The sequence below is a fragment of the Microtus pennsylvanicus genome, chromosome 2 (assembly GCF_037038515.1).
Source record: "Microtus pennsylvanicus isolate mMicPen1 chromosome 2, mMicPen1.hap1, whole genome shotgun sequence".
NCBI classification, from domain to species: Eukaryota; Metazoa; Chordata; class Mammalia; order Rodentia; family Cricetidae; genus Microtus; species Microtus pennsylvanicus.
In genome coordinates, this window is record NC_134580.1 from 31,960,654 (window position 1) to 32,077,827 (window position 117,174).

Below are 117,174 nucleotides of genomic sequence, written 5' to 3' on the forward strand. Positions count from 1 at the left end.
CTGTGCATCTGCCACGCAATTTGATTTTTGTAAAATCATCAGAAGAGGAGATTAGGATTTGGGTTTCTCAACTTGGAAAAAAAATGTCCTGCAAAATGCTGCTCCCTGTTATGGACCTACCCATGGGAAGCTAGTCACCACCCAGGCCTGTGTGGGCTTACAATCAAGGGAGAGAGATGGGTTTGAGACTCTGAGAGCGCTCACTCCAATGTTCCAGCTCTCTTGCTTCCCCGTGGCCCAAGGAAGAGGAGTAGAGGGGCACTCTCTACATATTGTGACTGTGGTGAAGAATCAGCCTTTGCTCGTAGAGATAAACTGGCCTCCCATGCTGCAACAGTGTAGCCATTTCTCAGAGTATCTCAGACCCTTTCTTCCCAGACAAAGTCAAACATACACACAGCCAAACTCTAGGGAAGGGATCCTGTTCAGCCCTATCTCCGTGAACTTTTAGGACCATCAACTCTGCTGCTTTCTGCATGAATGCAGACAGAATGAAGGGTGAAAGGAAGAGTTCTGTTCTTAAGTCTGTGTGACTCTGGGCATACGTGAATGTGTTGCACAGACTGCATGGCTTTGACATCCGAAGTGTGGACCGACTCCGCTGCTCAGAAACCATGTGCTGCCTTGTGATTCTGAAGGCAATGAGAAGGCAGGCCCTTCACTGACATTCAAAAAATGAGTGAGCATTGAGAAAACCAGCCAGCCAGGCTTTCTATCTGGAGTTTATCCCTTACACCAAATTCAGGCCGTCTCTGCTGTCTATGTGACTATGCATACAGAACAGATGCTGTGGAGAAACACAATCAACTCAAAGTCAGAATCTAGGTTTAAACCCCAGTTTTGCCATTATTGGCTGTATGGCCTTGAATTAAACTTTGAGGCTTTGTTGCCTTAACTACAGAGTAGAAACTTGATATGCAATGTTTTGGTAACTATGCTATTATAATGCTGGTATTTTGAGTGAGACAAAGATATTTTCTTTTCCTTTCAACCTCAGTGTGCTAGTCTCTAGGTTAATGGCTTGTGTCACACTTTCACTGTTTGTGAGAAATGGCATTGTATAAGTCACGTTGTTCTGTGCTCAGTTGCTCAGTTTCACTCACCTATAGTGAGGGGAGGAGAAAGAAAAGAGGGAGAAGAAGAAGAGGAGGAAGAGGAAGAAGAAGAAGAAAAAGAAGAAGGAGGAGGAGGAGGAGAAGGAGAAGAAGAGGAGGGGGAGGAAGAGGAAGAAAAGGAAGAAGAGGAAGGAGAAGACGACATGTAAAAGATATGGCTGCTGTTAATAACTGAAACTCAGTGAATTTTATTTACCCTTTGTTCTCCCCTCTCTCAGGGCTGTGTGGTAACTGCTCAATAGGGGTGGGAGCAGAGATAAGGAACAAGGAACTTGTTGAGCTTTCTGATTTGCAGTAAAAGAATGCTGACCAAAGCAATCCAAGAGTCTCTTGAAGTGTTCCAGTCTGGTTTATATAATTACAATCATGCAAATAAACTACAAAGCTAAAAGCTTTAGAGTCTCAATCCAAAGCCAAATGTGTCACACTATCTATGGACATCTCTAAGCAATGCCCTAATTGTCCATTACTCCACCGTGACTCTGCTGAGGGGACCATGGGAGCTTCAGAGGGGTCTTAATCCCTAAATGCAGAAAAATAATAAACATTTAGTGAGCATTAGCCCTGTCCTAGTTTCTTGCCAAGCACTTGGTCAACATAAACATTTTAATTTTGTTCTCACCAATCTCCACTGGGCACCTGTCCCTTCTAGACCCAGTCTGTGGTGTATCAAAATCAAAGAATCAAAATAAATAAATAAATAAATCCTCTTCCTCTATTGAAAAGTGGAGGTTAGAAGTAAAGGACTCGGCTACTACATAAGATTATATTTCTTTGTGTTTCTTTTTAATTTTACCTTTTGAAAAATAATTTCCATGAATTTTAAACATAGCATGTTTTGCATCATGAAAGGGGCAAGATGGGAATTAAGACTAGGACTGGCTGCGGTTTGATGTTCATGTCCATAGGAACCTGTGTTCCAGAGCCTTCCTGTACCACAAGAACATTAGCCTCCTGGTGAAAGTATGGCTCTTTTCTCGCAGGACAGCAGGAATCCTGCTTCCAGCAAAGCCCAAGTCTGCTGGTCAGTGGCGCAGAAGCCTGAGCCCTCGGAGGAAAGCAGAAGGGAGCTGGTTCTCAAGCCTGAGCAGGTGCGAGTGCTGATAGCAGGAAGAAGTCCTCCACTCCACAGCTCCTTAGGAGCGTGCTCCTCACAGCCTCCTGGGCACAATCATTCTCGTGGTGTAGTGATCTTGTCCCTAGACGTATGCAGGGAAGAGCCAAGGTCATATTCGTCTTTACCAGAAACTTCCATCTCCCATCATAGGCACCCCAGGAAATCTGATTTCTCAGGTTTGGTTTGGGACTGCAGGCTGGCCCTGGTGCAGGACTACAGTGGTGACCTTGCCTGAGTCTTGCAGCCTCCCCTGTAGTCCCTGAAGACCCCACTGCAGGAGTGGTCACAGGTCTGTGCCTCTAGCAGAGTCCCTTTCTGTAACTTCGAACATGTTCTCATCTCCCTTTCAGCGTCTGTGCATTAGCTGCAGTGTTTAAAGGGAAAATAAACCACAGCCCTCCTCCTCCAGCTCCTGATCGCTGAAAGTGGCAAAAACCCAGAGTGGAACCAGTAGTGTCCCACAGTGGCCAGCATGCCCGCACTGCCTGCAGCCCCCTTCTGAGCACCAACATGCTGCTCCGGAGAGCGCATAGCAGCGCCAGTGGCTGCAAGGAAAGGTGGGACAGAGCCTGGCAGGCTCCCAGCTGGAGCCACTTGCTCAACTTCTTCCTCCAGGGCCTTGCTTTGTAAACGATTATTCTAAACTGCTTACTCAGTCCAAGTCCCAGGCCCTGACCCAGTTCCCCATCCCAACGCTAGCCTCCCCCCGCCCCCCGTGTCTTACCTAACCTGTTCATTTTTTAGTAGGTTGAGCTCTGTTCACCCCATTTTCTGAAAATTAAACAGATGGCTGCTGTTTTTAAGGGGTCCTGGTCAAACTGGCTGTTTTACTGGGAATGCTACCCGGCACTTCCCATAAGCCTCGCTCTGCAGGACAGTCCCCAGAATGAGGGCATTCCAGGACACATGTGCCAGGCTTCTGGAGAAAGTGCGTGTGCAAGCTTCAGAAACAGAGGGACAATGAGGACAGGGACATGCCCGGTAGCCAGCAAGCATTTCACGTATGTTTGTGGAATGCAGTAATTAGTGAAAAACAAATCAATAAACCAATGAAAGAAGACACCAGCATAGAACCTTGTTTAAACTTGATAATGAATGAATGTCACTTCTTTCCCTTTGCTGTGAACATATATGACATATGTAATTTAATTTTAATTGTGTGTGTATGCGTGTGTGTGTTTTGAAACAGGATCCCATAACCCAGGCTAGCACTAAGCTCAATGTCCTCCTTCTCTAGGCTCCCAAGTGTGAGGATTACAGGCATGTACCGCCATGCCCAGCTTTCCGGCCCAGAATACTGTATTCTGTATTGTGGATTTGTTCTCTACATAGTGGATCTGCAGCTGCATCAACTCCGTTTCCTAAAGGTTCGTGGAGACCTGTCCCCTGTTAGCTAATATGCTGACGTGGTGTGTGGCCCCATGCCCCCATTCTTCCAGAGAGAACTGCAAAGGGCCATCCATGGACAGCTCTGCTATTCCAGCACCAATCCTCCTTCTATCCATACGGTTGCTCTGGACCACATTCTCCCTGCCAGACCCGGGTGCTTGCTCTCATCCATTTCCTATAGAGCCACTCAAACCTGGAAGAACCAGGTAGTCAGATATCCCACCCCACCCTAGTCAGAATCTGAACAGAAGCAACGTCACAGTCACTGGCTTATGCTGCCCTCGTGGGTCAGAGGCTCCCCAGGCTCTTCCATATTCAGGGTTGCCCTCTTCTCACTCAGCCCCTCAAAAGTGGGGAGCTCTCCTACCAATCCCATACCACACTACCACCACAGACGGTCATAATTCACACCTGGCTTCCCCTCCCCCAGCACCAGTGGGAAGAGCTCCTTCTTCTTGTCAAAGTTTCTCTATCTCCTCCGCAAGGATTATTGTAGGGATGCTGGTGGAGCGATGCCCTCTCCCCCAAAAATGAATCAAAATATGCATTAAAACAACTTTTATTTTAAAAACCTAAATACAAGCAATCCCTGCTTCTTGGTGTAGCAATAAACTTTTTATAAACCGTCCAGAACAGCCACAGACTTCATCCTGGGGAAGATTTTTGCCTCAAGGATTTGGGGAAAGGCAAACGTTCAGAACTCTTGTAATAACTTTTTGTTTCTTGACCTCAAAAACAATGGATCTTGATGATTCTTCTTTACAAACCTTTTAACTACAAAACAAAACAAAAAGTAAATGAAATCATTGCTAATTGAGCTATTAAAAATAGAGCTAGTGCAGTCATTAACCCAGGATGTATTAAATTTATGACCCGAATTACGTTTTTATGAGCTTCGGGCACACTTCACAGCCCATCAGGTATTCAGAGAAGTGTGTTCACCTCTGGTTAGCAGGATTTTACAACGGAAGCTCTGTGGTAACCTAGGAAGAGCGTGTTTAGGAGCAAAGGTCAAGTCCTTGTACCAGAGAGCAGAGGTATCACCTGGATATGTCACCTCACTCAGCCCCATTCATCATCTGTGGTCTGAAGGATTTAGTGACCATGGGAGACCACTGGAGAAGGTGTCAGGGGACCTAAGTCCTCTGACTCGTGACCACTAGCCTAGCCATTCTGGACTTTGGGTTTCTCCTCTGTGAAATGTGGGTGCTGGGCTACAGAGCCAAAGGGTTCAGATACCAGCCATGCTTCAAGAACGTTCAGAGATGAGCCCTTTGGAGAGCTGGAGAAGATCTTGGGGAGCGTAGGGACAGATCATGCAGTCCCACCCTGCTTTCAGCCGCTCCCAGGCAGGTTCAAAGGGAAGGTGGACTGCAGGGACTCTGAGGACTGGACAGGAAGGGAAAGCAGCCAAGTGTCACCAGCTGGGGATGAGCTTTTGCCTTTGAGGTGGACAACTGACCCAAACAGACAAGCTTCCTTGTGTTCGATGTCCCAGACTGTAAGCTCCTAGCAGGTGGTCATCTCAGCTCCTTCACGGAGTCTAGAGCAGACCCACACAGAGACAACTCTTCAGAGCTCCTTTTAGCCTTCAAAATGGAGCTGGACCACTCTGGCCCTGCTTTGCAGCTCTAATCTCCCTTCCTCAGCATCTTCTCTAAGGTACTGGCAGGGGGTGACTTCACCTCCTCTTCTGGGGGGCCACAGCCATCATGTAGGAATACTTGAAAAAAACTTCTAAATTATTGGAGTATCTGGCAATGTATAATCATCTCCCAGCCCTCTCCTCCCTCAGACAACTAGACTGTGTGGGCTGCTCACCTCAAAACCCGCCTTGTTTGGGTCTGCATGCGTCCGCGCTGTGTCTCTCACAATGAGGAAGACCCAAAGATGCCGGTATCACCAGTGTCTGAGCAGAATCCTCACTGCAGAAGGTTTGCCTCCACGCCAGTCATTCACTGTCAAGCAGAAATAATGCCTCTCTGGTAAGAAAAATTATAATGTCAGAATTTTTACGATGAAGATATTATAGCAGGCTTGTCCAGGCAAATCCATGAAGCCAGATCATTGCCAACATACATTATCCTTGCCCTGCTAGGTACAGATGCTGGGAAGCAAAAAGAGGGCCTGTTTTCACTGAGCAGATCTCCCCAGACCCTCCCATTCCACAGCAGAGACAGAATCTGGAGTTACTGTTCCCCAGAAGCAGAGCAGGAGGCAACTGGCTGAAGCGGCTGCGCCTCTTCTCTCTGGCATCCTTGGTGGAACCTGTGTGTGCTCTCATCGGATCAGTAGCTCCTGTGTGGGTGCGTGTGTGTGTATGTGTATGATTGTGTGTGCATGTGTGTGTATGTGTGTCTGTGTATATGCGTGTGTGTATGTTTATGTCTGAGTGTGTGTATATGTGAGTGTGTCTGTTTGCATGCATCTCTGTGTGTGTCTGTGTGTGTTTTTTCTGTCTGTGTATGTATGTGTGTGAATGTGTGTATATCTCTGTCCCTGTGTCTGTCTGTGTATATGTGAGTGTGTGTCTGTGTGCGTATGTGTGTATATGTGAGTGTGTGTATCTTTGTGTGTGTGTGTTCTCTTTCCTACTCTCATTCTCAATCCACTAACAGCCCCGTGAGAAGAGAATCATGACAAAGTGGGGCATGTGGACAGGAGACCAGGACATCTGCTTATGATGCTCATGGCAGGGACTTGCAGCATCTCTGTGGACTCCAGATGGCTTGTGGTACAGTGCATTCACCCTCCTGACCTCCTCTACAACCTGCCCTCCTCCTCTCCCCAAGACCATTCCAGTCCAGCTCTGCTGTGCTGCCAACCCCGAGAGATGGCTTTATTCTTTAAGCTGATGCTCCCTGTTCTGCCCCTCACAGTTTTTCCTTCATGCCCCCTTCTTCTCTTACACCAGGACCTAAGTGTCAAACAGCACTTGGGATTCTCAGATCGCAAATGTCTCAGCTTGGTTCATGAGCAGGAGTCCCTGGCTGGGCTCTGGGCAATCTGTATAAACTCGAATGCTGACCAGGAGAAGGAATCTGTTCACAGGTTTTATGACCTAAATATAGGAGCCTCTGTCCTGAACTGCCCTCACTTTCCTGCTGCTCCAGGCCATGGCTCCAAGAACCAACATTAGCACATGGCAGTGCCCAATCAGATCCCAATTGGCTGTCCTTTCCTAGGCTGCTGCTCCCCAAGCACATACCAAGACACGTGTGGAAAGAACTTTGCTGTGTCTGGATTCTCTTGGTTTCTGCTCACACCCCAGAGGGTGGAGATGCTGGGTGGACCAGCACAGAGTGGGAGGGGCTGCAGGGAGATTTAAGGACACCGGATTAGGAGAGAGGCTCTGTAAGTTATCAGGTTGAATGTGAGGAAGAAGTGTCTCAGGAGTCCATAAGCCACAAAGGTGACGGGCAGGCAATCTTGTCATCCCCTCTGTGAGGAGGGAGCACCGCTTACCTCCTAGTGGGTGTGTGGTATCAGCGGGAAAGCACCATGGAACTTTTAAAGGACGTGTTTCAGAGGCCCCTGTCCTGTTGACTTTGGAACACAAAACCATGTTGGCCTGAGTACAGTGCCTGTGTGACGACAAAGACTTTACCAGAAGAGATTACGTCCACCTCGCCCCAAAGCCCTGATTCAGGGGCAGTGAGAGTCCAGGCATAAATCTGGGCTGCCACCGCATCATAGGGAGTACCCAACCTCTGCAAGACAGAGCGTGAAGCCCTGGATTCAGTATTTTTCAGAAGAAGACACCGAGGATGGGTGTCTAGGTGAATGAATGTCCCTGGGAGGGAAGGACAAAGCACCTGGGAAGCAGGGAGCCAGTGCCTGCTGCCAATGGGAGCTGGCACCTGCTGCGACTTCTGGTGCTGAAGGATGAACACATTTGCCCCGCTCCTCCCTCAAATTCGGTCTCTTACCAAACAGCCTCTTGGACTCTCCCTTCCCATCCTTCCCCCCTAGATGAGCTGTGCGACACAGAGCCCAGCTCCTGCCTGGGAGGCCTCGCCCTGCAGTACTGCTGCCTGGCACCATGGCCCTCTGAGTAGTTTGGTCCCATCCTGAGTCATAGAGCCTCACACTAGATCAGGCAGGAACTCACTAAGAGCAGATTTCACCTTTGTCCCAAACTTTGGCACCTTTCTGCTACCCAAGGCTGAGCAGTCATGCGCCCCCTTCCCCCGAGACATCAGGAAGGAGAGTTGCCCAGGAATGGAAGGAGCTTTTTCTCATCATTTGGGGCTTCTCTTTGCCCCCAGGTCCAGCATTTATTTTTCAATGCCTGTGGTGTCCCCGTGGAAATGATTTTAAGGGATTATCTGTTTCGAGGAGAAAGCTCCTGGCAAGGGGCCATATGAGCATACCAGCAGTCCTGTCCTGAGCTCAGACTGTCCGCAGGAGAGTTGATGGGAGGGGTGGGGATGTGCCAACCCTAAGCCCTGCTCCCGTTGTGCAGGACACATACCCACTCTGCACAGCTGGACTGAAGCCCACCTTCATCACATAGTACCCTCCTGACTGCACAAGGGTGAGCCAGCCCTGGTTGGCCTTTGTTTCCTGACTGTGGAGAAGAGAGAGCAGTGCCAGGACTAGCTAAAGGAACATCTCACCTGCAACATCCAGCATGACTCCCAGTGCAAATCATGTGCTTCACCTTACCCATGATTGGCACATGTCACAGAGGCACTTAGAAGTGCTAGTCCCATGATAGCAAACTGAAAACACCCAGATCTCCTGGATGTCATCTCGATGCCTGATGGTGCACCCCTTACCCACAGTGTGCAAACCCATCTCTCAGCCCCCCCCCCCCATTCCCTGCAACATCTGCCCCTTCTTCCTACCAATCTCAGCTATCTCTGGGTTCCCTACCCACTGGGCAGGTGCCAGGCACCCAATCATTATATGGCAGCTGTAGCAAATGGGCTTCCTAATAACAGAAGGACTTAGCTTTTTTTTAATATTTTGTGTGTGCGTGTGTGTGTGCATGTGTGCGTGCGTGTGTGTGTGCATGTGTGCATGCATGTGTGTGTGCATGTGTGCGTGAGTGTGTGTGTGCGTGTGTGTGCATGTGTGTGTGTGTGTGTGTGTGTACACATGCGCTTGCACTCTCATGGCACACTGAGGCCAGAAAGGGCAGTCAGATTTGCCCGGAGCTGGAGTTACAGACAGCTGTGACCAGCATAGATGCTGAGAACTGAACTCTGGTCTTCTGCCATGCCACCTCTCCGGCACTTTTGCTTTTAAAAGAGCTTTTTATTCAAGTTTTAGCTGCACATATTTATGGAGTACAGTACAACAAATCAATATGTGTGACCAGTAAGTGCTGATCAAGCAGAGGCATTAGCATTTCCACTCAAAAGAAGACATTTGAGTGCTTGAAGACACGGGAGAAAGAAGGGCAGGACATATCTCTTATCCATCAAGGAAGTGGAACCCCAGGTGCATCTCATCCCACACTCAGTACCTTGTCAAGGAGGAGAAGCAGGGACAGGACCCCCTTCATGGTGTCTGCAGGTCACCCTTGTATATGTCATTTTCCTTGACAACCTCCTCCTAAAATGATCACAATCAGTACTAAAGCATTTCACCCGCAATAAGTCTCTAAAGAGCAAAGACCGAGGACTACAGACCCCATGTCTGTCAGGGAACCCCACTTCTGTCAGTTCCACCCTCTCTGGCCCAAGTTCCCCCACTGTGGGACAAAACGGAGCTGAAGCTTTCTGTCCCTTGAAGGACTCTCTCCCTTCTGGCCTCAGCACAGACGTCTCAGAAACCTGGCAGAGATCCCCTTAGCTGCTTGTTATCATCACATTTAGGAGGAAGAGACCAAGTTCAGTGAACTGTGGCGGTCGGTGACAAGGCAGGATTCTGGCCCAGCTGCTCCCTCCCCGACCTGTGCCAGTCCAGACAGCACTAATTTCACAGTCAGAACAAAGGCACGGGAGCCTAATGAACTCCGCAGTCAGCACTCAATTACCCACGATGATGGACGGTAGGAAGCATACAGCTGTGTCCTCACAGCTGTCTAAATCTTTCATTGCCGTGCTGATTCCCCTTGGGGCTGTCAGGCCCAGATCAGCCATACCTCCATACTGGCTTTCCTGTAAACGGGCGGGGAGAGGGGCCCAACCCCCTCCTCAGCAGTCATAGGTGACAGCTTAGCCATGAAATGACTGCATTTCTCCTGCTCCTGCTAAACATGCACCTCTCTGTGGTGGCACGTGGCAGACTACAAGTACCAAGGAGGTGGCACAAGGCTTCTGGCATGGCACATTGTCTCCAAGTCTGATGTCTTTACCACGGAACTCCCTGTTACCCATTGTAAAGAGAGGATGGATGAGGAGATGCGGCCAAAACCAGAGCATTTCCCAGGGAGTCCATAGGCTTTCTCTCATCCCAAACACACCTCAGCAGTTAGCACAATGGGAATTAAGACACAACTGTTTTGTCGTACACTGATCGTGGGTGATCTTGCCTGAGAATCATTTCATTCTTTCTTCAGGAACATAGAGATAGGCATCACTTGCCTGGAATGTTCTTTCAGCCTCACCAGGACACAAGGAAATGAGTTATGCTGACACCAGGAGAAACTTACAGCAGTGGCCATATTGCATAAAGAGTAGAAATGTTGAGTGTGAGACAGTATGGGGTGTGGAAACGAGGCACTCAGCCTAGGCCCTGCCTCCCACACCTCTTCTCCTATTCTGTATAATTGAGGGCAAATGGGCACCTAGATCTGGGACAAAGTCAGGTCTCTAGAAAGAACAGGAGCTACAATTCTTGAGGGCCCTACCTACAGAATAAAGGGATTGAAAAATGGGTGTCAGCAGAGACTTTCGGTCATCCAAACTGAAGATGTTTAGATTGGGGAGCTGCTTGCATAGAGCTCAGGGCTGCAGGCTTTCGGGAGTCATCCCTTATGTCAGGTGGGCTTTCTGCTTCTGAATTATTCCTGTGCCATGTAAGTAACCCTTCATCTATACTCCTGTTAGTAAGCCTGAAGAAAAAGCTCCTTGGCTCAAAAAATTAGACATTGGTACAATTGCTGCTTTGGTCTTCGTGAGCTCCCTTTTCTGAGGTGAGTGTGTGTGCATGTGTTTGTGTGTGTTTGTGTATGACCATCGAGACTAGATATTGACTTACAAGCCCTTCTTTTGAGATGAGAAATGCCTGAGGATCCTGTCTACCCACCATCCCACCTCCACCCATGACTTCAATTCACCCTCCAAGACCCAGCCCAGATAAGCTTTCTTCTAGACTGGTGAACCAGAGACCTGTGCCATGGGGTCCTTCCCTCTAAATCCTTTCCATTCAAGTCACTGAAGAGCAAGAATTCTCCACTCATCTCTAGTATATGACACTCTGCTGTATCCCTAGGATGAAAAGGTGAAGAAGATGCAGTCCCCTCCCTCAAGAAATTTACTAACCCATGGATGAGAGACTTAGGAACCAGGATGCACACTGCAGAGGTGGGGTGCTGGTCAGTGTTTAGCATCTGGTCTCCACTGGAGGAAAGCCCTGACGTGAAGTAATTCATATAGCATAAAACTACCCACCATAGCCAACTGGGAGCTAGCACACGATAGGATGGAATATAGCTAAGAACAGGTATTCAGCTGGCTCCCACCAACTGGCACAGTGCCAGACATACCTACCAAGAGCAAGAAAATGAAAATAGAAAAAAGGATCCAAGATTTGGGGAAGAAGAAGCTCGTGTGAGCTAGTTTTCAAGGATGGAGAGTTCTATGCATTGAAAAGGAAGAGGGGAACTCTGAGAAGAAGAAACATTTGTATACAGATGGGTAGGTTTTGTTTGTTTAGCAGACAGTAATACCACTCCTCTCCCTAGCCCTGGCCCAGGCAAGAAACCAGTTGGCAGTAGCATTCCCAACAGATGGATGTGAGAAGTGTTCTACATGCGTTCTCAGCCAGGACCCCATGACCTTGTCACCTTCTTCCACCTGGCTAAGCCCAGCAGGGCCTGCCTCAGAGGCATCCAAGGAGAACCTGCTTGGTGTACCTTCAGGGATAGCCACCAGGATGATAACATTTGCAACAGTGTATCTTCCTAAAGTTAGATGCTCAGTATGGGTAACATCTGCAATAGTGTATCTTCCTAAAGTTAGATGTTCAGTGTGGATAACATCTGCAACAGTGTATCTTCCTAAAGTTGGATATTCAGTGTGGATAACATCAGCAACAGTGTATCTTCCTAAAGCTGGATGTTCAGTGTGGGTAATGCGTCAGCTCCTGTAGTGGGTGAACTTGATGGATCAGTCTTTTAAAATAATGAGTGAGTGTGGTGGTGGCCTACACCTTTAATCCCAGCACTTGAGAGGCAGAGGCAGGTGAATCACTGGTAGTTCGAGGCCAGCCTGATCTACAAGAGCTAGTTCCAGGACAGGCATCAAAACTACAGAGAAAAACCTTGTCTAGAAAAAAAAAAGAGTGAGGAGGATAAGGAGGTAGCTCAGTTAGTAAAGTATTTGTTGTGGCAGTGCGAAGACCTGAATCCAATGCTCAGAACCAAAGTAAGAAGCCAAGAGTAGTGATGCACACTTGTAATCAATTCTGAGCTGTACTGACCAGCTGGGCTATTATACTCAGAGAGACACAGGTTCCAGTGAGAGCTCTATCTCAAAAAAACAAGGCAGACAGCACCTGAGAAACAATACCAAGGTGACTTCTGGGTACACACACTCACACACACATACACAGAGGGGGGAGGGAGGGACAGAGGGACAGAGGAAGGGAGGGAAGAGAAAAAGGAAAAGGTTGGCAACAAGACTACCATCCCAACGGCTGCTCATCCCAGGAACAAAGCTGACAGTACTTACCCATGACTGAGGCCAAACCACAATGGCCTCTTATAACACAAGGGCCTGCTTGTTGGGGGTTTCTGTCCTCCCACCAGGTCCCACAGCTGTTTATCCCCAAAGATAATCACACAGAGGTCTCCTTAAGTTACAGACTGATTGGTTTATAACTTAAGTTATAAACTTAAGTTTATATAAGCCCAGGCTTTTTATTAACTCTTATATTTATTAACTCTTATATTATCCCATTATTCTAGTATATGTTAGCCACATGGCTTGGCACCTTTTTCAGCGGGGTAGGTCACATCTTCCTTCTTCATTGTCTGGACAGGACTGTGGGAAGAGCTTCCTTCTTCCCAGAATACTCCTGTTCTCATTGCCCCACCTCTACTTCCTGTCTGGTTGTCCTGCCTATACATCCTGCCTGGCTACTGGCCAATCAGCATTTATTTAAAACATAATTGACAGACTACAGAATTGTCCCACACCAGCCTCTTGCTTGTCTTTCTAGTAAAAATCAAGATGGAGGGCTTTACATCATCCTGAAAATGGCCTCAGAAGCTAGGCCATCCTGACATCATTGCTACATGGCATGTTCCTCAGAACTGAAACATTCTCTCCAAATTAGGAGATTTCTACATTTCCATTTTATATGCATAAGTGTTTGTCTGCACCTATGTATGTATAGGCAATAGGCCCATGCCTAGCACCCATGGAGGCCAGAAGAGGACACTGGGACACCTGGGACTAGAGTTACAAATGGTTGTGAGCTGCCATGTAGATGCTGGGATTTGAACCCCGGTCCTCTGCAAGAGCAGCCATTACTCTTAACTGCTGGACCATCTCTCCAGCCCCTATTTTTTTTTAAATAAACAAGAAAAAATGTTCTCCAAAAAGCCTACAAAGCAGTCCAAAGCCATGCCTTTGCTTTTTTTTTTTAAATAACTGGTCAAAATATTCTAGAAGTTCAGTCGAGGAACCTGGGAATATTTGGAACAGGAAAGAGAAAAAGAGTCTGGAAGAAGTGGGAAGAGAAAGGAGAGCAGACACAGACATGGGCTTTCACAGCCGGAAGAGATCTACCCTCTAAGACCTGTGGTCTCTCCATAGCTCCCCCTAGCTCGAAGAAGTGGAAAGAGAGAGGGGAATAGACACAGACAGACATGGGTTCTCACAGCTGGAAGTGATCTACCTCTAAGACTTGTGGTCTCTCTATAGCGCCCCCTAGCTGGAGTCTCCTACATTCCAGGTCTCTAAGGGAGCTTAACTCATTCTCACAGGACAACACTTGCCATGCAGACAGTTGGGCCTGGGTGAACATTCCTCAAAGGGACCCCTATAACTCCTAAGAAGCCTGACCTCTTCCATACAAGAGTTGTGTGGTTCACCTTCACCAAAAGTGGCCATCACACCCCACCCTCCATCACCATCTCTAATCCTTCAAGTCCTCTTTGTCCCATTTCTAGCTTTTGAAGACTTGAACTTCTCAGTGGATTTTTTTTAACGTGCATTGGTGTTTTGCCTACTTTCATGTCTGTGTGAAGGTGTTAAATTCCCCTGGAACTGGAGTTACAGGCAGTTGTCAGCTGCCATATAGGTGCTGGGCATTAAACCCGGGTCCTCTGGAAGAGCAGCCACTGAACTTTCTCTCTAGCCCCCTCAATATAACCTAAGTGCTCAGTACCAAGCCAAGTCTCCAGAGATAAGACCTTTGACCTACTGCCTGTGAATCGCCACACCAAGAGGGATCTAACTGTTTCCCCATGTCTTCACGACCAATGAGCAGAACCAAGTAAAATGTTTTTCCTGCTGTCACTGCCAAGAATCTTCCTGAACTGCTCCAAACACAGCATCTTCTCTCCCTGTGCCCAGAAACCTGTCTTGGGCAGCTAGTCCTGGAAGCAGTGTCTGTGTGTAACGACACCTCTGTACCAGCAGAGGACACTCCACACTGCCTAGACAGAACAAGAAGGGCCTATTGACAGATTGGAAGCAGGGTGTGGGCCCCTGGGAGGGGTGGGAACACCTCTGCGTGAACCTGGGGAGGTCACAAGTTGACTAAGACTGCACCATTTTTTCTGATAATGGATTGGCAGGGAGCATCGGATGTCCTCCAGCAGATACGGGAGGAGCGAGAACAGTGACACAGAGTGGTGCAGGGCATCATGGGTATTCATCCTTTCAACAAAGAACTAAAAGTTACTGGCACCACCCAAATGTCTTGTGGGCATCTTTCCTCTCCCTTCTGTCTGGCACAAGGATCCAGCCAATCTTTGCTTTAGAGAACCATTTTATAGACCACATTTGTGCCTTCCAACTGCAGCTGCCTACAGGCCACATCTTCTTCAGAGAAGGGGCCTCTGCTGCTTACCTGATAGCTCCCACCTGCCTATATGTTGACCTTACTCTGGCTCTTCTCAACTTGGGTCCTCAGTCCCCATGGACTTCTCTTCCAAGCTACTACTTCTTGCATTGTGCTCCCCTCTCGATTTCCATGACATCATGCTCTCTAGCTTCTCATTCCTTAGTGACAGCTCCCTTAACACATTTGACTGTTTTAGTTTTGCTTTGTTTTCTTTAATCTGTAGGCAGAGTGGTCCTTGGGCTTTGTTTTTAATCATCTCCTTTCTTTTTTAAAAAGAAATCATCTTTCTAACTTTATTTTATGTGCATTGCTGTGAAGGTGTTAGATTCTCTGAAACTGGAGTTAGACAGTTGTGAGCTGCCATATGGGTGCTGGGAACTGAACCCAGGTCTTCTGGAAGAACAGCCAATCCTCTTAACCACTAAGCCATCTCTTTAGCCCCTATTATCTTTCTTTTAATATGTTGTTTTAATGGTGAATAAAAGAAATAGAGAAGAAAGTTACATATCCAAGAACTCATCTACTATGCTCTCAGGAGGAGAAAGTGCCTTTCCACAGACAAGAGAGGGGAAGAGGGGAAATATGGTTGAAAGTATGTACCTCAGGTTAACCTCAGAATGCTCTATAATGTCCCCACTCCAACCTGCATGTGCCCTCACACGCACACACGCACATGCCCTAAAGGTGATTGCTTTGCTAGGGATCTTTTGGAAACCTCTGGATATGATTTTTGCTTGTCACTCTGACAAGGGGGTATTGCTGACATCTTGTGATCAGGTCAAATTGTGCTTGGCTTGCAGAATAGGTGTCATATGCAAATTAAAAATACTTTCACCACTTTCCAGTACACTGAGCTGCTGCATAAATAGTTGCTCTCTGAGCAAAGAATGCGTTTTCCTTTCATCAGAAAACTTGCTGGAGTTTTCTACCTCTCTGTAAGTTTGTGTCATCGATGATGAAGTTATTCAGAATGTCAACATTAGCAACAGACAGCCACATTTACTGCCGAGTGAACAATAATTCCAGATTTGGACACAGTACTGCTCCTTTCTGTGTTCCAAAGCAACCAGGTCTAAGATTCTACATAAGAAAACCTAGGGAATGATGAAGGGCCCACAAGTCCCCAGTCCTGGCCAAAAGTAGTTCACAGTTGATGGATGCTGGGGAGGAAGGATCAGTTTTCTCCCAAGGGGTGTCCCTGGTAGGTCGGCCATGTCTCCTCAGCAGGTAACCCCTTATAGCTATATGTGCAGGACAAATTAGACTTCTTGATTTTTTTAAAGATGGAGGACATATTTGGGAGGGGTGGGAATGGGGCTAGATCTGTGGGAGATGAATATTATTAAAATGCTTAAATGTAAAAAATTCTCAGTGATTTAAGGAAAACTTATTTAAAATATGTGTATTATAGTACTACCAACTTTTCCTTTTGTGTCTCCTTTTACACAGCTGGGTCAGTGGAATCATAAAATGACTATGTTTTTCTTGTCCCAAGAGTGCAGGGCCTTACTTTAATTTTTGGTCATAAGACAGGAATCAACGAGAATCATACCTTTAGAATCCTGACCCAAGGAAATAACATTTTATCCAGACTTGGTGGCTTTTGTCTGTAATTCCAGTGCTTGGGAGACCAAAGTAGGAGGATTGCCACCTATTGAAGGCAAGCCTGGGATACATAGTAAGTTCTAGGCTAGCCTAGGTTAAAGAGTGGGGCCTTGTCTTAAATAACAATAATTATAATACTAATATTCTTTTTCCAAAGAGACTTTTATTCATAAAGCTAAGATTTTATGCCTTTTTGTTGTTGTTGGTTGGCTGGTTGGGGTTTTTTGTTTGTTTTTGTTTTGCTTTGCTTTATGTTTATTTGCAGTGCTAGGATTTGGAAATCCTAGCTAAGCAAAACTCTACTGCTGAACCCTCACACTGATATAGATGGATGGATGGATAGATGATGATGGAGAGATAGATAGATGATAGATAGATAGATAGGTAGATATAAAGATTGATAGAGATAGAGAGATAGATGATTGATAGATAGATAGATAGATGATAGATAGATAGATAGATAGATAGATAGATAGATAGATAGATAGATAGATAGATAGATGTAAAGATTGATTGATTGATTGATTGATTGATTGATGTAAAGATTGATTGATAGATAGATGTAAAGATTAATAGATGATAGATAGATAGATAGATAGATAGATAGATGTAAAGATTGATAGGAGAGAGAGAAAGAGAGAGAGAGAGAGAGAGAGAGAGAGAGAGAGAGAGAGAGAAGTCCTATCTATGTGTTGCTTTTATTGGTTAATCAATAAAACTGCTTTCAGCCAATGGCTTAGAAGAGTAAAGCTAGGCAAGAAAACTAAACTGAATTCTGGGAGAAAGAAGGCAGAGTCAGGAGAAGCCATGTAGCTGACTGCAGGAGACAGATGCCTCCACTGGAGCCCACCACAACCACAGCCATGTGGTAATACACAGATGAATAGAAATGGATTAATTCAAGATATAAGAGTTAGTCAGAAATACACTGAAGCTATTAGCCAAACAGCATTGCAAATAATATAGTTTCTGTGTGGTTATTTTGAGTCTGAGCAGCCAAAAATGAACAAGAGGTCTTCAGCTGTGGGACTGGGTGGGACAGAAACCTCTGCAACAGATTGGTGTGCCAACGTAGTCTGAAACATTTGGGCTGATGCCCACCACCCACTGTAAGTCTGGATGCTTTTGTGCCTACTCAGGGTCAGGAGAAAGTAGCTGAGACCAGGCCCACAGCTCAGCACTCCCCGCGTGGGCAGGTGATAGGGTCAGGTCTGCTAGGAGTGCACAGGCAGGAGAGCATGGCAGATCCCCACCACCACACACAGAGATATTTCCAGGCTGTGAAGTGTGCTGCTTGGCAGATTTAGCTATTGCTCAAATAAAAATGGTTTCTATACTGCACTGTGCTACCCAGAGTTGAGGTGGTGAGGACGACTCCCACCCAGCAGCCTCAGAAGCAGTGAATGGGCCTCCACCGTAATGGGCTGGAAGGAGCCAAAAGGCAAAACAGCCTTAGTCCTAGCCATGCCGCTTAGCATTTTAAGAGGCGCTTCTGATCAGAAAAGGATTAGAGATACGCAATAAAGACAAGCTCAGATGAAAAAGACCTCTAAATGTGTCACAGCATGTTTTAAAAATGTATGTAGGCTTGGAAGAGAAAAGAAGAAGAGTATAGAGAGTTATAATAAGTTAAAAAAATAAAACAAAGTCTTTAAAGAGATAGAGTAAACTTATAGAAAAAGTAATAGAGTAAGAAGCCACACAAAGGTGGAAAATACACAGAGAGTCTGGATTATGTATATTATTGTGTTTCCTTTAAATTTTTTTACTGTGAAGGAGCCAACTACAGAGAGACATTACATTGTATGGGCTGCTAAGCTAAACCAACATATATATTTTTTAAAGCTATCTTGGCTTTAAAATTTGGGTCTAAGGTCTTTGGAAAAGAGGTTCTTCTTTTGTTTCCACAGAGGATGAGAACCTGTGAATTTCTTCCAGACTAATGTGGTTTGATGGGCTCAGACCCCCTGAAAGGTCACCATAAACACCCACAAAATTTACTTTGCCCAACAAAAATCAGGAAGAAGTTTGGAGAGAACTACTCTCTAATTCTCTAAATGATTGTTTATAAATCTTTGTTTACACTTAAAGGTGATATGCTATAGTGATGGATACTTTGCATTGGTATGGATCTTAGTTTATTGATACAAATTTAAGGTTTATTGATACAAGATTTTGATATATATATCTTCTTTTAATTAAGGTATTGTCTTTGTGCAGCTCATTTAAAATATAATGTATAATTAAGAAATATAGGTAAATAGATAATCATCTACAATAGTTAAACTTGTAGTTATGTTAGTCAGGTTTTCTAGCTATATAAAGATGTTTTTCAATTAGATCTTCTTCAGATCTTTCAAAAACAGAATATGGCATTTAAAATGTTTTAAGAATTTAGGACTTTTCATGACAATGAGACATATCTGCTCCTAGCAGCACCAATCTACTTCAAGAGGATGATGGACACTGAAGAGGCTTCCTCATGGAGGTTTTTTTTGTTGTTGTTGTTGTTTTGTTTTTTGGGTTTTTTTTTGCCATTTGGGAAAGAAACTGCTCTTGCCTAAACTGCTTGACTGGACTTGCAGAACCCACAGAAAAATGATTGCTGAAGTTGCCTAAAGAAGATGAGACTGTCCTTTAGGTTCCTGATTCATGAAAGAGTCTGCCAGACATTCTGCAGAACATAGAAGAAAGTGACTAACAAACTGCCAATATAGGCGTAACTGTCTTTGAAATTCCCTGCTTCATGGAAAAGTCTGCCAGATACTATGGTCCTGTAGGCTGAAGATGGGTGCCCCAGAGTTGGCAGAAGAACTTTGGGTGACTGTTCAGACAGAAAAATGTCTCTGTCAATTCTAGAGTTTTGTAAGTAGCTTACAATGCATTTCTTGTTTTCTTAGGTAATATTATATCCTTCTGGAGTCTTTGATGGAGTTGAATAGATAGTTATAATTATAGTTTTCCTTAGTTATTATAAAAGTTAAAGTAGATTTAAATATTGTAACTGTAATTTTTGCTTGATACCTATTTTGTTTTATGTAATTTTACAATGTCAAAGTTAAAACCTTTCTTTTCGTTTACACAGAAAAGGGTAAATGGTGTGGGAAGTCCTTCTGACTATGAGTTGCTTTTATCTGTTAATCAATAAAGCTGCTTTTGGCCAATGGTTTAACAGAGTAAAGCTAGGCAGGAAGACTAAACTGAATGCTGGGAGAAAGAAGGCAGAGTCAGGAGCAGCCATGTAGTCACTGCAGGAGACAGATGCCTCGGCTGGAGCCCACTACAACCGTGCTGGTAAGCCACAGCCATGTGGCAATACACAGATTAATAGAAATAGGTTAATTTAATATATATGAGTTAGCCAGAAATACACTTAAGCTATTAGCCAAACAGCATTGCAAATAATATAGTTTCTATGTGGTTATTTCAACTCTGAGTGACTGGGAATGAACAAGTGGCTTCCAACTGTGGGACCAGGTGGGACAGAAACCTACGCCAACAGATATAGATAAATGATAGATAGGTAGATAGATGGATAGATAGATAGATAGATAGATAGATAGATAGATAGATAGATAGATGTAGATGTTTGAGCCCACTCTGTCTTTATCCTAATGAAGACTTTCTGGAGGATTTTAGTTCCTAAAACTCCAAGAACACCAAAGCCTCTAGTTCCATATCATCTTTTGGCTTTCTTTCTCCCTAAGTGCTAGAGAAGAGCCCCTGAGTCAGTGAAAACCTGCAGGGAGGAGTTGGATGGTGGATTGAGCTAAGCCACATTGGGATGCTAGAGGTGATAGGTCTGGGAAGAGCTGCCAGAACCACAGTGTCCAGGGTCTCCAGTTGTCTTGGCGATGACATACTGGGAAGAGGAGGTGATTGGTGGTGGTGGGGAGAAGCCCAGTCATCTCTGGAGTTAAAGGGTTCATCTCTGTTAGAGAGATGACTGTATATGAGCCGTATCATCTTGGAGCAGGAAGACGGTAGCCAACAACTGAAACATAGTCACCCTTCAAGGAAAAAGAATGGCCCAGAAATATTCCCTTGACTTCTTCAGTCAACAAACTAAGGAAAACAATTCTGTCTTCCTAGCTGTATGACTCTGACGGAGACATCTGATCTAGGCCAAGGAAGGAGGTGTCTGCAGGCATCTGAAAATTCACACAAAGTGTGGAAACCAGGTTGTGCTGTAACGCCTATGGATAGAAGCCAATGAGGTTCCAAACGGCTTGTCACCTGTGTGGCGTATATTCAAATTCCAGTGGGTGGAGACAGTCAAGAAGAATTAGAAGGAAAGTCCAGAGCATCAGAAAGCCTGAGGAGGGAGAGCGACTGGGTGTACACTTGCTCTCCTGATATACCTAAATACCTTTGGAAGGGTGCTGAAGACACTCAGGACAGTGACTGTCAGAGGAAGGGACAGGAGAATGTTGGCCATGCACCTGCACTCACGGAGTCTGTGACTGCTCAGAGAAGTCACAAGTATCCCGTTGCATTAGGCCACCAAGAGAGGACATGCTGCAGCTTAGACTTTTGGGACCTGAATGTTCTTCAAGAAGGCTGGCTCACTCTTTGAAGCTTGAACAAGGGTTTCTTTTGGAAGTTCTCTGTGGCCCTCAGACGAGTCCTTATTTCTAAGATGTCTGAGGATTCAACTGTTTTCTCAACATGGGTGGCTCTAGTTTACATCTGTAGACCTGGTAGGAAATGAACCAGAGCAGAAGCAGCTGCTGACCTCCTACATCGCTACCCCCTGCCCTGCCTGTGCCCAGAAGTGTCACCCAGGCTGCAGTCATGGAAGGCAGCCTCCTCAGCCTCACCCTCTCACCCTGCCCTGCCTACACCTAGTCTTCCACCAACTCCCTAAGAGCTGACTGCTTATTGTCTATGAAATATACATCACCATTTTGGGTGGCTCTGCCATCTTTAAAGACTCAGACTCAGTGTCTATCCTGATGTCTCTTGATTGTGCCCTTGCAATCCTCCCTCTCCAGGAAGAGCCCATCCAGTCTATTCTGAGTGACCTTTTCTTTTTTATTTAAGAGAAGATGAATGTTTCATAGGCTACAAGCCACCTCTACTGCACATCTATCTAGATTCTAAAATTAAATCCAGATACATGTCTACAATTTCTGTGTCATTGGGTTTCTTTCCTTCGATAACCAGTTTGTAATAAACTTTGATAATCTTTTCTTACTCAAAACACACAAAGCACGGGAATCCGTTGTGCTTGGTGAGTCCTCACAAAGCACACAAACCCGTGTGAATAACAAAAGTTTTGAGGTCTTTTTAAGTTTTCCATGAAAGAGAGAATATAGGAAAAGTCTATACCATCCCAATGAGTGGAGTTCTTTAGCTACAGCCTCCCAAGTGAGGGGTCTTAAAGCTACAGAATGAAGCGGGTATGACATGTTCTGCCCCACCTCACTTGTACCTAGGACTTGCAGGTGAGTCTGCCTACAGAGGATCCACACGGTACAGGAAATGGTCGACTTGGGAAAGCATCTGCAAGCAAAGAATTTCAGGTGCGGTGCTCCAATCTCCTCTCCTCCCAGAGAAAGTGTCATTACGTGAAATCACCAAAGTGAACTGCTTCAGTGCCGAGGCCAGTGCCTGCTGGTATTTGTGTCTTCAGTTCTGCATCTAGGCCTAAGCAGCACTCAAAAAATCACCTGTAGGGTGGATGGGCTTGCAGAGCACTTAGCCCTCCGGGAGGTCACTAGAGAGTCCCACAGTGCTCCTCAGACGGGAGCACAGAGCTACCGCCATTCTTGCTGGGCAAACTGAATATCTCAGTTGAGGCAGCTCTCAGTGATCCTTCTCAAACCTGTCTGACCACGCTACTCCCTAGTCCTCCCCTACCACAGCTGTTTCTATCCATTCACAGCCCCTCAGGCAGATCAGATGTCTCTGAGAACTCAGGCACAAGGCTCTACCCCTCCATTTCCTAATCCAACAGCAGCAATGCAATCCCTCTTTCTCCCACTGACCCTGTATCTCCTATGAGCCATTAGGTCCCCAAACTCCATGTGAGAGCTTCTGCCCACAGCAATAGTCTGAGCTCCCAAGGGCCAACAGGACCATTATTGGTTTGGGTCTGGGAATCTCTTTGACTTCATTTCTGTCACTAATCTTGTGCTTTATGCAATTTCACTCTTCCTTCCCTTGAACATTGTCTCCTCCTGGAATGTTTTTCTCTGCTCTGAATAGTTCAGGCATCTCTGAAAACCCTGCCAACATCACCTTTGGTCACTTTTCTATCTGCCGCTTTCTGTGTCTTGTGTGTTTCTACCATGGCTTGGGTCATGGGCATTGCAATGATATGTTTCTATACTCCCAATCACCCACGTGTCTAAGATTTTGGGGAGCAGAAACCATGTTTCACCCAGCAGAGTGTCCCCAATGCTTGGTTTATCCTCTGAACCATGCTGTTTGTACAGGAAATGTTTATTTGAGCAATCTTGAATCCAGACACCAAATTCCGAACAAGAAACATACTGAACAATGATAAATAATAGCATAGCCTAGTCACTGGAAAGATAGCTCAATGGGTAAAGGTCTCTCTGCATGAAGCTGTAAGCTTGGCTCTCCAGCACCCACATAAAAGCCAGGCACGGCAGTGCACACTGTAAGCTCAGCACTGGGAAGACAGAGACAACAGACCCTTGGAGTTCACTGACTGGCAGCCTAGCCAAAGTGATGTGCTTCCGTTTCTGTAAGAGAGCCTGTCTCGAAAATAGAGAATGATTAGTCAAGGAAGATATCAATGTCAACCTCTGACCTCCACACACACACACACACCCAACATGAGCACATACACACCAAACCACCACACTAGAGTGTAACAGAGTCTAAAACATACAGGCTAAGTGCAAGAGCATGTGGTGTCCTTGAAAGGGTGGTGTTTCAGCCAGTGAGCCCAGAGGTCAGCTCTTTCACGCAGCCCCCAGAATCACCCACCATTCATTATTCTAAATCTACAAGGTACCACACAGGTGGTACCTTTTGTGATGGATTTGGGGATCTTGATGACAAGGTGGGGTGGCTCTGGCAGTTCAGTCAGTGAAAACAGAGGTTACTTCACAAGCTAAAGCACGCACACTCAGTGACACACCCACTCCTTATGTGGTTAGTTCACACAGATCAGTCATCAGGACTCTGCATACACTGGTAAAATGGATCCCACCACTCTACAGTGCTCTGCAGTCCCTGAGCAGAATGCCACCTTCTCCCTCTTTGCCATTCCTCTTTGCAGATTGTATGTCTTGTGTGTGTGAGTTCATGTCGGTGCATGTCTACATGTATATGTGTGTGCATACTTACAGAGGCCAGAGGTCAACACCTTATATTTTGAAACAGTCTCTCACTGAACCTGGAACTCACCCACTTGGCAAATGAGTGAGTGAGTCCCAGAGTTCCTCCTGTCTCCTCACCTTCCCCTCCCCACCCAGTGCTGGTGTTACAGAGACTTGTTGCTGCACCTGGCTTTAATGTAGGTGCTGGGATCCAAACTCACATCCTCCTGTGTGTGCTGCAAGCCCTTTTCTTAATAACTCAGCACCCAGCTCCCTTGCACCCTGTAATAGCCTCTATTTCTATGTAACAGTCACAATTACATGTTTTCCTCTCTTGGTGTCTAGAGCAAATACTCTCTTATCCATTTTACCTAAGAGACAACTGAGATGCGGGATAGCCAAAGAACTCATTCAAGGATCTGCTCCTCCTGGAATAAGTTCTTCTTCTCCTGCCCTTTAGGTATCAGAGTGAGTAGACACAGGTACTCGTTCAAAGTTCCTCATTATTCCCGTTGTTATGAACACTTTTCAAACTCTCACATCAGTCCAGGCAGCAAGACATCTACCGGAGGAGATATTTCTTCCAGCTGAACACAGAATGGGAGTGACCTCAAAAGTGGTGACATGGAAATTTCCACAAGGGAATTCACAAGCCATGCCAAGAAAGAAACACTGAGTGCCAGGGTTGTCAGTCTGCAGCATTTATTAGGGAGCGGTGTAAAGCGGTGATTGAAGCATCCTGAGGTACAGGTGATAGCAAGATGAGGGCCGTCCCGCTCCAATAAGTCAACCAGGAGCAGATCAATCTAGCCAGTTTTGTACGGGAGCTTGAGGAATCTGTTTCAGGGCAGGGGCAGTTGTTACGTGTTTAGCAAAGGGATTAACTCTTCTCAGTGCTTTTGAGCACCAACATAAACAGTTCAGGGGAACAGTGGAGGCTCAGTTCTGCAGGGAAAGCAAGCAGCTGCCTAGTGGCTTGATGACAGAGCAGTCAACACACTCTGTGTCCCAGAGTGAGGACACAAAGAACCCTGGAAGAACTAGACTACAGAAGGAATGACTGCGTAGGAAGGGGAGAGCACTCTCCCCTGGCCCATCTGAAGCCTCCTTGGTCCTTAGCCCGGGCTGAACCTGGAGAGAGGAAGACATTTATAACTAGAAGCTAGGAAAATTGTGTTTAGAAAAGTTAACTGACTATTCATGGTTTTTGGAACCATCAAGAAGGTGGTGATTTGTTGGTTCTTTTAAATAAGCATTTATTGGGCTGTCTAGGATTCAATAAGCAATGTTAACAATGGCTAGCTCATCACCACTATCATCATCATAGTCTTTAAAAGGGTATTCAACAGTCTACAGAGGCTTGAGTAAAATCGGGGATCGTATGGGTTGACCTCTGCATATACGCTATGGTTATATATATCTTGGTATTCTTGTGAGATTCCTAATAGTGGGAGCAGAGACTGTCCCTGACTCTTTTGCCTGCTTTTGGGAACTTTTTCCTCCTACTGGATTGTCTCGTCCATCCTTGATATGAGGGTGTGTGCCTAAACTTACTGTAACGTGCTATGTCGTATTTGGTAGATATACCTGGAAGGCCTGCTTTTCTAAAGGAGGAGTGGGTCTGGGTGAGAGGGGAGGGAGAGAGACTTGGAGGAAAGGAAGAGGAAGTGGAAACTGCAGTAGGGATGTAATATATGAGAGAAGAAGAAACAAATCAGCAAATTTTAAAAACCGAAGCAGGGAGGTGTTCACTATGGCTGAGCTGTAGTTCATTTGTCTTCTTCAGTCCCATGAGGAAGATGCAGTTTTATATCCCTAAGGCAGAGCTACCGAAACTGAGATCTGTCACTTGTGTATTTTAACCTAACTAATAAGATTCCAGCTTGAGCACGTCCATATGCTGTGTCCTCGCTACTTCGCAAGTTTGATCTGTGCACCTGGATTGTCACTTCTTAAATTGGACTTTCCTGTCTTCTCCATGCGGGTCCCCTTCCCCACCTGCTCATTCTAACAAAGCCTTCTCATATGAATATAGCCTCCAATACGCCCAGCTATTGGGACAGAGCGTGTGCCCTGGGCTTCCACCTGATCTGCCTCCCTTCTCAGAAGCTCCCCATCCCAACTCCCCAAGAGTCATTTGGTTGCGCAGCCTTTCAGTCACAACAAAGCATTCGTTCACCCTCCACCCCGTCGTAAACAAATAGACTGAAGCTAATTGAGAATTTCAAATGCAGTTTATTGCAGCAAAACGAAGAAATGGGAGAAAAGACAAACGACTCGCAAACACCGTATGTACAAAACCAAAGCAGCTGCAGGATACAGGATGCTATGGGGCGGTCCAGAGCACTAAGTGCTTTGGGCACAGCAAAGAAGCTCTGGGTCTGACGTCCTCTTTGAAATGTCGTGTAGGTGGTGGCAGTTCTGAGTTGTTACTCCAGCAAAACATAAAGTGGGGTCGTTATCAGGGGACTCAGATACTGAGAACTTCTTTGGAGGCAGAGCGGGGGGGGGGGGGGGGGGGAAGCGCAGGGGAAATAGGCTGAATCGGTGCCATTCATCATAGCTCTCTCTCCAATAAGACTAGGGCAATTGATCTTGGTCTTGCCAGCCATATTTGGTGGTGATGGGAAGGGGGAGCTAATGGGGTGGTGAGCACCTCTCTATCTGGTCCCCCGGGAGTAACTAGTGGAAACGAACTTCACGCTAGAACTGCCACTAGAGGACTTAACGCCCCCGGAGCTAGATCCTCCACGACCTCCTCCAGAGGAACCGTAGCTGCCTCCGGAGCTGCCACCGCCCCCTCCAGAACCACCTCTGTGGCCCCCACTGCCGCTGCCGCCACCGCCGGAGCCACCATAGCTGCCGCCGCCACTTCCGGAGCCGCCGCCGTAGCTGCCACCTCCAGAGCCGCCGCCGTAGCTGCCGCCGCCTCCAGAGCCATAACTTCCACCTCCGGATCCGTATCCGCCGCCACCTCGGCTACTGCTTCCGCTGATGCTGGTGTGGCTGGTGCTCACCGCTGCAGAGAGACTCGGTTACACCCCACCCCACTCAACTCGTTTCCCATCCCGCACCATGCCCTGAGAAACCGGCTTGTACTTACACACGCTCACGTTGGGGGTGCACTCTCCAGACATCCTGTGGGAAACAAATCAGACCCTTTAGGACACAACATCCTCTCATACCCCTTCCCATGGAACATATCCTAGATGTCTCTCCAATGCTCTCCATGAGAAAGCTGCTCCTTAGCCTCGTGCCTCCCAAGCCTGGCGGGTTTCTCAGCCTGAGTTCAAACAGGCAGAGATCTCCCTAAATTGGACAAGGCACTTACAGCTAGCCGATGGGGCTCAGTTATAAAGGCTGTGTCAGGAGATCCCACCCAGCCCCAATGAACTGCTCCATTTCAAATATTAAAGAGGAATGGGGAGACAGGCAGGGAGCAAGTCAGAAAAATTAGAGTGAGGAGGAAAGGAAAAGAAAAAAGAAAAACATAGAGCATGTGAACACAGTCCTTGCTTCCCAAGTCCAGGACAAACTACCATCAGGAAGGAATTCCTAAGAAGTGACCTTCCTCACCTGATCTCCTCGCCCTCCAGCAGGGTCCTGTAGGTGGCGATCTCCATGTCCAGGGCCAGCTTGGTGTTCATCAGCTCCTGGTAGTCGCGCAGCAGCCGGGCCAGTTCCTCCTTGGCCTGTGTCATGGCGTCCTCCAGCTCATTCAGCTTGTTCTGTGCATCTTTGAGAGCGCTCTCACCACGCTGCTCGGCTTCACTGATGTTCTGCTGCATGTGTGAGATCTGAGAACAGAAGAGAGCACGTTACATGGACGGGCGCACAGTCCCTAATGTCACCATGATCTTCCCATCATGTTAGCCTCCCACCCTCCATGGGCCAATACGCTGAGACACACAGGACCACTGGGCCCTCGGATCACCTTAGCTGCCATATAGTTCTTCTCCTGGGCCTGTCCTAAGACTCTGAACCTTCTGCCCACCTCTCCTCCCTCCTCTGCTCCTGTTTGCTCTGATCATGGGCTAGTCCATTCATTGTGACCATCTCTTCTCTACTGGGTCATTTTCACAAACTTCCCTTTAGAGCATTGCACGTTTGCGTTGAGTGCGGGGAGCTGGTATAGTCCCCAAAAAGAATAGAGGAGGCAGAGTAGTTTTGATTTTGGTAAGGACTGCAGGCCTCAAAATCAGGAAAAATCTCCCCTATGACTGGAGGATCACCCCATTTTGTGGAACTGAGTGTACCTGCTTCTTGACACCATCAATTTCAGATCGAAGTCTCTGAATGGCTCGGTTCAGCTCAGAAATCTCCATCTTGGAAGTTTTCACACTGTCACCGTGTCTGCCAGCCGTGACCTGCAGCTCTTCATACTAAAGATGACATGTTAGTTCAGTCAGTTGTGGGTAGAAACCGGTGTGCTTGGGCACACAAACATGCCAGCAGGCACAGGACACCGCACCAGACCTTCCAGAGAACCTACGAAGTTTGCACAAGCTTACCTTGCTCTGATAAAATGTCTCAGCTTCTGCCTTGCTCCTCTGGCAGATGTCATCATACTGGGCCTTGACTTCGGAGATGATGCTGTCCAAGTCCAACGTGCGGTTGTTGTCCATGGACAGGATGACATTGGTCTCACTGATGTGAGTCTGCATCTGAGACAATTCCTGAAGGATTGAAAAGTTCAATGAGTCTCACAGAACAAAAAACCCAACTTAGAGGGAAGGCTTGGGAGTTGGAAGGAAGGCACTCTGCAGAGCGGTGGGGTCAAGACTCAAGGACCTCCATCTAGGGTTTGAAATTCAGGAGTTTACCTCGCGGTAGAGTGCTGTGAGGAAGTCGATCTCCTGCTGCAGGTTGTCCACCTTGGCCTGGAGCTCTACTTTGGTCATATAAGCTGCATCCACGTCCTGGAGGAACAAAGGTAACATAAAGCTACGTTCTTCCCAGGGCAGGCCTCCTCTCTAGCCATGAAGGAGTTCTCCAAGTGGAGTTGGACTTAAGATCTGCTCCTCTTTTCTCCAGTTAGATTGCAGTTCTAGGCTGTTCCATCTCCTCATACCACAGGAAGCCTCCCTGGCTTGTTGAGAACTTGCCTCCCCTCTCCCTGTGTATAGGTGCTGAAAACCAAGGAGCAACTGAGGCCTGGACTAGTATAGGTCCATAGAAATGAGAGAAAATTTCTCTACTGCCAGATATTCAGCAGACTGGCTACCTGATTCTTCACAACATGGCTTCCTTCTGCCATGACCTTTATTGTTTCCCAGATGAGTTCCACCCCACAGAATCTGCTCACCTTCTTGATGGTCACAAACTCATTCTCTGCATTTGTCCTCTTGTTGATCTCTTCCTCGTACCTGCAGGGAAGCGTGGCTGATTAGGCAATTAAAGGAGGTTGAGGCTTGAACCTTGTATTCTACCGATGGCTGCCTCCCTTCACAAGCAATGAGTAATGGCGTCTTGCCACCCCTTTCTTCTGAGCACTAAAATCATTAAACTACCCATCTTCTGAGAAGATGAAGAGGCTGTTTTGTTTTTTGTTTTTTAATGCCCAATTGATTTGTCCCTAAATGAGAGAAATCCTTTGTTACATGAATCATATTATTAGAGATTGCTTTCTGGAAATCTTTTGGATAACTATTGAGTCAACATACACCCGTCTAGGCTCCCTTACTTGTTCCTGTAATCTTCCACCAAGTCCTGCATGGTCTTCAGTTCCGAATCCATCCGTGATTGGTCACTCTTCAGTTGGTCCACTTGCCTTCTGAGGTTGCTAATATATGACTCAAAGTAGGGATCTAAATTGTGGGTCCTGGTTGAGGTGTCCACCTGCTGCAGCAGCTCCCATTTGGTTTGCAGCACCTGGTTCTGCTGCTCCAGGAAGCGCACCTAGGAACCAAAGACCCATTACCCCAATGGCAGGAGCGGGCCACCAAGCAAGACCAGTGCCTCACTGGGAAAAGAACTTCAATTCCCATTTGACAACAAGAGGCTTAGGGAGAAACCCATTGAGGTAACATCAATCTCTGAGCAAAACACAACCCATGAGTTAATTAAGAGATGCCGTGGAAGGAAGGAACTGTATAACACAATAGTACAGCACACCCAAATTACTGGAATCATCCTCTGAAATGATATGATACTTAGGAAGTTTGCCTCCCAATTGTTTTTAGTCAGATAGAAACTTGCATCACTGGGATATATACACAGTTCAAAAGTGTGTTAGGAAAATAACAAATTGGATTTGAAGCTTATTGTGCCTAAATTTATATTGACATTATTGATAAATTAGCAGAAAAGTCAAAAGTGGTTTGTGTTTTTCTAGACCTGAATATGTGTATTTTAAAATCTCCTTCCTGATCCAATGCTCATGGGAAATTGCCAGGGGATAGAGATCCCTTTGACAGCACAAGGTATTTGGCGCCAATCTACTCCATCTTTTCTACTACTCCACAGGCACCTTTACGGCCAGGAAGACCCTTATGGGTTTCTTATTTGCACCCTAGAAAGTTCCATTTGCCCTATTTCTATGTAATCTTCAGTCAAACTTACTTCAAGAGCTCAATAAAAATGGAACAGAAGGTCATACAGGTTCATCTCTGGATTCCCTTTCTCCAGTAACTTGCTCATTAACATCATTTCTGAGCATACTTTTAGCACATGTCCCAGAATTCCATTCTACATGTCCTTTTAGTCATCAAATGCAGACACAAGGCTAAGCCTACCCCATCTTGCCGCTCAGTCCCACAGCCTAAGAGAAGCTAGCTCACCCTAAACCCCAAGAAGATGAACTCACCTTGTCAATGAAAGAGGCAAATTTGTTGTTGAGTGTCTTGATCTGCTCTCTCTCATGAGACTTCACTTTTTGAATCTCAGGGTCGACTTCCACATTAAGAGGTTGCAGGAGGCTCTGGTTGACAGTGACTTCCTGGATGCCACCAGGGGGGCAGACAGGCCCAAAACCACCCCCAAATCTACCACCCCCGTATCCACCACCACCAAAACCACCTCCACTGCCAAAGCCACCACCACCAAAACCACCGCCACCAAAACCACTGCCACCAAAACCACCACTACCAAAACCACCACCCCCGAAACTACCACCCCCAAAGCCACCACCGAAGCTCCCACCACCCATGCCACCTCCAGCCACACTCATGGAGATGCTCCTGCCGCCTCCAAGGTTAATCAGACTTTTACTTCCAAAGCCACCACCAGAGCCCCCACTCCCACAGAAGCCTCCTGAAAATCTCCCGCCACCGCCTCCTCCACTGCGGCGCACAGAGCTGCTGGTGGATCTGCGCTGGAAGCTGACAAGGCCTGCAGAACCTGAGCTGAAGCCTCTGCCGCCCCCAAGCCGGCAGGTAGACCTGCTGCTACTACACTGTCGACTCATGTTGGCTTAGAGAGAAGAGCAAAGACAAGAGAAGAGAGGAGCTGAGAACTTCTCTGCCTTGAGCCCAGCACCATGCCCTTATATACTGTGAGGAAATTGGGCTTGGTCCTCAGAGTCAGCGGAGATGCAGAGCCCGCAGAGGGTTTGGCTTGCCTGCAGCCATACAAGATTTTTACGAGCCTCAACAATACGATAAACACTACACACCTAGCTCCGAGGATGGGCTCTCAAAATTGCTGTGCAGACAAGATTGACTCGTGTGGAAATCATTTTATCTGACAGAATCTCTCTTCAAGTGTTTGTGGCTTTGAGAAACCAGGACCCCATATTGACTCGTTGGTGTTCTGGACAGGATCCCCCCAACCCCGCACAAAAGTCTGCCTGACTGTACTCTCACCCGTCACTGGGTGCTGCAGAATAGCAGGTGCAATTCCTCGAGCATGGATCCCTAAAGGAGCCTCGTTTTTCAGAGGTCATCCTTTCAAACCCCAGCATTTATCAAATCACACCTCCTGGAACAGAGTAAAGGCTCTGGAAGCTAGAAATCAAATGTTTTCTGAAGTTGGCTTCTACAAATGCTCGGCATTGATTGACAGAAAAGGCACTGGCACCGAACAGGCCCAATGGACAGATGGTCTGGAAGCTCCTGAGGCGAGCACTGAGTTCTTTCCTAAGCTTCCTAGCTGTTCCTTTTCAAAGACAAACCAGGGCAGGAAATGGGCATAAGAGGCCAGCAACTGAAGCAGGTGCCACACAAATGCCAGTCTTGTGGAGATGAGTGGGCACCTAGTACATGCGGTAAAGCAAAGTGGGGAAGTTGAGGCATGACAGTAGGTTTGGAAGGGAGGGCAGTTATAGAAATCTGGAAAATCTGTGCTGCGAGGTTCGCAGAGTTTCTGGAGTCAGCGACCACAGCTATTAAGGGGAGCAGGACTTGGGGGGGGCAGTGTAAAAACAAGTCAGAAATGGGTCATGTGCCAGGAAGTGTTTTATGGTTTATACACAGAAGTTAATGTTCATAGCAACTTTGAGAAAGATATTAGTCTACCCATTTTTAAATGAGAAAACTGAGGCATGCGGGTTGGAAAGCTTCCCACATCTCCAGAGCTGCTAAGTGGCCCCGTGGAATGTGAGCAGAGAGCACCTAGCTAAACAGAGCGTATAAGATCCTAATCCATGTTTTGTATGTCAACGTGCAAATGAGTTCATACTCGCCTGAGTGCTGTGGGAATCACTGGACAGCATGAAATGCTATCCTGCTATGGAGGGCTCTGAAAGAAAAATGAGTTTATCTTTTGAGGCCCTGGATCCTGGCACTTGGAAAAATATTGTTTCAAATCACTCTAAGAAGAGGGGCATGGAGGTGAGGGAGACGCTGCTCTGTCCGGGTGTCATCGTGGGCATGTGCGTCGCACCCAGCCAGGGGCCTTCCTGAAGAGCAGCTGATCGGTATTTACAGACAGTAGTGACACCGAGATCTGGAAAGACCTGAATCCACACAGATGATGATTTTAAAACTTCTTAGAAGCCTGGCATGCTCTCCACACTACATGCAAATGGAGGCAAAGACACCTTAGCAAGGAGCCTGCTGCTCTGGCTTCTGGCTCCTTGTGAGCGTGTGGGAACTCCCCTGTGTACAAGCAAGCTCTGAAGGAGAGGGGCATCTCTAAAGATCATCCCCCCAGTCTCTGGCAGCTCTGAACCAGGCAATTGGGCCAGCCCTCTGCAACCAACCCATCAAGCTTTCTCCCGCCCTCCTCCAAGAAGCCCCCCAGCCTGTCCTCTGTCCCCCACTCCTCCTGTTTCCATAGCACTGTCTTCTGGAACTCTGTCCCAGTGCCTGCATCCTTGGGCTGCTAAACTCTCCATCTCTTTAGGGAATGAGTAATTGGTTCTTGGGAACAATGGGGACTGGAGTGGCCTTGGCGTGCTAATAACTGTTGCCTAATCGTCTCTGACAGGCAATCAAAACTCTTTTAGTCCAGCATACTCCCTTATGAGACATATCATTCGGCACAATCGATTCCTTCTAGCATTTTGGAGGGGTGTGCATATCTGTCTGCATGCTCGTGTATGTGAATGTGTGTGAGAGCCAATGACAGATCTTTCTAGTGAGCTCTGCTTCCCTAAGCAACCAACAGAAAGAAAACCAGTTTATAGCTCCGCAAACACATTCCAGCAGGGACCCTGAGAAGACACAAAAGCACCCTCAACTGAAGTTCCCATGGCTCCCACAGGACACATACCTAAGTTTATTTCCCACGAGGCCATTGAACCCACCGTATGAAGCTGAAAGCTGAGGTCTTGAGAGGGTTAACACATTCCAGCTAGGACAAGACACGGGTGGAACCAGACCCTGGGCTTTCTGCTGGCCTTCCTCCTAACCTGAAGAAGTACAGAGAAAGCAAGTGGATCTGGGGACTATTCCCAGCTTCTGGCGCTCAGAGACTGTGCCATCAAGCCTGCCTACCACAGAAGTGAGAACATGGCACAGCCGAGATTGTAAAGTCAGTTCCTAGGAATGCTCCAGTTTCTGAATCAAATCCGTGTTCCCTCTCCACGGCTCATTTTTAACCCTCGAGGGTAGGAACTGCAGCACCGCCAGCAAGCCACGGCTAATTCCTAGGATGTCCGATGCGGGATACTTTAAAAAACACCTGTGAAACAAAGGCATAAGCCCCACGCTCCGAGAACACATGAATGAAGAGGAGACACAGACCAGACTTCTGGAGGTCCAAACACTCTTAAGTGTTGTATCTCATGTAGCTGGTACTGAGAGGTACTGGCTCCACTTTAAGGAAAAGATAATAGGCTCCTAGAGGTGGAAGTGTGTACCCTGGGTCACTAGAGGGTAACTGACCAGCAAGACTTGTTCGCCTCCAGAGCCTCTTGACCTTGGCCAGGCTGTTACCTGCTTCATGTGTCCCTTCTCCATTCAACCTCAAGCAATGACCCTTCCTCTCTGTGCTTTGTCCAGCCCTCTTCTTCCCCCTTCCTCTCCGTCTCATTTTCCCAGTTCATTTCTTCTCTTTCTGATAAGGCTTTCCAGTATCCTGTCAACTTGTTGCAAAGCCCATCCCGCAGACAGGCTTTAGGATCACACACACACGTGTGCACACACACACACACGCACACACGCACATACACACACACACACACCTCGCATCCTGATTAGCTGCTCTAGACTCTCATTTCAGTCTGTCTATAATAACCAACTACTCAGTTGGTTGGTGGTCAGCCCAGACCTCACCTCCTCCAGGGAGGTTTCCTTGATTAACACACTGCTGTTCTGTTGGGCTCTTTCCCCTGAACTAGGTTACTGCCTTAGCCGAGCATATGCTGGTGTGCTGGCTCTTTTGCAGGTGTGTGCTTGTGTGCTTGCTCACCAGTGCTAATCCTCCAGGTCTTAGGGGCTTCTCAGCCTGCTCTATGGGCCCCAGCAATAGCACAAGCTGAGGGCCTTCCAGAACATCTGCACAGGCCTTTCTCCATCCTCCACCCCCACCCCCCACCCCCACACCCCCCACCCCCACACCGCTGCCAAGACAAGCTTTGGGGCACAGCAGGGGCAGGTGTGGTGATATTTTGAGAGCTTTTTGAGGGATGGGACCAAGAAAAGAATTAAGAGAAACATGCAATGACAAGCCACCCAGCCCTGAGGGACTCTGCCGGGCTGTGGGAGACAGAAATTTCAGGGGAGTGGGAAAGCTGAAGCCTGGGAGGAGTGCAGGGAGTCACAGACAATGGGGAGGCGGGGTGAGATGTTGAAAGCTGACAAATGGCTGAGGAGGGGCCAAGGCTTTTTAATGCAAGATGGAAAGGGGCAGAGCTAGGGGAAGACTCACTGAAGGCAGGCAGCAAAGAGGACAGCCCCCAGGAGTCACTGCTGGGGAGTGGGGGAGCCACCAGAGGCCTATGTAGGAGAGAGAGACAGTGGATGCTGTGTCGCTCTGTTCTGGGGTGGGGGTGGAGGAGGCCACTGCCACACTCCTGGTAGCACATATCCAGCTGTTTGACTTTAGGCAGGTCACCAATCCTCTCTGAGACTAACTTTCCTCGTTTGTAAAATCGGGACTAAATTACCTTCCAAGGAAACTACAGAGTGTAGGAGGTAGCTAGAGAGAAGAAAGTCAGTAGGCCTTGCATTTGGAAGGGCCCGAAAGCTGATATAATCATGGGGGAGATTTTAGTACAAGCCCCTTGCTAAAAATTGTCAAAACCCTAAGGTTTAATGTCTTGAAACTCCCCAGGGCTTGGGATGGCCAAGAGTCTGTCATAGGGAAGATGGTGCTGCATCTCATAAAAACCAGGCTAGCAGCCAGCACCTGCAGCAGAAAGGAGGCAGGGCTAAATGCATGGAACGCTGGCTAAAACCATGGGATGCCTGTTCTGTGGAGTGGAGCAAAATGCCACAGTGCGGGGGGTAGAGGGGGGCAACAGACTGGAAGCCAGGCTGGAACTTGGAGCCCCCAAAAGCCTTCCAAGGTTAGCATTGAGACATTTGGAAATGATTGTTCATTCTGGAGAACTTCCCAGAAGCCCAAGTTCCCAGCCCAACCCAGCAACAAAGCAGTGATCAACTTGAAGACGTACTTTCCTGAATGGATCGAAAAGCTGATTAAAAACAACAACAACAACAAAGCCATGGGGACAGCAGTGCTCTTGAAGAGGGACTGCTGGAGCACCTGGCTTTTTAATTTGAAGATGCATCCTGGGCCAAAGGGCTAGGCAGTCAGGTGGCATTCTCAAGACTCCTCCTCAGACCAAGAACTTTCCCAGCCTAGACATGCACATCTCATCCAAGGTCAGATGAAGTTAGAGGGAGTGAGAGAGGTGGTGAGCCAATGGCTGTTCTTCCTGTTCACTGTGTCCTAGATAAAAATCTCTGCAGCTGAAAAGCTGGTGGAATTAAATTTAGACTTCTATTGTGGCCCTCCCTGCCACGCCTCCCAGGGGGAGGAGCCGCTGGCACAGCTTCCCTGGGATCCACACTAGCCAGTATCTGATGGGTGATGGATGATGGGCCAGCCATGCTCTCCTTCTGACTACCTGTCTTACGGAAAAGCACTATCTCAGCATATAGAATACCCCACCAAGCCGGCACTGCGGCCTCCTAGGTCCTGTCACAGCCACAGTGGAAACCATATGAGATAATAAAAGCAAGGCATTTATAGAATTGCTTGTTATTCTCACTGGGATAATCTGGGTATGGTGGTATTTGGCCCTCGTGAGACTGCTCATTGACCACACACCAGAGAACCTTCTCTAGAGTCTTCTGCCGTCTCCCAGTGCCCGTCTCTGTTGTTCAGGCCTAGAGAACTCCTCATTGCCCAGAACATAAGCCTACAGGCTCTAGATTCTAGGTTCTTTGCTTGCCTCCTCTCTCTCTCCCCATATTTCCTATGCCCCTGCTCTGGAGTATCTCCCTGCTTACAATCCCAGAACTGGGGCATTTAGTTCCCTCCTCCTGGTCCATGATTTGCATTCCTCTCTGACTCAGATAGTCAAGTCTTTGGACGTTTTCTGGGACAATCCCAACTCCCGCCCAGAAGGATGGGAAAGATGGCCTGTGACTAGCCCCAAACTGACACTTTTTCCCAGAGTCACCTTGGATTCCCTTCGAGCATCACAAACATATGTGTGATCCCAGTCCACACCCTCGACCGTGTCTAGTGCTGCCAGAAGCTCGGGTTGTTTTACAGTCCTGGCTGGTGCTTGGCCTTCCCTGGTGTCTGACCTTATTCTTGCCATTCAACATACAGAGTGGGGATCCCTTGCTTTCCTCCGGCCCTCCTACATGCACACATACGGCAAACTGTGACATGCTTCCATATACATAGCCCCACCATCATTTGTGACTTCCCTCAACCTGACAGCTTCATCGCAGCCACACGGCTGGTGTCTCACACGAGATCAAATCTACTGGAGTTCCCACCTGTCCAGGTGGGTCATCAGCGGGGCCAAGCCTCCTTGTCTAGGCAGGCTCTTCAAATCTCCGTAGTTAATAAGCTCTTCTTCCCCTGCCCCAGGCTTCTCTCTGGAACCTCCAGCCATTCCACAAGGACCAGGCTCCTTATGCCCACCACTACTGCCCTGGTCACTGTTCTCTGCATAGACTCCTGTCTGTTACCAGTCTTGGCTTTCATAGCTCCCAGAGTGGTCTCCCAACAGAAGAGCCTGAACAGGACTCTTCCTGGTTCTCCTCTTCCTGGTTCCCATAGCTGTCTTCGCTGTCACCACGCCCTGTTGACTGTTCTCTGTGACAGGTAAACGCTGTCAATCATGTTTATTCTCGCTGCTGTCTCCCCACCTCTCCCTTGGCTACTCCCCAGGCTTTGGGCTTTTTATTTTAAATATAGAACCTTGTTTCCATATCCTCTTTCTCTTCTCCTGTTCGAACAATTCCTCTGCTCATCTCTCCCTTCCCTAATCTGCTTCCAACAGGCCTGCTGCCAAGATAGACTGTCAGGTGTGGGAATACATCTTACCAATATAGTCTGTGGTCAAAACCGAGTGCATCCCTTATCTGAATTCTATCTATATTCCTTCACTAAACGAGAAGCCAGCTCACAAATCTTATGAGACTCCCTCACACTGACTCTGAAATTCCACATAGGAGGCAGGTATGGAGTGACTGACCCCATTTTAAAAACATCTGCATCTTGTTTCCCTTGAAGAATCTCTTAAAATTGCCCTGACCCTTGTCCCTGCTCAGGGAATGGGCCTCCGCTCAGGGAATGGGCCTCCATTCAGGGAATGGGCCACTGCCTGCGGTACAATAATTCACTCCAGTATGATTGCAACTCACAACAAGCCTTCATAGGAACTGTACAAATGTTGAGCACTGTGCAGCTGGCTTTTGAATGCTTGGTGAGTGTTGAGAGCTTGGGAGGCTTCTCAAGATGGTGCACTGCTTGTACAATAAAAAAGTATAGAAGACGATACTCCTTGGGGGCAGTGATGGCACCACAGGAACATGCTCACCTAGCAAGCGTGAGGGCCTGAGTTGCTCTTCCAGAAACCACAATATAAAAGCCTGGCATAGTGACGCACACTTGCAATCTTAGCACCAGATTAGGCAGAGATTGGTGTGTATGGCTGTCATTGACCGTTCTACCAGACTAGCCTAATTGGCTTGGCAAGTCATGAGCCAATAAGAGAACTTATCCCCCTGACCCAGAAAAGAAGACAGTCCACACCTGAAGACCAACAGCTGATACCCTCTGGCTCCATGGGCATATGCCCATACCTGCGCGCACACACACACACACACACACACACACACACACGTGCCTGTATACATATATACCTATATTCACACAAGAAAAAAAAATAAGTTTTACCTTCCCAAATTTGAATTAATTTCAAAGAACTGAAGAAATAACAACTCATCTCCTGATCACACAATATACTGAGATCACAGAAAATTTTATTGTAGAAAAAAGCAGAACTGCCAAGCCCTTCAAAGTTCAGCTTCCAACAGGCAATGAAGTCACAGCATTCCCCAGGGATCCCTACAGAGAAGCCCTTCCAGACAGAATTACAGGCTCAGCAAGCCAGTGAAGGGGTCTCCAGAACTTAGAAGCAAAGCCAATTCCCTCTCTAGTGGCTGTTCATTGGTTGTGCTTTTTTCTTCCTGCCTCCTCGGCACAGTTGAAGGATTTTTTCAGAGAACTGTAAATTAAAATTTAAATTAGGAGTTCAAGTGTGGCAACTTAGAATCAGAGTTCAGAAGGGACTTAGGAGTTCTGAGAGAGAACACTGGGTTGCCTGCTAAAACCCGGGCCATTTCCAGACTGGCTTAAGGTTGGATCTCTCCCCAACCCAAGGCAACATCTCTCATTCCTCAGGGCCAGGCTGCCCTACCGGTGCCCAATGTTTGGGCAATTCTCAGCACGTCCTTTTGGAACAGAGTTCTGGAAGGAGCTGGCTCCAAATACAGGGGCTGCTGGAAGGGGGAGGGGCAGAAACAGACCGTAATTGTCAATCCCATACCACCCCCACCCACTGCTGAGAACAGCCATTCCTTGGACAAGGGCTCCAGTTTCCATGCTCACTGAACGATCCCTACTTGGGGCTGTTAACCCAGGAGACAAAATAGATCAGCACGGGCATGACCTAAAGGTACCGAATCTGAACAACAAACCCACCCTTGCCATCACAGTGAGGGAGCTTAAGGCTACAGAGCAAGCCCCCTCCCCATGGCCCTTGTCTCAGATGTGCCCCTGGCTAAACAAGCTTGCCTTGCAATAGGTTTCTGGGAGGGGAGATTTCAGAAGGCCGTTGTGGGTGAGGGGTTATTATTTACTGAGCTACCCAGTTTGAGAAAAAGGGACCTGGGTCTGAGGCCCCTAGTGAAGTTGTTCTCCAAGCTCTTTTTCTTCGTTGTTGGACAAGGCCCCTGGGTATCAGGACAGTGGAGGGACAGCGGAGGGGTGCCGGAGTGAGCATGTGTCTTTAACGAAATAAAGAAGCGGTAAATCTGACCTGCTTCCCCACCTAGAGCGAAGTGACCTGGAAGCTTGCTGAGACCCGTTGGGAAAAGGTAGGTGAGAGAGCCCGGGAGGGCGTGGGGGGGGGAGGGCGGCAGGAGAGGTACTGAAGCCGCTTTCCCGCTACTCCACCACGCGCCTGCGCGAACTGTGGGTGGAGGTCTGCACTATCTGAGTGCGGGAGGAGCCGCCGCTCCGGCCGCCGCCGCCGCCGCTGTATTTGCTGCTGCTTTTGCTGCTCGAGCCGTAGCTCCCGCCTCCCCCGCGGGAGCCTGCTCCTCCTCCGTAACCGCCGCTGCCCCCGCGGGAGCTGCTGCCGTATCCACCGCCGTAACCGCCTGAACCCCCGCCGCTGCCGCCACCGTAGCTGCCGCCGCCTACAGTCACCTGACTGCTCTGCACAGCTGTACCAGGGAGGGGCAGACGCACAAGGGTCAGAAGGATTCGGCACCTGCCGTGAGCGCCTGCAGCCCGTCATCCCTAGTGACCTCCTCTTTGAAAACAGACTCCTTGGAAGTCACTGCGTACTTCCAAAGGATGTAGGCCTTCGTTTAAGTGTGACACCTCTGTTTAGAGACAAGGCCTCAGTGCTCAGCTTTTATTGGATACATCTAATGATCATTAACCAATGCTGTCAAGTACCCCAATCAAGCAAAGCAGGCCTTGCTCACTATGGTGTTCCTTGTAAGAGACTAGAAAACAAAGCCAACCCAGCCCAGCCCATCCAGCCTCCATCCCGGACGGACGCTGCTACTTACAGATGCTCACTTGACTCTGTAGCTCCCCCGACATCCTGTGAAATGAAAGCAGGGCCATCAGCCATAGGAGCAGAGATGCTGATGTAGGGGTAGAGTAGAACTGTCCCCGAGCCCTTTCATGAAGTCTTAAAGCATTTGTGGGTCACACCTGGCCGCACCTATCTTAGGCTGGAGTACAGGAGCTTGGTGCTTGGGAGAAGGGGTGGGTAACAACGGCTTCCCCTCTACCCTTCTAACCTATACACCCTAACTTGCATCTTTCCGCTCACCTTGAACCATCAATCTTTCTGGGAACACCTGGAAAAGCCTTTCTTCATTCTCATTGGTCCATTCATATCTTTGGCACAGGGCACATGGCTGCAGTACACCCACCTGCTCTCCTCGCCCTCCAGCAGCTGGCGGTAGGTGGCGATCTCCACATCCAAGGACAGCTTGGCCCCCAGCATTGCCTGGTAGTCTCTCAGCAGCCTGGCTAGCTCCTCCTTAGACTGTTGGAGAGCCTCGTCCATGTCTTGCAGCTTTTGCTTTGCATCCTGGAGAGCCCTTTCTCCTCTCTCCTCTGCATCAGAAATGGATCCGTGCATCTGTTCGATCTGTATCAGAGACAAGTGGAGTACCACAGAGGTATTGAGCCCCTAGAATCTGACCTTGACCTTATGGGAGGTGGCATATCTGGTGAGCCCACCATGAGCACGCGCCCCACCTGTTTCTTGACGCTGTTGATCTCTGCCTGCAGCCTCTGGATGTTACGGTTGAGCTCTGAGATCTCCATCTTGCTGTTCTTCAGGTCATCTCCATGTTTCCCGGCTGTGATCTGCAGTTCCTGGTACTATATATCAGAGGCAGCACCATGGTCAGCACCTGCTGTTTTCTATGGTCTCCCAGAGAAAGCTCTGGGCCTCTCTCTCTTGGAGTAAGGTCATCCACCCCAAACCTCCCTCAGCTGAGGAACAAAAAGACATGTGTAGGCACAGTACGTGCATACACACACACACACACACACACACACACACATACACATACGCACACATGCGCACACACATACCCCACTATAATAAACCTCCCTGATTTCCACCAGTCTCTGGGCGGTCTTCTCTTCCATTCAGACAACCCTGTTTCTTAATGCCCATCACCACCTTTTTCACACACCTAAGCCTTCACACCATCCTTACCCACACTGGACCCTCTCACTCTGTCCCACCCCCATATTCCTTGTCCCATTTCCAGAGTGATTCTCCTGGCAGGCAGGAACTGCTGGCCTCAGAAGTCCTCAAAGGACCCACAGTCATTATTTTCTCTCTCCTGTGCCAGCATTGCTTCATCAACCAGACTAAACACAGGGCGTCCTCTTGAAGAGCTGACGAGAAAATGTGTGTTCTGACACAATTCCCCTTCCCCAGGTCAGTGACAAGATCCACTGTATCCCACAACATCTGCTTCCAGATTGTGGGACAGAGGTCGGCAACCCTAGAGTTGGCTTCAAAATCTACAAAGCAGACAACCACATCCTGCTTACTCAGAATGGCTGAGCTGCCTGCCTTTGTTCCTCCAACTAGAGTCTTAACCATTCAGAAACATGCATTCATACCCAGAAGGTAACAGAAAATATGTCCAATGGCATGGTAACAAGTGTTCACCTAATAAGTTCCCATACTGTTAAGAAAGTTGTAGAATGTTTAGAGTTACAGAAAGCCATTTCTAAGTAATATATAAAATAGAAAACAAAAAAGATAGTATTATGAAAAATAAAAACAACAAACGTTGTGGTGGTTAAAAAACACGTTTGTAATTTGCACTCCTGAGTCTAGTTATGGTTAATGGCAGCTATTATTGCAAGGCTTAGGAGAATTAGGCAGTGTGGCACCTATGAGTATGAACTAAAAATAAATAACCACAACAGGCAGGAACTAACCACACGCATTCAGGGTAGTGCGAAGAGAAGGGTAATCCTTAGCCAATTATCGGAAGTCTTTACCATTGGCATGTTACACGTTAAAGTGAGGAGGCAATATCAGTTTGGAGAGTTTCTGTTTATTTGGGGGTGCAAACTCAGAGCCCAAGATCACCTTGGTCTGGTACAGGGCCTCGGCCTCATCCTTGCTCTTCTGTGCGATCAGCTCATATTGGACTCGCACTGCATCGATGATGCTGTCCAGGTCCAGGGAGCGATTGTTGTCCATCGACAAGATGACATTGGTGTCACTGATGTGTGTCTGCATCTGGGACAGCTCCTGCGAAGCAGAGCATAGTTCACTCCTTCCACCCTCCCCTAGAGCCTCAGTCGCCCCTCTGCTTCTCCCTCAAGGCTTCCTGGGGAAGCCGGAATCTGAGCTAGAAGGGCCTCTTATAAGCAATGAAACACAAATGGAAGGTCTTAAGTGTCTCAACTCAAGTGATGGGGCCCAGGCATCTTGGCAGGAGGAAGCAACTCCGTGACCCCCTCTCCATCATGCCTTCTGTACTCACTGCCCCAGCCTTGCCCTGGCTTCACCAGTTTTTTGACACAGGTCTTTGAAAGACACAGCTGCTCCTTGTAGCCGTAAGAGCTCTCAATGACAGCAGAAGGGACGCCAGTCTGGAGTCACCTGACTAGCAGCTTGGTGAAGCAAATAACTGAATCTCAGTTCATGCACTCTTCTGTTGAATGGGCAACTCCACAAGCAGAGCTTCTGATGCAGCACTCAGCTGGGAGCATGAATCCGCACGTTAGACACAGGTCATAGGTGGACCTGGGGAACAAACTCCGGCTCCCCTCCAGTTTGCTTTTTCCACAAAACCCATCCTATCATTTTCTACAGGGTTCTCCCGGAGCCCGATGGCCTTCCCACAGAGCGTGAAGACCTGCTTGTTACTCTCGTGTCCCAGGAGACCATAAAGCAGGAAACCACTTCACCCTCACCTACTCGAGATTCTCGCTGCCCCCCCCCCACATCCCCACTGCCCCAACCAGAACCTTGAAGTTCAGGGAATGGCTGTCCCAACATGAAGAGCTGGATCCCTGGTGAGATGAGCCTTCTCCAGCTTTTATGAGGTGTGGGAAAAGAAAGGGGCTTCTCCCCAGGACTGACTCACCGTATCAAATAGATATTTCAGGAAGTTGACCTCCCCATACAGCGTGTCCACTTTGGACTGCAGGTCTGATTTGCCCATGAAAGCAGCATCCACATCCTGAGTAACGAAAATGTTTGACTTCATTACCCAAGCATTACATGCCACCAGCCTCATGTCTGGCCTCAGGCCACTGTCAAATGCTCTCTCTCTCTCTCTCTCTGGGTTTAGTTCCTGGCTAAAAATGTTATCACTTCACTCAAATCAGGGACCTAGAAAGAGGCACAACAACCTCCACCATGCCTCAGCCACATCAGCTCTCCAGATCCCAAAGCAGAGTCCGTCTGACTTCCTTTCTCTGTAAATGCCCTGCAGTTGGGTAGAGCACGTGCCCATGCTAGCCCAAGAATCACCCTGTCCACAGCACAGAGCATTCCCAGGGCTTCTCTCCTACCCAATCCTCAGCTCCCTGGGGACGCCCTTTCCATTACCTTCTTCATAACAACAAAGTCGTTCTCAGCATTGGTCCGCTTGTTGATTTCATCCTCATACCTGTGGTGGAGGCAAGAAGCAGGCTGAGAGCCAACCTCGGCCCTCTGAGGGTCGGCCTCCCAGCAGAAAACCAAGACTTTCCCAAGCCCCCACCATCCTGAACTCAGCCCTGCTCCAGCACTGCTGACGGATGATTGGGAGTAACTCCAAATCCTCCTGGCCAACAGTAAGGACAGAACACAACATGAGAAACTCGGAGACACAGAATGTCCCCACATATCCATTTGTTCTGATGTTACAATGTTATAAATGTTTACCTCGAGTTTTTTCAATAAAACCATAAAGTAATAACCACTTTGACCAAATCTTTTAAGAGAAAAATATTTCACCTATAGTTCTGCCCCCAACTGTGAGTTTTATTTTTCCCTGGGGACTCAGACATATGTGATTCTCCAGTAACCCAACACAGTGAGCATGGCCTTTGAGGTGGGAGACTGTAGAAAAGGCCCCTTAGGACTAACAGTCGCTCATGAAGTCACCCCTACCCTTGCCGGTGTTAACTATTAAGCATCATTTCATCTCAACCAGTGCGTCTCAGTGTGGTCCCCAGTCCACCAGCATTGGCATCACACATATACTCTGACTGCATCCCAGACTCACTGGATCAGAACCACTGGGGTGGGACATAGATTCAGACACAACATGAGGCAAGCTTAAGTTTAAGAACCACAGAGCTATTCCATCCAGTACTCAACAAGGGGGGATGCTCCAGACAAAGAGATGAACTTGTAGGCAGGGCCCCTGCCCTTCCCTGCTCAGTGTAACTGTCAGCTAGCTGCCACTGACATCCCACCAGGACTGTCACATGTAAAACGTCACCCCCTGCAGTTATACACTGCAGAACCACATGAGCCCCCTGGTTCCACTGCAGCAAAAGGACCCTGACTTGCCCCTTGGCCCCTCCCCCACCTGGATCCTTACTTGCTCTTGTAGTCCTCCACGACATCCTGCATGCTCCTGATCTCCAAGTTTTGGCGCGACCGCTCAGAGTTCAGAAAATCCACCTGCCTCTGCAGTTGGCTGATGTAACTCTCGAAGATGGGCTCCAGGCTGCTGGTTCGAGTCGTGGTGTTCACCTGCTGCAGCAGCTCCCATTTTGTCTGTAGCACCTGGTTCTGCTGCTCCAGGAAGCGCACCTAAAAAGCAAGGTCCCCAGGATACCCCAGACCATGAGTTGGAACAGCCTTCTCCATGGGAAGAGCTATCCGTGGCCTTGCAGCCCACTCAAACCTCCTTGGAAGTTCAAGATGGGCCTTCAGGCCATCAGGGGAGGTAAACAGTTTCTTATGTCACCTCCAGCCAGTTACATTGAGATGCACACCCTGACACAACAGAGCTTTCAGCCCACACTCAATTTATCCATGCCAAAATGAGCAATTGTCATTTCCTTTGTCTTTATGACTGGAGTGTGGCTCATGCCAAAATGAGCAATTGTCATTTCCTTTGTCTTTATGACTGGAGTGTGGCTCATGACTGAGAAGGAGCAGTCTTTTAGTATCCCGGGCATGCTTGGGTGGGTGCCCCCTGAATTTACTACCATCTTTGCTCCCTGCAACTGTGGTTTTCAAGACAGTAACCTCATTTAAATGCTATTATAGCCCAGGTAGAACTATTAAATAAGTGCTTCTGCTTTTTAAAGTCTCACAATGCATTTACACGTCCCAAGTAAGAGCTTTGGGCTGACATATTTCAAAAAATGCCTAGATTACTTCTTCCTTTGCTAGCCCAGGAAATAGAGCATCAACGTGGTCCTGTTCATCACTCCCTCCCCTCAAACTGTGGGAACAAAGATTGGACACAGAGTGGGGGCTGACAGCATGGATCAAAAGTCCTTTGTCCTTCATGTCACAAAACCCAGTTTTCACTGCTCCCTGCCGGTTGCCCACAGGTGGAGCTTCTCGTGCCATGCATTGATAAAGACAGCTGTGCCAACTGTGTGCTTCCCTCAGGGACTGTGTGTGGGCGCGCGTGCACACAAATTCTCACACATTTCATATATGTGTGTGTGCATCATACATCTGTATATATATTTTACATGCACAAATATTCACAGTCATACAGACAGGTATAATCACATATATTCACATTCATGTGCACACATTTACATACTCACTTGTACACAAACACATTCCTACATAAATAAGTTTATAAACATATCCATTCATATATACACATTAAGAGAGAAATCTCTATGAAAGGGAGGGGAACCACTGCTCTGTGGAAGCAGAACAGCCCTTTGCAGACACTGTCCTAAGATGGAGCGCTATAAGCCACCCAGAATTCCCAAGCCCCTGAGACTCTGCCTGTCTGAGGGGCCAGCTCTTGCCAGCTCTCCTTGGATTCTGCTTTTAATCGGAAGAATGTGTGCAGAGAACATTATCTCTCAGGCTTGGCTTAGCTGTATCACAGCAACAGATTGGGGCAAGCAGTTCTCAGATGTCCCATGTCAGTGCAGCTTGTAACCCCATGAGGAATTCCTGCCACTATTTCTGTTCTGTGGTGACACCCCAGAGAGTGGGAAGGTCAGTTACTCCATTACAGCTGAATGTTTGGTGACAGTGGCAGAGTGGGTATGGGCTTCTCAGACTGTGACTTTTATGCCAAGGGAGGACTTATGAAGGAGAGGTGCTGTCCTTTAAAGGGATGGCTCTACTGTGCTGTTGAGAATAGGCCAGGCTGTGCAGATGGGAAACCAGAGGCCACCCTGAGAAATTACAGTAATAAAAAGCTTGTTTTTGTCCAGGCTGGAGGCCACCTGGCTGATGGTCATCAAGGCCAGCTCCAAAGGAGAACAGGAAGCCATCTTCTGCATCTTGGTACCCTGCTGTAAAACTAAACAAGCCTCTGTTGATGGCAGGAGCCTTGATCCAATGAAAATCCCAAATTAATTCCCAGAAATCTGTGGTCCTTTGGTGATGCCAGTTTTCCCTGTTCCCCCTTCAGCAACCTTGGCCTCCTGGCAGCATCTCCCTCACTATTAAGTCCTTGCTCCAGGCAAACCTTCCGGCCTCTGCCTGTACTCAGGCACCATGGTGTCCAAATTGGTTTCACTTCCAGAGTGAACACCCTGGGGCCCTTCTCCATGCCCTCCTCCTGCTCACAAACCACTTCAGCTCCAACACTTGCCCTGATAGCAGACAGTGGTCATTGTACCTCCCTCTGCAAGTGTCAAAAGGAAGATTTTTACTGTCTGCCAACCTCTCCTCAGAGACCTGAACATGAGGCAAACCTAATCAGTGAACTGGGGTAAAGGGCTTCACAGTGGCTCTCGGTTAGTCTCAGGTGACGGACAAAGGACAACTCAGACAGAATGCCCCGTTAGCTTCTGGAGAGACCTGCCACCAGAACGTTTACTGAAGCCCACGACAGCTTCCCAGTTGTTGCTGCTGCCTGTCCCTCTATTATATCACCACCTCTCTCCTTCCTGTCACTTTCCCAGAAATCTTGACATTTGACATTCTCTGGAAGGGATCACACTTGTCACGCCTCCTTGCTACATGGACATTCTTTGTGCCGTGCTTGGCTCTCCTTTCACTTTCAAGACCAAGGTGAGGCCTGGGATCTCTCAGTGAAGCACTTCCAGTGTCCACCATGGCACAACTCATGGCACCTTCAGGCTACCATGACCCAAAGGCTGCCACACATACTAACACATCTCCTATAAACTGTCCCAGTTCTCCGCCATTCAGCTTGGGGGCTCCCTGTAGCTTCTGTGTATGGTGGCATGCAGTAAACCTAATAAAATATTTGTGAAATGAATAGGAGTGGGACAAATGGACAGGTAGACTGACAGACAGGCAGGTGAATGGGTGGCTTGATAAGCATTTGAGTGCATAGCAGGGAATGGGTGCAGGCATGAGTGTTGGGTAGAAGCATGGGTAGGTGATATTTATTGTGGATGATAGATGATGGGTGGGTGAGTGGATATTTAGGTAAATGAATACAAATGGATGGGTAAACGGATGGATGGATGGATGAAGGTGAGTGGATGGGTGGACATATTAGATGGATGTATGAATACATGGTGTAAATAAGTAGATAGATATAGATAGGTGGGCAGACAAATAGACAGATAAAGATAGAAGAAGGGAGATGAATGGATGTGAATAGATGGATGGGTGATGGGTGAATGTGTGTGCCTAAGAGGATAAGTGGATGAATAGATTGGGTGGATGAGTAGATAAATGGATGATGTATGTGGATAAGCATGTGCATGGGTGGGTGGATGCATGGATGCATGGGTGGGTGGATGCATGGATGGGTGGATGGATGGATGGGTGCTTGGATGGATGGGTGCTTGGATGATGGATGTATGTAGTTGAGTTGGTGGATGGGTGCATGGATGATGGATGTATGTAGTTGAGTTGGTGGGTGGGTGCATGGATGATGGATGGATGTAGTTGAGTTGGTGGATGGGTGCATGGATGATGGATGTATGTAGTTGAGTTGGTGGGTGGGTGCATGGATGATGGATGGATGTAGTTGAGTTGGTGGATGGGTGCATGGATGATGGATGGATGGATGTAGTTGAGTTGGCGGGTGGGTGCATGGATGATGGATGGATGGATGTAGTTGAGTTGGCGGGTGGGTGCATGGATGATGGATGGATGTAGTTGAGTTGGTGGGTGGGTGCATGGATGATGGATGGATGTAGTTGAGTTGGTGGATGGGTGCATGGATGATGGATGTATGTAGTTGAGTTGGTGGGTGGGTGCATGGATGATGGATGGATGTAGTTGAGTTGGTGGATGGGTGCATGGATGATGGATGGATGGATGTAGTTGAGTTGGCGGGTGGGTGCATGGATGATGGATGGATGGATGTAGTTGAGTTGGTGGGTGGGTGCATGGATGATGGATGGATGGTGTGGTTTAGTTGGTGGGTGGGTGCATGGATGATGGATGGATGGTGTGGTTTAGTTGGTGGGTGGGTGCATGGATGATGGATGGATGGTGTGATTGAGTTGGTGGGTGGGTGCATGGATGATGGATGGATGGATGTAGTTGAGTTGGTGGGTGGGTGCATGGATGATGGATGGATGGTGTGATTGAGGTGGCGGGTGGGTGCATGGATGATGGATGGATGGATGTAGTTGAGTTGGTGGGTGGGTGCATGGATGATGGATGGATGGTGTGATTGAGGTGGCGGGTGGGTGCATGGATGATGGATGGATGGATGGATGGATGGATGGTGTGGTTTAGTTGGCGGGTGGGTGGACAGATACATGTGTATGGATGGTGCGTAGGATGGATGCTGAGGCAGGTGATTAAATGAGTGAACGGGTGTCTAGGAACACAGATGAATGGAACGTGGGTAATGATGACTGAGAGCGAGATTGTTATCATGTGTACCTGTTGGGTATCACCACACCTCTTATCTGCTTTCCTACTAAAAGGGAAAGATAAAATGCAGCCCTCAGAAGCCTACATTACATGTTATCTATGTAAAAGCCTCAGTCAAAGGCTTTCTTGGGGTCCCAGACCACACTGAATGGAGGGACTGCCACCAACAAAGTGAAGCAGCTCCGCAGGATCAGCACTATGGCAGAGCGTCAGGCCCTCTCGGCCACTTGGATGCTGACCAAGGACTCTATCTACCCCTAAGGTACTTACCTTGTCGATGAAGGAGGCAAACTTGTTGTTGAGAGTCTTGATCTGCTCACGCTCCTGGTTCTTGACTCTTTGAATTTCAGGGTCTACCTCCAGGTGTAGGGGTTCCAGGAGGCTCTGGTTAATAGTCACCTCATGGATACCCCCAGGAGGAAAAGACGGACCGAATCCGCCAAACCCACCAAATCCAGCACCAAATCCAGCACCCCCAAAGCCACCTCCAAATCTGCCACCACCATAGCCACCGCCTCCAAAGCCACCACCCCCAAAACTTCTTCCTACTCCAAATCCTCCTGCTCCTCCCCCAGGGCAAAAACCACTGGCGCTTCTCCCTACTAGGCTCCCAAAGATGCTTTTACTACCGCCCAGATTGTAGAGACTCCGGGAGCTAAACCCCCCTCCATAACCACCGCCGCTGCACCTCCCGCGTGACTGGCACACAGATCCCACAACCTGTCGCCCACCGCCAAAGCCCGAGGAGGACCTGCTGCTATAGGCCCTCCTGCTCCTCGAGCTAAAAGCAGACTGAGAGCTAAACCTGTGACTCATGGTTGCTAGGGCAACCAGAGGTGGAAAGCAAGGGCCCAACTGGAAGGAGGCAGAAAGCAAGAGGGAAGGAGCTGTGTCTCCCTTGCAAAGGCTTTGGCTCAGTCCCTATATATACACACACCTGCTGGGCTGGGTGCCTGGGAGGGGAATATTTGCCAGCTCCATCTGCTTAAAAACTTCACACCTATCTGTTGCTGAAATTACACTGCAGACAAACTCCCCCAACTTGATCATTTATCGTTTATCTCTTATTATGGAGATATCGAAGGGCAGCAATCTCTCAGGATCTCAGTGTTGGAAACTCCTGTGGAGTTTCTCCTCAAATCTCACACTGATCTTTTCCTACGAAACACGCTGAGTTGTTTGTTTTGGGGTGTGCCTGAGAGATCTGGGATAAAACTACAGAATGTCTAGTGACCTTGGGACCACAGCTGGGACGAAAGTGGAGACACTTGCTTCAACAGGGCTGTCCCTGTCCGCAAAAGCTGGTTTTGTTTTCCATCGTTTTCGTGTGTCAACAAAATATTTTGTGAGCATCTCCCTGTAATATCTCCTAGACTCAAAGGCAAACTATCCCAAACTATTTTCTTCTCTTCTAATATTTCTAAACTGACACTGGCAATATTTTTGTAAAAAAAAAAAAGTTTAAGGGATATGTAAAGACCACAGTTTTTTATTTTATTGTTTTTAATAATATATTTTTCTCCACTCCCCTCCCTTCCTCTCCCCTCCCCTTCTACCCTCTCTCATGGTCCCCATGGTCCCAATTTGCTCAGGAGGTCTTGTCTTTTTCTATGTTCCATGTAGATTAGATCCATGTATGCCTCTCTTAGGGTCCTCATTGTTGTCTAGGTTCTCTGAGATTGTGAATTATAGCCTGGTTTTTCTTTGCTTTATGTCTAAAAATCACTTATGAGTGAGTACATGTGATAATTATCTTTCTGGCTCTGGGTTACCTCACTCAAGATGTTTTCTAGCTCCATCCATTTTCCTGCAGATTTCAAGATGTTATTATTTTTTTTCTGCTGTGTAGTACTTCATTGTATAAATGTACCACATTTTCCATATCCATTCTTCAGTCGAGGGGCATTTAGGTTGTTTCCAAATTCTGGCTATGACAAACAATGCTGCTATGAACATCACAGTTTTTTGAAAAGCCTTAATTTAGGTTTAGTATTATTATTTTGTATTTGCTCAGCATAAAATTGTCTTCCTAGTAAAAAGTGGCAATAATAACAGTAAGTTCCTCAAGGGTTACTCTCAAATTCTGTATTTATTAAAGAACTGCAGTGAGTGAATCGTGGCCTGCGTGAATTCTCTGAGGACTGTCCCCAGTAGGAGGCCTGGCGAGAAATTCAGGGAGTGTATTCATGTCATCTGACAAAGTGTGTTTCTGCTTCTGGATACAAATATCTGGTGGACTGTATCCAAATGTATGAAAATGTCTTAAACATGAAGAGAAAGAATAAATGCCCAGTTTCAGCAAACAAGATTGGGTAATTTCTCCACAGGGACGCAATTATTTAAACCCTCAAGGAAGTGTAGCAGAACCAGAAAAGGTCATGATATAATAAATGTTATGGAGACCTGGGGGGCTCAAAAGTCACAAGGAGCGTGAATCACTCAGGCAGATCATGGGACACTTTCTCCCAGGATTTTAAATGTCATTTTTCTATGTGTTCATGCAATAAATGATTTATTTTGCAATAGTTGGGACTGACTCCCAAGTGCTCCAGCTTTGGGCAGAAATCCCAATCAAGGCTGGAATGATCGGCTGGTCTGAAAAAGCAAGAGACTGTTCAGAGGGAAAAGCCTGCAGCTGGAAGTGTCCTGAGGGCCTTATCACTCTCCACAGTGTTCCGAGCGTGGGAACTGTTTAATGGGTCACCTCCAGGGATCGCTGTGGAGGGGGAAGAGAATGAGCCTGAGATGTGGAGACAAAAGCTCAGCTCCTGGATGTTGCCATCTCAGACAAGTCATTTGCTCCAGAGCCTTGGATGCTACCGTCTTTCCAGACTCCATGAATTGATGGTTGCTGCTCTCTCCCTCCCACGAACCCATCCCGGTGAGCAACAACCATCCACATCATCCATGATTCCAACTCAAGCTTGGACGGTGCTATACAAGTCAAAACAGATGGCCACCCTAGTCTTTTTCCATCTATACACGGCCATTATTCCCAACTTAACCTCAAGGGACTTTAGATAGGACAATGGAGCCAGGCCCGCATGTTCAAAGATAAGGAGAAAGCAAAAAGGCCAGAGAAAGAGTTGAAAATGAAACTCCGGAGAGCCAGATGCAATGGAAAGTTGCCAAAAGGCCAGGGTTCTGAGTCAAGCAGAGGCAGAAGCAAGGAAAGAAAAAGAAAGAGGAAGAGGTCAGAAAAGTTATGGTGGGACAGCGGGCATGGCAACAGTGGTTGATGAAGGAATTCTTGAGATGAGCATCTTGAAACTTGGCTTTAAAGCAAGACTTTGCCCCTTCCCAGCCCCTTGGTTTGGACATGTGCATCATCAAATCTCCGTTTCAGACGTCTGAAACAAAGAGAGTAACATCAGCAGTGCAGGAGACCCTAAGGAGGGCTATGCTCAAATACAAAGGAGCAGCTATCAGTTGGCCATATGAATGGGGCTCCTTCCTCTAACACCCTCAGGAAGCTTCCCCCAAGGCTAAAGACCTTGGGAGCCCCTCTCAACCTCTGCAGAGCTTGTCTGTACTGTTGGCTTATATCCATCTCTCGTCACCTCCATCTCCACACCCAGCTAAATAAACAGGTCCTTAGCATCAGAACCAAACACAGCCTAAAAAGTGCCCACCAGATTGCTGGTGGAGACTAGTGGCAGAGTCCTGCCACTGAGTGAAAGTAAAGGCTAACAGAGATATCTGAAGAAGGAAGAGCCTGGCCCCACATTGAGCCAGCCTCCCTGGTTCCTGGCTCTGTGGTTGCCCTGTTTACTGACTACTGGCTCCCCCTCCCATCACTCACTGCCTGCTATCATCAGCAAGAACTCTCCTTAAAAAACAAGTGGGGAGTCAGCTTGCCCCACCTGACTCCCAAATACTGAAACCCAAGCTGCCAAGAGGGTGAGGCCCGAGCAGCTATCAGTCACAGAATCACAGTCTCAGCAGCAGCAGGGGGCAGGGTTCCAGAGGATCTGCTGGTGTGACCCATGAAGCATCCCCACAGATGCTCCCTGTCTCATCCAGCATCTCCCAGGGGCTGGACAAGGATATGGCAGGGGTGTAGCAGAGAAAGACCTGAGGAAGCATTTCACTCCCCAACCCCCACCCCGAGGGTGAAGCTCTGGGGCTATGGGCAGGTATGTATGGAGTTTGTGTCAGCCTTGTGACTGGAACTTTGGGACCTATAACCTGCAGATAAGACACCATGGGGTGGTAAAGATGGGAAGAGAGCGGCTGCTGGACAGAGCAGAAGCTCCATCCTTAGTTATCCACCCAGCAGGAGCTTCTCCCTGTTCAAGTGTCAGAACCGAACTTGCAATAGAGGTCACCAGTCAGTTGGCTGGTGTCATTTCACATCACTGGGGACTTCTGATTTCTGGGTGAGGATGGCTACTGGGCCATCACCTAATGTCCCAAAGTACCCAGGGCCTCACCTTTGTTACCCTCTTTGACTAGAATCCCAGGACCTGCCTGGAAATGAAGGAGAAAGTAACTTCCTTCTACCTTGTCAAACCTATCAGATGCTCTGAGCCCTGGAAACCCGCATGAGGCCACAGCACATCTCTGCAGAGTCCCGTGCAGAGACAATGCTGTTCCGGGCATGTTAAGGCTCTTCCATCCAAAGTACTGGAGAGCTGACTTTTTAAACACCCTTCACCAAAGCTGGCACTGTCTCTTGTCCCTGATCAAAGGGAACAGCTGGGCATGTGTGGGCCTAAAAGAAAACAAGGTTGTAGGCTGGACCCAAGCCGAATTCCAAGAGAAATAGTCAAGGCCCAGGCCATGAATCACAGCTGTCTGAGCAGAAGACACTTCTGTATATTGGATCAAAAGGGAGTCAGGATGTACTCAAGATTGTGGGGATAGTTGGTAGTGGGGTAGGGACCAGAATCCTAAATCTCTGGGGCAGGAGATAGGAAAAATTCAGTTAATTCCAGGCTCATATGTCTCCTTTCCATGTTAAAGAGATGATAGCAATACAAACACAAGGAATTAACTATTCTTCTTTCCTTTATTTAAAGAATAAGCATCCCTGGAACAATGGTTATGAACTTTTATTGGGGTCTTACAATGAAGAAGCTACATGGACGGCATTTGAGCCTCATAGACTCTTGGGGCAAGGGTTCATGCACACGTAGAGGCCAGAGGTTGGTGTCAGTGTCTCCCTCTGTCACCTCATCTTATATTCTGAGACAGAGTCTCTCCCTGAACCTGGAGCTTGCTGCTTCTGCTGGATTGTCCAGCCAGATTCTCCTCAGATCCGCCTGTCTCGGTACCTCCTACACTAAAACTGCAGTCTCCACACACATCACCAGGGCTACAGACTCACCTCACCGCCCTCTGATTTTTCTGGGGATCCTGGGGATCTGAATGTGGGTCCTCATGCTTGCACACGCATTTTACCCACTAAGCCATCTCCAGTGTCGCCACCCCCCCTTTTTTTGCAGAGAACAAAGTTTCTTGTAACCCAGGCTGGCCTCATACTCTCTGAGTAACTAAGGATGACCTTGAGTTTCGGAGACCCTGCCTCCACCTCCCAAGTGCTGTGATTACAGGTTTGTACCACTGTGCCTGGCAGAAGAGGTGCTGGAGATGAGCTGGGGGCTTCAGGTATGCTAAGAAGGTGCCCTACTAACTGAGCCCCATCCCAAGCCATGCAACCACATTTTACTGATGATTTGAGGTGAGCAAGCAGCCAGCCATAGTGCCTGCAGCCCCCCGACCCCAGATTTCACTTGGGCAGACTGACTCCAAAGGCAGGGTTCTGCTGTGTTCCTTCTGCTTTGTGGGATTAGCTTTTAGAACTCGGCTTCTGGAGTCTGAGTCTTGATTCTACCTCATAGGAATTACATTCACTAACTTCTCCACACTTCAGTTTCCCCATTTGTGATGCCCAGGCACTGCCTACCTCATGAAATTGGGAAAGCTGGGGCAGTTAATTCGTGAGATGCTCTTAGGACATAGCCAGGCATGACTGTCACTTAACAGTTACTAGACAAAGCAACCCTCTGTCAACTACACTGGGTTTTCCATCCAACTTCTCATAGCAAATTAGGGCAGCATCATTTCCAAAAATGTAAGCTCCTTTATACTGTAAACCATGGAAAAGTCTTTGATATGCTTTGCTCTAATTCCCTAGTTTCTGAAATGAGTGAGGGCTGCTTGTGCAAGACAGTAAAGAGCAACACAGGAGGATTACAAGTTCCAGGTCAGCCTGGGGTACATGATGAGATCCTGTCTCTTGGTAGGGGGACAGAGACAATCTTCTGAGCAAGAAAAAAGACTCCATCATTCCACTCAGGGTCCCAGCCCCAAGCTGCATTCACCACTTAAGTTGGGAGCCCTTACACCACCCTCTCTCTCTCCACTCACAGGACACTTACACCACCCTCTTGTTTCTATGAATATGATTTTTCCATTTTGCACATACATGAGATCATGTATGTGTCTGTCACTTAGCATAGTTCCCCAGGGAGCCTCTCCATGTTGTCATAGCTGATGGGGTTTCTTTCTCCTGTCAGCTCATTGGCATTCTATTGCATATCGTATGTGCCACATTCCCTGGTTTGTTTTTGCTTGATTTTATTGCTTCTTAGTGTTTTGAGACAAGATGTCAGGTAGTCCAGGCAAGCTTCAAACCTTCTGTAAAGCTGAAGATGACCTCAATCTTCTGATCCTGCCTCCTTCAATTCCCAAGAGCTGGTATTCACAGGTATGTCTCACCATAACCAGCTCAAATCTTCTTTAGCCTCTGGATTGGACTTACAGGCCGCCCAACATGGGTGCTGGAAACAGAAGTTGGGGTCTCTGGAAGAACAACAAGAGCTCTTAACCCCTAAGTCACCTCTCTGGCCCCAGCAAGTTTTTATCTATCCATTTGTCTACGGACAATGAGGCACACTCACGTCTTCAAAAGAAGCCCAATTCCATCTCCTTTTTAAATAAATATGCCCAGAAGTGAATTGCTGAACCGTATGGTAGTTCTATTTTTAATTTTTTTCTGAACTTCCATCCTGTTTTCCATGAGGCTAATCTGGGCTACCTTACATTCCCACCACCAGTGGGCAAGGAGCCAACACCACCAACCATGAGAGAAATGTAATGTAAATGACAGTCACAGCGAGATAAGCCTCACCCCTGTTAGTATGGCAACCATCGACAGATAAGATAGGAGTGTTGGCAAGAGCGTGGAGAGAAGGAGCCCTGGCACAGGTGGGGCCATCGTGCCTCTGAGTGCAGGCAGCAGTGGAACAGGCCCCACATTCCTCTCTCACTGTAACAGGCTATTATCCCCTGTTGGAGACACGGTCTCCCATGGTTTTAGCTCGGGAGCACTGGGCTGTCTCCTAGCAGTATGTTGTTGACTCGGTGGGGAGTTTCTGTGCTCTACCAAGGTGTGGCCTCTATTTCTGTTTATCTAACTTCCCTCGTCCATCTTTTTGCTGGTGAGGAAGAGACTTTACAAAGAAGGTACTCACAAGTGTGCTCCTTCATGTCTGTCTTCCGTTATTCTCCCTGTTTGTCCCTTGTTTGCCATGGGCCTTACCAGCCCTGCACTGAACCTGTGTTCTGTCCAGAACCAGTCATGTGCCACATCGTGATGTTTCAGCCAGTCATGGACCACATATTCAAAAGATACGGCCACATACCAGAAGATCATAATGAAGAAAAAAAAATTCTACCACCTAGAGATAGCACAGCCACATTGATGTTGAAGCAAAGCATGACTCCTGCATGCTACATGCATGCATGAATGAAGTGGCCGCCCTGCAGGGGCATGGAAGAGCAGAGCAGCGTGGGTACAAGGTAGGTGGATCGAGTCCTAGTTTACAGAAAAATACCGAAGCCTGCAATAGCCGAGTCACACAAGTCGGTACGAATGCAGTGATTCAGCCTCAGGAACCCATTTCTGTGGTTGCTCATTCACCAATCATCAGAGAGCAGAATTCTCCAGCGTCCTATAGCAGATGTCGACCTCAAAACAGTGTCTACAGCAGAGTGTGGAGGTTTGAGAGGGAATGGCCCTGCAGGCTGAGATTTGAATGCCTGGTCATTAGGGAGGGCACTACATGAGAGAGAGTAGGAGGTGTGGCCTTGGTAAAGCTGTCACTGGGGGTGGGCTTTGGGGATTTCAAAAGCTCAAACCATGCCCAGTGTCTCTCTCTTCCTGCTGCCTGCAGATTGGGATGCAGAACTTTGAGCTGTCTCTCCAGGACAATGTCTCCCTGAATGTCCATGCTTCCCATCACGTTGGTAGTGGAGCAAACATCTGAATGTAAGCAAGCCCAGTTAGCTGTTCTCCTTTGTAAGAGCTGCCGTGGTCAGTGTCTCTTCACAGCATCAGAACATTGACTAACACAGAGCAAATGACTCTTGGCTAACCTTTCCCCAAGAACAATCTCCTCCATGAATGTGGCGCCTGCCCTTCTGCCAGATCTTCCCCCCAAGCATCCTATTATTCACAACTGCTGTGTGGATGCCTCCAACTATCAAAAGTGTCTAAAGCTAAACATGAAAGCAGGGGGCACTTAGCAATCAGATGGGACTGGGCGGGCTTTGGATTTGTGGTGGACAGAGAGTCATGAGAAGAGGCTCTCTGGGTCGGTGGAAATGAGCACAGCTGAGAAGTAAAAGTCATAGTTCAATGTTCTTCAAGACTCACGTTCATGGGAAGAGAACTTGTGGGAGGGAATCAAAGAGGCAAATCCAGGCAGCTAGACAGACTCCTGGCCAGGCTCCAGAGGCCCCAGAGGTCACAGAGGTCACAGGCACCCTCTCTCAAGCTCTGATAAGGACAATGCATCCTGCATCCCAAGCCCAACTCTCGGCTCATATTACAACTACCCAGACTTCTCATCAATAAAATTTAATAATGATAGGTTCCCCCTAGGGTTACCAATAAGGCCACATGTGAGAAAAGTTCTCTTTGAACTGTTATGCAGTATGCCACGTCGCTCACCTCTAACATTTGCCTTCGTTTCCCTTCCGCAGCAAAGACTGACTTTGATGACTCCAGTCCCAAAGGCAAAGCCTAGTGTTCTCCAGAAAGAGGACTGTAGTGGGGTTTCATTTGTATACGTAAAGCTTGCCTGAAGTTCAGAATGCAAAGCAGCCACACTAGCCAGCCATATAGGCCAGGCAGTGGTGGTGCACACCTTTAATCCCAACACAGCCACACTAGGTAGCCACACAGGCCAGGCAGTGGTGGCACACACCTTTAATCCCAACACAGCCACACTAGGTAGCCATAGAGGCCAGGCAGTGGTGGCACACACCTTTAATCCCAACACAGCCACACTAGTTAGCCATAGAGGCCAGGCAGTGGTGGCACACACCTTTAATCCCAACACAGCCACACTAGGTAGCCACACAGGCCAGACGGTGGTGGTGCTCACATTTAATCTCAGCACAGCCACACTAGGTAGCCATAGAGGCTGGGTGGCGCTCCCACATCCATTGTTCTTCATCAGTGTTCTACACTCTTTACCCCCTTCTAAACTCCACCAACCAGGGTCCTGAATCTTTTCCCATCCTTCCTCCTGATCTAAGAATGAAGTCGTGGCTGCCAAGAGACACCAGTAAGAGCTTGAGCAAGGGGTTCACTCTAGACCTGCTAGAACCTTAGAGCTCAGACGAGATGGGAGGTGGGGAAATGGAATGTCAGTGTGTAGTCCCTTTTGAGTCCTCTGCTCCCCACCCCACGGAGCCCATCTCCTAAAGAGAGGACTCTGCTGCTTACAATTTGGGGACTCAGCTTCAAAGAGGCCTTGGGTTACTTCTAGTGTGGCACCCCTGATGCTGAGGGAATCAGGTCTGGGGAAGCAGAATGGAGGGCAGACCTGGGGGGTGGGGAGCATGCAACAGAAGGCTGTTTTCTGCAGATGTGCAAATGAACTTCACTCAAAAATCTAAATAGTGCCCTTGGTTCCTTGTGTGGCCCAGTGCCTTCAAAAGGGGAACGTGAAGGGTGGTCCTGCACTATCTGCCTGTCTCAGAAAGAGAGGTGAAGGAGATGCCCTGTGGGCAGAGGTACAGGAAGCTGGTGGAGCAATGTGTGCAAAGCATGGGGCAGGGCAGGGCAGGGCAGGGCAGATCCCCTAGGCCCTGCTGCGAGCAGTTGAACTGTGAAGGGGCTCAGGTGCATGGCAGCCCTTTGTGATCTGCTGAGCAGACGCGGGCACCCTGCTAACACAGGGGAGTCCTGGAGTGTCACCAGCATATGCCTGTTCTGGGTTGTCGGCTTGACCACATCTGGAATCAACTGAAACCCAATTGGTTGGGCACACCTCAGAGGGAAGTCTTTGTCTTAAGTAAATCATGTGATGTGGGAAAGCCCACTTATGATCCAGATGTTGATCCAGACCACACCTCCTGCTGCCAGCCTCTATAAAGCACATGGAAGAAGGAAGCTTGCTCTCCGCCTGCTTGCTCTCCCTCTTGCTAGCAAGAATTCCTTCACTGACATTAGAACCTGATTCTTTGAGATTCCTGCATTTACTGAAGACCAAATAGCCTTGTGGACTGAACATTACTGGATTCTTAGACCTTCCATTCATAGGCAAACATTGTTGTATTAGTTAGACCACAGCCTGTAAGTCATTCTAATAAACCCCCTTTCTGTGTAGAACAATATTCATTCTATAAATTCTATTACTGTAGAGAACCCTGAGTGATAAGTACACTTACAGACATCTTCCTATAAAGGGAGGTATCTTGACATTCATGGGGCATCCTCAGCTTTTAAAGCCCCTTCACTTATCTAGTCTGACAAATGGGCAACCTGCCATCTATGAAATGCACAGCCTTTTGTGGCTCCCAGACAAAATATTTCACTCTGCGACCCTATGTGAAGCTGACAAAAGCATGAATAGTGAATTAAGTTTGAAATAGATGCAGCCAGCAGGGAGATTCCATCTCAGCAACCAATTGCCTCGACACTCCAGTATCCTGATCCTGTTCAGAGTAGATAAACATGCAGAGGCTTGTTTACTCTCTAGGTATTTATTTCCTTCTAGGGGGAATTGGTGAAATGCTCATTTGGGGAGTGTGAGGAGAGGAGAGGAGAGGAGGGGAGGGGAGGGGAGAGGAGAAGAGAGGAGAGGAGAGAAAGGGAGAGGAGAGGGAGAGAAGAGGTGGGGGAGGGGAGAGGAAAGGAGAGAAGAGGAAGGGAGGGAAGTGGAGAGGAGAGAAGGGGAGAAGAAGACAGGAGGTGCAAACCACAGGCTGGGCAAAAGAATCACACAATAAAATATTTTCTTTACGACACTGAGTATATATATGGCTTTGCAGAAAATGCTTACCAAGCATGAATGAGGCTCTGGGTTTGATCTCCAGCACTGCAAGACAAATATATTCAGAATTCTGGTGGCTCTCAGAAAGATTATGATGAACCAAAGGCATCAAATACTAAATAATGTATCTTACATGTAATTTTTAAAGACCAAAATAACCTTCAGAGACAACCACAATGTTGTTGAAGGAGTATTGGCCATGTGAACTTATCACAGACTAGAGTCGTCTGGAAAGACAGACTTAAGTGAGGCACCATCTCCATCAGACTGCCTTGGTTCAAAAGTGATGTGGGAAAGCCCAGACCACTGTGGGTGGTGCCACCTTGGGAAGATTGTCCTGGATTGTCCAAAATACCAAGCTGAGCAGGAAGTGAAGAGCAAGCCAATAAACAGCACTCCTTCCTAGTCTCTGCTTCAGTTCCCAGTTCTCGCCTTGGTTCCCCTAAATAAAAGGGCTGTGACATAGAAATGTGAAGTCAGATAAACCCTTTCCTCCACAAGTTGATTTGGTCAGTGTTGTGTTATAGCAACAGAAAGTTAACTGGGACGGCAGACCAAGCAAGAGAGCAGAGAAAACAATGATTTTAAAAAAAGATACAGTGAGATTAGCATCTTCTAAGCATTAAGCAATGGACCAAAGGTGGGCCACTCCTGAGCAGGGTAAATCCTTGAGTCAGTGTGGCTTTGGGGTGGTGGGTGGAACAGGATCCCATGGCAGAAGCCAGTTCACAAATATTTGAGTCTTTATTACTTACATCTTCTCAGAAGTCCTCAGAAATAAAGAAAATCACAGGGGGTGAATCCTGGCATCATCTGCACCAAATCTAAATTTGGCAAGGCTGTGAGCCTGTCTTCAGGTCCAGCAGATAATTTTGGCTGGGCTCCTGGGATCCTGTGGAACATGTGGAAGGGAGGACAAAGGCACAGTCCATGAATCTTCAGAGAACAATTCTGATGCCTGAGCCAGGGCAGAGCAGCAAAAGGTGACAAGGACCAAACGAAAGCAAGAGGCCAAGTCTGTGGGTCCCTCTTTTCCTGTGAAGGTGCAACTATTGGTCCAGCTGGTCAGACTTCACAGGTCTGAGTTAAGAGGAGCTGGATGTCACTGCAAGGCTGCAATACAGCAGCTGCAACACCCCAGTCCCAGGAAGGTGTCACCCAAGTGAAGAGGTCAGATGAGAAACCAGGGCTATCCCACTGGACTCCACATTCCTGGTTGTGCAGAGTTCTTATCCCCCCTCACCTGTCTACCTGGGATGAATGTTTCTCCTTTACTTGCCCTGCTCCCTCTACCATCACCCCTATAAGGTAGAACTGGAAGAAACACAAAGACAAACAGAAACAGGCAGAGGAAGACCTGTAAAGCACCCGGCAGCTGATTAGAGGATTAGCTGATTAGACTGGAAGAGAAAGAGAATGAGGAGAACGTTACAGAGCTGAAGGCAAGGCTAGGAGCAGAGGGACTGGGATCCCTTTGTAGAGATAAGAATACCCCTCTGGGAAGTGACTTTAGGGAGATTCCTACTGGCTTCATTTGTGGAAAGCAGCCCAACAGTGAGTGGTGGGGTGTGAGAAGCTATCCTTCCATGTCTGGATTCACACTCCCCACAGGCCCTCTGTTCTCTGCAGCTGGGCATCTGAGGACAGCAATGAGCCTGACATTGCTTCTGGGCCTAACACCCTCGCTGTTGATGCGGAGAAATGGAAGAGTCAAGTTTGATGAGATGTTAGAAAACATGAGATGGAGGCCGACCAGGGTGGGTGGGTTTGGCAGGAAGAGGAATGTCTACTGACTAGAGCCTAATACAAGTACCAAGTCAGACGTATGGTTGGAGCAGAATCTTAAAGCAATTTGGTGCTTTGGAGCTTGAACTAGTACAAAGAAAGACTTAGCAGAGATTAATCAAAAATCCTTCACATGCTTGCAAACAAAGCTTCTGTGCAGCTCAGAACAAGAGGTATAATATTGCAATGACGAGGACAGTGGTGCCAGCTCAGGGTGAGTCACCACAGGGAGGGGTTGCCAAAGGCCCAGGCCAGGCTAGAGATGCTCAAAGAGAAGGCCTGTGCTCACCCCGTTCCTGGACTATCCAGAAGATTTTGTGGGGAAAAACTGAAGAAGTCAGGGGCACCCCAAGGGAAATAGAAGTGGTGCCTTGAAAAATAAAACTTAGCGAAGGGAAACCCACGTTCACATTTGGAGACTTACACACAAGGGGCTCAGGTTGTGTCTTCCTAGGACCTCTGAAGGAGAACTTAGACTCATGAAAGACACTTATAAGGCTGTATGGGAGTGCCCCACTGCAGGAGAATGGCTGCCATTGTGGAGAGTGTTTTAGAGGAAATATAAGTGTTTAAAATTAGGTTCCTCTTGATGGTTTCTGAAGTTATTTCTAGATAATTCTTCAGAAATGAATTCATAACAGTAACCCTGGAAATAATGGTGTTCAAATCTCGCACTGAGTTCAACGACAAGCTGTGCCAAGCCCTGCCAGTGTGTGCACTGTTTAACTGGTCTGTTGGTCAACAGGTGCTTACTGAATGCACAGGATATTATCTGGCAGAGCCCCTTTATTTAAAGAGTATATATTAAGGCCAATAAACTAAATTTGCAAACATATATAAGATCATCTCTCATTTTAAGATCTGTTTGGGGAGAGGTTGAGACAGGGTTTCATTACTTAGCCCCTTCTATCCTGGAATTTACCCTGTAGATCAGGATAGTTTTGAACTCACAGAGATCTGCCTGCCTCTGCCTCCTGAGTGCTGGGATTAAAGGTGTGTGCCACCATACCCAGGTCATCTCTCATTTTATAAGGTGAATTTTATGTTTATTATTTAATTTAGTCTTTGAAACACCCCTTTAAGAAAGACATAATTTCATCATCAGATTAATGAATAACATTGTGGACATTTTAAAATCACTTACTCAGGACTGCAGTATGGCTCAGAGGATAAAGATGCTTACACCAAGTCAGATAAGCTGAGTTCAATCCCTAGAACCCACATAGTGGAAGGAAAGAACCTACTCTTGTAAGCTGGTCTCTGACTTCCACTTGCACCCTGTGGCACCCCCATGCACTCATACATGTAAATAAATAGCTATAATTTGTAAAGGTTTTAATTTGCTTGTTTACTATCTCTGGGAGCTTGAGGTTTGTAATGTCACTCATCACTAATATATCCTTAAAGAGAAGATCAGTTTTCTAGGTTTTTCACATCTCTCTCACCCCCTATAAAAGAATTAAATTAGAAATAATAATCCACATGAGAAGAGGAAGTACACATTGCGATCAGCAGGTACAGACACTCTCCAGGAATCAAGGCAAAGGGGAAAACACAAAGACGTGCAAGCCTTCCCCTTAACAACTTCAAAGGACACATGATTTCATGTCTTGCTTTTATAGAAAACAAAGTGGGATGTATTCTAGGCCTATTTTAGAGTTGTGCTTTGAATCAAAAGTTCATTTAATTTTTAGACAAGAAATATCCTAACTCAGATGCAACAACAGCAAAAGTAGCAGGGATTGGAGTTGAGATGGAGGAAGCTCTGAAAGACAACTCACACACACACATGCATGCATGCACACATGCATGCATGCACATATGCATGAAAGAGAAAGAGAGAGGGGGAGAGGGAGGGAGGGAAGGAGGGAGGGAGGTAGAGGGAGAGAGGGAGAGAGAGGGGGGAGAGAGGGAGAGAGTTTGCGCAGGATCCGTTTCAGCACCATGGACAGAACAGCAGCGCTTCCCTCGATGGACCCCTCTCTCCAGTCCCCACCCCGCATGCTGAAGGAAATCTAAAACTATGGAATTCTGTAGGACCCTGGGCCACTAGAAAACAAACATAGTGAAGCTATTACCATTATTATCATTGTACCCAACCCTGCCTCAAGCAGTGAGGATGCAGCCTGGCGTCAGAGGCTTGGGAGCCAGGGATTCAACAGTGGATTGGAGATAGCTTCCTTCCTCCCCAGATCTTACTGTTCAGGACAGCAATGATCTAACAAAACCACTGGGACCACCATGTCAGTTATGAAGTTCAGGTTATGCATAAGGGTTCATGACAAGAGTGAAATAAGAACCTAGGGCAGCCCACACACTCCACCACCAAGCTGAATGTTCCCCATGAGCTGTGCCACACCCCCCAGAAGAGCACAGCCACATTTACTGCACAAAACTATTGACCACTGCCAAGACATGTGCTGGTACTGTGGCTGCACTGAGAACACTTGGCCAGTTCACGGGAAGACCAGAGGAGAAAGCCAGCGAGATGGCCCCATAGGCACATGGGACCCAGCAGGACCACTAAGGTCAAACACACATGGTAGGAGGGAACTGACTCCCACAAGCTGTGATATGACTGTGGCACATGTGTATACCCCCTGAATACATGAATGTGATTTCTTTTTAAAAATTTAAAGACTAGAATAGTCAAAAAGACCTTAGAACACTCATTTGACATCATGAGTCACAAGGTGAGAATCATGTACAAAACCTCTTGTCTCTGCATCTTTGTATTGAATTAACTCTGAGGTTGGCAGAGTTCAGACCTGGCTCCCCTCTTCATAGTTACCCAATCTTGGTGAAGTTGTTTAGGACATGTGCTTTTTTTTTCTAGTGATGAGATGAAGATAATAAGATCTACTCAGAGTGGCTGCAGAACCCAGCTGTTTTAAGGACAGTCTGGATGCACAGTAAGCACTCAGCACATATTAGCACTTATCCAGTTGTGCCATCCTTATGAACTACAACAGAGGAGTCATCTGAGAGCACCCACCATGTGGAGTACCCTCTTGTCAGTGCAGTTTTTCTTCTCCAAAATTTGCAGGCAAAGGTTATTTATGCTTCGTGATTCAAAACATAAAAAGCAGGAGTGTTTGTGTGCATGTGTGCATTTGTATGCTGTGTGCATGCATGCGTAGGCAGGTGGGTGTGGAAGGAGAAGCAGGAGTGTGTTGTGTTTGTGTGCATGTGTGCATGTGTGCATGCATGCATAGGCAGGTAGGTGTGGAAGGAGAAGCAGGAGTGTGTGTGTGTGTGTGTGTGTGTGTTTGTATGCTGTGTGCATGCATGCATAGGTAGGTAGGTATGGAAGGAGAAGCAGGAGTGTGTGTGTGTGTGTGTTTGTATGCTGTGTGCATGCATGCGTAGGCAGGTAGGTATGGAAGGAGAAGCAGGAGTGTGTGTGTGTCTGTATGCTGTGTGCATGCATGCGTAGGCAGGTAGGTGTGGAAGGAGAAGCAGGAGTGTGTGTGTGTGTGTGTGTGTGTGTGTGTGTGTTTGTATGCTGTGTGCATGCATGCATAGGTAGGTAGGTATGGAAGGAGAAGCAGGAGTGTGTGTGTGTGTGTGTTTGTATGCTGTGTGCATGCATGCGTAGGCAGGTAGGTGTGGAAGGAGAAGCAGGAGTGTGTGTGTGTGTGTGTGTGTGTGTGTGTGTGTGTGTGTGTGTGTTTGTATGCTGTGTGCATGCATGCGTAGGCAGGTAGGTGTGGAAGGAGAAGCAGGAGTTTGTTGTCTTTGTGTGCATGTGTGCATGCATGCGTAGGCAGGTAGGTGGGTAGATAGGTAAGTAGGTGTGGAGGAAGAAACAGGAATCCCAAACAAAAGACTCAGAGATTTGGCTACATGTGTAGAGGGAAATCTGGCTGACTCAGCAATGAATTAAAAACCATGTCTAATTCTGTCTGAGCACCAATGACTTTGGAAAGCCAGGCAAAACTGTTAGAAGAAATGTCTCAAATCCTAGTGGTCTATGTACATCTTGAATAAATGACCAGCTAAGACCCTGCATCTTGCAAAATGGCAATGAATTGAGTTTATGGGCATTCAAGTGAGAACTATTTGGCCTTAGCTATAGTAATCCCAATTTAGTAAATATGATGCCTGACTTGAAGCATCCACGGATGATTGGAACAGTGGGAGTGAGAACAGAATTCGGGAAGACAAACTTAATAATAGCAGGTAGATGAGAAGAGGCGAATGGAGCCATCTGGAGGCAGGGAAGGCAGCATCTCTGTTCAGCAAGGATACGTTAAGATAACTCATGACATCAGTGAACTGGGAATTCAAGCTAGGTTATCAAGAGAAGAAAACATTCTGAATGAGTGGAGAAAATAGGTGGGCTGGGAAGACAATACAATAGGTGGATTGAAGATAACAATTGCTTTCTCTGGATGTCTCATACAGATGTCCACTGCTTTCCCAGACATTTGTAAACCCCTGCTTCCACCATTTCCTTACAAATTCTTCTCCCCGTGGGGTGGGATGGGGGTAAGGGGAGATGGGGAGAGAAAAGGGAGAAGGGGAGGATGGGGGGAACTTGGGGAAAAAGGAGGATTGGGATAAAGGAAGGTTGGATAGGGGAGCATGGAAGCACAATTCTTAGTTAAGGGAGCCACCTTAGGGTTGGCAAGAGACTTGAACCTAGAGTGACTCCCAGGAGCCCAAGCCGAGGTCCCCAGTTAGTTCCTTGGGCAGCTGAGGATAGGGAACCTGAAATGACCCTATCCTATAGCAATACTGACGAATATCTTGCATATCATCATAGAACCTTCATCTGGTGATGGATGGAGATAGAGACAAAGACCCACACTGGAACACTAGACTGAGCTCCCAAGGTCCCAATGAGGAGCAGAAGGAGGGAGAACATGAGCAAAGAAGTCGGGACCACGAGGGGTGCACCCACCCACTGAGACAGTGGAGCTGATCTACTGGGAGCTCACCAAGGCCAGCTGGACTGTGACTGAAAAAGCATGGGATAAAACTGGACTCTCTGAACATGGCGAACAATGAGGGCTGATGAGAAGCCAAGGACAATGGCACGGGGTTTTGATCCTACGCAATGTGCTGGCTTTGTGGGAGCCTAGCCAGTTTGGATGTTCACCTTCCTAGATATGGACAGAGGGGGGAGGACCTAGGACTTACCACAGGGCAGAGAACCCTGACTGCTCTTTGGACTGGAGAGGGAGGGGGAGAGGAGTGGGGGGAGGGGGAGAAGGGTGGGAGGAGGGGGAAAAGGGTGGGAGGAGGGGGAAAAGGGTGGGAGGAGGGTGAGGGAATTGGGAGGCTGGGAGGAGGTGGAAACTTGGTTTTTTTTCTTCCTTTTCTCAATGAAAAAATAAATTAAAAAAAAGAATTCAAAAAAAAAAACAAATTCTTCTCCCCACATAGAGAGTTACCTATCATCCCTGATCCTTTACCAGTAAAGTTTTCAAGGACTCCAGAGTGTTCCCCATTCTCTCCAGGTCACTAGATCCTTCCAGAAGAGAGTGAGCCTCCCTTCCAATCCCATTCAAGGTGCCAGTCATCTTTTGGCTCCCTCATTGCTCAGGCCAGGCTCCTAGGACACACTTTCTGAGGTGCAGGCTTGTCTAGACAATGTGCTTAGGATCAACATGAAGGAATTGATGAATGAAGCAAGGTCGGTGTCTTAGTCAGGGTTTCTATTGCTATGAAGAGACACTAAGACTACAGCAACTCTTACAAAGAAAACGTTAACTGAAACTCACAGTTTCAGAGTTTCAAGTCATTATCATCATAGCAGGGAGCATGGTGGTTACCAGCAGACATGGTATTGGCAACATCTTGACCAGAAGGCATCAGGAAGTTGAATGATAGTCATACTGAGGAAATCTTGAGCACAAAAAGATCTTAAAGCCAGCTCCCACAGTGACATACTTCCTCCAACAAGGCCACACCTCCTAATAATGTCATTCCCTCTGACAGCCATTTTCTTTCAAACCACCACAGTTGGAATAAGAGAGTTCAAATGTCATGTGACTGGGTTGATCACAGCAAAGGTCCCAGATTATACCCTGGAGACTTAACTCTTGGGACCTGCCGATGGGAAAATGCTTTAAATAAGAGGGGGTGGAGAGAGACAGAATTATCACATAAAGATGTTATTTGGCAAATTTCTTTTACTCTAAAGAGTAAATTCCAGACAGAAGCTGCATTCTCTCCTTCCTTGGTCCTGGTGCAGTGCCGAGGATGTGGTAGGATTTGCTGTAATTGTTGGCTGTCTCGGTGGGAAGTAGTAATGGCACAATAGACTAAGTGACTATCAGGGTAAAAAGCAGTACATATTATAAGCCCCTATTCAATGAAATCTATATGTATGTGCACGTTCATATTCATATGTGCTGTGCATGTGTGCGTGTATGTTGTTCTATGACTTTTCCTGGAGACACATGAACCAGTATCTAGTCATCTCAGATAGGGGACTGATAACAGTGTAAAGAAACTATGCTACTCAACTCTAGTTTGTAGAGTCAGTGGGCTTATCGGGGTTTCTTACAGAAACATGGGTGACTCAGAAGCAGCTGCATCACCAAAAAACCCACCACAGGATGAGTGATGATGCCCAAATCTCCCTACGTGTACAAGCCAGGAGTGTGCAAGCCAGGAGAGTGTAAGCTAGGAATGTGCCAGCCAGGATAGTGCAAGCAAGGAGCATACAAGCCAGGAGAATGTAAGCCAGGAGCATACAAACCAGAGGCGTGCAAGCCAGGTGTGTGCAAGCTAGGAGCTTGCAAGCTAGGAGAGTGTAAGCCAGGAGTGTGCAAACCAGAGTGTGCAAGCCAGGAGTGTGCAAGTCAGGAGTGTACAAGCTGGAGCATGGTGACTGCTTAGAGGCTGGGAATGATTAAATGAACTTCCCAAGGGTGAGTCCCCTCTTTAGTACAGGGAGTGCTTCTGGGTAGGCCTGTCACAAGAACTCAAGCAGAGGAGTAAGGATGAAGGCATATCAACTCAGTATCCTTTATACTGTTACTAGTCTTCTAGAAGACCTAATTTTGCTCTACTTTTGGATCTGGTCTATTCTATGAATCCTTGAATAAAAAACAAACACCAGTTTCTAAAGCACAGTACAATTTATTCAGAAAGGGAAGCAAAGACATGAAGCTCAGGAGATCAAGGGAATAGATGTGCCCGGTATACAAAGAGCTTCATGAAAACTAACAGTTTGGAAAGCTTGATCCGCAAGCAGTAGACAGCCAAAATGGACCAAGCTAGACTAGAAGGCTAGGGAAGGTGAAGGTGTTACCGTCCAAATTTGGGGCCCATCACAGGGTCTTCTCCAGGCCAGAATAGTAGCTGGGTTACCCTGGCCTAGGAGAAGACTCAAAGATGAGTTGAGCTCCTTCTCCAAGGAACTTGAGTGAAAGCAGGGTTGCACTGTGCACCTATTGGTGCCAAGTAGATGGGGGATGGGTGCAGCTGCAGGCTGAGGCAGGGGAGCAACACTGTTGCAGGCTGAGGCGAGAGAGCAGACTGTGAGAATGTTTTGCATCTGAGGATCACTTGGAGCGCTGCTGGCTGGAGCTGGTGGTCTGGGAAAAGTGGACACTGCCGCCACCTCCTCTGGAAGACTTGTAGCTGCCACCAGCGGAGGCCTGGGTGCCACCAGAGTTAAAGCCCATTCCTCGCTGGCTTACAGAGACGCTGCCTTCACTGCCGAGCCTGCTCCCAGTGCTCTCCTTGCTGCCTCTGCTGCTGCTGCCTCTGCTGTCTCCTCCATAGCTGCTGCCACTGGCCCCTCTGAAGCCACCGCTGCTGCTGCCGCCACCTCTGGAGCCACTGCTGCTGCTGCTGACCCCTCTGAAGCCTCCAGAGCTGCTGCTCTTGCTGGTAACATTGCTGACCACCGCTACAGAGGAATAGACAGTTTAGGAGAAAAGCCTGGGGAGCTGGATCACAGCTCACATGAAGGGTACAGCACATGGTTACAGCTGAGAGATGGCTCATGTCACAGGGATGCCTTGAACGCATTGGGACAAATGCGGGTGCCTATGTAGCCACATGCAGAGACCAAAGAAAGATGTCTATCTCCAACTTATTCCCTTGAGATGGGATCTCTCAGTGAGCCTGAAGCTTATCATTATAGCAAGGAGAGGTGACCATCCACTTCCCAGGATCCACCCTCCCAATCCCAGTACTAGGGTACAGGCATGCACAGCTATGCCTAAGTTTTAAGTGAATTCAAACTCAGGTCCTCATGCTTGCATAGCAAGAGATCGCCGCCCTGAACCATCATTAGCCCCATGGAAGGTTCTTGAATGTGTTACTTACAAATGCTCACGGCACTCTGACATTCTCCAGACATCCTGAAAGACAGAGGCAATGAGAATCACTTCTTCCATGAGCCAACAGCCAAAGAACTGGGTCCATAACCTCACAGACCACATCTTCACATCTGCCCTCCCAGGGGCCAAGCCCTGGGAAGGGAAAGGCGAGTCCAGGCTGTTACCATCTCCCTCTCCCCCACAGAAAGGGGCTGATTCCAGTTATGGCTCGCAGGACCTCTGCCAACCACACTCTATCTCCCCATCTTCCCACCCTAAAGAGCTGTTCCGGGCAAACTGCCACCCCTTGCTTGATTGGCCACTCTGACCTCTCCTCTGCTGCTAAGATGAACTTCTCTGTCTGGGCATGTCCTTCCCCTCTTCTCCAGCCCTGCCTTTATTTACCCAAGTTTCTCTTCCAGGAAGCCTTCCCCAGTGAGGCTCAGGGTGGCATGGGGTTTGGGGCAGCAGTTGATGGAGAAATCTGAGACACTGACCCCTGGTGTGCACTGGGAGCATTTGAAATTGTTCTGCTCACAATGCCCATCTGTGGGCCTGATGCTTGTTCATAGAGCCCCGAGCAGACATGGAGCATTTGTGTGGCCCTAAACACAGGGGCCTGTTGACGCTGGCCACTCCCTTCTCATCACATGACTCTCATGACACCTAACTCCTTTCCACGGTTTCCCACGGAAACTCATCAGAATTCCCACCTTGGGCTCTCCTTCCTCCATCAGACTGGGGACCGACTGACAGCAAAGGCTCTGAATGAAGATGCATGAGACAGGATTCAACAGAATGCCCCCTCAGTTCTTGACACTGTCATTACCTGTGGTGTCCACTTTCTAAGCCTTCACCTGCCACTGTACGGTGTTATTTTTCAGGGATATTGTATGCATCGGGCACTTCGCCCTATAGACTCAGCTTCAGCAATGGGGATCAGCTGAGGCTACATAGTGAGACCCCCATCTCAATAGAAGAAAGCAAGAACAGTGGGGTGGGGAGAGGGAGAGAAGGAAGGAAGGCATAAGGGAGGAAGGGACAAAGGAATCGAGGGAGGCTGGTGATTGTTGCACCAGACAGCCTGGCCTAGACAATTTTCATCTGGGAAACTTCCAGGGGGTGGCCCTGGTCTGTGACTTCTGTCACAGCTTCAAAGTGCTTTTCCGACCACACTGATGAATAGAAGCACATAGATAGTGAGATAATGCACTTCCTCTGCTGCTCAGGAGACTCCCTGGTTTCTGTCCAACTTGTCCTCTCCTTTTATTAGCATTTTTCCCCTTTCTTGACTACCTGAGGTCACTATAAACCCTGCTTGGTGCCGGGCAGTGGTGGCAAACTCTTTTAATCCCAACACTTGGGAGGCCAAGGCAGGCAGATCTCTGTGAGTTCGAGGCCAGCCTGGTCTACAACGGCTAGTTTCAGGATAGGCTCCAAAACTACAAAGAAACCCTGTCTCGGCACGGGGGGAGGGGGGAGGACCTGCTTGGAGAATGCTGACCCCTCACCTGCTCTCCTCCCCCTCCAGCAGCTTGCGGTAGGTGGCGATCTCCACATCCAGGGCCAACTTGACATTCATGAGCTCCTGGTAGTCACGCAGCAGCCGGGCCAGGTCATCCTTGGCCTTCTGCAGGGCAGCCTGCAAGTCTTGGAATTTGGCATCAGCATCCTTGAGGGCCACCTCACCGCGCTGTTCAGCTTCTGCAATGGATGTCTGTAGGTTGGTGTTCTGGGGAAGAGAGAATAAAAAATTAAATTAGCATAGGACTAAACAAACACCTGACTGTCCTTAAGACAGGATCTTGTTACCCATCCTCACTCCTCCTTCCCTTCCCAGTGGCAAGAGCTCACAAGTCAGGATAATGTTGCAGTTTGACTAATTCATCCTGGGCCCACTGAAATCAACCCGAGACTCATGAAAAGAAACACATCCGCTTCCCTGAGCTGGCAAAGGTAACAGCAATCTGGTTAGCCTTAGATCTCTTTTGCAAGACTGCTAAAAAAAAAAAAAATTCCCTTCTCTGACCACTTCATTCCAATGATACAAAGTAGCCATTGGGGTTGTACAAAGTGTGACTTAAAAAACAACAACAGTCTTCCATCCGGCCGTCAGACTACTTTAAGGCCATCACTGCAGTGGTCAGATTAGCTATGCCAGTCAGAATTACAACCCTCCCTCTTGCTGGGTTCTGGGATTCCAAGGAGCTCAGCCTCCGGGGGAAATAGCTGGACAGCATAGGCTCCCTAGGCTGTGACTTCACCAAAGAATGAAGAAAACGGGGCAGAAGAGCTCCGCTGCTGCCACACCTGCTTCTTGACGTTCTCAATCTCCGCCTGGAGTCTCTGGATCATCCTGTTGAGATCCATGATCTCGCTCTTGGTGCTCCTCAGGTCATCCCCGTGCCTGCCGGCTGTGGTCTGCAGTTCCCCAAGCTGACGGAGGAGATGGATCAGCAGGGCTTTGCAAAGTGTCATCAGATTTTTCATGAGACTGATCAGAATTTAATGACCTTAGGGGTGAAGGGAAGGGTCCCACCTTGGTCTGGTACAGCGCCTCAGCCTCAGCCTTACTCCTCTGGGCAATGTCCTCATACTGCGCCTTGACCTCAGAGATGATGCTGTCCAGGTCCAGGAAGCGGTTGTTGTCCATGGACAGGACCACAGATGTGTCACTCACATGGCTCTGCATCTGGGACAGCTCCTATGGGGAACATGGATGGTCACAGGTCCCAGTTGGTACTAGGACTTCTCTACTAGCAGAGATGCCCACGAATGCTAAATAATGGGGTAGTAGAAAAAAATAAAGCTTTTATTTCAGGTCTGTCTGGAGCCTACAGGATGCCAGCAACAAAGCTACAAAGGGCAAGTTGCAAAAATGTATCAACCTGGAAACATCAGCCCGAGAAACCAAGGGCCGCTTCTCCTTGGAGCACAGGGCGGAGGGGTGTTAGGAGCTGACTGTGATCCGGGACTATGAAGCTCAGGGAAGAGGGGCCCTGACCCTGAAGGCAGGAGGAACAAACGTGGGCATTTCCAGGGTGGACCAGGGCTGAGTCGGGAGCCTCGTGGCTGGCTTTGAGGGTGGGCTGCCTCTAGACTTGCCCCCTAGAATTGTGCTTGTGAAACTGCTGGTGGCCAGTCCAGTCTCTAAGCAGCAAACTGAAGAATCACCATGTCATAGAGGGTCCTCAGGAAATCAATTTCGTCTGTCAGACTGTTCACTTTAGCCTGCAGCTCCACCTTGCTCAAGTAAGCACCGTCCACATCCTGAAAGAGAAACCAGAGAATGGCCTCTGTCCCCTTCTACTCAAGCCTCTCTCTGTGCCCGCCTCTCTCGCACTTGTCCCCCTCCTAGCCCTTCTAGATCTAACTTCTCACTTTACCTTTTAAAGGGAACAGAAACAAAGTACAAAACGTGTGTGGGCTAAAAAATATTCTTGATTATTAATGCTACGCAAGAGATGTTCATTATTAGTAACATTACTAACTAGCTTGTCAGTTACAGTTGGGTTTAAACTGAACAGCTCCCTTTAAACGTTTCCAAAGGATGTGGAAAGAAGTGAGCCCCATCCACAGGAGTGCTCTGCTCCCTCTGTGGGAGACACAGGGATTCTGGGTCCACTCCAACACTCACTCACCTTCTTCACCCCCACAAACTCATTCTCAGCGGCAGTGCGCCTGTTGACTTCCTCTTCATACCTGGACAGGAGGAACCACAGGTTGAGACATTTCAGAACTGGAGAGATGCCTTAGCAGTTAAGCACACTGGCTGCTCTTCCTGAGGTCCTGAGTTCGATTCCCAACACCAACAGGGTGGCTCAAACCATCTGTAACTGTAGAGTCACGTGATCCAGTGCCCTCTTCTGGTGTGCAGATGTCCATGCAGACAAAACCCCCATATACATAAAACACGGAAGTGGGAAAGGCAAGGACCTCTGTGCTCCTCCAGGACCTTTCCACCCAGAGACAAGACTCGTGCGTGTGGGCACATGCCCTGTATGATCACACAGAGCCACAGTTTCCTCACTCTGCTGGCAAAGCTCTGCTACCATCGTCCTGAAATTCTTCAGAATTTTTTAACAAGGGTGCTACGTCATCATTTTGCCAAGACAGGAAAATCACATACTGTCTGGAGACTTCTCAGGGCTCAAGGGCTGCCTTGCCCTCTCCAAGTTCAATATGAAGCCCCTGAGAGTGGATCAAGAGACCACCTGTGTGCCCGAGCTCTTTGAACAACTTCAGTGAGTTAATGGTGAAAGAGCAGGGGCTCCCAGAAGCAAATGTACCCCTCTATGTGAGCCCTGACTCCTAGTGATGCCTAGAGCTCCCTCCCACCTGGGAGGCCCTGTTCACTTCTCACAGAACTCAAATTTGGAACCTTAAGAAGGAGGCAGAGTGAAGTTCCAAATGCAGAAGACCAAATATAGAAAAGACTAGAATGAATTTGCACAATCCAGCCCTGGACCGGGGCTAGGGATCTCTCAGACCCAGCACTGCCCACACCCACTGTTTCAGAATAGCAGCAACTGGAACACAGGGATATGCCCTTTTCATGACTTCCTAGGTGACTCCTGTGTACAGATGCCGCTCCTCCATGAGAACCCCCGTGTAGGATGTAGGAGGGGAACCTGCCAGAAACTGAAACTGTGTAAGGATCAGTCCCATAAGCATGAGTTCCTACTCTGCCAGCTTCAACCTGGACGGACTTCACTCCACAAACCCAGCAAAGAGTGTTGACTGAAGGTGTTTGAATCCCGAGTGAGGAAGCTCCTCCACGGGGACCCTGACCTCTTTTTGAAGTCTTCCATCAGGTCTTGCATGCTCCTCAGTTCTCCGTCCAGGCTTCCCTTCTCCCCGAGGAGGGAATCCAACTGCTTGCGCAAGCAGCTGATGTAGGATTCAAATAAAGGTTCCAGGCTCTGGGGCCCTGAGCCGGCACCTGTGGTCTGCTGCCGGAGCAGCTCCCACTTGGTCTCCAGGATCTTGTTCTGCTGCTCCAAGAAGCGCACCTGCATCAAGAGAAGAAAGGAAGGAGCCCCTCAGTCCACCCCAAAGGTTAAGGAAGATGGGGAATAGACCCAACTCCTTAACCCACAGTGACCTCTGTGTTTCAGAATTTGGAGAAGATGTGGGGTAGAAAGGGGAGAGCAGGTGTTTATAGAATGATTTGCAAACCTGTTCTCATATATCCTGTGTCCCTTAATTCCTACAGCCACCTGAGCACCATTAAATCACCATAAGTGAGATGCATACGGAATAGCAAAGCAAAGAGCCAAACCCATGACGACTCTCAGTCTCTCGGGACCCTTCAAAATACAGCCAAAGGAGGCCAGCACGGCTACAGTGATTTTTATGTAGCTTTCACTATCAGCTTCTCTCTTCTCCATGAAGGTAGTAAAAACAGCCAATGGATCCTCAGAAATTCATCGTGCAGCTGACCAAGGCTCATCTCTGCCTTGGACCCAGCATGCCCTGCTCTGCCCCATCATTGACAGTCCAGCTTACCATTGGCAGAAGCACATTCTCACTAGGCAGATATGGTGCTGCTGAGGATATGAGAAGCAGTCCCCGGATTTGTACAGAGTTAGTTAGCTGCTAGCTAGTATCAGGCAATTGACTGCCCAAAAGAAGGTAAACTGTTCTGGACTTGTGGCAAATTCTTCAGCACTAAAAACATACTTGATCCCTCACCATGCTGGTCCTCATCTCGTCACTAGAGGGAAAATAAAACCAGGAGTCCTTCCCTCCTTCCACCGCTGGAATGAGGACACAAAGAACAAGGAACGTGTGCTCGCTGTCCTGGAAGCATAAGGTAGCCAGCCCGAGTGCCAGGCTTCCTGCTGGCAGCTTTGTGTACCATCTTCTAGTTCCACAAACACCCCCACACACACTGCCTCTGGGCTCTGGGCTCACCTTGTCAATGAAGGAGGCAAACTTGTTGTTGAGGGTCTTGATCTGTTCACGCTCCTGGGCCTTCACTTGCCCAATCTGGGGGTCGATCTCCACATTGAGGGGCTGCAGGAGGCTCTGGTTGATGGTCACTTCCTGGATCCCTCCAGGGCAGCCACTGGGGCCAAAGCCACCTAGCCTACTAAAGCCACTAGCTCCTCCAAATCCAGAAGCTCCTCCAAAGCCACCTCCTATCCCTCTACTGCCACCAAAGCCACCTCCATAGCCACTGCCAGAGCTGCCACGCCCTCCACCGAGGCCACCAGTCTGGGAGCCACCAGCCACCACACTAATAGAGATACTTCTGCTGCCACCCAGGTTATAGAGGCTCTGACTGCCAAAGCTAACTGCTCCGCTCCGGAACCCACAAGCTCCTCCGCTGGCTGCCCCAGTGCGGGCCACGCAGCTCCTCCTGCTGCTGCCGGATACCACAGCCGAGTGGCCAGAGAAGCCCTGGCCGAAGGACTGCTTGCAGGCTTGTCTGCTCATGGCGAGGAGTGTGGCGGTGAGCTAGCAACCACTTAGCAGAGCGAAGGTCTGTGGGGAGGATGGGGATGACAGCAGAAGCTCTCCTTTATATCCCAGGCTGCTCGGCTTGGCACACGGAAAGGCAAGCAATTACTGGGGAGTCATTTCGGGTTTGGTTTGCCTCACAGGCAATAAGTTACTTCTTGGTTCCCAGCACACCTCAAAGTTAATCCCCTGGGCCAAAATGGTTTTGCTTTCTTAGCTTAATCACCCAAACTTGCCCCAGTTGACAGAAGGCAGCTCGCTCCTCCCTCCTGACAAGTAATTTTCTTCAGAGTTTTAGAGAGTTCAGCAGAACCCATCACAATCAGGGTGACCTGGCCCTAGACCCCAAGGGATTAGGAGCCCTTGACCTCCATAACCCTGTCAGCCTCTCCCAGGGAACGGGGTGCCAGAGCTAAATTCAATGGATGATTTGTTGTGAGCCAGTTCCTGTGGCACTCCCATGGTGCCCAAGCTGTTTTTTCTCATTGCTAGACACTCTCTTCCCATGGCATGTCGCCTGTATCCTGTTCCAAAAGCACTTAGAGGGGGGCTGGCAGGAAGAAACGCATCACTCCCTCTGTGATCAGAGGCTTCCATCTGAGCAGACCCAGAGTTTAAGGAGAAAGATGGCGGTTGTGAAAAGGGAATGAAAATAGAGCCAGTGTCTGGTCCCTGGGGAATGGAAGCCTAAGGTTCGGAGGCAAAAAGTGCGAGGCTAGGGAGAGAAGAAGGTCTCAGAGCAGCCCTGCCCCCATCCTAGACCAATAGCTGGTGGTTCCTGGATCGAGAAGCAGGACAGGACAGAATACAGAGACTGCTTTACCTCACTCCTCCTGGGATAAGACTATGTGCACTTAGTAGCCATGAAGGTCCAGGCAACAGGATCTTCCCCTCTGCCAACATGTCTTGTCCCCAGCTGCTCAGATACCAGCACCCTCTAGGCTCTGAGCTCTCCATGGAAGGACTTGACTACTGCCACTCTGCCTCCCAGCCCCTGGCACAACAGGGTGAGCACACCACAAAAAGATCAGCTGACTAAGGACTTGCAGTCCAAGATCACGCAGTCTTTGGGCGAGAATGAGAAGAGGAAGTTTGCTGTCTGTCTGTGTAACAAACACCCCTGTAAAGACTTCAGACCCAGATCACTTCGGAGACCCTCATCAAGGCTGCAATGTCTTGCACTTCGGAGACCCTCATCAAGGCTGCAATGTCTTGCACTTTTTCTACTTGCGGGCTGCTTTTGGCTGGAGACATTTTTACATGACCCGATATAGAGATACATACAATAGATATAAACATCAAACTTTTAGCAATAAATCATAAAGAAATTGATTTTTAGACAATTACTTAGTATATATATATAATTTTACCATGTGTTGAAGATTAGATTTGATACTAGTGAGATGAATGAGCTTATTTATATACACAAGTGAGTAGATGTACACATTTATGAAGAGTTAAACAGAAAACATCTTCAACATTTTCAGAATTGACTGGTATTTCAATTTTTATAATCATCAATGCTGGGACTGCCACCTCACATAAGAACACAAAATGGCAGACATATATACATATATATAACCATTTCAGAGACTGTTGGCATTTCTGCCCTCATCACAATTCAAAAGTTGACAAAAGGGACTTCATGAAGCTCAAGCCAACAATTCAAACATGAATTTTTAAAATCAAACATTTTATCACAATACAACCCAAAGATAAACTCATTTCACATGTGCAGGCTGAGGAGCAACGGTGGTGAAGTCTTTGTCTTCCGTAACAGTTAAGTCTCTACAAAGGCAGACCCTGTGAGTAGAGGGACACCAAACTGAGAGGCACAGGGTCTCAAAGCTGAACCAAAGTGCCCTGGTGCCGTGTGACGCGATCGCATGCACGATGTATGCCCTGGTGCTGTGTGACATGGTCGCATGCATGGTGTATGCCCTGGTGCTGTGTGACGTGGTCGCATGCACGGTGTATGCCCTGGTGCTGTGTGATACAATGGCATGCATGGTGTATGCCCTGGTGTTGTGTGATACAATGGCATGCATGGTGAATGAGACTGTTAGACTGTAGTGAAGTCCACACCACACAGGGGACGCTGCCAGGAACAGCTCAGACTTATTTAGTGTTTGGTTTTAAACAAATTTTTTCATCATTATGCTTTCAGAAACCTTTTATTGACAAATTTTTCGTGACCCCTATATTTAGTCACTGAAGCCCATATCAGGTGGCCACCTTCATCTTAAAAGTCTAGACTCAGATCTAGTTCCATCTGGGTCAGGGGTCGGGGATCGAGGACCCTTGAGGGCAGGATAGCTACACAGAGGAAAGGCTGTTCTAACTTCCAGGCACTCTGCTGTCTCCCACCTTCACACCCACATCACACACACGGTGTGTGGCAGCAGCAGGGGGTCAGACTCTAGGCTCACCATCTAGGGGCTGTCTGGATTATCTGCAGGATTCCATCCCAGCTGGTAGCAATGGGATGATGGTCTGAGAATGAGCAAAGGATGGGTCGGAGGCAGAAGGACCGAAGTCAAGGGACCTGACCACAACCCTCACTCCTGATTATCCCCAGTTCACCTGCGACCATCTGCCTGGCTGGGTCCCACTTTATCTCTTGTTGGCTCCTTGATCTAAGGAAATTTGCCTTTGTGGTCCAGTTTTGTCAACTGTAAAATGAAGGCCTACTGGGATGGAAGAGACCAGCTCCAGAAGCACAGCATGTAACAGAACTAAAAATACCTTGGACCCGGGCGGTGGTGGCGCACGCCTTTAATCCCAGCACTTGGGAGGCAGAGGCAGGCGGATCTCTGTGAGTTCGAGACCAGCCTGGTCTACAAGAGCTAGTTTCAGGACAGGCTCCAAAACCACAGAGAAACCCTGTCTCGAAAAACCAAAAAAAAAAAAAAATTAAAAAAAAATACCTTGGAAAGGATAAAATGCCACCTAATTGGAAGAAAGTCTATGGGAGCTGAGTTCAAATCCTCCCTCAACCTCTCACGCCATAATGGCCTTGGACATTTCTTTCCTTATTTATAAAAGGAAACATCTATCCCAGTGGAGAGATTGTTTTGCAGTTGATAATACATAGTTTCCAGCAATAAATGTTTGGATTTAAGGGTGGGGGCTGGAAACAGAACCAAGGCTTCTACAGACAACTGAACTAAGATCATTGAGAATTTTGGGACAGTGTCTCATCCAATTGCCCCAGGTTACTGAATTCACTCTGCAGCCCAGGCAGCCTCTGCAGTTACCATCCTCCTGCCTCAGTCTCCTGCACCTGCACAGTCCCCCTGGAAACACAAGGGGACTGTGTTAGCTCCCCTTTGAGACACTTCGCCCACCCGCTGGATGCCAAGCCCTGCCTCTCCAGTGAGGTTTTATTGAAATTGAGAGGAGAAGATCTAGTGCCCTGCCTGGAAGGAAAACTAAGCCATCTTCCCCAAAAGCCCCAGGTGAGCACCCGATTCCCTCCCCTTCCCTGGGATCCGGCACCAAAGCAATAAGTGTCAGCAAAGGGAGACACTGGGCAGATCACAAGGGCCTGTGTTGACCTGGGATCTCCCGGTTCGTGCTTCTTGAGCTGGCCAGTGCATTACCACCTTGCCTGGCAAGTTGGGATTGTTTTTCCAACAGCTCGAGGAAGTTGCCAAGACTATCCAGAGTTGCCACACTTTGTTTGCTGGAGGATCTGGTAGAGGAGTGCCTGCACGACTTGGCTACTGCCGCCAGCCTGAGTTCTAATCCCTCACGTGCCGAAATCTTCTGTAGGAAGATTGTTATGCAGCCCAGCACTCTGGACTTTTACTCTCCACCCACAAAAGACGGGGAATTGTTCCCGGGTAGTTACTTTAACCAGATTGTTCTCTGGTATTCCCCAGCAATGAAGAGGCTTAAGAGGTGCCAGGATAATTGTGGGTGGAGGAATAAAGAGGAAGATGGGAGTCATCAGCTCTAGGTCCAGGTGAGCAGGCAGCCCTTTCCACCCCAGGGCCTGCTGAGGGGGAAAGTGTTATTTTTAACATGTGTAGAGCCATGGATCCATTTCAGAAGAGTCACTGTTTTGTTCTAGAGGAGGAGAAGAAAAAGGGCAGAGAGGGGGGGGGATAGGAGGGTAGGAGGGAGAGAGGGAGGCAAGGAGGGATAAATGAAACTGTCACTCTGGGAATACTACCTCTGAATAAAAATTAACATTTTTTCTCTCCTTGATACCACATTGAAACAAAAACTATCACTACTGAAAACATTTAACCAACAACTAGTAAAAAAGAAAGCTAACACAGAGCAAGCTCAGGTTCAAGTAGAGCTTGATGAAGAGGCATGTGTCTATGCAAACACAGATCAAGCTCAGGTTCATCTAAAGCTTGATGAAGAAGCACGTGTCTATGCAAACACAGAGCAAGCTCAGGATCAAGTGGAGCTTGATGAAGAAGCACGTGCCTAAGTACAATCAATCACTTTATTACTAAGTCTCAGCTGGCGGCACTTATGATTTAGATAAATTATGGTCTCACACTTGATCACACCCAACCTCTGTCTGATTCTTAGATCTCTCCAAGGGCTTGTTGAGGACAGAATTTGATTCCCTACCATGGCCTTTGTTAAGAGGTTTTATGGTCAGACAAATTTAGGAAATGAAAATTCTGTAGTTCCTTGGAATTACAATAATGCCTATTAGCCCATTCACCTATTAAGACACCCTTAGAGGTTCATTGGGAAACAATCCTCCAACCTTTATTTAATCAGAGCTTAGTCATGAGTCACATTAGTATAGTATTCTCAGGGAAGCACTAGTCAACACCCATCCAAGATGGATAAGGTTGGCAAGACCAATGCCTGTTGTGGGATATCCTATCACACTTTAAACTCTGAGTTTGTGTTTGTGTTAAGTAAACTCAACCTTGCATCAGGAGGTGGGGCCAGCAACTAGTTGACAGAAAGTAATCATAAAAAGTCAGAGGGAGTCTGGAAGATGGCTAAAGAGATGCACAGGAAGTAGTAGGGAAGGATTTTGAGTGTGGCAGGATTTTTGGTTTGGTGGAGCAGAAGGATGCCCCCTTTCTGAGATACCAGTGAAGAGGGAAGGTCAGCTAGTTGCTCCTCAAGCTCTCAGCTATCAGGTTTTCACCCCTATCTCTAGCTACTGAATCTTGCTGATAAATGGAACAATAGAGATTTAGTTGAAAACTACACTTGGTGGCAGCATCAGGAGGCAGATCCAGTGGGACATAGAAGTCTCAGCAGGCCACTGCCTGAGAAACATGCCGGTAGCAGCAGAGCCACGTTGCTGACTGAAGAGCAATAGATCCAGGTACAGCCACTGTGCCCGAGGAAAAACAACATTTTGGCACCCAATATGGGGCACCAAATATAGTCAGACTTTCTTTAGACACAGAGACTTCTTATTAAGTTTGAAAACTTGACCTTAGCTTAGGCTTGTTCCCAAGTAGCTCTTAAAACTTATTAATCTTTCCATATTCATCTATGTTCTGTCACTTGGCTCATTACCTCTCCTCCTTATTGTACATCCTACTTCCTCTGTGTCTCGCTGGTAAATTCCACCTCTTTGATTCTTCCTCCAAGTTCCTCTTTCTCCCCAGAAGTCTTGCCTATCCTCTCCTGCCTAATTGTTGGCCATTCAGTTCATAATTAAACCAATCAGAAGGTGCAATAGGCAGGCAAGGAAGGACAGAGACACATCTTCACACAGCATGATCAAATATCCCACAACAAATGCCAGGTAAGGGAATGAGGTCAACAACAATGATTGTGTCCCAGGACAGAAAAGCTTGCTTTAAGACAGGGCAGGAAGCTTACAGCCACCAAGGCCTGGACTTAAAAAGCAGGCAGAAAGACCTGGGGCATGGAAAATGGATTGAATCTCTTAGGACTAGCTCTATTCTTGTTTTTTTTTCTCCCCAATGATACATTTTGTTGGGTCTTTTCAAAAGCTATAAGCATGCTGCATTTTCTGGAACTCAACTGATTGCATCTCCTCCATATTTTTTCTTATATCTCAAAGAAATGGGAAACATGGAAGTCTTGGGAGTAGAAAGGTCTGAGTTCAAGTCCCAGCCTTGCTAGCTTCTGTTTGTGTGGCACATGGCAAATTATTTTGCCCCCAGATCTCAATTTACCATCTATTGAATAGGAGTTGGCATCGCATCCTCCTAAAATTACAGTGGGACTGTTAAAGGCAATAGCAAAAAACCTTTACACAGGGCGGGTGCTCAAAATATATGGCAGGCATTGTGATTATAATTATAGGCCTTCCTAGAAACTGTCAGTTGTCAGGCCAAAGAGTAAAGAAGAATTCTGAAAGCAGCTCAGTTTAGGGTCAATGAAACACTGAAATCTATGAGTTGGACATGGTAGAATGTGCCTATAATCCTAGCACTGGGAAGACAAAGACGAAGAATCAGGGGTTCAAAGTCTCCCTAAACTACAAAGTGTTCTAGGAAAGCCTGGGGCTACACAGCAGTGCCTGGATACCTAGATACCTATTTCAAGGATAGAGAGAGAGAGCAAGAGAGAGAGAGAGAGAGAGAGAGAAACACCTTCAACTCTAAGATGATTTTTGCAATAAGTTGCAAGAAATCATGGTGTCTATCATGGGAGCGATATTCTTCCGTGTTGTCAGTTATAATAAAGCAGTGCCACACTAGCCCAGAACGGAGTATAACAAAGGGTTCTTTATTTAGGGGTAGACTCACAGATCACAATCCTCTGCATGAGCAGGGAACAGGAACCGAATCCAGCAGCCAAAGTGCTACAAACATCTTTACATCTGAATATAGCACATTTGACCAAGCCCAGAGTGGACCAGTATCTTAAAGGCTATTGGCTGAAGGAGTTCCCACAGCACCTCCCCCTTTGTTTAAAATAAAAAGTCTAATACAAAACTATATACAATAAGAACAAATATCAAGTATAAAATTAGAATTACAACCAAAATAAACAATATCAAGCAAGAAACATACGTTAAATGTTTTAATAGTTATACTATCCTAAGGAGTCTAAGTCTTGTATTAGAAATGGCTTGGCTATTTATGGTTGTGAGCCTAGCCTTTAACGGCTGAGCCATCTCATGAACTCTGTGCATTTGTATTTGTTTTCTCTGTTAAAGAGTTTGTTTTCTCATGATAAATTGTTTTTATTGCCTTATTTTTATGTATGGTGAGTGTTACACATGTTTTAAATTGTAAATGAAGCTAAATTTGGTGAAGACTGAACCCTATTATCTCCCCCCGTCCCCAAGTTAGACAACGGGATACTTGTTTTCCACAAGAACTTGAGACATAAGTTGCCATTTTTTGATGGGTTAACAGTAAATTTTAACCTTGTGTTTATGGGACCAATATCGAGTCAGCTGTCTTTATAGGTAAGTGATGAAGTATTCTCTCAGTCAGGCAGCTCCAGTGACTTTGTAAAAACTTATTTTCTGGTCTTTTATCAATGTGAATGTAGTTTTCTCTCATAGCGCTCTGAACATAAATGTTAAGCTGTTATATTAGTGGGCTTTATGTAAGTTATATAGTGTTAATTTGGAACTTGGAAAAGCACTAGTGTGATGTAGGATCTTAGCATGTGCTCTGAGAGTTGAGGAAGAATTTTTTTTTATGATCAGTAAATTTACCATGTAATATTGCTGTAAATGATAATGTGTACAGATACTCTGTTCATGTATTCAGTTGTAAACTTGTCAATATTTGCATTTCTATTGCTTTTTTATGGAATGAATAATTGCAAAAATAAAGATGTTTTAACTGAAAAAAAAAGAAATGGCTTGGCTAAGTCATGAGAGGAATGTAACTTTGACTATCTAGTCTTTAACCCCATTAAAGACATGAGAAGGGAAACAATATTACTTGAGTAAACAGGAAGCTCAATCAAGCAACTTCCAAAAGGTGCAATAAATGACAGATACAACCTGCTACCTGGGCAATCACCTAAAGTCTCATTTGCAACATTGGAGCAACCAACTTTAGCTAAGGTCTAGAGTAACTGACAGACTATTATCAGAGACAGGAAAAATTTTAAAACTGTCTTACCCTGTCTTGGCAAGGTTTGGCAGTCTTTTTTTTTCTTGTATTCCACTTGTCCACTCCAGACACTGTGCATTTTGTCAGTGGTCGAGGCATGGGCAGTTCTTTGCCCAAAGGCCAGTTTTGCCAAGAAGAAAACAAGCTCCAAGTGGAGTGTCTTTTGGTGCCCAACATTTTTTTGGGAATAGATCAGTGCTGCCAGGAGCAATCATGTCTCACGTCAACAGAACCCTAAATTAATTTTATTTGAATGCCATATTTCTCAGTTCTTTGAAGTTCTATGTATGAAGAATACAATCTCTATGTATCTAAAGAACTTGATTAGTTTAACTCTAAGTATAACAAACATGGATGACTATTGACCAATAATTTTTAGTACCTATGTAGCTTAAAGACTAAGGCTTTATATTCAAATATTAAACAATCTTTAAACACCTGTGCAGCAAATGAGGACAATGACCTCAAAATGTAAACAATGTGTAAGTATCTGGATCAGAGGTAGAAATATATATTGCAATATGATAAATATATCCTAAGATTGCACCAAAATACAAAATATCTTAAGCAGATGTCGAAACAAGCATACATACAATATGACAAAATAACTTTGCATAGATGTACAAATATTTTGAACAGAAATAGGAGCATATTCAATATAACAAACAATTTAAATTTGTATCAATATACAAGAATCTATACCAAAATAAATTGTCTATAAATAATAGCTCACTATTCACTCTGTTACTCACTATTATTAGTGGTATGAATAAGCTCACACTAATCTACCTATTATCCCATCCAATTTCCTTTTTTTTTAAAGAACCTACATAATTCCACCCCAAACCCAATCCTATACCAATTGTAATTAACCCCTAATAGATGTCCCTAACACTGAGGATAAACTTTGTTGGGAGAGGGGACATTGTCTTCTAGACTTGCTTCCATGCCCAGCGAACCAGCTTCTTTCCCTCACAAGTTACCTGAGTATGGGTGTATTGAGCACTGCACACATTCCAGAGGCAAGAGGATAATGGCTTAGTAAAAATAATTTTTCTTTTTGAATCTTTACTCCTGGAACTGGACTTGTAACTCATAGAATGTTTGCCTGAGTTGAATCCCATCACTGCCTAAAATCTTATGGTGTCACACATCTGTGACCTGTGACCCCAGCACTGGGGAGGTAGTGAGCAAGAAAATACAGAGTTCTAGTAATCCTCAGTTATATGGTGATTTCAGAGCAATCTAGGCTACATGAATCTCTGTCACAAAAGGAAAGGAAAACCAAATCTTTATTTTTACCATGTGTCTGTGAAAAAATATATAACTGAGGCTGGAGAGATGGCTCTGCAGTTAAGAGCATTTGTTGCTCTTGCAGAAGACCCAGGTTCAGTTCCTAGCACCCATGTGTAGCTCACAACCGCCTGTGCCTCCAGTGCCCGGGGTCCAGTGCCGCATCTGACCAAGAGCTCTAGACACACATGGTACATTTATATGTGTACAGGCAAAAACCACTCATACACATAAAATAAAAATATATATTTTTAAAAGAATATATAAATGGATCAAATGCCTGCTGCATACAAAGTATTATTGCCTTTGGTTATTTACAAGATAATTTCTATTTATCACAAAACTCTGCAAGGTCATAATTTTAATCTCATTTTACAGAAAAAGATATGAGGTTAATTAGCTTGCTAACCCAAGAATTTAACCAAACTATCTAGTTCCGAGGCCAGATATGAATCCACAGAATCTTTTTATGTCTGTGTGGACTTCAGCAAGTCAAAACACATCCTCTCTGGGTCAAAAGTTGGGCACCTAAAGAATGCAGTCGTAGAACATGATGACTAGATTTGTTTTGAAGCATCAGCCTGTGCTCATGAAAATGTTTTAACCCTCATGAATGTGTACACACACACACACACACACACAGAGAGAGAGAGAGAGAGAGAGAGAGAGAGAGAGAGAGATGCACAAACGTGCCCACTACCCACCCCAGCCCACCCACCTATCCCCATCCCCGATGCCTGTGTTAATCTCCTGCTAGAGATTTATGGCTACTCAACACTTCTAAGATATGTGAGCCCCACATTCCAGAACCACAGAACACACCAGGCGACCCCAGAAGGACTCAGCCAGCCTGTTTAGCAACATAGCAGAGCAGTTACAAGGGTAGGATTTAGGACCCAGCTCTGCCACTTCCCATCAAGTCACGTTGCTGTCCCCCTAAGCCCCAGTGTAAAGAATGAGGTAATTACCACCTGCCTCCTGTAACACCCATAGGGACTAAGTGAGGTGACAGCAGGAATGTCCGCCACCCACAAAGGCCAACCAGGTCATCTGCTGTTTTCAGCACATGTCTGGACAACAGGACAATTTGAAGAGTCCACCGACCCTTTCAGCATCTCACTGGCCTGGAGAGTCCTTAGGGCTTGCCTATCAAGTTCTGTACTGGTCGGTGAGGGGTTTGAGGTGAGCCAGGCCCCTCCAAGCACCCTCCACTCCGGCGTGGAGACAGGCAAGAGAGGTAGCGTAGCACATCACGGAAACGGCAACATCACGTGTGAGAGTGTAGACAGACAGACAGCACTCGACCCCATGTGGGGTGAAGGGACACTTCAGCAGCCATGTCTGAGTTCTCCAGGGAGTGGAAATGACTGCGGGTAGAGACCAAGTTCTTGGTAAAAGGCATGCTGGCATAAAACTGTGCTTTGTAGCCGCCCATGGCCCCGACAGCTCCTTTGCACGGGATTGAGGCTGGGGAGGTGACCTAGGGGTTGAGTGCCAACTTTAGTTTCAGCACACACATCAACCAGCTGTAACTGTGGTTCCAGGCAATCCACTATTTTCCTCTGGCCTCCATGAAACCCACACACATATGGAATACACTCACACAGACACATGTGTACACATAAATGAAAATAAATACAACTTTAAAAGGGAAAAGGTCCTCACATTGGGCTTTGCAGTTGTGTAGTTTATTTCATATGACTTTGTCCAGAATTTAAAGAAAAAAAAAATAAGAGCACTTCCAAGGCCTGGAGAGACGGCTCAGCAGTTACACCACTTGAAGCTCTTGCAGAGGACCTAGGTTCAGTTCCAAGTCAGGCAGCTCACAACTACCTAGAAATCCATTTCCAAGGGATCCAATACCCTCTTCTGGCCTGTACACAGGTGTTACACATAGAGTCATGCAGGTGCACACAGATGATGATGATGATGATGATAGATAGATAGATAGATAGATAGATAGATAGATAGATAGATAGATAGATAGATAGATGATAGATAGATAGTTAGATGATAGATAGATGATAGATGATAGATAGATAGATAGATAGATAGATAGATAGATAGATAGATAGATAGATAATAGATAGATAGATGATAGATAGATAGATAGATAGATAGATAGATAGATAGATAGATAGATAGATGATAGATGATTGATAGATGATAGATAGATAGATAGATAGATAGATAGATAGATAGATAGATGATAGATGATAGATAGATGATAGATAGATAGATAGATAGATAGATAGATAGATAGATAGATAGATGATAGATAGATAGATAGATAGATGATAGATAGATAGATAGATGATAGATAGATGATAGATAGATAGATAGATAGATAGATAGATAGATAGATAGATAGATGATAGATAGACGATAGATAGATAGATAGATAGATAGATAGATAGATAGATAGATAGATGATAGATAGATAGATGATAGATAGATAGAGAGATAGAGAGATAGATAGATAGATAGATAGATAGATGATAGATAGATAGATAGATAGATAGATAGATAGATGATAGATAGATGATAGATAGATAGATAGATAGATAGATAGATAGATAGATAGATAGATAGATAGATGTTAGATAACAGGTGACAGATGTGTATCTCAAACTAATTATTAAACAATTATTAAATACGCAAATTATTTAAATTATAATAGGAATTTCCACTTTACAACAAAGTTCTCATGAGCTGGAATGTGATTGCTCATACCTGCAGTCCCAGCAATCAGGAGTAGAGGCAGGAAGATTGCCTGAAAATTTAGAGGTCCCTGGGCTCTGCAGTGATGTTGAGGTCAGCCTGGATTACATAGTAAAGTTTCCGGCTGCAAGGGCCATACAAGCAGGATTCAGCCAAGATAAAGACACGTGTATATACACAAACAAACAAACAACAGACTGCTCTCCAGCCCAGAAGGGTCTCTTCAGCTCGGCTGCAGCATTGTCCTTCAGCTCAACACGGGGCTGAGGTGAGCTGTTGTCTTGTGCAGGCTCCCCAGCAATAGAGCCATTGGCATCTCATGCTATCTCTACAGGGGCAGACCTGTAAGCTGTGGGATGCTTAGTAACACCTCAGCCTCTGAGATATCATTTATAACAGCCACAAATGTCCTGGACACTGCCCCTTGTTGGAGAGAGCAGCCGCATCACATATCTCACAAGCCACGGCTTTATTGACTTGCAGAGCCTGCCCCATCGCTGGAGATGTCACCATTTAGCTGGGACATGCTGTCAAGTATACCGGCTGCTCAACCATGGCTTCCCAGGAGAAGCAACTTCTCCTCCAGCCTGTAGTCCAGGTGACTAGCTTGCCCTTAGCCAGTGTGTGTGTGTTGGAAAGGCATGTAAGGGAGATACACAAAAAAAAAACATATAAAATACACAAAAAGATTTCAGATCTGATCCCAATACTACCACAAGGTGTCCCCACGTGTGGCCTTTGTCGACAGAGGATGCACTTGGACTGAAGGGCTGAGCGGGCAGAGATGAGTGACCTAAATCCCACCGGATGAGATTTCTGGGGACCAGTTGACAGAAATCCTACCTACTGAGCCAAACAGGGATGTGGAGATCTACTCCAAATTACCCCGAACTTGACATCCACCCCTTCCTGAGAGCACACACAGAGGGCACCGCACTGCTTCCGGGTCCTTTTGGAAGACAGCCCCAGTTCCCTTGTGGCTCTGGCTGTCACCCACACAGTAGGCATTCACTATGACCTGGGGCCTGCAGCCCAGCAGGAGTCTACAGACACCTTGGCGTCAGGGAGGAGTGGTGAGGGGGAGCTGGCAGACAGAGGGAGTCCTGGGTAGAAACTGATCTCTCTTGTCACCACAAGAGGATATGCCACTCCACAGATAAGGATGAGAGGCAGGGTACAAAACAGAGAGCTCAGGAATCCCAGAGAGCCAAAGAGATTTGTGACCACTGTCCAGTGGCTCCAAGTCCCTAATAAGAGTTCAAGCATCAAGTTATCCATACTTCCCAGATGCTGTAAACTCCCCCTACCGCAAAAGTGTGCCTTGGGACGACCTACTTGAAGAATGAAAAGGCTGATCAAGCACAAGAGAGCAAGCTGAAGTCCAGCACCAAAGAGCCCGTGGACAGCCAGCATAGAGCGGTAACCATGCAAGCGTTGAGCAGAGTCTGGCAGGCCCCTGCAAGTGCCGTCAGCCTAGATTAGAGATAGGCAGGGCTAGGTAGAGACTATACAGTTAATCATGGTGCTTACTCCTTTGGTCTTGGTACATCTTCCTTGGCTGCTCCCCTGGGACAATGACAACAATAAGAAATAGCCCTATCTGCCATAAACTCCCCATGGGCTTCCTATGCCACCCCTAGAGGTCTACCTAGAAAGTGGGGCTTTGTTGGGGACTGCAGACCCTCAGACCCTGAATTTTCTATCACCCCTTGTCTGCTGGAGTAAACAACTTGTTTTCCTATGCTTGCAACTTCTCTGAGCATGAGACCCTCATGAATTCCTGATAACAAGGAAGTGGTTTCTGGAGGACTTACAGCTGAAAAATCCCGAGAGCTAGGGTGTGGCCATTAGTCAAGGAGAGGACTATATAAGCTGCCCTCGAACACAATAAAATTGGCATTCAAGAGTGACCCGTGTCTGTGTGTTTTTTAATCCCCAGACCCTTGCCCAGTCACAGTTCCAGGTGGTACAGGTGCCACAGGGCTTCCTAAGATGAACAGGGCAGGGGCATAGGCTAGAGTCGAGTGAGAAGCAGCAATGGGTAGCAACCACTCTCCCGGGATGAGACTCACTGTGGACAGTACCCCAAGGAGGGCTAGGCCTGCTCTGAGTTTTTCCTGGAGCCTCTTTAGCTCCCCCTAACATCTCATTTTAGAAAACCTGGACCACTTTGTAACCTGGCTGATGGTCCTCTTCAATCTGACTCTCAGTATCAGGCTTGGTATGTCTCACCCGAGCCCCCTTTTTTTCCTTCTGGATGAGCCATCAGTCCCTAGGGGTTTTCAAAACTACCCTTGTCATCCAAATGCCAAGGAGCCTCTCTGATCTGGTGGGGCTCCCTCAGAACACCCATCTCCAGCTACCGTCAGACACCTCATCTAGACGTCTCATGAACAGCTCAGCCTGTTTGTCCAGGAGCTCTCTTCATACCCATCCCCACCTCCCACCCTTGCCTGGCGACAGCTCACTGCTCTCTGACCCATTCAATCCATTATCAGTCCTGTCATTTCTTCAGCTGGAACCTAGCACCTTTTCTCCACATATTAACCACAACCTAAAATTATCTCACTTGTGGATGTCTATGTTTTTGTTCTTGAACTACGTAAAATCAGAGAGGGCTATATCTCACTATTGCTTACCAACTCGTCCCTAGAATTTCCCCGGCGTCTGACATAACACTGTATGAGTATTAGCTGTAGGAAGCAAGGGATCTACTGATGATGACCTTGTCCGGGATGAAGCAGCCGTCATCAGTCTGGCATGATCCCACAGGGCCAGCCCGCTTTTCTACGTCAGACACTGAGATGTCTCACCTGTCCTGACTCAAAACGAGGTGTAAGCCTTTCTAGAAGGTCGCTGTTGTGGCGCCAAAGTTGACTCTCTATAGCTCTTATCTGCAGGTTTCCTTTGTTTGACTACAACTTTCCATTCCTGAGAAGCTCTCTCCTTCAGCCTAAGGAGGAAGTATCAGTCACCTGGCCTGTCTTAAGTAAAGGTTTCTGTCTGTAGTTTGTGTGTGCTCTCGGTGCCCAGGCAGCAGGCCATAGCCAGATGGAACCAGTGAAATCTCACTCAGAGACAGTGTGGGGAAGTAGGAACCTGGACTCAAGATACCCCAAGAGCCTAAGGGAGTTGTTCCACCCCTCCATTTAAGAAAAAGAGTCAGGACTTTGGAACCCTTCTCCTAAGTCCCTTCCAGGAAGGGGCTGTGGGATTCCTGAGCTGAAGAGAATCTTTCACCATGCTTCCTTCACCACAGGACTTCTCTGAACCTCCAGCATGTTCTCCTAAGAGAGACCTTTCCCAGTCAAGAAACCCTTTATCACCAGGTGGTGGTTTTGCAGGCCTTTAATACCGGAGGCAGTTCGAGGCCAACCTAGTCTACAGAGCGAGTTCCAGGACAACCAAAGTCACAGAGAAACCCTGTCTTGGAAAAAGAAACAAACAAACAACAACAAAAAAAAATCCTTTATCCCAGAGTGTGCCAATGCGCTGTGTGCATGGCGGAGCTTTTAGCTGGGGGAATCCGCAGCCCTGGGGTTCTAGCAGTTTGCTCTGTGCACCTTTACGGGGGACAAACTTTCAGGATGTCAGATTCAGTGAGGATCAGCACCCTACGAAGAAACACTCTGTTTCCAAGGCCTTGCGTGTTCCCACGGTTGAAGCACCAGAAGAAAGTGGATGTCTAGGTGCTCCAGCCTCCCTCCTAGAAGCGAGAGAGGCCCACAAGCCCTCCCCACATGTTCCAAGGATAAATTAGCCAGCCTGTCCATTTGGTTACACTGAGTGGATGGTGAGTCAATGCCTTGGTTCAGAGCTAGAGTTCTGTGGCTGCTCCACAGAGTCCAAAGGGAGAGACAAGAGCAGAAAGTCCAGAGAGGGGACCAGATAGGTCCCTGGGGAACAGGGTGCAGAGAATGCTCACAGAGCTGGTGTAAGTCACAATGTTCTTTATTGACAACAGAACGGCTGGGCCGGGGACTGTGTATAATATCCATCACTTCCACCAAGGCGGGGGAGATACTGTAGGGAATCAGAAGACAGCAGATGTGGTCACAGCAGAACATCATAGGCACAGAATGGCAGCAGGGAGAGGGACATGGGCTTCCACCAGGATCTAATGGAAGAGCCAGGGCTTCCAGCCTTCCAGGAAAGAGGGTGGACTGCTGGGGGGTGCTGATTTGTGGGGGGAGCAGATGAAGAGAGGTGCTCTGGGGTGGCCGCACTGCTGGCAAGCTCTTTATTTGGAGTAGAGCCTGGAGGGCTGAGAGAGATCGACACTGCCACCTCCATTGCTGCCTGAGCTGACTCCTCCACCACAGACTCCACGACTACCCCTGGAGGCGTGGCCAAAGCTGCCGCCACCATTAAAACCACTGCCACCAAACACGCTGCCAAATCTACCACCATTACTGCTTGCCGGGCGAACATCACTTCCTGTGCCTTGTCCAACACCAAAGACACTTCCGTGACCACCCCTTGACAAGGCCAAGGCACTACTGCTGCTGCTGCTGTTGACTGCAGCTGTGGGGAAAACAGGACAGCAGTCAGCACCCTGGCATCCACTCCACTGAGTTATACATGAGCCACCAGACCCAGGGAGGTCGGCAGTGATCATGAACATTAACTGGGAGACACCACACAGCAAGTCAATTCAAATAACAAAATGATTCCTTGTATATGCCATCAACTCTACTGTCTGTCTGTCTGTCTGTCTGTTTTTTGAGTCAGGATCTCACTAAGTAGCCCTGGCTGGCCTTGAACTCTCTGCCTCTCAAGTGCTGGGCTTGAAGGCTTGTATATTATCACACCCTGCCATCAGCTCTCTTCTTTTGTGCTGCTCGGGATTAACCCAGGGCCGCGTCCATGCTGGGTTCTACCTCTGAGCCACATCCCCAGCCCAATATAGTCAATCCTTAATGACACCTGTGAAGGTCACCTAGCATCAGAAATTTTCCCCACTGGCCATTTGAAAGTGGTCTGAAGGCTATAAGATGGCTCAGGAAGAAAAGAGTCTTCCTGCCAAGCCTGACAGCCTGAGACGCCTCGTGATGCGGAAGACATGACTCCCACAAGCTGTTCTCTGACTCTCAATCAGGCATGTGCACTCACAGACACACATAAAATACATAAATACTAAAAAAAAAATAACTATATATAGGAGGAGCCCAGAACAAAGAGAAGAACTAGTCCACTGGCCTTCCATCCCCAGAATGTCCCTGTAACTTCCATAGCAACTAGGCAGGACAGTTTTATAAAAGTCAACTTGACACGAGCTAGAGTCATCTGAGAGGAGGGAGTCTCAACTGAGAAAAAGCCTCCACAAGATCAGGCTGCAAGCAAGCCCGTGGGGCATGTTCTTAATCAGTGACTCACGAGGAAGGGCCCAGCCCATGGAGGGTGCGGCCATCCCTGACCTGGTGGTCCTTGGTTCTATAAGAAAGCAGGCTGAGCAAACTATGGGGAGCAAGCCAGTAAACAGCTCCCCTCCACGGCCTCTGCATCAGTTGCTGCCTCAGGTTCCTGCCAGGCTTGAGTTCCTGCCCTGGTTTCCTTCCTTGATGGACTGTGGATGTGGGAGAGTAAGCCAGATCAACCCTTCCCTCCTCAACTCTCTTTAGTTATGGTGTCTCGTCATAGCAGTAGTAACCCTAACAAGACAAAAACTGTTCTAAGTTAGTTTCTACTTCATGTATTAGTACAGATGTTTGAGAACCAGGCTTTCTTGTGATGACTTGGGCTACTCACAGATGCTGACAGCACTCTGGTACCCTCCGGACATTCTGTTTGAGAAAGCAAAAAGATGGGCCCATCACAAAGTAATCTGCAGCAAGGCCATGGTCAAGGTGATAGCTAGTTACTATAACTGAACTCAATGGCCCTGGCAGCTTCATCCACACAGCTGCATCGCAGCAAAAAAGCTGTGCACTCTGGCAGCATATACCCCTGGGCTACCATGGAGGGAGTGGACTGGAGAGACGTGGGCCAAGGGATGAGTTCTTTGTGGCAGGCCTCTGCTGCTACTCACTTGGTTACTTGTGTGGTCCTCAGGCTATGACACAGATCAGGAAGATTAGAAGCTCACCTGTACTCAGCACCCTTCAGCAGCTGGCGGTAGGCAGCGATCTCTGTATCCAAGGTTATCGTGACATCCAACAGTTTCTGGTAGTCTCTCCGCAACCTGATAAGGTCATCTTTGCCCTTCTTCAGGGCAATCTGTGAGTCTTGAAGCTTGGTGTTGGCATCCCTGAGGGCTGTCTGCCCATGCTGCTCAGTTTCTGTGATGGATGTCACCAGCTTTTCGTTCTGGGGTCAGTGAGGGGAGTGGGTAGAATGAGCCCAATAGGGTAGTTCCAGGCTCTCTGCAACTTAAAATGGACTAGCCCATCTTAAAGTTAAGGAAGGATACCCTTCCCCTGGTTATCTTTATCTTCTCTATCCATGGAGACATTTTCTCACTCTTAGCCAACCTTTTAGATGAACTTAGTCTTTGAGCTTCCCAGAGAGCCATCTATCTTTGAAAGTCCCTTCTTGGAGGGACTTTCCAGGCAATAGCATCCAAACCATCCCACCTGCTTTTTGGCGTTCTCCACCTCTGCCTGAAGCCTCTGGATGATCCTACTGAAGTCTTCCATCTGGTCGTTGATGCTCCTCAATTCCTCTTGACGCCTGCCAGCTGTGCTCTGGAGCTCCCCCAACTAGGCAGCAGAAGGGAAGAAGAAACGCTAAACACAGCTGTGCCTAACCAGTTTCTATACCCCATGCCACCCACCAAACTTAGAGGTGCCAGTAAGCTTTTATTAAAATAATATTCAATAAAATTTTAATGAACCAAGCAGAGGCATCTCGAAGGCAGCAAAGAAGAAGACATCTTGGCTATTGTATTAGACGATTCTTCCGTGAGTAAACTAGAAATGGTCCCATAGAGCCTGGGAGGAGACAGTGTTAAACTTTGTACAACAAGCAACCATCAAACTCCAGAAGACAGACAAATACAGATTTATCTAGGGACCCCTCCACAGCTGCCTCACAGGCCAGAGCTTCCTTGACTCCTAGTGAAGCCCATGAGAGGTAACTGATACCCACCTTGGTCTGGTACAGCAGCTCAGCCTCTACCTTGTCCCTCTGGGCAATCTCTTCAAACTGGATACGGATCCCAGAAATGATGTTACGCAAGTCCAGGCTGTGGTTGTTGTCCATGGAGAGGACCATAGATGTATCATTGGCACGATCCTGGAACTGGGATAAGTCCTGTCAACACAGAAGGGACTCATTCACTTTCGGGGCCTCAGGGCCACGACAACTGCCTCCTAACAACAATCCCATTCCCTGACCCTTAGCTCAGAATGCGTGTGTGGCCCAGCCTGCCCCAGGCATTCAGAGAGCCACAGTCTGCAGTCCACCCTGCTGAGCTGCTACAAGGGGCTTCACCTCTAGGCTCATCCACAGTCTCCCAGGCCGAGCACCAAAAGTACCAGGTTCACATCTGAAAGCATCACCTCTCTCTCTCTCCTGCATCCTCACCTCAAAGAGATTCCTCAGAAAACTGATTTCTTTTATCAGAGTATCCACATTGGCCTGAAGCTTCATCTCGGTCATGTGGGCAGATTCCACACTCTGAGAAAAACAGGAACACAAAGGCCTTATGACCCCCAAACTGAGATTGCAACAATTGGGCTTGGAGAGAGTGGGGAGACCTGGCTGTGCCAACACAGACGGTTCTCATTCAAACGCGGGCTCCACATAAAGGGTGCCTCCTATCTCACAGGAATGGGATGAGGACAGTCAAGAGTTCAGGACCAGTGGACTGGTTCCTAAAGGCCTTCAGAAGAAGCTGCTGGCTGCTGAGCCTGACAGGAGAGCGGTGGACCTTACCTTCCAGCTGGGACCCTGTGTGATATAACCCAGGAAGTGCTCGGTCGTCCCTACCTTCTTCAGAGCCGCAGAGTCATTCTCAGCAGCTTTTCCTTTATTGATTTCATTCTCATATCTGTAAACATAAAAGTGGACTTGCTGGGTTTATTTTGTTTGGGATGGTTTTGTTTTGTTTTGGGGGGTATACATATTATAACACGTGGTGGAAGCCACGGCACACATGGAGGTCAGAGGACAGCCTTGACCCATCTTTTGACCCTCTATACCTTGTATGACACAGGTTCTCTTTTGGTTTGCAGTTGTGTATCACAGGTAAGCTGACCCACGGGTTTCCAGGGGTCCACCTGTCTCCACCTCCCATGTCACCACAGATCACTGGTATTATAGACACATGTCACTGGCTTTTATGTGGCTTCTGGGGATCCAAGCTCCAGCCCTCATGTTGGCATGGCAAGTGTTTTATGGCAGAGCCATCTCCAACACCACCGCTCTCTGTCCCCACCAGCCTGACCTTTCGGGTGAGGGCCTCCTCTTCACTGCCTCTGAGTTAGTGAAGGGACCCAGTCACACCAGTCTGCCCGGAAAAACTGTCCTGGTTTTAGCTCTGAAAGTTCTGCATTCCAGGAAAGCCTCCATTCCAAACCTCCAGGTCTACAAACTGCCATCCCTCGAGCTTCCTCAGAATCTTTCACATCCTAGAACCAGGAGCCTCCTCAACCTGGCTCGTAAGGAAGTGCTTCCTCTCTAATAAGCCTATCTCTCTTGCAACGAGTTTTCTGTCTAGACTCTGTCTATTCTTGGAGAAAGAAGGTGCCAGCGACCTCATGACCCCCCCCCCCCGTGCACATGAAAGGAAGATACTGCTGCACAGCAGTTGGAAAGAACTCGGGCAGTACCAAGACTCTGGGAGGGGTGGCCTTTGCTATCTTCTTGCTCCACTTGTCACTCACTTCTTTGTGTAGTCTGCCACTGTGCCCTGCAGATTCCACAGCTCTGCATCCAGGCGGCCTCTCTCCAAAGTGATGTCATCCAAGTCGCCTTGCAGAGAGCTGATGAAGCTCTCGAAGCGAGAGTCAAGGCTTGGGAGGGAACTGGGGCCCTGCTGCTGGAGCTGCTTCCATGTGGCCTCCAGGGTCTTGTTCTGTCGTTCCACGAAACGTGCCTACAGGACAGTGAGCAGCAATGTTAGGCAGCGCTGCAGAGCCGTGGAGACCTTCATTAGTTTGTACAGGTTCCAGGTCCGCCTGCTCCAAGGCAGATGTGAAGCTGGGCTCTTCCTACAGCTGTACAAACTGTGGCCAGGCAGGTCATCACCCAGGGCATTGAGTAAAACAAAGTTTGAAAAATCACAGAGGAAGAGTCCCCACACACAAGATAAGGACGTGTAAAGGGAACCCCTTGATTTTCTGGGAACTTTAACATAATCCTGACTCCCCAAAATACAGTGCACTCTGCAAAACCGCTCTGCAGCAGTGCTTTTATCACAGAATCCAGGGCCACCGCAGCCCTCCAGGCTACAAGCCACTGAGAACGTCCCCTAGTTGACATGTCCATCAGCACAATGTCACTTCTCTTCAGCTTAGAGGGGAAACGGCCCCAAGTAAGCTATACCAGGCTAGAGTGAGCCACAAAGTGGGTCACAACCTTCTATGCTAGGTTGAGTCGAGGTGCACCAACTTCCCGCAGCCTCCCGAGACTAGGGGTCAACTTAGAACTCTCTAAATCTTCCTGGACATCAGACACTTGGTGGGCACAGCAATTCGGAGAGAAAGGACATCATGAAAAGCCTCAAAGGGTGATTTAAATTCCCAGTGCTTTGGTTCCCAGGTCAGAGCCTTCTTGGCCAATGATGTCCTAGACTTGGGTTCTGCAGACCCAGACCTACACAAGGCTCCGGGAGGGAGACTTGAGCACAAGTTCAGACAAGCAGCACAGGGTGTTGTTTGGGTCTTGCCACACCTGCGCACATCCTACCTGACTAAAGCAGAGAAAGCGTCAGTCCTGAATATCTTCCCTCCTACCTTCCTTCCTAGGCTCTGCCTAGGCCCTCACCCTCGAGCCTGGTCCATGCAGACACATTTAAACCGTGTCTAAATAAAAATCTCAAAGTCTCTAGGAATGGGAGTCAGGATTGCATTACCTTGTCAAGGAAGCAGGCGAGCTTCTCGTTGAGGGCCTTGATGAGTTCATACTCTTTGACCTTCATTTTCACAGTCTGGGTGTCAGTCTCCACATTGAGGGGCTGCAGGAGGCTCTTGTTGATGGTCACTTCCTGAATTATCCCAGGGCCAAAGATTCTAGGTCTACCAAAAACACCAGCCAGTCCAAAGCCACCAGTTCTCCCGATGCCACCTCCCATTCCTCTGCCACGACCAAAGCCATCCCCAGAGCCAGTGTCATAGCTTCCCAGAAGGCCACCGAAGCTACCAGTCTGAGAGCCACCATCCGCCACACTGACAGAGACTGGCCTGCCACTACCCAGGCCGAATAACGTTCTGCTCCCAAAAGCAGATCCTCCACTCCGAATCCCATAAGCCTTTACACTGGCTGCCCCAGAGCGAGCTATATAGTTCTTCCTGGTGCTGCCAAATTCCACAGCTGACCAGCAGGAGAAGCCCTGGCTCCCACCATAAGGTGTCTTATAGACTTGTCTGATCATGGTGAGGAAGCTGGTGACAGACAAATATGCAGAGCAATCAGGGACACTAAGACTGGGCAGAAGAAAGCAGAGGAATAAAGGTCTGGAGAGAGTGAGTCCCTTTATATGCATCTGACCAAGGAAGGGACAGATAATTCATCCCAAAAGCTTGTGTTCCCAGCCACAAAGCACACCTTGAAGCTAAGTGAATGTCCAAATAGCAGGCTTTCCTGGCAGGGCTCCACCCCCATGCACAGATAATTCATCCTAAAAGCTTGTGTTTCCAGCCACAAAGCAGCCTTGAAGCTAAGTGAATGTCATGTACAGCCCTTCTCAGTTTAACAACACAGGGGCCAAGAGGCCCTTGAGCGGGGACCGGGGAATCTGCTTTGGTCTGTCTGCCCACCAGAGCAGAGCTCAGCTCGGGGAAGGTGAAGCCAAAGAGTAATGGGTGCTCCGGCTCACTGAGTAAGGAAGGTGGTAGAGCCCACTCTGTCCTGGAGACTGGGATCCATAAATAGTGACAGTATTTACACCAGTTAGGACCTGATTGCTATGTGTGCACCTTGCGCCTGGCTTTGTGCTGAATTTGGAGACAAAATACTAACCCTGTCACTTCTCTTTCCTAAAGTCAAAGTGGAGAACCAGTATCATCTATCTGACCCCGGCTCTCCCCCCTCCCAGCCTCAGTGCAGGAGGCAGGAGATGTGTGGCTTATAACCATCTTCTAAGGACAAAAACTTCGAAGTTCACAAGATCTCTGCATCATTCAGACCTTGGCGAAACCCAAGACTACAAATATGTGTTTGTCTTACTTACTTCTCAAATTACAGACATCACTCGGGGTTTTTCTAAGCTTCCTATCTTGTTCCTTGTGTTATGTCATTCTCCTGGTGTCAATAAAAGTCCCAGAATCAGGAAATATCAAATTAATTCAACAACAACAACAAAAATCAGGGCCAAAACCTAGGAAAACCCTGCTTATGTAAGTTCTTGCTTCAGTAGAGGACAGCCAGTAGACAAAGACACACGACACATCCACCAGGGAGGAGCGATGCTATGCTAGGGCAAGGCATAGGAACACCCTTTAAAGGCCGCAATAAGGGGTCATGAGTTCTAGGTCAGTAGGGGTTACATAGCAATACCTTGTCTAAAGGAAAGTGGAAGAGGAGGACAAGGAGAAGGAAGATGAGGAGAAGGAAGATCAGTGAGAGGAAGAGGAGGACAGGGAAAGGAGGAGGAGAAAGAAAAAGAAAAGAAGAGGAAGAAGCAGAAGAAGAAGCAGAAGAAGAAGCAGAAGCAGAAGCAGAAGCAGAAGCAGAAGAAGAAGAAGAAGAAGAAGAAGAAGAAGAAGAAGAAGAAGAAGAAGCAGAAGCAGAAGCAGAAGCAGAAGCAGAAGCAGAAGCAGAAGCAGAAGCAGAAGCAGAAGCAGAAGCAGAAGAAGAAGAAGAAGAAGAAGAAGAAGAAGAAGAAGAAGCAGAAGCAGAAGCAGAAGCAGAAGCAGAAGCAGAAGCAGAAGCAGAAGCAGAAGAAGAAGAAGAAGAAGAAGAAGAAGAAGAAGAAGAAGAAGAAGACAGTTGTGGAAGAAGTGTAGCAATAAAATGTTGGGGTGGAGAATGGCTCGTGGTAAAGGTGCCTGTTGCCCTTGCAGAGGTCTCTGATTAAGTTTCCAGCACCACATGGTGGCTCATAGCCATCCATAGCTCAAGTTCAGAGGATCCTACTTCCATCATCTGATCTTCATGGGCACCAGGCATGCACATGGTATTCATAAATACAAGTAGACAAAACATTCATCCACATAAATAAATCTACAAAGGAAAAAGGTGAAGTATGCTAAGGGGAGTATTTCACGGAGTTGTCTTGTGGAGCTGTCCAGTAAAGGCAGTGAGGAGCAAGCATCCAGAAGAAAGGAACCCCAAAACATAGAAATCCATGAGTGCCCTGAGGTGGAGCTGTGGAGAATGTCTGAAGGGTGAGCAGTTGAAGCCATGAGAGTGGGCGGCAGGCCTCTGGGATGAGATCTGAGTAACTGGGAGGCAGGTCACACAGGGCCACATGAAGCTGGCTTTTTCACTGAGCAGGAAGTCACTGAGGTTAAGCCAAAGAGACATGAGTAAGGCATGAGCAGGCATTAAAGGATTCACTCGAAAGACTACAGGAATCAAGGGGGAATAGGTGAGAGCCGCTCCCCTCCTTCCTTTTGTCTTATTCTGCAAAACTGACTTCCACTGCCTCCTGCAGGGATGAGCTGGGAGAGCTACACAGAAAGCATTCTTCAAAGTTCCCTGTGTTAAGGCCATTGCCCTGAGCTGGAGCCTGCCCAGTGAGGTCCTTGTGGTTGAAGGTGTGCTGAGTCTGAAACCCCAGCAGACCTTGCCCCTGAGGAGTTCTTCAAGGGCAGGAACACAGCCTCACCCTCTCAGGGGGTTTGGAAAAGACCTTAAGAACTTATTAGCTACATTGTTGAAACAAAAAGGAAGGAGGAGGTAGAAAGATCTTGATGCAATCATTTAACCTAGAGAAGAGGGATTTAAAAGAAAATCTACCTTTATTTTTTTTTCATGAATTATTTGTAATGATCTGTCTGGAGGATGTGAGTGTTGGTCGGAAGGACTCCAGTGGCCACGGTCACTGGAGTAGTCTAAAGAGATTAAATCAGCTATCCGTGCATGTAGATGGTACTGGAAATGTTGAAATATTGTGAAGAACAAGGAACACTTCTGTTAGTAGACAAAGGGGGTGACAAGACACCTCTTAATCCAGAGAGTGAATAAGAGTGGAAAAGAGACGAAGAGAGCAGCCACAGACTCAGGTGACAGCTGCAGAGGAGAGGTGCTCATGCCAAAGCAGGACCTGGGCCTCCAGGCCAGTCTGTGGAGCCCTCCCCTCTCTCTGAGCTTACTGTTCAGACACCTTGGTCTGAGCTTTAGTCTTAGGACATAAGTCCAAGCCTCAAACACGTAGGACAATCAGCCAACTTAGAGTCCTCGGCAGCCTGGCTTCTGTCCTTGCCCTCATCTCCAGGAGCACTAAGCCGATTTTGGCTTAGTCACACTCTGCCCTGAACCACATCAGGAAGCCTCCACTCTGGTGTTCCTGATGCTGGGGAAGCCCTTCATCCTTGGGCCCTTCCCCAGCTCCAAGTCCACACCCCTTTCACCTGGCCCCTTCCTTGGCTTCTATATCTAGACAAAGGTCACTTCCTCCAAGGGTCTTCCTTGATCCCTAATCCATGGTGCTTCCAGATCCTTGGTGATATCTACCATGGCTCTCAACACCCTCTTAAATTCTGGAACTCCTGTGGGGAATACATCTGTCCCAAAGTCCTGCTCCACACTCAGCCCCATCTGTCATGAGCTGTCTGTCCTTGTGGCCAACACAGAAAGGGCATTCACAGATTGCATCACCAAGGGAAGCCTCTGTCCCCTGGAGCCCATGGGTCCTGCATCAAACAAGGGGAGAACTCTAGGAGACGGGAGAGATGCTGTCACCTGCCAGGGCACTGCTCAGGGAAAGGACTGTATTCAAAAATCCACCCAGAGAAGCCTAGAGGAGACCCAGCGCTAGTGTTCCGCACAGTACAGCCCATCCACAGACTTCCAGAAGAAAAGGCTTCTCTGGGAGTCCTTTAGAATCTTGCTGGGAGAGCACTTACCCCTCCCTGACACTCTGGCCCTTAAATATCCTCTCTTTTCTGGTGTTTCCAAGCCCTCTTCCAAGACAGGAAGTCATCTCACCTTCCCCTGGACAGCCATTATTTTTGGTTCGTGGCTCCCAATGTCACTCAAGTGACTTTGGCCACCAAGTCACTGAGATATAGGTATGATCATCTATACCAAAACCTCCCCAAAGACTCATCTAATCCCTTTTGTATTGGGGTCCCATTGCCCAGCACAGGCTGGGCATTCAGACAATGGCGGTTGGTTGGGTCATTCCATCACCATCTATTAAAGAGCCACTAAAGGGCAAACATACAGAAAAGGACATCACGATGAATCCAGGCAGGGCTTCCAGGCTGCTTGCTGAAATGATGAACGGATGGGTGGGTGAATAGGTGGATAGATGGGTGATTGGCAGGTGGCAGTCAAAAGCGTTTCTCTGAGGCCCAGTGCGGTGGTGCACACCTTCAGTTCCAACACTCAGAGGCAGAGGCAGGCGGATCTCTGAGTTCAAAGTCAGCCTGGACAGTCAGAGCGACACAGAGAAACCCTGTCTTAAAAAAAATAAATAAATAAAAATAAACCAAAACTTTTTATGGAGAGCTTCTGCCTATCTTTATCTTTGTCTGACTTCTCCTTTGAATCAACCCTGTAGCAATGCAGCTCGGTGCAGGTGCAGACATGAGGTCGGGCCTGGGTCCCGGGCGTCCAGCCCCCACCAAAGCTTCCTGGACACACTCCTGTCCTCACAGGCCTCCCTTCAGGGATAGAGTTCACTCCCAAATTTAACATGCCAAAGGCTCTGAATAGGTGCCATCGTCCTCCTCCCCTTGGCCCCCCCTTTCCCTGGCTAGGCTACAGGACTACTGAAAGCAGAACAAGTTCACTTTTTTCCCCTTCTTCCTTTCTTCCTTTTTTTCTCTCTCTGGTTTTGTTATTGTTGTTTGTTTTTTGGTTGGTTTTTGAGACCAGGTCTTTCTATGCAGCCCAGAGAGGCCTGGGACCTTCAACGTCTTCTCAGCTTCCTCAGCATAGAGATTACAGTATGTACCACCACTTCAGCTTGTCCTTCCTCTTTTATGAAAGACAGGAGTCTTGTGTAAACAAAACACCAAGACTCTCACATCAGTTGCCTCTTTGTGTAGCCCCACTGACCCTAAGACACGCTTGCATCTCATCTATAGCTGCCTCGGTGGGCCAGAGTACTAGCTGCCCCCGCAGAGACCAGGCAGACCCTAGAGCCCATTGGTGTCCACTCCCACGCTCCCCTTGAACAGCAGCATGAGGAGAAGGGCTAAAGTAGCCTGCGATCTTCTGGTAGGAGAGTCGGAGCTTTGCCCTCACTCTCAACCCTTAACCCTCCTCCTCACCCCAGAAACTCAAAAAAAGAGCTGAGCTGGCATTTTCCCAGGGACAGGGTTCAATGGAGGAAGAAATGGAAGCCACTCAACAGGCTTATAGGCTGCAGATGCTTCCTGCTCTGACACACATGACACATCGGGCAGGAGGCCCAGGCAGACAATGGAGAGATCAGGGCTGGGTAACAGAAGTCGGAGCTCTCTGGGCCAGAAACCTCTCCCAAGAACTAGGCCCAGATTAATGCTCTCTGTTCTGTCCCAGGGGGAGAGAAACCCCATAGGTTTTCAGAGTTTTCTTGAGGTCCCCAGAGGTGAAACCCAGGGTGTTTCCAGGCTTTCGCAAAACCCTTCCAAGTCCCACCTCTGCACCGTTATGCCAGAGTTCGAGGGAAAAGATGATACTTGCTGTGGGAAGAATCGGGTAAGGGGAGCTGTGTTCTCTGTCTTTTGAGGAAGGGGGAGGAAGCATTGTTCTAGATCCAGAACTGAAACATGATGTTCTCAAAGGCTGCGCCAAGCCCTCTCCTCAAACTGCCCTCTCCCCCTGCAGCAACACACCCAACAAAATCTCCAGGGGCACCCCAATCAAGAAGTGTCCCCTTCCTTGCCGTCCACCATCTCCCCTCCTTTCAGGAACAGCAGCCTAGACTGAAGCCCAGTTAGCCCAAGAGGCGGAGAAGTGAGCAGAGACTTTCAGTTCTGGAAGAATGTGCCTGCTCTCCTCAATCTAACACTCGTGACTTTGTTGGCTCTCAGGACAGGTTCCTGAAGCCTCTCAGGTCCATTGAGATCGCAAACACAGGAGAGCCTCTGGCTGGAGTGTGGCTCAGAGAACACACCAGGCTATGCAGGCCTTGTGTTGGATCCCAGACCAGTGAATAAGCACTGAAGAGCTCTGGTTAGACACTGAGTCCGTGCTATTCCCTAAGCTTTGTGCTGTATACAGCAAAGACACTGGATGATCAGATGCCCTGTGGACTGCTGGCTCAGCCTGTTCCCCCAGGTTCACCCCGGGCTCCACACTGAGACCTCCTGCCCCAGGTCACCCTATATCAACCATCTTTCATATAGTTGGGGGTTCTGTGAATCTGCTCCTCTGCCTCCTGTATCTCTGACAGCATGCCTTTCTGTGTCTTGGAAATGGGGATCTGAGAACGTGGGAATCTGTACAGACAGATCCTTAAAGTATCTGAGCAAATGGGCTCCTGGAGCCTTCTCCACAGGACACAAGACCAGCTACTCGGAATGAATGACAAAAAGCACTTTATTGGGGATGAGTAGAGAGATGAGCCGGGCTGAACGGGACACCAAGCAGTCTTTGTTCTTGCCGAGCCCGTTGCTGCCGGGTGGTAGAGAATGAGCAGAGTTGTAGCAGGTAGCTGTCCAGGATCTGAGGGAGGGGGTGTGGCTGGAGGGGCCGCGTGTGGCCCTGAAGGAGATCCTGGTCTTCATCTCCTCTGTCCATTAGGGTGAAATCAGACACCCCTCCTATCGCAGGGGGCAGTTACCAGGCCCAAACTGAGAAGAAGCTACCAAGCTCCAATAGGGCCACACCACAACCAAGAAGATCATCCTGGAACTGAGGGACCAGGGCAGAGGGAAGAAGACGCTGACAAGATGAGCGCTGGGAAGGAAGAGTGGAGGTGAAGTCAAGGAAGCAGGAGACACCAGCAATGGCCGGCCCTGCCAGGTTCAGGGCCATCAGGACCCCTTCTCTTCTATCGCTGGGATCTCTTGGTCACAGTGGTGGAAGAGGTAATCTTGGTACCAGAACTTCCATAGACGCCACCACCAAATCCAAAGCCACTTCCGGAACCGGAACCGGAGCCAAAACCACTCCCCAGGCCAAGGCCGATGCCAGCACTGCCGCCAATGCCGGCACTACCGCCAATGCTGGCACTGCCACCAACTACCGCTGGAAGGAGAGACAAAGTACACAGTTATTCTCAACTCCAGCAGTCCCCAATGCAGACCCAGAGGAGTCGATGACATGGTGCAGAAGGTACTTACAGATGCTCACGGCACTCTGGCATTCTCCAGACATCCTGGTGGGGAGAAAGAGCCATGAGCCGTGCAGAACAGAACCCACTTCCTTCAGCACATAGATAGTGTGTGTTTATCTCAGCCTTAAGCAACCACAGACTAACACTTGAGTGTCAGCCTATGCTCTGCTGGCTGCTCAGTAAGTACCAGCAAGGCGCCTAAGCAAGAATCCTGCTGAGTCACCCAAACCCAACCGCCCGCACCTGCACTCCTCGCCCTCCAGCAGCTTGCGGTAGGTGGCGATCTCCACGTCCAGGGCCAACTTGACGTTCATGAGAGCCTGGTAGTCACGCAGCAGCCGGGCCAAGTCTTCCTTGGCCTTCTGCAGGGCGGCTTCCAGCTCTGTGCGTTTGCTGTAGGCGTCTTTGAGGGCCAGCTCCCCACGCTGCTCTGCATCTGCCACAGACGCCTGCAGAGTCTGGCACTGTGGACAGGGACATTGATGGGCAACGTCAGTTCCCTACTTTAGAGAACTTCATGCCTGTTTCTTCTCCTGGGTCAGCTTCCCTCTATCTATTAAGATGATAGAATTCTGCTCATTCTTCTGCACGCATTTCCTGACCCAAGAGTCCCATTCCTAACTTGGGGACTGGGGGCAGGGCAAATGCCTTTAATCTCAGCACTTAGGAGGCAGAGGCAAGCGATCTCTGAGTTGGAGGCTAGCCTGGTCTACAGAGCAAGTTCCAGGACAGCCAGGGCTACACAGAAAAAAACCCATCTCAGAAAGAGAAAAAAAAAAAGAATCCCATTTCTTCCAGACAGAACACATCCATGTAGGCATGAAACATGGCCACAGATCTCACCCATAACCTCACCAGACCAACAAAATAAAGATATATAAAACCAGGGAAAACTAGTCAGGAGCCCTGTGTTTGGGATGCCACACCACATTAAACAAAACATGCTGCGGAGATCTGTGTGGCTGGTATCAGGAGGTACAAAGGCCCTAAAGACAAGCCTGGAATCTGCCAGCCTAGCGCTTTATCTGCTTGGCCCCCATAAAGGCACCCACACCCACCTGCTTCTTGATGTTCTCGATCTCTGCCCGCAGCCTCTGGATCATCCTGTTGAGTTCTGAGATCTCATTCTTGGTGCTCCTCAGGCTATCCCCTTGTTGGTCAGCTGAGATCTGGAGCTGCTGGACCTAATACCCAAGGGAACAGGCTCTAAGGTTTACAGCAGACCCAGTGAGGATAACCACAGATGGAAAGGTGGTACCAAAGGAGATCCCAGGTCAAACAAGGATCAGTGGTACCCAGAGGACCCACTCCTCTCACACACATACCTTGGTCTGGTACCAGGACTCGACCTCAGCCTTGCTCCTCTGGGCGATCTCCTCATACTGGGCTCGGACCTCAGCGATGATGCCATCCAGGTCCAGGTTCCGGTTGTTGTCCATGGACAGCACCACGGATGTGTCTGAGACATGGGTCTGCATCTGGGACAGCTCCTACAAGACCCCATGACTCACATCAGACCCCAGGAGAGCCAGTCTCCCCTAACCTCTGGCTCCATCCTCCCATTTCCATGGAGATGACTGTGAAACGGGTCTGATAGAAGCAGAGTTAATAGCAGGGACCTTATGTGTTGTGTGGAAGGCAATAGAGTGGAAACATGACGGGTAGCAATGGCATCCCTAACAACCTCCAGCTCTAAGTCCTCCTCTAGGCCATCTGGTCCTGAGAAACTCTCCACTGAGTCTCTCACGCCGGTCTTTTCTCTCTATGGCCTTGCTAAGAACCCACTGCCTTGACATAAATTGTTGGACTATATTAAGAACCATGACTTCTGACGCACAGCCTCACAGAGAGGGGTTGTATATTTTTTAAAATGGAGGATGGAGGGCTCACCGCTTCATAAAGGACTCTCAAGAAGTTGATCTCATCCTTAAGGCTGTCCACCTTGGCCTCTAAATCGACCTTGACCATGTAGGCAGCATCCACATCCTACAGAGGTAGAAGAGAAAAAGGAAGAGGATGAAGGGGGAGGAAAAAGAAATAAGGAGAAGGAATTACTGTTGATCAACACCCCCAGGAGCCCTTATAGTTTTTTTTTTTTATAGCAAAGGTAGGGGAATCGTTTGATGTGCTCTGCCACTAATGCCATCAGGATATGTGAAGTTCACTGTCTAGCTGGGTTTTCCTCACACACTTACTCCCTTTTAGACCTCACACCATTACCCACTTCCTTTGGTACCACAATCCCAGGCAGAGCCAAGGAAGATAAAGACAGGCAGGGATGGCTAAACACAGGACTTAAGCCAAGGGCCACTTCCAACAGAGGTGCTACAAGATCTTCCTTCATCATTCCTAGCTTACTTTCTTGAGGACCACAAAGTCGTTCTCTGCAGCTGTACGCTTGTTGATCTCGTCTTCATACCTGGGGTAGGGGCAGGAAGACAAAGACCACCATGAGTCATTTTCCCAAGGCCAACTGCTTGTTCCCAACACCTATGAGTTTGGAAACACCCAGATCATGAGCAGCACACAAGCGTACGGCCACAGCCTTGGCCCTGGTTTATTTAGACATAAAAACAAACATCCAAAAGAGTGTTTTTAGGGCACAAGATGTGAGGGGAACCTCAGCACAGGGACAAGATTAGATCATTGGAAAAATTGTCATGATTCTAAATTCTAGGCAAACACTTCAGTTTTCTTTTCTTGGTGTGTGAATGTGTTCATTTACTCAGCCCCATCCTACAGAGAGCAAAAGTGAAGCTTCTATGTATTTTGTGTCCACTGTGTGTCCTATCTTCTCCCTCCCTACTCCACATTTAGTTCAATCTCACCAGTCATAAGGTAAAAATACTACCCCTACTAAAGCCTAAAAAATCCAAAGCTCATAGATTTTAAGAAACTCATCCAAGGTCACACACAAACACAAACACATACACACATCCCACACACAGCACATACACACAAATCAGTATTCAGTTGGCTCCATCTCTTTCTATAGATCTACATAACAATCTATATTCCAATCCACAACCAAGCTAATACTGCTATTGACCCATTTTGTTTCTGAACCTCTTTGTATCCAGCAAACCCAGGAACCTAAACCTATTACTGATTAAGGCAACTAGAGGTTACTTGGCCTCTGCCTGTGAAAACATGATCATTTGAGTATGAAAGTTGGCTTAAAGGAGCTTTTCTTTGGATTCCTCGAGCCTGAAGTCCCAAGCCGCTGAAGAGGAGCCTAGACTTGGACCAGCCCTCCTGCTCTCCACGTACTTGGCCTTGAAGTCCTCCACACTGTCCTGCATGAGCTTCAGTTCTGACTGTAGGCGCCCTTTGTCATTGGTCAAAGAGTCCAGATGTTTCCTCAGGGCATTGATGTAGGTCTCAAAGAAAGAATCCAGGTTCCTTGGGGATGTGATGGTTGTCTGCTGCTGGAGGAGGTTCCATTTGGTCTCCAGGACCTTGTTCTGCTGCTCTAAAAATCGCACCTGTATTGAAAAAGACACAAGCCGCTAGTAAGGGCCAGACGCTTCAGCAGGAGGGTGTCTGAGGCTGGCCCCAACCTAGGTGGTCCAGGAAGCCAGACCACCCAGGAGTCACCCAGCTGCCCAGGGCACCATCATGACAAGCATGTCACTGGGCCCATCATCGCCTGAGGGACGCATAGCTTGGAGAACACAGTGTAGGGTTGATGCAGGTGCAGCTGGTGCGGCTTTCTAACCACAGCAGACCAGGATGCAGGCTTAGGGAACAGAAGTGTCTATGAAAAAATCAAATCAAACGAGACCAGGAGGTGCTGAGACCAGGAGGTGCAAGCACAGTTAGTGGCAGGTGCTTGCGTTCAGTGGCTCCTGACCCACAGTGAAGAACAGACAACTCACTAAAGACTGAAAACAAGCCAAGCACGGTGGTGTGCCTGTGTGATCCAGCACTCAGGAGGCTGAGGCAGGAGGATGATGAGTTTGAAGCCAGTGTGAGCTACACAGAAAACCCGTGTCTCCTGAATCTGTACACAACCAAGTTCACACATGTCCTGAGACTCAGTTAGAATCCACCCTGACAAGAACTTCCTGGAGCCTTCTCTCTCTCTAAAGCACCTAGCCAGGCCTGCCAGAGAGTGGCCTAGCAGAGCATCCCCGTGGTATGCACAAGGAACAAGAGTCCCACCTTCTGAAAGGTGAGCTGAGAAGAAATGTGGACAGGAGGCACCAAGAGCCCTCAGTCTGTCACTCGAGTCTGTGTCCCTGGCCTCCACCAGCTACTGTAGGCCTATCTGAGCTAGCAGGGAGAGCAAGTGTACCCACACATTCTCCTGCCTCAAACACCTACAAGAACCAAAGCCTTGATGCACAGCCATCCAGAACAACCCAGACAGGAGCATCACACTGGTCCCTGTCCATACATCTCTGAGTAACTAGACTCCAATTGAGTCTACACAGCAGGATCTCCAGATCTTGCATGAAAGTGGAAGCTGGACTAGAGAAAGCAAAGAGCATTCTCTCGGCACTTGAAGCAGCCTCAGACATAAGAGGTTTCTCCCAGAGACAAAAATGAGTACGAGATGAATTCCTGGCTCAGACCCAGGACTCAGGACTCACTCCCGCCACCCTAGCTCATGGCAGGCTCACTCGCCTTGTCAATGAAGGAGGCAAACTTGTTGTTGAGGGTCTTGATCTGCTCACGCTCTGCCATGCGGACTTTCTGGATCTCTGGGTCAATCTCCACCTGAAGAGGTGTCAGCAGGCTCTGGTTGATGGTGACTTCCTGAATACCTCCAGCAGGACAGGCAGGGAAGCCAGGACCACCTCGACCATTGAAGGAACCTCCAAAACCACCGCCAAAGCCACCAGCACCAAACCCGGCACCGAAACCTCCAACACCGAAGCCTCCAGCACCACCATAGCCTCCGCCTTGGCAGGACCCAGCCACGCTCATGGAGATACTCTTGTGACCCCCAAGGTTGTAGAGACTCCTGCTGCCGAAGCCCCCAGACGAGCATCGACCTGCACCTCCAGACATGGAGGCCGAGCTGAAGGCCACCCGCTTGACCCCACCGGCAATGGCTGAGCCACCGCTAAAGCCCCGAGAGACTCCGCGGACGCTTTGCTGTCTGGCAATCATGGCTGAGAGAGTAGGCAGCTGCGATGAGCGTAGAACAGAAGCGAAGCAAGGACCAGGTTGTGAATGCCAGAGCCCTTGGCCCTTGGAGCTTATATGTGCTGGAGCAGCAGGGCTTGGTTTCAGGGGCATAAAGGGAAAAATCCGAAGCATCCCTGGGCTGGGCCGTTGGCACAGGCCCATCTTTCTTGCACCTGTTGAGCATGTCACTAAACACACCTTCAGAAGTCACTGGGAGGGCACGGCTTATGGTTCAATCCCCTCCCTGGGCCAGTGCCCCCGGGCATCCTGCATCCTGGCCCACCTGGCTCAGCCCTGCAAAGCCCCGCTGCCCTTCCACCTTCCTGGCCAGCCTCGTGGGGCTCCACAGACTCTGGAACCTGAGAACCTGGGTTCCAGGGCACAGTCTGCCACTGTCAGACTATCCTGACCCGAGCAAGCGTCTCTCTGAGCTCAGCCTCAGTACTTGTAAAATGGAAAGGCAAATATTTACATTTCCTCTCAAGACAAGTGAGATCGTATCATGGAAGAGCGCTCTGTGAGCTGTCACAGGCAACTCTCGGAGTCTGGAGCCTTCGTTCTTATCCTCCATGCATCCTTGGCCCTGCGTTCACCTAGGAACCGAAGCTTTTCTCTTACAGTTCCAGCCTGGTAGCCTGTCCAAGCAAGACCCAAAGGAGCTCCTATCTGGGATTTCACCATGTGGCCTACGACACTCTGGGCTCACTGGGCTTCCCCAGAGCATAGCATGTTTGGATTTTCCACTGTGATCCCAGAATTCTGGAAAGAAGTTGCCAACATTCTTGATTCTGGGGACCACTTTGGCAGAATGGTGATAATTCAGGTCCCCCTTCCTCCCAAGCACGTTTTAACTGCAAAATCCTAGTTTTACTCCTAGAACTTGGGTTCCTTCTAATTGACCTGTATCCAACTACACTCATTTCTAACTAGTGATGCAACCTAGGACCCTCTAAGCCCAGCCAACTCGTATGTAAAATAAGACATGTGCCTGAGCATAGTTGATAAGACAACGTACCCAAGGTGCCCAGTGTACAGAAGGTCAACAGGCACTCATTCTCACCCTGCCCACTAGGGGCAATCCCTCTGTGTTCCCTCCCCCATCCATCATTGAGAAAGAGCCAGATGTGAGCAGCAGCCACCAGCAACCTAGAAAACCTTACAGACCTGGACCTCCCCGTGCCAATGTTCCCCCGAAAGCTTCCCTGGTGCATGAAGAACTCAGGGTAGGGGTGGGGGAATGAGCACGGGTCAGGTCCTAGAGATGGAGCTCCAGGGAAGACCAGACTGGCCAGGACTGGCTCACCAGCAATCCTCCCAGCTCTCCCCTCTCCTCTGTCCTGCCACTGCCCAGCTGGCCACAGTAGGCCTACACTGGGGCTGGGAGGGCTGGGGCCCAGCTTTGCACACGAAGCTAGATCAGTTGAGCATGGCAGATCAGGGAGGTGCTGCCCCTCCGCCCCCAGTATGTGCTGGGCACCAGTTTTGAGCCAATCACTGCGATCAAAGGACAAAGGGACTATGGGACACTAGCGTGCAGGCCTGTGCATGCCCACCCTAGTCTGGGAGTAGGTGTGGCTTGGCAGATAGGTGACAAAGCCCTATCTCAAGGGCCCCCTGCTGGGGGGGAGGTGTTCTGAGAGTCACCCTCTTTCTGCCCTCCTCTCTACACACATCACCTCTGTCCTCCACAGGTGCTAAGGTTTTGGTGGGCATTGGCCAGATAAAGCCCCAGGGGGCTCATGACATGCCCTGGGTCTTGTATGTGGAACAATAATACTCTCAGTCTGGGAAATGACATAAGGCCATGGTCATGTCAAGAACTGAGCCAAAAGAAATCCAGAGCTGGGAAATGACGGTGTGTGCCTTAATCCCAGCATTCCGGAGGCAGAGGCTGGGGTGGGGGTGGGGGGTATCTCTGTGAATTCAAGGCCAACTTGGTCTACAGAGAGAGTTCCAGGACAGCTGAGGCTACACAGAGAAACCCTGTCTGGAAAAACAAAAACAAAACAACACCAAAAAAACAAACAAACAAACAAATGATAAGGAGAGGAAGCCAGGACTAGAAGAGGGAATCTTCAGAGAAACGGCACACAACGCCTCAAAAAATCACCTTCATTCTGTGCCTGGGGTCATCCAAACCACAAAACCACGACTGAAGACTTTCCTGATGGTTCCTTGAAACATACACAATCTTTCACTCACAAAACAGAAGTGGGAATCCCAGTGCATTCTGGGTAGAAGCAGCTTTCTTAGAATGTCTGCCCTATGCTGAACACCGAGAGCTTCTCTTGGGACAGTTTTGTTTATTTACTAGAGCCATTCTAGTGAAGAGATGTTGAGGTTTAAGAGGTTGGTTTTTTTTTGTTTGTTTGTTTTTTGGGTTTTTTTTGCCAGGGACAGGGGCGAGTTGGCAACTCATGCCTATAATCCCAGATCTTGAAAGGCAGAGGCAGGCGGATCTCTATGCGTTCCAAGCCAGCCTGGTCTACAAAGCGAGTTCCTAAGACAGTCAAGGGCTGTTACAGAGAAACCCTGTCTCGAGAGAAAAAAAAGAAAAGGAAGGAAGGAAGGAAGGAAGGAAGGAAGGAAGGAAGGAAGGAAGGAAGGGAAAGGAAATGAAAAGAAAGGTTGTGTTTCCCTCCTGAGATCCAGCAGCTCAAAATTTATGGGCACAGAGGCCAGTGCTCTAGGCTTGACCTCAAACCTCATGACCTCAGCTTTCTGTACACTGTTTTATATGGTGTCTCAGCCACCCACAGTTGATGGCTGACCAGAACAGTAGCAGGGTCTTGGGGACACAATGCATGCTTCAATCCAGCTCCCTTCTGCCCCTACTCTGTGTGATTGATACCTTGGTTTGTGTGACCCTCTCCTAACAGGTACTCAACAAGTCATGGCATGGTCCCCAAAGGCCAGTCTTGTACCCTCCAACAAGTTAAATTCAAATGATAAGCCCAGATCAAACAAGAAAAATGTTCTGGTTTCGATGTATATCCTGTGACTTTATTAAATCAGAATCGCCGATACTTCACAGAATCTTCAACCTATAGATAAGAAATTTCAGGGAGACACAAGGAAGAACTTCCCAAATGAGATTGTTTAGTCCCTAAGGTAAGAGGGCCAACAAAGAGTTATTTCCCTGGGCACAGGTAAAAGACAAGTGTCCACCAGGAGGTGACAACTGAACACCAGTCCCACACTCCCCTGTAGTCCTGTGCACACACAACTTTTGTCCTTGGTGACCCTGCTTCCTTTGGCCACCTGCCCAAGCATGGCTTTGAGGAGTAAAGCCAGATGCTGTCAGGCATGGAGCAGGAATGGAGGGCGTGTTTCTTCAGAGCTTTCTGAATGAAGGAGGCAAAGCCTTACCATTCAACCTGGGATTACAGATCTTGAGGCCTCTGTCACTGGCAGCCCCAACCTGGGGAGCAGTGTGGGAAAATATCTTGCCTTCCCTGGTCAGGTGGGTGCCCTGGCCCTACTGGGTCACCTAATCTCAATTGCCCCATGCCCTGAGTCACTGATGGAGCTGGAGCCAGCAGAGAGAGCAGGAATCCTGCAGGGAAGAGGCCAGTGTTCAAGGAGGCCTGTGAGCAGGGAGGAAGGTAGGGCTCTTCCAGCCAGGGCCAGAAAAGGTCACGGATCAGCTAGCTCAATCTTCTGCCCTGGCAGGTGCCAGCAGGGGCTTTAAACCCTTCCCACTCCACAGACAAATACTTTTGCTGAAGCTTTCAGACAATAGGGACAGAAGCCAGGCTATCGAATGCACGGGAGCCCTGCCCTTGCAGCTGGCCTTCCCTCCCCACCCTCTGAAGCCCTTGATTAGGAGTGCCTCATGGGAAGGATCCTGGTCTGTAAGTTACTTTGAGCTCAAAGACAGACAGGATAAAACTTCATCGCTCAGTTTCTAGGCCCTAACTTCAACGGAGCAACTTTTGGCTCTATTGTTAACTCGTTGTGGCTTTCAGACACCTGTGTCCCTTCAGACACCCCACCACCACCAGCAGCAGCAGCTGCTGCCTTTCCCTCCTGTGAAGTAACAGTTTGGGCTGACCACCTACCAGTTTCTCTTTCTCTGTGGATTGCATAACCCAGTGAGGGGCTTGGGCTTTGGGGCAACATTTTTTGGATTCTATATCCAGTTCTGTGTCCCTAAAAAGTTACTTAACCACTCTGTGTCTTATTTTCCTCGTTTGCAAATGGGGTTGCTGGAGAGACGGGGTTAGCCGCTCAGAGAGTCCAAGCGCCTACGCTCTCATCTCCAAAAGTGTTAAAGTGCATGAGGAGACCCCGGAGGAAAAGCTCAGGGGTGCCGGGAGTGTGGGGAGTGTTGTTTGCCAAGTCAAGGTGCTGTGTCCCTGGGTTGGAAATAAAATTTGGTTCAGAATCTCTGCTTGTGTCCCCATCCTGGGCTCAACCTTCCCGAGTCCTCTGGGGAGCACTGCTGAGCACACAGACTCCTGCCCAGAGTGCTCAGCCACATTCAGGCGGGGGGAGCGGGGGCTTAGACTAGGCACGGCCTGTGGACAAGATGGAATGGGGAAGACATAGCTGGGCCTCCATCTTTTACATGTCAGTGAGGAGTGGGTCCAGGCTGGGGAGGAGCTGCAGGGAGCTGAGAAGGAAAAGAGATTACCTAGGAGACAGGAAGGGGGAGGGGGACTTCAGGAGGAGCGGGATAGGGCTTGAAAAACCCTGGTCACCACTCATCTGTCCCTAACAAGGGACATGCAAGAGAACTAGGAGCCTCCATTGCCTGAGTTAGAAAATGGAGAGCTCTGAGTCCTTATTGAATCCCGGAGCAAATTAATATATCCATAAAGCACACAATCCAATGACATGTGTGTTTGTAGTGGTGGCTAAATGAGGGGGGCTAGAGGAGAAATCACTTGAGGTGTGTACAGAGAATCCAAAGGTCCATGAAAGGAAAGAAAGGGGGCTGGGAGAGGGTTCCCTAAGTCACACGCTTTCAGTGTTCCCCTGACAGCCTCACTTTCTACAAAGGAAGAAACTAGGCTGGGAGGTCAGGACTCTGCCCAAGTTCATACAGCTAATCATGGCCGAAGGTGAGATCTAACCAAAGCCTGGCTGGTCTGAAGGCAGGAGTGTAGTTGTCCACTGACCGTGCTAGGCCAGCACCCGGGATGGGAGTGCTGCCCAGATGGCCAGTCCAATCCCCAGGGAGATAGACTGGAGTCACAGGCAGCTTGCTGTAGTTGCTATTTATTGAGATACACCATGGACACACACAGGGGCTGGGAAATGAGGTGACAAAGGTGACAAGCTGAGGAGGGTGGAGGTCTCTGGGA

The 117,174-nt window shown here is 48.1% G+C and overlaps 5 protein-coding genes across 5 annotated transcripts; all 5 read right to left on the reverse strand.

The window, feature by feature from the left end:
- Positions 1-25,936: 25,936 nt before the first annotated feature.
- Krt1 (keratin 1) lies at positions 25,937-31,116 on the reverse strand. The gene is made up of 9 exons (XM_075963583.1): positions 30,517-31,116; positions 29,395-29,609; positions 29,017-29,077; positions 28,535-28,630; positions 28,223-28,387; positions 27,968-28,093; positions 27,288-27,508; positions 26,815-26,849; positions 25,937-26,730 (listed from the first exon to the last, which is right to left on the reverse strand). The coding sequence occupies exons 1-9, from the start codon at positions 31,114-31,116 to the stop codon at positions 26,372-26,374; spliced, it is 1,878 nt and encodes a 625-aa protein (XP_075819698.1). The 3' UTR covers positions 25,937-26,371.
- A 7,410-nt stretch (positions 31,117-38,526) lies between these two features.
- Positions 38,527-50,124, reverse strand: Krt77 (keratin 77). The gene is made up of 9 exons (XM_075960731.1): positions 49,579-50,124; positions 44,888-45,102; positions 43,906-43,966; positions 43,439-43,534; positions 42,433-42,597; positions 41,070-41,195; positions 40,739-40,959; positions 40,367-40,401; positions 38,527-40,012 (listed from the first exon to the last, which is right to left on the reverse strand). Exons 1-9 carry the CDS (start codon positions 50,122-50,124, stop codon positions 39,732-39,734), a joined length of 1,746 nt encoding a protein of 581 aa, XP_075816846.1. The 3' UTR covers positions 38,527-39,731.
- Positions 50,125-69,465: 19,341 nt separating this feature from the next.
- LOC142843423 (keratin, type II cytoskeletal 2 oral-like) lies at positions 69,466-77,110 on the reverse strand. The gene is made up of 9 exons (XM_075960732.1): positions 76,586-77,110; positions 75,461-75,681; positions 74,311-74,371; positions 73,844-73,939; positions 73,209-73,373; positions 72,980-73,105; positions 72,181-72,401; positions 70,677-70,711; positions 69,466-70,254 (listed from the first exon to the last, which is right to left on the reverse strand). The coding sequence occupies exons 1-9, from the start codon at positions 77,108-77,110 to the stop codon at positions 69,905-69,907; spliced, it is 1,800 nt and encodes a 599-aa protein (XP_075816847.1). The 3' UTR covers positions 69,466-69,904.
- Positions 77,111-93,246: 16,136 nt separating this feature from the next.
- LOC142844177 (keratin, type II cytoskeletal 3-like) lies at positions 93,247-99,727 on the reverse strand. Its single transcript, XM_075962474.1, has 10 exons — positions 99,209-99,727; positions 98,019-98,230; positions 97,123-97,183; positions 96,718-96,810; positions 96,498-96,500; positions 96,280-96,444; positions 95,766-95,891; positions 95,279-95,499; positions 94,611-94,626; positions 93,247-93,717 (listed from the first exon to the last, which is right to left on the reverse strand). Exons 1-10 carry the CDS (start codon positions 99,725-99,727, stop codon positions 93,247-93,249), a joined length of 1,887 nt encoding a protein of 628 aa, XP_075818589.1.
- A 6,717-nt stretch (positions 99,728-106,444) lies between these two features.
- Positions 106,445-111,886, reverse strand: Krt4 (keratin 4). Its single transcript, XM_075963585.1, has 9 exons — positions 111,359-111,886; positions 110,000-110,214; positions 109,088-109,148; positions 108,620-108,715; positions 108,055-108,219; positions 107,788-107,913; positions 106,973-107,193; positions 106,737-106,771; positions 106,445-106,641 (listed from the first exon to the last, which is right to left on the reverse strand). Exons 1-9 carry the CDS (start codon positions 111,845-111,847, stop codon positions 106,445-106,447), a joined length of 1,605 nt encoding a protein of 534 aa, XP_075819700.1. The 5' UTR covers positions 111,848-111,886.
- Positions 111,887-117,174: the final 5,288 nt, after the last annotated feature.

Coding starts and splice junctions, on each gene's coding strand:
- Krt1 (XM_075963583.1), bottom strand. CDS start 31,116: ATGAGTCGACAGTGTAGTAGCAGCAGGTCTACCTGCCGGCTTGGGGGC. Junction 28,388..28,534: donor TCACAGCACTCTACCGCGAG/GTAAACTCCTGA, acceptor TCAATCCTTCAG/GAATTGTCTCAGATGCAGAC. Junction 28,094..28,222: donor AGACATTTTATCAGAGCAAG/GTAAGCTTGTGC, acceptor TGTCATCTTTAG/TATGAAGAGCTGCAGGTCAC.
- Krt77 (XM_075960731.1), bottom strand. CDS start 50,124: ATGAGTCACAGGTTTAGCTCTCAGTCTGCTTTTAGCTCGAGGAGCAGG. Junction 45,103..49,578: donor TTGCCTCCTTCATCGACAAG/GTAAGTACCTTA, acceptor CTTGCTTTTTAG/GTGCGCTTCCTGGAGCAGCA. Junction 40,402..40,738: donor CTGGAGGGCGAGGAGAGCAG/GTGGGTGTACTG, acceptor TTCATTTCACAG/GATGTCGGGGGAGCTACAGA.
- LOC142843423 (XM_075960732.1), bottom strand. CDS start 77,110: ATGAGCAGACAAGCCTGCAAGCAGTCCTTCGGCCAGGGCTTCTCTGGC. Junction 74,372..75,460: donor ATGGAAGACTTCAAAAAGAG/GTCAGGGTCCCC, acceptor CCTCCTGTCCAG/GTATGAAGAGGAAGTCAACA. Junction 70,255..70,676: donor TCAGAGTGCCGTGAGCATTT/GTAAGTAACACA, acceptor ATTCCTCTGTAG/CGGTGGTCAGCAATGTTACC.
- LOC142844177 (XM_075962474.1), bottom strand. CDS start 99,727: ATGATCAGACAAGTCTATAAGACACCTTATGGTGGGAGCCAGGGCTTC. Junction 98,231..99,208: donor TCGCCTGCTTCCTTGACAAG/GTAATGCAATCC, acceptor ACTGTCCTGTAG/GCACGTTTCGTGGAACGACA. Junction 95,500..95,765: donor TGGAGAACGCCAAAAAGCAG/GTGGGATGGTTT, acceptor CACTGACCCCAG/AACGAAAAGCTGGTGACATC.
- Krt4 (XM_075963585.1), bottom strand. CDS start 111,847: ATGATTGCCAGACAGCAAAGCGTCCGCGGAGTCTCTCGGGGCTTTAGC. Junction 110,215..111,358: donor TTGCCTCCTTCATTGACAAG/GCGAGTGAGCCT, acceptor TTTTCAATACAG/GTGCGATTTTTAGAGCAGCA. Junction 106,772..106,972: donor CTGGAGGGCGAGGAGTGCAG/GTGCGGGCGGTT, acceptor TCTCCCCACCAG/GATGTCTGGAGAATGCCAGA.